The 135418-nt window shown below is 41.5% G+C and overlaps 1 protein-coding gene, 3 non-coding genes and 1 pseudogene across 5 annotated transcripts; 3 read left to right on the top strand and 2 right to left on the bottom strand.

Moving 5' to 3' along the window:
• Positions 1–21348: 21348 nt before the first annotated feature.
• Positions 21349–21421, top strand: TRNAR-UCG (transfer RNA arginine (anticodon UCG)). Its single transcript has one exon. It is a non-coding gene; the product is annotated as a tRNA-Arg (tRNA).
• A 301-nt stretch (positions 21422–21722) lies between these two features.
• TRNAG-UCC (transfer RNA glycine (anticodon UCC)) lies at positions 21723–21794 on the bottom strand. The gene has a single exon. It is a non-coding gene; the product is annotated as a tRNA-Gly (tRNA).
• A 791-nt stretch (positions 21795–22585) lies between these two features.
• On the bottom strand, positions 22586–22657 carry TRNAP-AGG (transfer RNA proline (anticodon AGG)). The gene has a single exon. It is a non-coding gene; the product is annotated as a tRNA-Pro (tRNA).
• Positions 22658–37748: 15091 nt separating this feature from the next.
• On the top strand, positions 37749–37867 carry LOC145391573 (5S ribosomal RNA; annotated as a pseudogene).
• A 1445-nt stretch (positions 37868–39312) lies between these two features.
• Positions 39313–115173, top strand: LOC145391370 (tudor domain-containing protein 7-like). Of its 2 annotated transcripts, XM_080265968.1 has the most exons (22): positions 39313–39688; positions 40950–41038; positions 42554–42673; positions 43914–44666; positions 49267–49395; positions 53905–54072; positions 56088–56276; positions 62179–62297; positions 66470–66677; positions 69191–69338; positions 71349–71452; positions 76596–76856; positions 77615–77729; positions 85947–86071; positions 95437–95547; positions 99893–100006; positions 101490–101608; positions 105031–105119; positions 108431–108588; positions 110006–110154; positions 113048–113196; positions 114865–115173. In XM_080265968.1, the coding sequence occupies exons 1-22, from the start codon at positions 39598–39600 to the stop codon at positions 115089–115091; spliced, it is 3735 nt and encodes a 1244-aa protein (XP_080122094.1). In that variant the 5' UTR covers positions 39313–39597; the 3' UTR covers positions 115092–115173. The 2 variants fall into 2 exon arrangements, with proteins under 2 accessions (XP_080122094.1, XP_080122095.1); XM_080265969.1 differs by lacking the exon at positions 95437–95547.
• The last annotated feature ends 20245 nt before the right edge of the window (positions 115174–135418 follow it).

Genomic DNA, 135418 nt, shown 5'->3' with positions numbered 1-135418 from the left:
TTATCGAGTTTATTGAAAAATGGGCCTCAGACAGGCATATTTATAAACATTCTTATGTTTATTATGGCCATAAAATCGTTGGTTTTTTAGTTTATCCTAACTTTAAACACACTGGGTAACGTATATAAAGTAGTTAATAATGTGCAAAGTACAATACAAAACCTATCATTTTTATTTACTTGTTCTGGAGGCAAAAACTACAAGAGCGAGATAAGATCCTTTATGTATGCTCGATTCGTCTTAAGCATAGTTATAAAGCTCCGTGGGGGGGTACAGGAACAGCATAACATAAGGCCGCTTCCCTGATCGAGCTTGAGTGATCGCTGATTGGTCGACGTGGGACTGACGTCACGTTCCCGCCTGGCTGACGTCACGTTCCCGCCAGAAACTTCCCGTTCTCTTGGTGAAACCTGCAACAGAGCCATCTATTATTGAAATACGAACTAAATTACGCCATACAGGACAGGGGGGTTATGATTTGCTATTGGACACTCGCCGAGACACCACGAAAAATATTGTCGAAGGAATAAATGGGGGAATAAATTGCTGTGAGTGTATGTAAATAGGTAAATGGGGGATGGGTATAGTAGAGCGTAGGATGACGCACCTGTGGATGAGTGTGGGCAGGTGGGGAAAGGCATGGGTAGCTATGGAAAGGTAAGAATAGGTATGGAAGGGTGTGGATAGATTTGGAAGGGTGTGGAAGGGTGTGGATAGGTGTGGGTAAGTGTGGAAGAGGACAGGTAGGTGTGGATGGGTGAGGGTGGGTATGGATGGGTGAGGGTAGGTATAAAAGGGTGTAGGTAGGTGTGGACGGTCTGGGCAGGTGTGGAAGGGTGTGGGTAAGTGTGGAGGGTGTGGGTAGGTCTGGATGGGTGGAGCTAGGTGTGGAACGTTGTGGGTAGGTTTGGATGGATGTGGGTGGGTACAGAAGGGTGTGGGTATGTGTGGAAGCTTGTGGGTAGGTGGGGATGAGTGTGGGTAGGTATGGAAGGGTGTGGATAGTTTGGATGGGTATGGGTGGGTGTGGAAGGGTATGGGCAGGTGTGGATGGGTGTTGGTAGATGTGGATGGGTGTGGTTGGATATGGAAGCGTGTAGGTAGGTTTTAATGGATGTGGGTAGGTATGAGTGAGTATAGGTAGGTATGGATGGGTGTAGGTGGGTATGGAAGGTGTAGGTAGGCGTGGATGGATGTGGGTAGATGTGGATGGGCGTGGGTAAGTATGGAAGAGTTTGGGTAGGTATGTATGGGTGTAAATAGGTGTGGAAGGGTTTGGATAGGTGTGTGTGTGTGTGTGTGTGTGTGTGTGTGTGTGTGTGTGTGTGTGCAAGGGTGTGGGTGGGTGTGCATGGGTGTCGGTGGGTATGGGAGGGTGTGGGTATGTGTGGAAGATGTGGATATGTGTGGAAGGGTGTGCATAGGTGTGCACGGGTGTGGGTAGGTATGGATGGGTGTGGGTAGGTGTGAAAGGTGATGGGTAGATGTGGAAAGGTGTGGGCAGATGTGGATGGGTTTAGGTAGGTGTGGATGGGTGAGAATAGATATGGAAAGCTGTGGGTAGGTGTGGAAGGTTGTGGATAGGTGTAGAAGGGAGTGGGTAAGTATGCATGGTTGTGGGTGGGTATGGAAGGGTGTGGGTAGGTGTGGAAGCCTGTGATGAACTGTGTATGGGTGTGGGTAGATCTGAAGGTGTGTGGGCAGGTATGGATGGGTGTGGGTGGGTATGGAAGGGCGTATGTACTTGTGGAAGATTGTAGGTAGGTGTGGATGGATGTGGGTAGGTGTGGATTGGTGTGTGTAGATGTGGAAGTGTGGGGGTAGGTGTGGGTTAGGTATGGATGGGTGTGGATAGGTGTGAAAGGTTGTGAATAGGTGTGGAAGGATGTGGATGAGTGTGTGTAGATGTGAAAGGGTGTCGGTAGGTGTGGATGGGTGTGGGTAGATGTGGAGGGGTGTAGGTAGGTGTGGAAGGTTGTTGGTAGGTAGGTGTGGAAGGGTGTGGATAGGTGTGGGTGGGTGTGGATAGATGTGGGTGTGTGTTTGCAGGTGCACAAGAGTGTGGGTAGGTGGGCATAGGTGTGGGCAGGTATGGAATAATGTGGGTATGTGTGCAAGATTGTGGATAGGTGTGCAAGGGTGTGGGTAGGTATGGATAGGTGTGGGTAGGTGTGCAAGGGGATGAGTAAGTGTGGATGGGTGTGGGTAGATGTGGAGGGGTGTGAGCAGGTGTGGATGGGTGGAGGTAGGTGTGGAAAGGTGTGGATGGGTCTAGGTGGGCGTAGATAGGTGAGGGTAGGTATGGAAGGGTGTGGGTAGGTGTGGAAGGTTGTATATAGGTAGGGAAGGGTGTGGGTAAGTGTGGATGAGCATGGGTGGGTATGGAAGGGTGTGGGTACGTGGGGAAGACTGTGATTAGCTGTGCATGGGTGTGGGTAGGTCTAGAGGTGTGTGGGCAGGTTTAGATGGGTGTGGGTGAGTATGGAACGGCGTAGGTACTTGTGGAAGATTGTGGTTAGGTGTGGATGGGTGTGGGTAGATGTGGAAGTGTGGGGGTAGGTGTGTATGGGTGTGGGGTAGGTCTGGATGGGTGTGGATAGGTGTGAGAGGTTGTGAATAGGTGTGGAAGGATGTGGATGGGTATGTGTAGGTGTGGAAGGATGTCGGTAGGTGTGGATGGGTGTTAGATGTGGAGGGTTGTAGGCATGTGTGGAAGGTTGTGGAAAGGTAAGTGTGGAAGGGTGTGGGTAGGTGTGGAAGGATGTGGGTACGTGTGCATGGGTGTGGATGGGTACAGATGAGTGTGGGTACGTGTAGAAGATTGTGGTTAGGTGTGGATAGGTGTGGGTAGGTGTGGATGGGTGTGGGTAGGTGTGGATGGGTGTGTGGTGTGGAAGGATGTGGGTACATGTGGAAGGATGTGGGTACGTGTGCATGGGTGTGGGTGGGTATGGAAGAGTGTGGGTACGTGTAGAAGATTGTGGTTAAGTGTGGATAGGTGTGGTTTGGTATGGATGGGTGTGGGTAGGTGTGGATGGGTGTGTGGTGTGGAAAGGTGTGGGTAAGGGTGGATGGGTGTGGGTAGGCATGGATGGGTGTGGATGGGTGTGGAAAGGGATGGGTGGGTATGGATAGGTGTGAGTAGATGTGGAGGGGTGAGGGCAAGTGTGGATGGGTGGGGGTAGATGTGGAAGGTTGTGGGTAGGTGTAGAAAGGTGTGGGTAATTGGGGATGGATGTGGGTAGGTGTGCATGTGTGTGGATGGATATGGAAGGGTGTGGGTAGGTGTGGAAGATGTGGTTATGAATCGATGGGTGTAGGTGGGTATGAAAGAGTGTGGGCAGGTGTGGATGGGTGTGAGTAGGTGTCGACGATTATGGGACGGTGTAGTGTGGCAGGGTGTGGGTAGGTGTGGATGGATGTGGGTAAGTGTGGAAGGGTGTGCGTAGGTGTGGAATGGTGTGGGTAGGTGTAGATGGGTGAGGGCAGGTGTGGAAGGGTGTGGGTAGATGTGGAATGGTTTGGGTAGGTGTGGATCGGTGAGGGTAAGTGTGGAAGGGGATGGGTAGGTTTGGAAGGGGATGGGTAGGTTTGGAAGGGGATGGGTAGGTGTGGATGGGTATTGGTAGATCTGGAGGGATGTGAGGAGTTGTGGATGGGTGGGGGTAGGTGTGGATGGTTATAGTTAGGTGTGGATGGGTGAGGGTAGGTGTGGATTGGTGTGGATAGACGTGGAAGGGCGTGGGTTGGTGTGGATTGGTGTGGATATGTGTGGAAGGGTGTGGGTAGGTGTGGATTGGTGTGGATAGGTGTGGAAGGGTGTGAGTAGGTGTGGATTGGTGTGGGTGGGTGTGGATGTGTGTGGGTAGGTGTGGATGGGTGAGGGTAGGTGTGGAAGGGTGTGGGTAGGTGTGGATGGGTGAGGGTAGGTGTGGAAGGGTGTGAGTAGGTGTGGATGGGTGTGGGTAGGTGTGGATGGGTGAGGGTAGGTGTGGAAGGGTGTGGGTAGGTGTGGATGGGTGTGGATAGGTGTGGATGGGTGAGGGTAGGTGTGGAAGGGTGTGGGTAGGTGTGGATGGGTGAGGGTAGGTGTGGAAGGGTGTGGGTAGGTGTGGAAGGGTGTGGGTAGGTGTGGATGGGTGTGGATAGGTGTGGAAAGGTGTGAGTAGGTCTGAAAGTGTGGATAGGTGTAGAAGGTTGTGGATAGATGGGGATGGGTGTGTGTAGGTGTGGAAGGTTGTGGGCAGGTGTGGATGGATGTGGAAAGGTGTGGGTAGGTGTCGAAGGGTGTAGCTATTTATGGAAGGGTGTGAGTAGGTGTGGATGGGTGTAGAGGGGTGTGGGAAGGTATGGATGGGTGTGAGTAGGTGTGGATGGGTGTGGGTAGGTGTGGATGGGTGTAGAAGGGTGCGGGCAGGTATGGATGGGTGTGGGTAGGTGTGGATGGGTGTGGATGGATGTGGGCAGATGTAGATGGGTAGAAGTGGGTGCTCGTGGGTGTAGATTGGTTTAAACGGGTATGGGTGGATGCAGATAGGTGGAAGTGGGCACTAGTGGGTGTAGGTGGGTTTACACGTGCTTGGGTGGATATAGATGGATGGAAGTGGGTGTGGGTTAGTTTACATGGACATGGACGGATGTAGATGGGTGGAAGTGGGTGTAGGTGGGTTTACATGGGTGTGGGTGCATGTTGATGGGTGGGTGTAGAGGCGTGTAGGTGGTTATGGGTAACTGCAGGTGGGTGTAAGTGGGTATAAGTGGTTGTGGGTAGGTGTAGATGGGTATGACTGTGTGTATGACTGATTTCACTCCTACATGTATACTTAAACACAAGACTGTCTGTCCACACTCACTTACATAGGTGCGACTGTCTATCCACATTCACTTACATAGGTGCGACTGTCTATCCACACCCACTTACATAGGTGCGACTGTCTATCCACACCCACTTACATGGGCACGACTGTCTATCCACACCCATTTACATAGGCAAGACTGTCTATCCACACCCACTTACATACGCACCAACATTAACTCTATTATTCACGTATAATTTAAGTACAGTATATATGTAGCAATAAAAGTCCGAACACTGAAATTTTTTAATAACGTAACTTTCCGCAATCAACTATTTCGGGTCCAACAGCTGACATTTTGAGTTTGGTCTAGATTCCTCTGAGGAGGTTATTTTGGTCGCCCCCTTCAGCGTCAGGTAGTGATATGTGGCGGGTTTTGAGCGTAGAGTTTTACAAGCTCTTGCTCTTGGATGAGCTGCATCCAGTCTCGAAAAATTGACCTTAAGACGTTTATATCCCTACTCAGTAACAACCCCTCTTCTCAGGACACACCCTCAGCCTCCCTTACATATTCCAGCGTCTTAACCCTCCATCTCGTTCTGTCATCATCTCTTTCTCCCTCAGTCACCTCCCTTTCGGACACTCACAGTAAATCTCCCACGTTCCATTTAGTATTTGGTATCTCCTTTTCTTCCCAACCATCCCACCCTCATAAATCCATCTAAACCGATTTAAACACACCCACATTCACCTACACCCATCCAGATCCACATGTAAATGCTCAAACCTACCGACACCCCTCTATAACCACCTACATCGATTCATGCCCACCTACACCCAACCTCGGCCAAATACATCTACCCACACCTGGCAACACCCACCCACATCCACTTACGCCCACCCATACCCACATCTACCCACAAACACCTCCACGTCCCCCAACACCTACCCACACACAATCACATCCACCTACACCCAACCACACCACACTTCATCCACCCATACCCACCTACACCGACTTACATCCAGCCACACTCACTTAAATCAAAACTACGAGTGTTTTTGCGTGTGACTGAGTGTGCGTTGCTATGGAGACCAACAGCAGCGACGTCCATGTCATCCTCTCTCCTCGGTGGCCAACATAAAAATGACGTTATTTCCATTATTTTATCTTTCTGGACTGTGTCTCTGGTACAGGCGGGTGGGCATATGGATATTACAATACTTACACCACTTATATTTTGCCTTTGTAGCCAATAAAGATTATTTAAGCCAAAATAAAGGGGTGCACAGAGATGCCAAGTAAATTAAGACTATCAGCTTCCTGCTTCGATCGTAAATCATAGAATAAAGAATAAAGTTTCTAGTTTATGGCGATCTTAGGGTTCACGGAAATAAAATATTTGCAAGAACGCAAATACTTATGCCACTGCCCTTAATTTTATGATCGCTCATGTTGTAATAATAATATAAATTCGTAAATGACTAGCACACTGAGATCTGGGAACTGTGTAGTGTTGTGAGACCTCGAGGTTTCGGACGAACGCAAAAACGCCTTTGGTTGAGCTGCTTCATTGCTTCAATTGGACTAGGTCAGATAATCTCCGTGTTTCAACTACTCTCTTATATGACTTTATTTTCACTAACACAGCCACAACAGCACATCAGGAGGGTTAAATACCATATATTATCAGCAATAAATACCTCAAGCAGCGCTAAAAAGCAGCCACAGTACTGGATTTTGCTGTTGAAATTATGAAAGTAGAATTGGCAGTCTTTGGCATCCATGTTGGGCCAGGGAGACACACGTACACAGAAATTACCAGAGTGATATCTTTGCGATTATTTTCCTTTAAGAGATAATTTTGTCCTACTCCTTGTATACGCAAAGAGCCTATTCTATACCACCTTCAGGCGGAATACCGGCCTCCAAAATTACCTAATAATGATACCAGAGATAGCCACAAAAGTCCTTCGGCGAATTTTTTATTTGCAAGGGTTTCTCATCTTAGTATCAGAACCTGACACACTTACCAACAACTCCCTGAAAATGACGTCAGAATTAAAATCATTTTACCTTAGCGCCGTTCATCCATTTTGTAATATTATTATCAACTGATGTGACTAAAATAAACAGTAATTTGTGTGTAGTTATGTAGTGCAGTTCAACCAGACATCAGGTGTACATTAGGACCACATTTCCTGACGTGACTGTCTAAGTTCCAGCAAAATATGACGTAATATTCATAGAATTTCTCGACCTTTACCTGTGTACAGAAGCCTTTTCTTTTCACTCGTATATCGTCCAAACACTTCACAACCAAGCCAAGGTGAATATATAGCGGGAAATACGTCCATACGGACCGATTTCTGATACCGATTCACTTCTATAGATGAATATTCATCGTAAGAAATGGTTAACATTATTTAAGAATACGGCCCTACAATCCTCACCCTCTCACATCACCCCACACAATTACCAGATCACAGGGTGTCTCAGGAAATTACATGTCATAAATTCAATCAACCGAGAAACAAGAATATCTCACAGAATGGCTTTAGATTATGACCACTAAGACAGCACGGACGAAATATGTCAGAGAAACTAGCGGTCTTTAATATATCGGTTTAATCTCGAACCGAAATCAGAGATCAAGGGTACTTTTACAGTTGGCAGTATTTGTAAGCACAACGTTTTAGCTTTAAATAACGTTATTCAACTATACGGACAATAAATAAGTATTGTCGGTATTGTAATATCGGTACAGCCACCCGTCTGCACCAAAGAAACAGACCTAAACGATAAATTAGTGGAAATATCGTCATTTTCATGTCGGCCACCGAGACGAGAGGGCGGCTGGGAGGTCGGTCTAGTAAGCGGGTAAACAAATGGTCTCCATGGCAACGCAGACCCTGGACTGTATTATCGTTACACCTTTTCTACAGTGATTTATTCTGCATATAACCCTTCAGTATCTACTTGTATTATACTGATACAAATAATTTCGGTATCAAAACAATATTAATGTCACAGAGGAGAACACTAAGCTGAAATACGAGAAATGTATGGCTAAGGAAGAGGTGCGAGGGAAGAGGGTGGGTGTAAGTGGGTACAAGTGGGAGTAGGTAGGGGTAGGGGTTTTTAAGTGGGTGTTGGGTGGTGTAGGTAAGAGTGGGTGTGTGTAGGTGGATGTAATTTGGCCTGAGTGGTTATGCAGTGAATGGGTGGAGTTAATTGTGAATGAATTCAGGTGGGTGTTGGTATGAGGTCAGTGTAGGTAACTGTGAGTGGGTGTAGGTAGGCATTGTTGAATCCGAGTGGCTATGGTGTTGGATGGATGTATGTGGATGGATGGATGTGGTTGTTGGTGGATGTATGTGGGTATGAATGGATGTACAGTATGTGGGCATGGGTGAATGTAGGTGCGTCTGTATGTGACTAGGGGAATGTAAATGGATGTATGTGGGAGCGGGTAGAAGCATGTGGGTGTGGATGGATGTATGTGGGTGTGGGTGGATCTAGGTGGGTGTGGGTGGATGTGGACGGCAGTGGCGTAGATATGGAGGGTACCCGGCCCCCCAGTCAGACCCTTGCCGCCCCCCATTGGCAAACCACTGAAACCTCACTTCATTTATGATATGCATATTCTATAGCTATTCCCATTCCCCCCCCTCCCCCGAGATGAGGGTCTGGCTACTCCTTCACCCTCTACCCCTCTATTTATCAAGACCTGGCTACGCCGCTGGTGGATGGATGTGACTTGGTGAAGATGAATGTGAATGGCTATGTGTAGATGAAGATGGGTGGGTAGGTGATGGGTGGGTAGGTGATGGTAGGTGATGGGTGGGTAGGTGTTGGGTGGGCAGGTGATGGTAGGTGTTGGGTGGGTAGGTGATGGGTGGGTAGGTGTTGGGTGGGTAGGTGAAGATAGGTGTACTTATACGCATCACTGTCTGTCCAAATCCACCTACATGTTATGCCCATAAGCACAACTTTCACTCCACACTTACTTCCTATGTACCAATGTCCATCCACATCCACCTACATCATCACTCCTGTTAATGCTGAGTTTATACAGTAAGTATCTACAGTACGCTACAGTATGTATGTATGTATGTATGTATTGTATGCATGTATGTATGTACGTATGTTTGTATGTATGTATAAAAAACTGTGCTACCAAACATACCTTATTAACGATGCTGTATACAGCCAAGCCTTCGGATCCAGTGTCGGGTATTTGGGTACAGGTGATGACTGATGTCCTCTGTAGGGGTGCTGTGGCCGCCACCTGAGACGCTGGTAAAAGAACGTAAGCATAAATATTAGCAAGGTCTTCCCCTCGTCTAGTGGCAGAGCCGGGGAGGGGGGCTGGGGACCCCCCAAACCAGACCCTTGGTTCCCTCACTGTTTCAAACTTTTGACATTATAGTTAATGAATAAAGACTGACTGGCAACGGCCCCCTCCCTCTCGAAAATAGCACTTCACCCCATCCTTGCTCCCCCAGAGAAGGACTTGGCCCCACCTTGGCCCACCCAGACAAGGACTTGACCCCACCTTAACCCACCCAGATTAGGACATGGCCACACCTAGGCCCCCTAAAATTAGTACTTAACCCCACTTGACCCCCCGGATTAGGACTTGGCCCCATTTTGCCCCCTCCCCCAGATTGGGACTTGGCTCGACCTTGGCCCCTAAGATTAGGTCTTGGCCCCACCTTGGCCCCCCCAGATTAGGATGTCCCCACCTTGGCCCCCAGATTAGGACATATCCCCACCTTGGTCCCCCAGATTAGGACACGTCCCCACCTTGGTCCCCCAGATCAGGACATGCCCCCACCTTGGTCCCCCAGATTAGGACATGTCCCCACCTTGGTCCCCCAGATTAGGATATGGCCCCACTTTGGCCTCCCAGATTAGGACATGGCCCCACCTTGGTCCTTCAGATTAGGACATGGCCCCACCTTGGTCCCCCAGATCAGGACATGGTCCCACTTTGGCCCCCAAGATTAGGACATGGCCCCACCTTGGTCCCCCACTGGTTCAGACCTGCTACGCCACTGCTCTGACGCTGCATACGATCAGCAGTGGCACCAGCTAAACGACTTCCAAAGTTTTTGTCCCTGCTCATTAACGACCCCTCTTTTCATGGCACACCATCTCCTTCTCGTAAATTCCCCCGCATTTATCTGTCCATCTTTTTCTCGTTCTTCTTTTCACTCTCACCAACCACCTCATATTAAAACACTCCTAGTCAGTCACTCGCTATGCACCTTACCCTTGGATTCCCTCTCCTTCTCCTCACAACCACTCCACACTCATAAACACACCTACACTCACAAACACCCAACTTCACCCTCCTATACTCACCTACACCCAGCCATACACTCATAACTACCGAAGCAAACCTATATACACCTATGTGCCCCACACCCAACCACACCGACCCATACCCACCTACACCTTCCTTCATCCATCTACAACCCCTACACGCACCCACACAAAACTACACTAAACCTCACTCAAGTACACCTACCCACACCCATGCACACCAATCTACATTCATCCACGCCCACCTATAACCCACTCGCCCTCATTCACACCCACCCACACCCACACCCATCAACGCCCATCCCAGCACACTTACACACACTCACACCCATCTACCCCCACCCACACCTACGTACACCCATCAACTCCTATCTACACCTACACATACCCACACACTCCTAACACAGCAAATTTATTTGATGTGCGAGTTGAGTCTGCGTTGCCATGGAGACCACTCGTTTTCCCGCCAACAGGACCCACTTCCTGTCATCCTCTCTCCTCGGTGGCCAACATAAAAATGACGTTATTTCCATTATTTTATCTTTCTGGACTGTTTCTTTGGTACAGGTGGGTGGGCATATGGATATTACAATACTTACATCACTTGTATTTTTCCTTAGTAGCCAATAAAGATTATTTAAGCCAAAATAATCTGCTGCACAGAGTTACCAAGTAAATTAAGACTATTATCTTCCTACTTCGATCGTAAATAGAAAAAACTAAGGTTTCTAGTTTTTAGTGACCCTACGGTTCACGAAGTTTACGGTAAATATTTGTAACAACGGAAGTACTTATGCCACTGCCCTTAATTTTATGATCGCTCTTGTTGTAATAATTATATAAATTCGTAAATGACTAGCACACTGAGATCTGGGAACTGTGTAGTGTTGTGAGACCTCGAGTTTCGGACGAACGCAAAAACGCCTTTGGTCGAGCTGCTTCATTGAGTCAACTCGACGAAGTTAAATAACCTGCGTGTTTCAACTACACTCTTATATGACTTTATTTTTCCTAACACAGCCACAACAGCACATCAGTACAGTTAATTACCATATGTTATCAACGATAAATACCTCAAGCAGCGTTAAAAAACAGCCACAGGTCTGGATTTTGCTGTTCAAATTATGAAAGTAAAATTGGCAGTCTTTGGCATCCATGTTGGGCCAGGGAGACACACGTACACAGAAATTACCAGAGTGATATCTTTGCGATTATTTTCCTTTAAGAGACAATTTTGTCCTATTCCTTGTATACGCAAAGAGCCCATTCTATACCACCTTCAGGCGGAATACCAGCCTCCAAAATTGCCTAACAATGATACCAGAGACAGCCATAAAAGTCCTTCGGCGAATTACTTATTTGCAAGGGTTTCTCTTCTTAGTATCAGAACCTGACACACTTGCCAACAACTCCCTGAAAATGACGTCAGACTTAAAATCATTTTACCTTAGCGCCGTTCATCCACTTTGTAATATTATTATCAACTGATGTGACTAAAAAACATAGTAATTTGTGTGTAGTTATGTAGTGCAATTCAACCAGACATCAGGTGTACATTAGGACCACATTAACTGACGTGACTGATTAAGTTCCAACAAAATATGACGTAATATTCATAAAATTTCTCGACCTTTACCTATGTACAGAAGCCTTTTGTTTTCACTCGTATATCGCCCAAACACTTCACAACCAATCCAGGGTGAATATTTAGCGAGAAATACGCCCATACAGACCGATTTCCGATACCAATTCACTTCTGTTGATGAATATTTATCGTAAGAAATGGTTAAGATCATTTACGTATGCGACCCTACAACCCTCATCCCCTCGCATCACCCCACACAGTTACCAGATCACAGTGTGTCTGAGGAAATTGCATGTCGTAGATTCAATCAACCGAGAAACAAGAATATCTCACAGAATGGTTTCAAATTATGACCTCTAAGACAGCACGGATAAAATATGTAAGAGAAACTAGAGGTATTTAATATATCAGTTTAATCTCGACCCGAAATCAGAGACCGAGGGTATTTTTACGGCTGGTAACATTGGCAAGCACATAATTTTAGCTTTATATAACGTTATTCAACTATACAGAAAATAAATAAGTATAGCTGGTAATGTAATATCGATACAGCCACCCGTCTGCACCTAAGAAACAGTCCTAAACGATATAATAGTGGAAATATCGTCATTTTCATGTCAGCCACCGAGGCCAAAGGGTGGCTGGGACCTCGTTCCTCTGGGCGGGAAAACACATGGTCTCCATGGCAACGCAGACGCTGTACTGTATTATTTTTATCTGCACATAACCCTTCAGTATCTGCTTGTATGATACTGATGCAAATAATTTCGGTATCAAAATACTATTACTGTAATAAAAGAGAACACTAAGCTGAAATACGAGAAATATATCGCTAAGGAAGAGGTGCGAGGGAAGAGAGTGGGTGTAAATGGGTGCAAGTGGGAGTAGGTAGGTGTAGGGGTTCTTAGGTGGGTGTTGGATAGTATATGTAAGAAGGAGTGGGTGTAGATGGGTACAGTTTGATCTGAGCGGTTATGCAGTGAATGGGTGTGGGCAACTGTGGGTGAGATGATTTGGGTGTAGGTGGTTTTGGTTGGGTGTACATAACTATGATTGGTGTAGGTAGAACTGAATACATGTGGATAATTGTGGATGACTGAAGCTGCGCTTATGTGGGTGCGGGTGCATATAAGTGGGTGTGGATGGCTATATGTAGGTGTGGGTGGGTCTAGGTGGGTGTGGGTGGATGTGGATGGCAGTGGGGTAGCTACAAGTGGTCCTGGGCCCCTTTCACTAAGACAAGTAGTCTTCCCCCCGCCACGGATGCATATTTAATATTTTGGTTTATTTATTATATGTTTTATTACATAGCAATGGGCCCCCTCTCATATATTTGGCCACATCTCTCCCCTCATCTCCTTCCACTTGTCTAGACCTGCTAACCCCCACTGGTGAATGGATGTGACTTGATGTAGGTGAATGTGAGTGGTTGTGGGTAAGTGAAGATGGGTGGATAGGTGATGGTAGGTTATGGGTGGGTAGGTCTTGGCTGGGTAGATTGTGGGTACGTGATGTTAGGTGTTGGGTGGGTAGGTGTTGAGTGGGTAGGTGATGGTAGGTGATAGGTGGGTAGGTGATGGGTAGGAGTTGGGTGGGTAGGTGTTGGGTGGGTAGGTGTTGGGTGAGTAGGTGTTGGGTGGGTAGGTAATGGGTGGGTATGTGATGGGTGGGTGGGTGGGTTGGTAGGTGACGGGTGGATGGGTGGGTAGATGAAGATAGGTGTACTTATACGCATCACAGTCTGTCCAAATCCACCTACATGTTATGCCCATAAGCACAACTTTCTATCCACACTTACTTCCTATGTACCAATGTCCATCCACATCCACCTACATCATCACTCCTGTTAATGCTGAGTTTATACAGCATGTATCTACAGTACGCTACAGTATGTATGTATGTATGTATGTATTGTATGCATGTATGTATGTTCGTATGTTTGTATGTATGTATAAAAAACTGTGATACCAAACATACCTTATTAACGATGCTGTATACAGCCAAGCCTTCGGATCCAGTGTCGGGTATTTGGGTACAGGTGATGACTGATGTCCTCTGTAGGGATGCTGTGGCCGCCACCTGAGACGCTGGTAAGAGAACGTGAGCATAATTAGCAAGGTTTTCCCCTCGTCCGACTAAGTGGCAGAGCCGGGGAGGGGGGCTGGGGACCCCTCAAACCAGACCCTTGGCCCCCTCCCTACTCTCCACTTCTGACATTTATGTTAATGTTCAAAAACTGTTTTGCAATCCTTCCTGCCCCCCCCCCCCAGATAAGGACTTCACCCTACCTTGGCCCCTCCGATTAGGACATGATCCCACCTTGACCTCATCAAATTTGTACTTGACCCCACCTTCGCCCCCTACCTGTTAAGACCTGCTACGCCACTGGTCTGACGCTGCAGACTATCAGCAGTGGCCTCGGGTAAACGACTTTCTAAGGTTTTTGTCCTTACTCAGTAACAACTCCTCCCGTCACACCACCTCCCTCTCGTAAATTCTCCCACATCTTATCTGTCCATCTCTTTCTCGCTCTTTGCTTCATTCTCCACAACCACATCATTTTACCACACTCCTGGTTAGTCACTCACTATGCACCTTGTTCTTGGACTCCCTCACCTTCTCCCAAGCACCCAACTCTATAAACACGTCTGCATTCACCCATACCCAACTACACCCAGCCATACTTATTTACATCCAGCCATATCCGCCTATAACTACCCACACAAACACACATACACCCATGCAAACCACACCCAACCACACCAACCCACACCCATTTATCCCCTACCTACATCCACCTGCGACGCCAACACACATCCACATGCAACTACACCCAGCCACAACCATCTACACCTACTTGTACCCGACAACACTGATCGACATCCATCCACGCCCACCTGCAACCACTCACACTCACCCATGCCCACCTGCACCCATCAACGTCCATCCGTCAAAGTTGCAGGTGGGGCCACACTCAGTCGCATTCCAGTCTCTTTTCATGGCAACCATAGCAAAGTACCAATTTAATGGGTAACAAACAAAAATTGATGCTTTGGAAATCATAGTAACTTGTATTTTATTTGACATATACAGTGTAATGACAATAATCATCAACTGAGTTAGTGTATACAATTGTATGATTATAAGTCTTTACATAAGGGTTATACTTATACTATGACAATTTAAACACTTGCATCGTGTTACACACTCTTGATCATATCTCTCACGTGATGTTTCGGATGTTAAAACAATATTTGCTTGTGTGCAAAGAGAGAGTTTATTCCTAACCTTAGTTTTTATACTTTTATTGAGGTTTACCTTGGAGAAGATTATTTCTGCCTCTGTATTACTAGTAAGCAATGACTATTCTGAGGACAAACACAGGAAGTGATTGAAATATCAGAGTCACCTTGTCACTCTTAAGAGTTGAAAGCCACTCGAAAAACACCTCTGGATTGTTCTGTTTTCACATTTTCAGGAACATTCAGCTTTGAAAGATTCCTCCATTCATCATCAAGTTGTTGCAAATCACCCTGATATACTCGAGGAAGCTTCTACGCTAAACGTGAGAGATGGTGTGTCCCTTAAAACATTTTAATCAAAATATTTTGTAACAGTTAACTGTGTGCACATTTCCAACATTTTCGAGTCGAATGAAAATCTTTATTTCCATGCAAGTAGTTACCAGAAACGTCCTACAGTGACCTGGCACATCACAGATCAGTTTCGTGTTCTCTCAGTGTTCAGGTGACTGAAATAGTCTTTGTACCTCAGCACCTAAGTATATGTGGTCTAAGGGCGCAAAGCGTTTCTCCTCACATGGATCTATGCGTGTTATGCCTGGTAGGGAATCTATTACCTCCTGTTTGTAGGTAAATATACATCCCATTTATATGGCATAGTATAGAATAGTATTATTTACATAATTTCTAGTGACTAAAACATTGTATTATGTGGGGATGCGGCAATTTAAGCCGCATCCCCCGGCTGCGGCTACCTCGGCCGCTTTCATTCATGGTGGTTGTGACCGCAGAGTGTTTGGGGCCACACAGCAGACGAAAAAGCTCCTGCGGAGGTCTCTCGCGTTTATGTGCTGTTCTAGTGTAACGTTGTCACTTGTATTTTTTGCAGCTATCCAACTGATCGTGTTATTTGCAGCTTCGGGAATGGAACCCAAGTCCGAACGCAAGTCCGAAGTACACACACAGACACACTGCTACTGCACCAGTTTATTTTGCTACCTTTGGGCAAAAAATTCAACAGAGATCCTATGCCGGGCTCCGGGAGCAGCGTTTTTTGGTCAAAATGTGATCGCTCATTAAATATAGTAAAAGTTTTTCAATCGTGATGGGACCAAGTTTTTTTTACATCAGCGAAATTTTTGCGATTTTTGTGCCAATTTTGGTGCGATTTGAATGTGTAGTTTCGGCTGCCCAAAACTCACACACACACACACACACACACACACACACACACACACACACACACACACACACACGGCTACTGCTATAGTATATTAGATTAATAAAAACTCGTTCTTGACAAAGAACCATAGGGGCACCTTGATGATGTGCAGTGGCCATGTGGAAGGTTGCCTCACAAGGTGCTACCAAAGCATGAAAGGCAATCCAAAGTTTGCCAAGGCAAAACCTGTGAGATACAAAGGGCTGCCTCATAAGATACCAAGGTGCCTTGAGCAAATACCTGACGTGGACAAGGTGAAGTGAAGTAGGTTGAGGAAAGGCCAGAAACATTTAGGACCACCAGGTGGTAGGAACCCAAACAGTGGCTAATGCAAAATACTGAGACTCCAAAGAAGAAAATAATGCCCCACACAAAGACTTAATGTGAATGTGCCGACATGAGTCTAGGCTGACAAAAGTATGTACAGGTAGGCCTGCCAGGGTGATGAAGGACATGCTTCCACTCTCCAGCAACAACTGAAAGTTGTAGGCACCAGACCTGTAACCAGAACCTCAGTCAAGGTGGACGTGTTTGCAGGGGTTTAAGCTTGGTAGCAGAATACCATTATAGTGACCAAACCTATTATGAGGTATAGGTTAAATGTCAGGACCTCCACCACATTGCAGAAAGGATAAATTACAGGCAGAACAGAATGAAACACCTACTCCAGGACCATGATGGTGAGGCCACTTCCTGCTTCATAGCAATTGGCTCAGTAAATTGTAAAGCCCTAGGTGAAGGTGTGGGGAGAGCCAGGTCATAGGCAGATAAACAAACTGGGGATAAGTTGGGGGGAGGCGGTGGCTCAATCGGTAGAAAGGCGGCCTGACCCAGGTTCAAATCCTGGCTGGGGCAGGGAACAGTTTAAGGATTTGAATTTTTTAAAAATCAGACTTTACTGATCTAGCAGAAGATCCGCCATGTCGTAAAAATACCCCCGCTAATACCAGTACACCAGTCCTGTATGAGACAACTCTAGCATGTATTCAATATGGACGGTGGGTGTTAGAGCCGAAGTGGTGACATGTAGAGGTGTATGGTATGTAGGAGGACTACTGAGCCTTGAGAGCAGGCTGTGAAACCTATGCCCAGAGACGGACACATAAAAAACATGAAAATGTTTGCTAGAAATCAGAAGACTTGCGAGAGAGGAACTGGACATTTCAAATGAAAATACTGTGGAGTGGTGTAAAAGTCATTAAGGTACTGAAAGGAAGGAGATATATGCTGACACAAAAGTCCAAGAAAGGGATGTCTACCCTAAAACATGGACAAAGCTACCAGCAGGATATTCACAAAGGACTTTGAAGAATGTGCAATGAAGGGCCAGTAGGCAGAGAGGAAGGGGCCAGAGTCCTCTGCAGTGGTAGGCATATGCAAGAGACATAGAAAGCCAACAAATGCATGCAGCACCAGAGGTTTCAAGCAGGAATACAAAATCAATAATGGAAAGGAATGAGCCACTTCTATCTCAGCAGGGGCATGGGCCATGTCATTAGTATGGAGGTAACATGTATGGCACTTAGTGAAACGTTCAAGGTTGGAGGTGTGTGGTGGCGCCAAGTCTTGAGAGGAGTGGTCAAGTGGAGCAGCACCACAGATTGAGAAGTAAGATCGGAGGACACAGTGTGCCCCATTTCACTGGTCTAGGCTGCATACTCAACACCAGAAGGATCGGTAAGAGCCTCTAAGGCTGAGAAGTAGTTGCAAAACAATAGTTACATAGCTGAAACGTAATCCTCTCTTCTTATGTTCTTATGTGCTCTACAGGTGATGGGAGTGGTGAATAGGCCTATACATGTAGGTACGAGTGTGAAGTGGTAAAGGAGTGTGAGAGTGAATAGTGTGTGGGCGAGGGCAAGGTGCTGTAGGTATGAGGGTGAGGGAAGGCAATACTACAATAGGCGTGGGGGTGAGGATGTATGGATTTTGTTGTGGGGGTGAGGGAGTGGGGGAGGTGTGGGGGAAAGGGAGGGGGAGGAGGCACGAGTGACCAAGGAGGGGTCAGTCCCATGTGAGCAGATAATCTACAAGGTCATGATTCGTGTGTGTGTGTGTGTGTGTGTGTGTGTGTGTGAAACGTATCAGTTCAATACCATGGATCAGCTGTTCTCTAAACAATTTGTAGCAGAGATGACCTGTAAAATAATACACAATATCTTGAATGTTTACTTCTGAATGTCACTATTAATTATCGTTTTTTGCTGGACTACAGTCTAAATGTATTGCTCATGTGATATTTATATATTTATATTATGTACTGCTGTGGTCAATAAATTATCCAACTATCTAGCTATCTGTGTGTGTGTGTGTGTGTGTGTGTGTGTGTGTGTGTGTGGGTGTGTTGCTGTCCAGACAGCGGCGGGCGTGGGAGGCCGGCTACAGGCGAGAGGACCGACTATATACGAGTAGCTGTGCCGTCGAGGTCAGGACTCTCAGGAGTGGACTGAGGAAACAGATGGACGCCTCATGAGTTTTATGTGCCAGCCAAGCCAGGCCTTTGTGCCTTGTGCCTTGCCGGAAACGAAGGTGATTGGCATAGGCACATCTCACACTCGTACCATCGTTTAGTTGTCCTGCGACTGGCTGCGGCATGAGCGACCCTCAGAGCGTCGCCGTGTGGTTTTCAGCAGGGTCCAGCGTCAAGTAGGCCTGCCTGCTGCGGTGCCGTGTGCAAGGTGTAGAGGCAATGTGGTGATCGTGTGTGGAAGTTATGTGGTGCCCAGTAAATATGCGGTACAACCCTCATCCCCTCTCAAGATCTACGACTATCTGCTGGCCTGAACCGAAGGATCTAATGGGCCGGGGGGGGGGGGAGTTAGAGCGTTCTTGCTATATTATCCTCATCTTAAACTCATATATTTAGATATCGCAGTCATCCTCTTCTATGTAAAAAACAGCCCCGAATCTTCTACGTAACAAATAGCCCCGAAATGGCCATTTGGTGTGTTTGCTTGTCTTTGTACTCCTCTGAGCTGGGAAAGAATGTTTCGGTTTCGTCCTATTTCCTTAGTTAAACAGCGATTACTGCAGAACGTGATATAAAAGAAAATAAAAAGTTCAGTGGTAGGTGTCCGTACTTATGGGTTTGCTGCGAATCGAGCGTTGGGATGATGGGTATAGTAGTTTGCGTACCATGACCTGCTCACCCACTCATCAGGACAGCCTTAGTACCATATTTTTTTCCGGCAGATGCCAGACGATTTCCTTCAGCAACGTGTCTTATAGGAGCCTGAGAGAAGATTGTTACTATTAACCTTTATGACTGAGACAACTATGCTGTAGTACACTATTCCGGAATCAGCTTGGCGACTCACAGAAGCCTGACTTAAGAGTTATTAAGAATATGCTTCCATTATGTCCTTATGTGCACTGGGATTCCAGGAATTATGGACAAAGATAAATGCCCCGAATGTTAGCAAAATTACTTTAAAACATGGGATAAAAATGTACAGCCAATGTTGTGCACTAATTAGGTTAACTTTCTCCTGTCCCTTCTGCAACTGGCCAATTCTAAGTCACACAAATTTATGAATGGCAATGAGGATCCGGCTTGGTCGAGTAAGCAGTAACACACCGGTATCGCATAATATTTTAGATCATAAATTTTAAATTTTCATTTATCACCGTGGTATAAAAATAAAAGTTCATTACTTGCACTTGCATCATGCAATTATAAACGAACCTACTCTAGGTGCAAGTTTTACCCAATTAGCTACATCCGGCAATGAAGACTTTTTTTTTACCAGTGCCTACAGTACAGAAGCCACCGAAATCCACTGACCTCTTCCTCTCTGATGACTGGTTGAAAAAGCAGCGATTTACTAATTCATCTTTTTCACTTTTGAATGCAAGAAATGTGAAGAATTACTGAAACCCTCCTTCCCTCCTTTCCTAATAGTCATCTAGTTGGGATATGTAGTATTATCACTGGGTTATATTGATGGAGTGCTCTTGCTAAGCACGGGTCAATGCGAGCGGTGAAGCCACCGCACAGCGATGGAAGCCGCCACTGTACTCCCATGTAATCCATACACGCACTTGAATACACGTGATATGAGCAGTGAAGAACCGGAAAGTCATTTTTCCGTTTTCCCTAAAAATTCGCATATCGACAGCAACCCTCTAGAAGACATGGCACACCAAGTGAAATACCTGCTTTTAAGGGGGGTTATTATAGGGGGGGGGGAAATGTATCAAAGGGTTAATATGATCACTTTAGAAAAGTTGAAAATCGAGTGCAGTTTCTATTCCATTTATCGTAGAACAACCATTGTAACGTCATTCGGTAGCCCTCCATTAAAACCCTAATAATTATCATAACAGAATTCAACCTTAATGCCCTCCCTTAGCAATGTTCACTAAATGAAAGAACAGACTTATTTGTGCCACATTGTTGGGAAGTTTCCAAGTACTGAAATTCTACCAAAGGTCCAACATATTACAACAATGCCTTAGGTACTTCCTTAGATACTGCATACTGCTTTGAGACCAAATGAGAAGTGATTCAGTATGCAAAAACACAAGCTAAATACTCCTTATCATGCCTACTCACAGATGAAAAGTTCTCCCATAGTCCTTGAACTGTTTGTTTGTGCAGTTGATCGCTGCTGAATTATCTGATCCCCCAAACGCGTAAAACTGTGTTCCAAGCACACTGCACCACTGTTCTACTACGAGTACCAAGATGGCGGCCGCTTGCATCAACCGTTGCCACATCTATGTTATATATATATCGATGACTATTATTAGAATAGCAAACATTCACAGATGTCGTAATGTTTATGATAAAGATAAGTTTCATAGGAGAGAGAGAGAGAGAGAGAGAGAGAGAGAGATTCTGAAACTAACAGGGCAGGGGCATATTTTCCCTAGGTTGGAACCAAACAATGCAGCTTTCACGATTAACTTCAGTTAGGCATGGTTTATGTGTAAGAATGACAGGATTCTGTAATCGATAACTTCAGAATTAAATTATATTTCTTTTAAAAATATATGTGAAAGGAAGCTGTCACATTTTCTCCGAAATTAAAATTTTAAGTGACAAATGGGTTTGACTTGTGCAATAAAATGAATTAATGTAATAAAAAAACGAACAAATACCCACAGAACAATACTACTGCAGATAAATTTAAACTATAAATAGGTATGTGGCAACCTCTCAATCGACAGACCGTGTGGCCTAATGGATAAGGCGTCGGACTTCGGATCCGAAGATTGCAGGTTCGAGTCCTGTCACGGTCGAAAATTTTTTCCTTATGCCTTGTTTAGCCCAACATTTATTACATCGCCAAATGCGTAGTACTACTGCAGTTATAGTCTTCGGTGTTATCAGGTAGTCTCATGCGTGAACAATGCACCCCTCACCCCCCTCCAGAAAAAAAAAAAAAAAAAAACAGGCAATAAGCAACACTGTAATGCACAGACCATACAGCATGCAGACAACTATTATAATTATGAGCTTATTCTGAAAGCGGCTAAAGTTTATCACACCGCTTTCGCTTACGACCATGATGCAGGAAACTGTATACTTCAAAACTCCCTCTGCGATGGCCGGGAATCGAACCCGGGTCAACTGCTTGGAAGGCAGCTATGCTCACCACTATACCACCATCGCCAGATATAAAGCCTTTTATAGAGAAGTTAAAAAACTTGGAACTGTAAATTAGACCTACAAGTAACAGGGAAAAGAAGGAAAAAAAAAAAAAGTCTGGTGACCCAAAGATAAGCATAAATACTAATCGTTCCTCAGGTACAAAGGTAACCGTCCCCCAGCTGAAAAAAACGTCCCCGGCTTACAAAAAAAAGAGTATTCTTAGGCCTAAGAAAAATCATCTTTAGTTATAACATATCAAAACTGTTGTAACATCTCCATTTTCTTAAAACTGTTGTAACATCTCCATTTTCTTTCCTGTCTGAAAGTCTTTTTGTTAGGCAAATAGCCTATGTGGTCACGAGACTACGAATGTACTGTACATAACTGCTTGTTTAGCTTGATTAGTTGATTTGCTACTGTAACATTTCCTCGAATCATAATGTTTTGACGTCTATAAACAGTTAAAAAAAAAAGTACCGTAATTTGATGATCGTGAATGCCTGACTGCATACAATAAACCTGTACGGAATAAGCAGAGTCCATGCAGCCTGATCCGTACTGATAGTACATGGCTTTATTTTTTAACGAACTCCAGTGACAGTCAAAATTACTGTATTACAGTACAATTAATTTAACCACACGCACACTGGTTTTGTTGTGACTGACCACAAGAAGGCAAACTGATAAATTATTATATTCGTGCCCAACTGCTGCTTATTAAATCTCTCCCGCCAGCAGTAACAATATATATATGTATATCTACCCGGCTCTCTCCCCATTCACTTTTTAATTACCTTTAAAAACCTACCACTGGGCCTGTCCGGGATTTGAACCCGGGACCTCTCGCACCCTAAGCGAGAATCATACCCCTAGACCAACAGGCCACTCTTTCTGCGTTCGAACCTGAATAAACCTATGAAAAGATTATTATTTTTTCTTCATAACTTTAATGACGGAAGTAGGAGGTCAAAGGATGCGACGGTGTTAAGTACAAAAATATTTGGATGACGTGGCGAGAAAATACAAGGCCTAAAGCCGTCTTGCACCAAAAGCTACGCAAGCCACGTCATGTAGGCTGTGTGCTGGGTCTTTGCAGTGGTGCGGTGAATATTCGATTGAGTAGGTGGGTGTTTTTGACCTCACTCACCGGCCCCCTTCGTTTCCTGAATAGGGCGGTGCGCTGTCATAGTATCGTTGGCTGCGGCCCTGCTATTATTACTCACTCCTGTATGCAATATACCTTATATATCCATCTTTCAACTCATACTATAACTAACAGTTATTATAAAAAGTGTGGTGTGGCACACTTCACCATCCCCTTTTATTATTTTTATAGCCACTGACTTTATATCATTTTGCTTGTTGAAGGACTATATAGGTGTGTGGCAAGATCCACCACCTTTTGTTGCATAAGTACTCTGTAACTTTCTCAACAATAAATGTCATCAAATCAAATCATAGCAGATTTAGTGTAATTATGGTATAAAGAGACGAGAATTATTTCCTAATAAACTAAATAAATGCATGAAACTCAGTGTAAGCCAGCGATTCCTGAACTTTTTAACACTTTTTTCCATGAGAAATATGACACAAAAATTAATAAAACCTGTTTACCGTAAGCAAATGGCCAACCTATTTGAAGGTTTGTGGATTTTCAGTGATGTGTAGCCTATCTACCGTCTTGATATACTTTTTAACTGATTACAAAATCTGTTCAAAATGAATGCGGAGTAATCGCAGAAACAGCTGCTTCTTAAAATTTTTCGTTATCATGGGAAGCTGTTGTATGAGATAATGGGCTCAAAGAATTTGTTGCATTCTGTGTGTGTGTGTGTGTGTGTGTAAATCGTCGTAACCAAGGGGAAAAAAAAAATGGCCATCAAACTATTCACGCCTTTAACTGAGACCAAAGATATTACAAGAAAATTTCTGCATACAGCGAGGACAGCCAGCGTACCACGTGCAGCATGGCCTGAATAGCTTCTGGCCAAGTCCATGGACTTTGGCTTCTTGGGTGGGATGCTAAAAACAACAACTTACGATCACCTCCCTGCCGGAATTTTATTTGTTTTCGCAGCCACGACTAGGAATGAAGTGTGCTGAATGTTTCCAATATCTTTACAGCAATAAATACAGCAATTCAATCACGCAGTCTCGACTAAAAAGAAAAAAAAAAAGTCTTGCGAGGAAAATGCCATAGGTTGTAACTGTTTCTGCACGGACCCGGAAAGGAACAATCAGTCTTGTCATGTCTCGAGCTCTTCCAGGAAAAAAGACATCAGAGGTACGACAGCAAAACTATCGTACAAATATTTGAGTATCTCACCCCTGATCAGGTGTGAGATGGCCTGTAGTCAATATCAGGTGCGGCATATATTAACTAACACCCATAGCCTACGACGTAGATCACCACAGCCATTTAAAAGTCGCCAGACCACAAACAAGAGAAACAAGGCTAGATCCAGCCTTATCTATTTGATCGACGCAAACCATGTCATTATATATATATATATATATATATATATATATATATATATATATATATATATATATATATATATATATATTATCTTGGGAAATGAAAGAGAACATCAGTTTTAGTGACTTGATTAGCTTTGAAATAATTATCGTTGTAAAGTGACAACATTTAAGTCAGAACTGTTTACGTGGTCCAGAGAACAGCGTTAGTACAAGATACTACAAAGTATTGGAAATAATAAACACTATACATTAAAAATAATATACGATTATACGGTGTGAATAATAATAATAATAATAATAATAGTAATAATAATAATAATAATAATAATCTATAGCCAGATTTCTTAATCCCGGTTGGGTTGCCCATAACAACTTGCTTCCATATCAGTCATCTGCCATAAGACAGCCCTCGCTCCAGCTCCCCCCCCCTCCCCTTTCCCTCTTATACCACTCCACCCCATCCTTTCATCTCATCGAGTTGACCTCCGTAGCCTACAGTACAGTACAGTACAGCTCTCCGCAAACAGTGCTCAACCCACCGCGCTCGGATGTGACGGATGAGCTTTGTGCTCTCTGCACCACTCTATCCATCACTACTCTGCAATGGCTAATGCAGTTGCTATGAGGGACATGAGCGAAATGAATGGTGAGAGGTCCTTGGACATCGAGCAAGGAGCAACCATGGAGGCGGAATTTACGGAAGTGATCAACAAAAGGAGGAGGATGAAGAGGAATACTGAGATATGTGCCAGCGATGACGAGGAGGACAGGGAGGAATAAGGTGTTACACTAAGGTATTCCTTGTCTAATTGGGTTCTTCTAAACAGGGAGGAACACCATAGCACGATTCAACACACCTTGAGAGCACAGGGTAGACACAGAAACTCCAAACGGCAAGACAAAAGAATTGCTATTGCACAGGCCTCTATACACCCAACTATACAGCCAATATCGTGAGATTTACATATAAGAAACAGTCAACTGGGGCGAAGCGGAATTGGGAGGGTAGATCTGGAGAAGGATGTCCCGGGAATGCGAGAAAGATCTAGGAGTTATAGTTAGTAAAGACCTCAAACCAAGGGAACAGTGTATTAATGCGGGAAATAAAGCAAATAGGTTTAATAGGGTCCTTGGATTTATTTCGAGATGAGTGAGCAATAGGTCATCAAAAGTAATATTGCAACTTTCTATAGCATTAGTAAGGCCACGTTTCGACTACGCCATGCAAAGTTGGTTGTCCTTACTACGGAATGGATATAAATTCATTAGAAAATGTACAGAGAAGAATGACAAAAATGATACATGATATCCGGAAACTGTCATATGACAGACTGACTAAAAAGACTAAATCTGCACTCACTAGAGAGGCGTAGAGTAAGGGGAGACTTAACTGAGGTGTTTAAGTGGGTGAAGGGAACAAATAAGAGAGATATTAGCAAGGTACTTCAAGTGAGCATACAGGATAGAACTAGAAGTAATGGTTTCAAACTAGAAAAATTCTGTTTTAGTAAGGAAATAGGTAGAAACTGGCTTGGCAATATAGTGGACGAATGGAATAAACCACCCGGTGATGTAGTTGCTGCCCCTGCCATTGAGAGTTTCAAGCATAAGCTAGATAAGCATATGATAAATAAGGGATGGGTTACAAAAAATCTTATAACCAATACTAATTCATTCTTTTTCTTTTTCAGGTTACACTATGACAGTCTCTTTTTCTCCTTTCTTATTATCCTGTAAAATGTCCACGCCAGTTTTTCTATGCGCGCTGTGTTCTTTCAGACTTTTTCCTGCCAGCTTCCGCTGGAGGGATTGGAGGGCGGGGGAGAGCCTTCTTCTTTGCTATCCTCATCTCCTTCTAGCAGTTCAGTTACTCTTCTAGGAGCGGCCTAGCATGGCCCAACCGGCCTACTGCAGTTATCCTCTCTTTTTGTTCTTATGTACCACTGTGTAAAGCTAGATTAAAACCACTTAAAGCTCTCGCATGGAGTGGAAGAGGCGTTGGAGTACCTATCTTAAGAATGTTATACCTACGTACTTTAAGATCAGTAGTGGACCATGCAGGGCCTGTACTCTCTTGCTTTGATGACGGGAGGCTTGGCAAACTAGAGAAACTGCAAAACGAAGAAGTGAGAACTATCCTCAATTGTCCCAGCAATGCCATGATCTGTGCAATGAGGCTAGAACTAAATCTACCTACCTTAAAGGACAGGATTGATGAGATCATTATTGTGTCTGCTGTGAGGTAGCTAAGAACTAAGAGTGGAGAAAACTTACTGCATCGTATCAGTAATGCGAGGTAGGGTACTGTTATGGACTGTCCGCCCTCGTCTCTTCCACTCAAGCAGAGGTGTATAAGGTTCGCCCTCACAATGCTGCAGGGGGTAGATGGGGATGAATTTGTATTTACTGATTGTCGAGGGGCATTAGAGTCACTCACCAATAAACAGAAGGTGCTAGAAAATGTTGTTGGTGAATGTAAACTACTCATTAAAAAAGATAGCCAGACAATTTAACTTTGTATGGATACCGTCCCATTTGGGTATCTCTGGCAATGAGAAAGCCGATCTCCTTGCCTGAAAAGGGAGAGAAAAACACAACATAGATACTCAGTGTTAGAGGAACATTAGGCAGATAACTTAACCTCATCTAACCCAGTCTAATTCTTTTTAACCTTACAATCTCACGTAACCTCCACATACCTAACCTAACCAATTCTGACGCAGCCTAACCGTATCTAACCCTACCTAATCCTACCCAGTCTCACTTAACCATACCATACCCGACCTAACCCAACTCAGTCAAGCCTAAAATGACCTAATCCAACCGAACTTAACCCAGCCTAACCCAACCAAATAAAACCCAACCCAAAACCTATCAAAACCGACGTATTCTAAAGCAATCTAACCTAATCCGTCTATATCTAGTCGAACTGAATCCAACCCAACCAAAAATTACCTAATCAGACCAAACCCTGCCCAAAGTGACCTAACCTAACTTTCGATCGGCCATAAATTCGCCAAGAAATTTTGCTGCCTGAAAGTCTACGGATGTCACATTCCAAGTTTCGCCTGTTCTGTGTACACGTACAGTATAACTTTGTGTGTGTGTGTGTGTGTGTGTGTGTGTGTGTGTGTGTGTGTGTGTGTGTGTGTGTGTGTGTGTGTGTGTGTGTGTGCGCGTGCGTGCATGCGTGCGTGCGTGCGTGCGCGCAAGCGCGCGTTTATTTAGGGGTGTGTGAGATGTGCACTGTAAGGAAATATTTTTACTCACGCGGTGTCCCTAGTGTGATCGCTGCTCGGTTATTCAGGCATGCCTCACCTCTCCCTATTCTTCGACATGAGGAATGCAGACTGCAGGAGAGGAGCAACTTCAGTCTACAGTCCACTGGGTTTATGTTCACATGAGCGTGGAGCCACAGCAACAGCATCAACATTGATGGTTGATATACTGTGCGCTATGGATTTGGAGTTATGCATACTCAGTTTTTCATTTTCTTACCTTGGCTACGCTCACTAATACCTTGACAATATCAGGGTTTGTATAGATTGTAGAAGCTAACCCATTGAGCACGGGGAAATCTTTTTCATTTTACTCTTTCCATCCCTTGACGATTTTTTGTCAACTTTGGATAGTTTTTTCAAACAGGGGGGAATAGAGATAGTCACGTACCCCTTCAGTATGAGAGACCTTTCTTAAGATGAATAAAATCATGCAAAAATATACCAAAAAAAGACATCAACCGGATTCAAAGGAGCATAGATAATCTTTTTGTCTGTTTTGCATTTTCTTATCTTGGCTATACGCTCATTACTGGATTAGCAACGTTAAGGCTAGTTACACTGAAAAGAATTTAAGCGTTGATGATAATTTTGTCATACTGTACTGGCGGGGACAAAAGTTCGCCTGATATTCCGCCTCTTCTGCTTCTCTTCTTCCTTCCCTGGCCAAAATTCATAAGATGGGGGAGACTTGGTGTGTTTCTTTGCTTATGGATGATGCTTTTTGATATTATGCTTTAGTAAGGAAAGTGACAGACTTGCCCTAAATGTGAAACACGCAGTGGAATAAGCGAACTTTTTTTTTTCTCTATTTACTGCACTTACACACTTACACACATGAAGATCCAGCTTAGACACAGCCATGTCTCCATACACACACACACACACACACACACACGAGAGAGAGAGAGAGAGAGAGAGAGAGAGAGCATCACGTAGCATAGGAAAACTGGGGTGGACATTTTACTCGTATAGGAAAGCACGAAAGAAAGAAAGAGACTACTGTAGTGAAATGAAAAAGAATAAATTAATACCGATTATTATTATTTTTTTTAAATCCAAGTCTTACTTATCTAGCCTATGCCTGAAATTACCAATGAAAGGGACAAACCATTAGTAGTAAGTAGGCTACACATTTTACATTCATTGGCAGTTGCAGGGTGATGGAAGAGCACAGCAAGTAATGAGGGGAGGAATAAAGAGGGAGTGAGTAGGGGAAGGGATAGGTAAACCAGGGATGGGGTGGGGGAGGTGAGATGAGGTTAGTGGAATGAGGAGCAGCAGAACTAAACACGGCATGCAGGAATATCTCTAACGAGCTGTCTAGCAGATAATCTACGAGGTCACGTTTCATACCTTAGCGAGATCTGCTCCCACGCTGGCTGTTCGTTATGATTCGTGTGTGTGTGCGTGTGCCCTACGTATGTACTGTATTTGTGTATGTATTGTAGGTATGTTTGTGTGTGTGCCTTGTGTGTACAGTATGTACTATCAAGTGCTTAGTCATCCTAGTGGCTGGGGCCATGTGCCAGGCGTAAATGAAGGTGTTAAGGTGTAAAATTATCCTTTCTAAATTTTGGTCTGCACTTCCTGTGCACTGTTAGTACATCTGATAATACGGTTTTACGTTGATGATTATTTTTATATTATTCAATTTACAGCTCAATAAGCCCAACTAATACTTTTTATCTATCTTACCTGGCCAATTTCCTACAGCGTGAAGAAATGAGATAACCATTTAGGTAACCATCCACTCATGGTTATCAGTTTCACTCTCATTTTCGTAATTTATGGATATGGTGGCATGTAAGTACTTGCAAAAACATCAGTTGGCATACGAGACGAAAAACTTTGGAATCCTCCTTAGCAGGATTATCAATGCTTTCTAGGGACTCCCCGCCCCACCTCCCCTCTCTAAACCTCCTCGTCTCTATAGTCGCTGTGGTCGCAGCGACTCCCAGTCCGGATATTGTTGTCAAACACATGACGCAGGCGACCTGCTCGCTTCCTTCAATACCAAAAAAAAAAAAAAAAATAGGAAGTTTCTATTTCCAATCACTTGCTCCAGTCACAATTCTGCAGTTACCTTTATGTGTTGCATATGCACCAAAATTAGTTACCGCAAGATAATGAGTTTGTTATAGGTGAAATCGGCACGCCCGTTTGGTAAATTACCTATAGTCGTAAATAAGGGTTTCCATTATTGTACATAATACTGCGCATCTCATATTTTACGGAATATTAAATGCTTTAATTTAATCGCCAAGCACTGTTTACTACCCTGTATCAAGTATTAATGTATCCTGTATGAGGTATATAAAGTTTTGCTTTATGACTGCACCGCACCTACCTTTACCATCCCAAGACGATTGCGCCATGATTAACGAACGCTCTTAACGCACGATAATGTTGTGGCGCAAGTTTTACTTGTATATGTTAATTTGCACTAGAATAGGTAGGTTATAATCACTGGGACCCCCAGTTAGGTTTCAGCACTTCCAGTTAGGCTTCCACTGCTATTTATGGTTTTAAATGGTATACATTTGAGTTAGCTTTGGTGTACGTGTGCTGACGTGAAGTCCAGTCGGGGGGAGCGGCAATAAACACGCTATCGGTAGGTATATTTCGTTTGTTCTCCAATATTTTTTTATCTATATCAATCATTTCCTGTGGCACCCCACGGGATGCATAGGGCCTCGATGAACTCTCTCCACCAATATTTGTCTCTTGCCATCTCCTTCAGGTCCCACCAACACTCCTCTCCTGCTTCTCTTTTCATTGTCCTCAACCAGGTTTCCCTCGGCCTACCTCTACCTCTTCTTCCTCTAGCAGTCCACTCTGGCACATCCTGTATTAAACTGCCTTCTTTTCTGTATACTGTATGTGCCCCAGCCACTTCCAGCGAGAGAGTCTCAAATAATTATTAACTGGTTCCACTCTCGTAATATCCCTTACTCTTTCATTTGTAACTCTGTCTTGCCACTTTACCCCAAGAATCCTTCTCAGTACTTTATTCTCAGATCCTAATACTTTCTGATCTGTTACAATTGTACTGTACCATGACTCATGCCCATAAATTAAAACTGGTCTAATCATGGACTTGTAAATTTTCACTTTAGTAGGTACCGAAAGCATATTATTATTCCAAACAGATTTCAGCATTCCAACAGCTCGCCAAGCCTGTCAAATCCTCTCAATTTCATTGTTTATTGATCCATTAGATGATACAATCGTTCCCAGATATTTAAAGTTTTCTACAGTCTTCACCACATTATTCCCAATTACACAATCGATTTGGTTCTCCACGTTCTTATTAATAATTTCAGCCTTTCCACAATTTATTACCAATCCCACTTTTTCTCCTTCCTCCACCAGACAATCAAGCACCCTCCGCATCTCATAAATCCTTCCGCAAATCAGTACCATATCATCAGCATAGTCTAAATCCATCAGCTTCTTATTTTCTTTCCAGTTAATTCCTGCACCTGTTCTCCTTACAACCTTTTTCATAATATAATCCATAACCAAAGCAAACAGCAATGGCGAAAGAACATCTTCTTGAATCACTCCTGACCTAACTTGAAATGGATCACTCAAAGAACCACCCACCATTACCTTACAAAAAGTACCTTCATGCAAGCTTCTAATAATATTTACAAACTTTTCTGGTATACCATAGAATCTCATAATTTTCAAAATAGCTCCACGTGAAACACTATCAAACGCCTTTTCAAAGTCCACAAAACATACTAAGTGGCATTTTCATCTCATTAGCTTGTTGCATTAGATGCCTTACAATAAAAATCTGATCATTACAACCTCGACCTTTCTAAATCCCGCTTGTTCTTCTCTTAAAATTTTATGAATTACTGGCTCTATTCTGTTCAACAAGATTTTGGAAAAGACTTTTGCAACTACAGGTGTCAAAGTTATCCCTCTCCAATTGCCACACACACTTAAGTCTCCCATTTTTGGTATTTTTATAATCACTCCATTTTTCCACTCTTCTGGAATTCCACCATTATCCCAAGCCACATTAAAAAAGTTTCAAAAGCGCACTCATCAACTCGTCATTTCCCACCTTAAGCATTTCGGGAAATATTCCATCCTCTCCTGGGGCCTTAAAATTCTTTTAACTCCTTTATAGATTTTGCTACCTCTTCCAAAGTTATATCCCCTGTTTCTATCTGCAAATCTCTCTCGGCTGGCAAAATGTCCTCTTCAGCTGGGATTGGTCTATTTAGAACAGATTCAAAATGCTCTTTCCACCTTCCTTTTATATCCAAAACTTTAGTCATCAAATTACCATTTCTATCTCGTACAGGAATTTCCTTCCTTCTCTTTTCAGTCCCAGTTAACTCCTATATGGCCTGATACGCAGCTCTTGTGCTCTGACCGTCATTTTTACTTAGTTTAATTTCTGTCTCTGTCGCCTTTTCATCATATGGCCTCCTCTTATCACGCCTAACGAGGAATTTTTACTTCAGAATGTAAACTCCAGTACTTTGCTCTAAGTACTTCAACTACCTGGCCGTCAACATGTTCTTCACTTCTTAACTTCGCCTCTTTCCTTTTCTGAATTGCATTCCATGTTTCATCTGACATCCACTTTTTCCTTCTCGTTTTATCCTTTTTCTTAATAGTGACCTTAGCACTCTCATGCAAAACCTCTTTTACCTCTCTCCACATTTGATTAATATCATTGTCTTCAGATTCCATCAAAGCCTTCAGGACTAGAAACCTGTTCCTACATTCCAACCGAAACTTTTCCCTCGTGCTCTCATCACCTCTCAGCTCATGAAAATCATAATTATTACCTTCTGTACAATTGCCATTAACGTTTCTCTTAAGTTTTATTTTAATCTTTGACACAACAAGTTGATGATCACTACCTATATCTGCCCCCCTCCTTACGCAGACATCTTGCAGATAACTCCTATGCCTTCTGCTAATTGCAATGTGGTCAGTCTGGTTACAATATTTACCACATGATGAAATCCAAGTAGTCTTATGTATTTTTCTATGCTTAAAGATAGTTCCACCAATTATAAGGTCATTTGCCAAACAAAAGCATCCAAACCGCAACCCATTTTCGTTTCTTACACCAACACCCTCCTTACCCATACAGTCCTCAAAGCCCTCACTACTACTGCCAACAATCGCATTAAAATCACCATTGCAAACTAACACATCATGTCTTGCTACTCTATTCACTACATCCTGCAGCTTCTCATAAAAGTCATCCTTCATTTCATCAGCAGCCTCATTTGTCGAAGCGTACCCTACAACCATACTGATATTACCATGGTCAGATTTTAAACGAGCATAGAGCAAGCGCTCATTAACTGGTTCAATCTCATATACTGCTTTACATGCATCTCTACTCAGCAGTAAGCCTACTCCTTGGTAATGATTTCCATCACTCCTACCAGAAACCAACATAGTAATACCATCTTCCAAATTCATTTTATCAACTCCAAGCAACCTCGTTTCTGTAAGAGCACAAAATCCATCTTGTATTCCTTGAACACTGAAATAAGTTCTTCCATTTTACCAGCCTGATTGAGAGTTCGAACATTCCAGTTTCCTATTCTTAAGGTTCTTTTTGGATGTATAAACTTATTTTTACACCGTGGGATTCTTAGCACCCCCTGCCCACTGAAGGGCTGCACGGAACTGAGGGCCATTGCTTCATAACCAGAGTTCATCAAAATTTAGGCAGAAAAATATTTTACCCTGGAGCCAGTGCCAGTGGCTCGCAGGAACCAGACAGTGGAGAGAGGAAACTAACTAAATGAAAGTAAAATGCGGAGGGTTTGGACAGACAAAGTACAAGGGAAAAAAGAGAGCAAAAAGATTGTAGATAAAAGTGTCCCTTTTAGTCGCCTCTTACGACAAGCAGGGAATACTGGGGAAGTATTCTATCCCCCTTTCCCCAGGGGGGATATATATATATATATATATATATATATATATATATATATATATTGAAATAACAACCGTGACAACGACACCCCCAGGAGGCGACAACGGAGGGATGGGTAGGGCGCGCGCGACGTCCGTGCGATATGGGAATGTGCCCGCGCGCTCGTATTCCAAGGAGTGCACCGGCGCAAACACCTCAGTCCGGGTGCATTACCTTCCAGCCACCCCAACCCTTGGGAGGATCGGGGTGGAGTTAATAAACCAGCTTCAGACAGCACCCCAACAACGACCTGTACCCTTGCACAAGCAGCATCCCATAGCTGTGCACAAGCAACGGCCTATAGCCGTGCACAAGGAGCGGCCCATAGCTGTGCAGAAGCACCGGGCTGTAGCCGCTCTCAGTGCTGTCCATCCCCCTGCAGAACCCACGACGGCCGATTGCCGCACGTGTGAGAGAAAGGCACACCCTCTCCCCTTCTGCAGTTGCCTCGAAGGGCACGACACCAGCGATGACCTGTAGCCGTGCCAGTAGACAGGGGACGGCCCATAGCCGCCTCTTGCCTACACGTAACCCCTCATACGGGACATCGGCGATGGCCTGTAGCCACGCCCACAGTCACCCTTCGTCTGCAGTCCCATCAGGGAGTCGGACCCTGGTAACAGCCGTTTGCCGTACCGACGAGAAAGGGACGGTCGGTAGCCGCCCTCCTCCCGTTGCCTAAGGGACCTCGGCGACGGTCGGTAGCCGCCCTCCTCCCGTTGCCTAAGGGACCTCGGCGACGGCAGGTAGCCGTGACAGGGAGGGACGCCATAAAAAATTTCCTTGCCCCCTGTGACTCCACGACCAGAGGGAGAACACTGCTTGAGCCGCCCCATCAGTGGTAAGGCAGGCCCCACTCCTATCTCCCCAGCCCAAGGCAGCCTCCAGGAGGAGAACCATCCATTCACGGACTGCAGGAGAGGACCTGTATTGACCCCCGGGCTGCAGTCCATCCAGCCAGCACCAGTGGGTGACCAGCAACTGTCGGACTTCTTTCGCCAGCAACGCCGCAGCCCTACCCTGACGGCGAAGCAGCGGGAGCGAGACCGCAGCAGACGGGTTCTCCATGCCGCCCCCAGTACCCCAGGGCACGACCTCTCCAGACCTGACAGAGCAACGCCCTATCCACAACGGGTGCCTGCAGGAGTGCCTACAAGAGCTTTTCGGCCTCAGTCCTGAGGGCCGAACCCCTACACATAGCCCCTCTAGTGCAGGGCCCTTCAACACACCCGTTCGAAGCCCACTCCAGAGGGCAACGCCCCTACGAGTAGTTGCGTGACCCCTAGACGATAAGGCATCTGAGGGGACTCAGCCGACGCCGGGCTGACACCTGCGAGCTGCCGAGTGGCCGCTTCCTTGCCCCACACCCCTACCGTGACTGTGACTTCCATGCCCACGAGGTGAAAGTGAAAGTGACAGTTGGAGCATAGTGACAGAGGTTAACTATTCCAACTCCACCAAGTGTAAGCCAAGACAATAATAATACGTTGTTATCCTGCTCCACTCAGTGAACACAGGACGTGTATAATCATTACAAAGTATATGCAGCCCAATAATTAAGAGTACTCCCAACTTCACTTAAATGCAGTGTCTGCTTATTCTCGAGACGGCCGGTATCCTGCATGATACCTACAGTATCACTGCCAGTCTGAGCTTTGCCTGTGTATAGAGTCTTGTGGAACATCTAGCTGCCCGGTAGCGTGTAATAGACCCTATTTCACTGCCTTGCCGTGTTCACTGTTTCACTGTTACCTTGCTCATTCCACCGCTCTGTTATCCTGTTACTGATGCTTTTCTCACTGACTTCCTTTATTCTGTTAACTCACTGTTCTGCCTTTACTTCACTATGTCACGGACACTGCCTTCACTGTCACTCACTTTCGGGCGAGTTCCAGGTCATAGGAGCGCGCTGTCCGGGCGCCGGAGTCAAGTCGCGCTCTATTCACTCCTCCATAGGCTCCTTCTAGGGTTGTTGGGCTGACCTCCGTAAGACTATTCAGCATTTTAATAACAATAATATTTCAGAAACTTCTGCCTATCAGAATTCATTTACTCCAAAAGAAGCTCAGGTTCAACTGTTACAGATTTACGAACGGAGGACACCTGTAGTCTGGTGTATGAAATTTTTGTTTATTTTTTATTTATTTATTTTTTAATGTACAAAAGTCACCAACCACTATCATTGCATCCTGAACTCGTTCTGGCAAGTAGCAACATTCGGATGAGTATCTTGTACCATCTTGCTCATAGTTTTGTTTAGTAGGAAACCTTTGTTTATCACTTTTCTGGCTATATATTCTTGCTATTTTATTAAAAGCCCTGTTCTTAAAGTACATTCAGCCAGCGCGTCTTCAATATAATAAAACTTAAAATATGCTGTAGGAGATGTCAGAAGGGTTACCTAAAAAAGCATATTGTTCATTCACCAGGCGTATGAAGTTCATGGTATATATTTCAGAGTTAGCCCAGTTATTATTTTGGTGGACTAGCAAATATAATTGCAAAAGGATGAAGTACAGTTTAGAAATGTGTTTGTTGTATATATACTTTTATACCGTTTTGTAACTAGCCTTTTTATTTCAGTGGTAGGCTAGATTTGCTGATATTGATGTTCATATACATTTACAACAATAAACGTTTGTCAGTCAATCAATCAGTGATTTTAAATGAAGATCCACCACCTTCTTTTGTTGTATTAGAGTCTGTACTTTTTTCAACAATAAATATTGCATTCAGTTTAATGACCCTACGAAAACCCGGGCGAGAGATGAGCTAAGCAGCACCTGAGCTCGCCAAGTAAGTACAGTGGAACAGACTTTTCACTTGTTTTACGTTGTATGGCACGGTTAGCAGATGTAGACAAGATTCAGGACCCAGCACAAGACTATGAACACAATATATGTCGTTTTCTATAGGACTTGTGCAGATACGAAAGTTCATATAAATTTTTGAGAGAATGATAGGTATGTCGGATCTCCAAGACTGCTGATCTCGACAGTATGATCTGCGATACTTGCATCCTGTCTATCGACATCTCAGGACTTTGGTAATAAACGGTTACTAGTGGGCATATGGGATCCCTGTTATGATCATGAGGGTACGTCATTGTAGATTACAGATGCGAATATGTATAAAAAATGAATGCAAATGATTAGGTTAATGGAGAAAGTTCCATAACCTAGGTAGGGTAGATGTTTGATGTCAAGTCTGTTCAATTTGTTTTGTAGTTATTAGTCGCAGAGTGGGTTAACCCCATGACTGTAAGAGGCCTTACGATGTCAGAATGTAATTATTTGATGGTAGCGAGATACAAAATACAAACAATTTTCTTTGCCACACGGGTGTGGCCTTTCCATATTTGCTACTAAACTTAGCCTTTCACAGGGTGGTTGTTATGCTTTGTAGATTAACATAGAAAAATGGTATTTTTTAATATTCAGCTGTGAAATACATAGACATAAATCACACATACCATCACCCTGATGAATTTACCACCAAGAGCAAAACTTGCTGCCAAACTCCAAATGCGTGTCTTACTTTTGATGTAATTGCAAATTCTCTTGTGATAGGTTTGAATAATTTAATTTGATTAAGTTAGGAGAGGTTACCAATATGTTAGATTAGATTAAGTTAGGTCATGATAGATTAGGTTTAGTAGTTATGACTGACTGGGATTTAGCATGGTAGGTATATGAGGGCTCTCTAAAGTTAGGCTGTGGCAGTCCTAGTTGAATAAGTGAAGTTACAATATGTTAGGTTAGGCTGGATCATTAGTTTTCCTATAGATTTGAATGTTTGATGCACTGATGCGTCCAACGGCAAGATCATCTGTAGTAGTGCATCCAGTGGGTTACAGACTGCTACGGGCAAATTGGTGGCTTCCTTAAATACCTTCAAAGAGGTAAATTTTATTTTTCCTTAACAATTTTTGTAAAAACAACCAGATAACTGTTTGTGGTACACACTGTACTAAAATTACCTGGTATTATTTTAGTTTCAGACATCTGGGGAATTATGATAGTGTATATATGCAGTGTGTGTGTGTGTGTGTGTGTGTATATATATATATATATATATATATATATATATATATATATATATATATATGCTGTATATCAAAAGTTTGCATCTACAGAAGATTGTAATCTTTAAGGAGACAGGACCACCTCTCAAAAAATTTGCAAAATTTTTTACCTACCTTTGAACTGATTCATTGTCTTTGTAAAGGTGTAAAGAAGTGCATTTTCAAGTATGAACGGCCATACCACGTTGAGTACACCGCTTCCCATCCGATCAGCAATGTTAAGCGACTTTGGGTCTGATTAGTACTTGGATGGGTGACCGCCTGGGAACACCAGATGCTGTTGGCATCCCTATGTGTCAAGTGGGGTTGGTGGAGGATTAGTGCCCCTCCCTGTAAAACAATTAACTCTAAGCCATTGGCCACCCCACTTGGGATACATGGCATCTGGCAATGAATGAATGAATGAAGAGGATCCATCAATATACAAGGAAAATGTGATTAGCCTACCTAAGTTACAGGTTAGGGTAGGTTACGATAAGTTTAGTAATGTTAGCATAAAGTTGGCCAAGTTAGGTTAAGATAAATAAGGTTAGGTTGTTATGAAAATTTTGGTCAGGTTTCGATAAAGGGCAATTTCATTCAAAAATGGTGTTCTAACACAGCATCCAACTGTCTTCAGTGCCATTAGGTGTTGTAAACATGCACTGCTTTTTAAACACTTTTCACAACCTTTAAAAAGAAATAAGAAATACTGAACTTTGAAACCACACTCAGAAAATACTCAAACAATCCCATGAAGAGCTAAGGCAAAGATAAAACACATACCGAGAGGCAAATGTGGAGTTAAATGGAGAGACAGATTGAGAAATGAGGAAGTGAAGGAGCATTGTGATGTGGATGTGGATGCGATAGAAAGCGCTAGGAGAAGTACATTGAGGTGGTTTGGCCATGTGGAGAGGATGTAGAGTCTATCTATCTATCTATTGCCAGATGCCATAATCCCGTAAGGGTGCCCATTTGACTTTGAGTTACTTGTTTTACTAGGAGGGGCACTAACCCTCCACCAACCCACTTGCTGACACGTATGGAGCATGTATGATTTGGTTATATGGTTACCACCCAGTGTTGTAAATGGTTTCTTGGCTGACAGGAAACCATTTGGCTTTTCACTCAGTGTACAGCCACTGTAAAAGAAAGAAAAGCAAAGCAATAAGAAGTGACAGGAAAGATGGGAGAAATAGGAAGAGAGGAGGACAGGCACAGAAAAAGAATGATAAAGGCTAAGGAAGAAGTAGGCAGCACTACATCAAGTGAGTGGATGATGGTCGCCACCACCTACCACCAAGGATGGAGAGTGAGAGACTAATTTTTAGAGTGTATGTGAGTGAGGTGGATGGGGGGAGAGGGAGGGATGGAGTGGAGAGGTAAGTGAGAGAGAGGGGATTGAGCTGAGGGAGGGGCAGCAAAATGGCAGGGGACAGGGTGACATGGAGGCAATTTGTTTGTGGCTTCCCATTATGGGATAAAGGCATCTGGCTATAGACAGATTTCATACTGGATTGTATTAATGTTAGTACTACATTATTCTGTTAGCTACTGAACCTGTATACATCATATTCTAAAATCATAGGGTATTGTGTAAGTTATAAAAAAGTTTGAAAAGATGGAATTATAATTGTCATTGTTCATGTTCGTAATTTTCTCAGCCAGGTATGATATTGTAAGTTTTATTCTCATACTTGTAGACTAGTAAAGTTGCTTGGATTTTAATTATATTCTCTCTTTCAGGAACTTGCCCTGGTAATTACAGTCTGGTGATTGTAATTAACTCAGTGCATGTTAGCGAGTCAGATGTGGCAGCTGTAGTGTTAAGTGATGTGACTTCCGACTAGTATTAAGTAAACACTTGACAATAAACCCAAGCACACACCAAAAAGAAGAGAGACTTCTGTGCATACAAGCTGTGCCTTATGTAAAACCAGTCGTAAGATGCTGTAACACTTGGATGAGCATAGGATTAAGTGTGCCAGAGGAGTTACAGGATTCACACAGTCCTGGCCCCCAACTTGTGATTCCATGATGGAGGATCAACTAGAGGAAGTGACAAACTTCATTAAGTCCCTACTTACCAGTCATGGAGGGGAAATGCAGATACGTCAGTTAACAGGTGATTTTTTTTTTTTTCTGTATATTGAAATTCAGTATTGTGTCTTTTATTGATTTGCTAATTCAAGTTTATCAGTTTCTTGATTGGGTTAGCTCGTTATGGTCATCATGGCCATAATGACTGTGTTTAAAGTCAAATATATATATATATATATATATATATATATATATTGGGTATATTTTTGTATCTGATTTTATTTTTGCTCATTTCTGAAATAGGAAATACCATTAATTGAAAAATCTAGGTGTGAGTGGTGATTGGTGGAGTTCAGCTTTAAAAAGGAGAGAGCATCCATTCTCTGCAAAAATTCTGACCCCACAAATGATTGTCGCAAAGTGCCCAGTATTTCTATCCCTGTTTCCTTGAGGATGCACAGTATTGCTTAACATCAGCATTTTGTATCCTGTCCATGGTTGTTATTTTAAGTACACCTAAATAAAGATAGATTACAGTATTTTCCTGTTCTTGTTGATAAACCCCAGTCTTTCTGGCTGAGCAGACCTATCAACTACTGTACAGGCAAGCAACTGCTCCTTGCCACAGCAAGGTGGAGGGAAAGGTTTAGAGGTTTGGTTCCTGGTTGTGTGCCACATTTGCATCTTCACTCAATTAATGGGTACCATAGTAGGATCCACTTTACCCTTGATCTAGCTATATGAATAACACCCAGTATTGTAAATGATTTCGTGGGTTACAGGAAACCCTTAGACTTGTCACTCAGTGTAGAGGTGCCTGAATTGGAAAGAAGAGTAAAAATAAGTGACAGCAAGGAAAGGGAGAAATAGGAAGAGAGGAGGGCAAAGACAAAAATAGAATGATAAAGATGAAGGTAGAAGTAATTGACACTACATCAAGTAAGTGAATGATAAGGGACAGGAAGGAATGGGAGAAGTAGAAAGAGAGGAGGATGGATACAGAAATATAATGGTAAAGGTGAAGGTAGAAGTAGGTGGCACTTCATCAAGTGAGTGGATGATGGTCATCACTGTGTACCTTAATACAGTATTCCTGTGACATCAGGGGCCGCAATGATATGTCACCTCTCTCTCTCTCTCTCTCTCTCTCATGCATGTATGGGTATGCACTCACACATACACATGCACACATATTTGCTTTACTCTTATTGCATCTTCCCCCTAATTAGGTTCACCTGGTATACTGTACATACTATATCTAAAGTTAAGAATTTTCAAAACTTTGAACAGTTTGTGGACTTATGCACTTCAGATTTTGAAGGTTGCACTGTATGTAACTTTTTCAGATGACTACAAGACGTTGATTGGGAAGGATATCCCTTACAAGCAGCTCAATCACCCATCCCTAGTCAGCTTCCTGCGTTCTGTCCCGAACGTGAGTGTTCTTTGTTATCACTAGAGTGGGCAGTTGTTCTAAATTTGTGTGTGTGTATGTATGTGTATATACAGTATATGCCGATATATATATATATATATATATATATATATATATACAGTATATATATATATATATATATATATATATATATATATATATATATATGCACCTCTTAAAGCTCGGTACTGTTTTGGCGCCAGTGTTACATCTTTGTTTGCACTAAGTTAGGTAGGTTATAATCATTGGAGGGGTCTGGGGGCAAAGCCCCCCAGTCAGGTTTCAGCACTTCCATTTAGGCTTCCATTTCTGTTTATGGTTTTAAGTTGAATACATTTGAGTTTGTTTGGTGTGGTGACATTATGTCCAGTTGGCAGGATCATCTATAAACACGCTATCGAAGGCGTTCAGGCGGCTTTCTTTAATATTGCTAAGTATGTATATTTTGGTTGTTCTCCAATAGTTTTTTGATTGAAAATCAAATGTCAGTCATCTGAGATGTATGTACTGTAGTTCTAAAATAATTTTCCATGAGAATGTAGGTCTGTAAGAAAACACCTCAAATCCCTGTCACTTTCCTTCATATATACTGTACCAGTATTTATTCCATCTTTACTGAATATTTTTTGAGTGACGAAGGTGGTCAGGAACCTAACCTCCCTATTTCTTAATAATCTTATGGGACAAATCAGTTCGTTGTTTGACCAATTCATTATTCGACCTCTTTTTATGGAATGCATCCCTGTCGAATAGTAGAGGATAGGTGTACTGAAGTCAGGATGGTATGACATGTTCAGTGGGGATAGGGAAAAGGTCAGGGGTCACATAACCAAAAACCTAAAAATCAACCTAACCCTTTTAGGGCTGCCCTCATTAGCACCATGCATTCCACTAGGGTTAGCATCCTTGCCAGACATGATTTCCGAGTCCCAGAATTCAGTATTTCACACACAAAAAAGTTATCACTCTTGATATTACACACTGCATATTTTGTTGCACACTTACGTTGTTATTTGGCAGTAGCACTGGTGTTTCAGCGGCCTTGCATGCATGAAGCCGAAATAATGGGAGGCAGTCACAATTAATGTAAACAGTGGGTGGTCATCTTAGCTCAAACATCTGTCGGGATTGTCATATATAGCCACCACAATTATTGTTTAAGTGAATTTCCCCATCATTATTGTGAAACTGGGTGTAACCTTTTGTTCATTGTTCTATTGATTTATCACAGGCCAAACTAACGTATACAGAGGCCTGACTGTATAGTTGTCTGTTTCGTTGTTTAATTGCTGGAGGCTTGTGATGTTATGTGTGTGGGAGAGGAGAGTTGTGTTTAAGTGAATTGCATTGTTTTATGAGGCGAGCAATGTCTAGTATAAATTTTGGGTTGTAGTTCTTCTGTTGCCCTGTAGAATATATTGTGTGTCTGTGTTTAGGACAGTGTTAATGTTCATAATGTGCCAGTCATTATTGACACTGTTCTCTTGACACTACTTGATGATGGTATTTTTACAGGTTGTGAAGGTGTATGAGCGGCATGGCGGTACATTCCTTACCCTTGCTGCTGGGAATGATAAGGGTCTTGAAGTTATCAAGCGCATGGTTCAGGAGCAGAATAACAGGAAGCCAAAAAAGGTAATCAACTTCATTTGCATTTTTTGCATTTCTTTCACACAACACATTCTTTGGAAGCACCCACAGCAAAAGGGAAGAGTAAAGTGATGGTCTTTGAGAGAGGTGAAGTCAGTGATGTACAGTGAGGTTGGATGGTGAGGAAATGGAAAATGTGAGTACGTTTAAGTGCTAGGGGAGTGTGATGAGTAAGGATGGAAGTTTGGAGGGTGAAGTGCTTGAAAGGGTACAACAAGGAAGAATGGTTGCCGGTTCCTTGAAAGCAGTGATAAGAAACAGGGAAATGAGCATGGAAGTGAAAAAGCTACTACATGACAGTCTTGTGATACCAACTCTGACTTATGGAAGTGAAGCTTGGACGTTGTTGGAGGGACACAAGACAAGAGTGAGAGCAGTGGAAATGAGTTGTGAGAGAAGCCTGTGGAGTCACATGGAGAGACAGGCTGACAAATGAGGATGTAAAGGAGCGTTGTGGTGTGGATGTGGATGTGATAGGAAGCATTAGGAGGAACACATTGAGGTGGTTTGGCCATGTGGAGAGGATGGAGAGTGAGAGACTGATGAGAGTGTATGTGAGTGAGGTGGAGGGGGGGAGAGGGATGGGGAGGTCAAGGATGAGATGGAGGGATGGAGTGGAGAGGTATATGAGAGAGGGGGTTATGAATTGGGAGCAGGGCAGTGAAATGGCGGGGGACAGGGCGACGTGGAGGCGATTTGTTTGTGGCCACCCCGTACGGGATTAAGGCGTCTTACAATAGATAGATAGATAGACAAAGGTCTCTCCTGCATATTTCAGGGAAAATATTTAATGTTATTCTGCCCAGAAACATAAATACATGGAAAGATTTATTGATCTTTCCAACTGCAGAGCAAACAGAGGGAGAATAGTGAGGTCTTGAATTCTTCAACTAGGGGCAGTAAAACTGATTAGGAAACCCACAAAAAAATTATTTAATGTTCTTGACAGCTCATCTTATCTCCCTACTTTATCTTCACATCTGTTTCACCAATTTGTTACTGGGTAATTACACCCAGTTACACTTGTAAAGTTCAGAAGTTTCAGAAGTTAAGTAGCTCATAGACACGAACTCATCAAAACTTTGTAGGTTGCATTATACCACTCAGCCAATTATAACCAGCCTTCTCTTACCTCAGAAGAATTTTTTGTTCTTGTATTGCTTGTACTGTTATTTTACAGTTGTATTTCCTCTTGTGGTATTATTTAATGTGCTCTCTTGACCAGAGTGTTGCCAGCCGGCGTGCCCGTCCTTTATTAGGGTGGGGAGGATCCTCTAACAGAGGCAGCACCAGAGGCCGCCGCCCAAGGCACCCTGCAAACCGCCCATTCAATCCTCGTCCTCTTGGCACAGCTCTCCGCTCTCCACACAGCTCTGATAAACTAGGCATGCCAGATGTAAGGCAGCAAATCTCTAGCCAAACAGGTAGCTCCACAGTTAAAGCAACTCATAATCAAGCTAATCATTCTGTGGTCAGACCTCACTCAAAACCCTTATTACCAAATCCTCCTGTTAAGCCTCTTGCTAAATTTCCTGCTAAACCTGCCCAGCCAGCTTTTGGGCTTAACAAACCCAGTAATAAAGATGTTCGTGCAGCAGATCAACCAACTTTTGGATTCAAGGCAGCCTCCCAAAATACTGCACCCAACCACCCAGGATCCCAAAATATTTCCTCCAACCACCCAACATTTGGATTCAGCACAGCAGATAACTTGCCAGTTAACCCAGGTGTAGGGTTGACCACACTGAAACCAGTAGCAGCATCTGATCACCCTACATTTGGCTTCAACAAACCAGACACCAAAACCAACCCCAGTTCTGCCAAGCCAGTACCACTCTTCTCCAGTCCACCCCCGCAGCAGCACACTGCCACGCTGCAGCCACTCTTTCCCAGTCAATCTCATCAACATTACCCTGCAAAATCATCAGTTTTCACTTCACAGCCCCAGCCACAGCCGCTCATCCTAGGAGTAGTGCAGGTAAGTACGTAAGTCCTGTTACTTACATTTTGTTACGGCCACCAAATTTAGTTTTTTCTCAGAAGCTGATATATCAGTTCCTTAGTGTTCAGTATTTTTGGTATGGAAAAGGTTTTGATATTTTGGAACAACCTGATGTATGTTGAGAAAGCCTTTATGGCATATGTTGTTGCAGTAGTGGTTACTTTAGGTTGGTTTTATTGATTTCTGATTGTTCAGCAGCTTTACATTGTAATCCTGCAGTAGTGGTTACTTTAGGTTGGTTTTATTGATTTCTGATTGTTCAGCAGCTTTACATTGTAATCCATGATTCTGTCAGTAGAGCCATGGATAAAATTATAATCAGTCTTTGCTTGACATCAGTTTGACCTCATATAGTGATGGTCACAAATCTTAAGTGTGTTTTATGAAACTTTGGCATATATTGAAGAACTGCTTTAAAAGTAGTTTAAGCAATAGTTTAAGCCAATTTCTTCAAATTTCTTGCGTGCATTGGCTTCTGTCACCTAATGGCAGCTCTCCACACTCCTCAATCTCAAGCAGCCACTTTATTTATGGTAGTCCCCGATCCTTGAAGTCATACTCTATGACCTTGTCTCAGATCTTTTTCAGTGTCTTTGGCAACCCTACCTTCAGTGTTGCAAACCTCTTACCCTCCGCACACAGTTGTCATCCTCCAGCCTCTCCACATATCCAAGCCATATCAGGTCTGTCACTTCTCTTCACAACACAAATACAGTAAACCCTCAGTATATTGAACTAATTGCTGGGAAGCCTGGTTCACACTTACATACTGACTGCATTCCTCCCAGAGGAAAGAAACTAGAGACGACATTGTAAAAGCCCTTTGTCGGATGTGTGTGTTGAACCAGCGTGACGATTGTCATGGTAACGTGACATCATCACTTAGGTCTCTCTTCATATCCATCTACGCATCTCACTCTCAGTTTCAATAAGTAACAAAATATTCATAATGTCCATAGCTCTTTCTACAAAAAATAATGTTTACATAAACGTGCATCCAGATATGCATTGCCAGGCTAGTGGTGCCAGGCTGTCTTAGTGTCTTGTTTGTGTTACATAAAGTACGTAGCTAGTTGCCTGCTTTCCGTTCTACCCATTTCTATTAACGCATCTCACTCTCAATTTCAATAAATGACAAAATATTCATAGTACATGTAGCTCCTGTGGAAGTATTAAAATGCTTGTGTAATCATGCACACAGATATGTGGCACCAAGCTGTCTCCCCTGTGCTACATAACTTACATACTGTAGCTAGTCATATGCAGTCGGTTCTACTTGTATCCGTCTACGCATCTTACTCTCAGTTTTATTAAATAACAAAATATTCTTAGTGCCTGTGGCTTTTTTTTGTGGAAATAATAAAATATAAACATGCATGCAGAAGCATGGCACCAGGGCAGGCTGTCTCCTTTGTTTTACATAACTTGTATAGGTAGTTGCCTGTATTCTGTTCTACTCATATCCATTTACACATCTCTCTCTATTTATCTGTCCATAGCCATACACCATAATCCTGTAAGAGGTGGCCATTTGTCTTTGAGTTAGATGTTTTACTAACCCTCCACCGACCCACTTGTTGACACGTAGGAAACATGTGTGGGTTGGTTATATGGTTACCATCCAGTGTTGTAAATGGTTTCCTGGCTTACAGGAAACCATTAGGCTTATCACTTAATGTAAAGCCCACCTGATAAGGAAAGAATCTTAATAAAAAGTGATAGGAAAGATATGTGAAATATGAAGAGAGGCGGGTGGACATGGGAAAAGAATAATAGAGGTGAAGGAACAAGTAGGCAGCACTGCATCAAGTGAGTGGATGATGGTTGCCACCACCTACCACAAATCTCACTCTCACTTTTATTAAGTAACAAAATTTTCAGTGCCTGTTGCTCCTTCTGCGAAAAATACAACAATGTGTACCATAACATGCACACAGATGCCTAGTGACAGGCTAATGGTGCCATGCTGTCTTTGTGTTACATAACTTATGGAGCTAGTCACTAACTTTCAGTTCTACTCATCCAGCTATGCATCTCCCTCTTTTAACAAGTAACTAAATATTCTTAGTACCTGTGGCTCCTTTGGAAAACACTTGAATGCTTACATAAACATGCATGCAGATGGAGCTTGTCTGATGCCACCAGGCTGTCTCCTTTGTGTCATGTAACTCAGGTAGCAAGTCGCCTGCTTTCGGTTCTACTCATATCCATCTACCTAGGTAAATGTATTGAGTAACCCTATGCATCATTAATGGCTTGAAAGGGCCATGTGGTGCACTCCATTTGTCGATCCTAGTTAGGTATTCAAAAAAGTTTGATGGGCTCAGAGGCATTCAGTAAATCTGATATCCGATAGATTAGGGTTGATAAAGTGAGTGTTTACCGAATTCAAGTCCCAGTATTCCTATCAGCTCTGCATTTGTGATCCTAACACCCCCCCCACCCCTCCACTATCCCTGTCATTCAAGGATGCACTGCACATCCATCTGTTTGTGTCTATGAATAACCTCATCCTTTGGTACCCAGTTCTCGCTGCTGTGCAGCATTACACCCTTAACCAATGCTACACATAAGGATCCCTTAGAATTGAGGGAGTACCCTCTCAATGTCAGGAGAGGCAGCAGCTCCCAGAGCTTTTTCCAACCACTCCTTGTCTAACCACAGATCTAACTCAAGCCCCACCTTGAGCACATTTTGTTTCCAAGGGTCTGTACAGCGAGGTTAGTCTTTTCCCATGTGCCTGACTTTGCATGGTCATCCCTGCATACCACATACACAAAATCAGCATCATTTTTCAGCTTACTTCTAATACTACTACAGTCATCCCTTGGTTATCATGCATAATTGGTACTGCACATGGCAGTACCAAAACAAAAAAACTTGCAATGAGGAAGACCCAGAACCTATGATAGTTATAGTATTTAGTCTCAGACACCCTAGATCCTGCCTGGGTTTTCCTTTTGGTGACAGCTTAGATAAATAAATACATAATGTTAGAGCAAATAACAGAAACACAAATAGGCATAACTAAGTGATGAATGGGGCACAATGAGGGAGAACACATAATCTGTTGCTGGGTCTACGTACTTTGACAAACCCTTGATCAGTCACTTGCCTTGCCCATAACTGGAGACTTCAGGTAAATTTACAGTTTAGTTCAAGCAACAGGAAGATCATACCAGTTCACATCTTATTCATACAGCTTGTTTTCCCCATTTTCCTTATTTTTATGATGCTGAGTGATTGATCTTTGGTGTTTTTGTTGCCCCTCCCCTTTTTTTTTTTGTATAATGGCAGAAAATTTTTTGGCCTATTTGATGGAGCCAGGATTCCGTGGGCTTGAATGATGAGTGAATGGAAGCGTGATCCATTGCATTGGGTAAATTTAGGCTGTCTGGACGTTGCTACTCCTCACCCTTCCCTAGGGTCGGAAAGGAGGTCCAGGTGATGACGATGATGATGTAATGGCAGACACTAAATGCTACTCAGCTGTACTGAAATTCATTTGGGTTTCCATTTACAGCTGTTTGGTTAAGTTACTGGTGGTAAGATTAGGTTAGATTGAGTCAGGTTATGGTTAAGTAAGGTTGTTTTAGACTGGATTAGCCATAACAACTGTCCAAGAGGAGCTGTTCGGTATGTGGTTGCCGGGTGGGAACTGGAAACAACCAAGGGGGTCGCTGGCAGACGCTGAGTGAACTACTGAGCCAGACAGCGTGGCACCATAGGGCTATTCCTGCCCGGGTGGGCAAAAATGTTCTTGCAACCATAACTTCCACCCGGATGAAAACATTCTGTCCTGATAAAATGGAAAAATGTACATACTGTATAATGGTATAATACAGCCAGGTCACAGCATCTGGGTAATGGATTATTCTGATAATGGACGTCTGGATAATTGAGGGGTTACTGTATATATAACTTGATAGTCAACAGATTGTCTGGCAGTTGTATGATATCCTGTATATGTGAATAAAGTTACTCTGTAATATATGCCTTTGAAATGGAACAAAGATTCATGGGCATGAATGTGTGAGTGGGTGATTTTTATTTTCTGGCTTCTATCCCACACTGCCTGTAGGTGGGGAAGAAAATGGTCAGGATGATGATGATGATGATGATTATTGTTATGAAGGCTTTGGTGCCATATTAGGGATGGTGTACAGTATTCCCTTGGTTATCACACATAATTGGCACCATGCCTAGTGTGTGGTAATGAAATTGCACGATAATAATAGCACAGACTGGAAATATTTGTGAATAGATGGATTGCATTGTGTTATGTCCAAGCTTACCTATTGGGTCTGGAGAGGTAATGGATTATGCCCACCTTAAAAGGCTGAGAAAAGTTAAAACCTTTGGAATTATATGTTTATGTGTATATATATATATATATATATGTATGTATATTAATTTTGCTCTGGCAGTATTTAGGGGAAGGAAAGTTTGTAATAATTTGTTGCTTCTTAATTTTTTTTATGACACTAATGTTTATGTATCACATCTAATATTTTTCCATTCTTTTTGGTCACAGTCATGTCCCTCTGTAATGGATGCCAACGTTTCTAACAAGAAGACCACAGAGAAGAGAGACTATAAGAAAGAGCTGGAGATTGAGGTACACAAAAAGCTTCCTAATGAGAAGATTGAATTCAAAGTAATGACATGTGGCCAGAAAAACAAGTACTATCTGGCTACTGTTCAGGTAGGTAAAATTTGTTTGTTATGAATAAAGCTAAATATCCATCCATCCATCATCCAATCCTACAGTGCTCCATGAGGAGCATGGGAACCCGGGACTAGGCAAGTTGGTCCTGATATTTAAGATGAGAGTGACCAGCCTCACTCCTTCCTGGGTGACATTACTTGAGCAGTAAACCTCAACCATCCCTTGGATATTAATCTACACAGACTCAGTCATAATTTTATATATTAAAAACCACAGTAAACCTCTCTTGTAATGGAAAATGAAGGGGAAGGGTTGGCATGTAAAACTGAGTGATTGGTAGATCTGATTATTGCCTAAATAGCTTACATGAAAATGAATAAGCAATACCATGCACATCGTGTGTTAGTTTGGTATAGTAATTTTTCAGTTATCTTGCGTAATTCAGCCAACCCCCCTGCCGGATATTGCACAGTGCGGAATGTTGTGTTGGTCCCCCCAGTAATCCCAATTTGTTATCCATTTGATGTTGAGCTGGATATTATGCCACTGCCCTAAGCTGTCTGTCTTGACCCTCTATCCTGAAAACTTCCCAGCAGTATTACCCATGAGTGAAAGATGTGGGCAGCACCAGTAACATCATCTATAATCATCACCATCGCCTCTGCTACACTTACCAGTAATCACCATTATTAATGTTATCATCATTTTAATTTTTAACCCGCCGCATCCTGGCAGATTTTTCACCAATGACCTCACCCCCCAATCCCGGCAGATATTTTATTTATTTATTTATTTTTTTTTTAATAGCTAAAACCTCCACTTTCTGTGAGAAACATTGAAAATTCAGAGAGAAAGTGCTCATCTGAGCTTAAAAGTGCTCTGTACAGGTGACCCTCCCCTCACCTGCAACCATCTGCTCTGGAGCCGTGCTCCGGAGAAGACGTTTTCTTTGGGAGGGGTAACTATTCCAAACCACTCAGGTAGATATTTATTTATTTGGTACAAATTTATATGTAGTACAAGAGTATATTGGTTTTACACAATAATATAGGCGATATAAGCGTTGTTTCACTCACCAAACACATCAACGTACCGCACCTTCCTTGGTGACATTACTTCCTCATCACTTTAGCTCGTTTCTTCCTCTAACATCACGTAATATTTGTCCTCCACGTCAGGAATCACTTTTGCCTTGAATTTCATTGTTGGAGGAGAGACCGTAGTGTGACATGTCTTTACTGGCCAGGTCACTGCTAACAGGTGAGTTGCCGAGAAAAGGCGTGCGGGGGGAGATAGTGCGGGTCCAGGCAGTGTCTCCACCTGGTGGAGGAAGGTCTCCTACATATGTCTACCGAAAGTCACCTGCGAATCTTGAAGAATGTGCAAATGACGGACCTCACAATTGCAAAACATGTAAACATGTTGTCGGGAGTTGCCATGACAAAACTTTGCAACGTGTATGCATGTTGACAGGACACCTCGGGTTAACATTGGTGTCTACTGTACTATAATCGCACAGTCATCATCATTACTAATCACTATAATCATCTCCACAGCAAGTCACCACTAATCACCACTTTAATCACAATCACCATTGCCAGTCACCACAAAGCATCGCCATCATCAGTACAATAATCATCACTCTTAGTCAGTACTATAATCACAACTATATGCAGACAGTCATCATAATCATCACCATTGCTACGACAAACCCCCAATCATCACCATTACAATCATCACTACAGTTGCTAATCACCATCATCATCACCACTACTATTCACCAATATGATATTCCCTCAGAGCTGAAGAAAATGGCCTAATGCAAAAAAATATATATACTGTATATATATATTAACCTCTTGTCCTCCACCATATGCATCATACTTAAATTGCATACAAATGTGCGGGAAATGGCAGGACCTTGCATTCGTTTGCAATGGTGCAGGCAACTCGTGATAATGTTATGAAAAAACAGAGCGATGGCAAATGATGTGGCTGCTGAACCAAAACACATCCTCTGTTGCACTATCAAAGAATCTCATGCCAAAAACGACAGGTAGCGTGTGGCACAGGTGCAAGGCTGACCATGATGCATGAATTGCTGTGGGTGAAGATGTTAGTGGTATGCATGCTAGCCAAGCTGGTGCAGGTGTGAGGCCACGTGGTGAGGGTGCGAGCCCACCATTGGCAGCCCATGTCATCCCAGTCAGTGAGGCTTTGTGGTAACTGATGACTGTCTTGCCTGCTTTAAGAGTTGTGCAAACTTGCGCAACGCTGATATGCTTGGAGAAGCAGTGAGTGCGAACATTGAAGCATCATACCGGTTCCTGGAAGAGTTTGTGAGAATTGCAAGTGAGGACGAATATTCATCTAAACAAGTGTTCAGTATGGATGAGGTTGGCCCCTTTTGAAAGAAACTGTCATCTCAATCATGCATATCCAAGGAAGAAAAGTCTCCCAGGATTTGAGACCAACAAGGATCGCCTTAAACTGCATTTTAGTGGCAAGGCAGAGGGCAAAATTAAGCTGAAACTATTTCTTGTTGACCATTTGGATACACCATGTGTGCTCACTGGAACCATTCAGCAGAGGTTACTGGTCATACGGCATTCAAATGCGGAGGCCTGGATGACACGGTATGTTTTCATGGACTGGATATTGGACTACTTTTCACCCTTCATCAAAAATACAAACGAGTTAAAACCCTCCCAAACAAATGTCTCATAGTTCTCAACAGCATCCCAGGATATCTGATGACAATTGAGGATTTGTGCCCCTTTGTCAAGGTTTTCTTCCTGCCACCGAACACTGCCTCTCTTCTGCAGCCAGTGGGCCAGGGCGTTATTGCAACATTCAAGGCATATTACATGATGAGGTGTATACAGGACTTTGTGGTGGCAACAGAGGACAAGAGTCAGATAGTCAAGGAGTTCTGGCAGAGTACACTATCAAGCATGCTCTTGAAAACATCAGGCTGTCATGGGAGAAAGTGACATCCTCGAATATGAATGGTACGTGGTGAGCCTTGTGGCCAGAGGTGGCATTGGGATCCTGGATTTCCCGAAGAAGGAAGTCCCTGCCATTCACCAGCAGATAGCTACCCTGACCCGAGAGGCTGGCTTTCACAAGGTAGGTGATTCTAACTTGGCGGGCCTCTTTGAATTGCACACCCAGAGCTCTCAGAGGAAGATCTCTTCCTCCTGGACGAGCAGTGGAACCAAGAGGCAAGCGAGGAGCCAGGGGAAGTGGTGCCACCAACCAAGGAGCTTACCACAAAGTGTCCAGCAGACATCGTAGCTGCTCCCAAACACACAACTGATCAGCCAGTGGACCACAACCAGCAGATGGATAGAGCTCTGGAATGCAAAGCCAAGCTGATGGAGGTGGTGAGAGCATACCAGGAGCTTTACCTTCAAAATAGGGCCAAGGCACTACATAATGTAGGGGTGGTGAGTGCCCCACCTACTATTTATAGTAACTTCTAGCTTTCACATTGTCATCATACAATAAACCCTCAGTTATCTGTCATTGCAGTAACTGGCCCAACACAATATCCAGCACTTTTTGCTCAACTTTATTAAAGCAGCACCAGGTGGAATTTTGTAATATCCAATGCCGAAATGGGAAACAACTGGCTGTACTACGCAATATCCAGCAGCAAGGTGTATCATCCGGCTCAGACACAGGACCCAAAAGGCTCCTGGGAAAACCCACAACAACGTGCCAGTCAATCAGAGTGCATTGCGGGAGTGGCCCACCTGGCTACCATCACTCTCAATCTCTCCCATGGATGCCATGCAGCAAAGACGTATATGCATGCTCAGCTCTGGTTACCCTCATGGTGGCTAAACCATAGTGCTGTGACTTAGTCTGTAACCTCCCATGCCTTACTCGTTGCTGTAGTGCTGTGACTAACCTTGTGGTTCCTCAGTGCTCTGTGCCCTAAAGCTCTGAGTATAATGAGGATGAATCTGTGCATATCTACCTTCCATTGATGTCAGTTCTAGGTGAGCATAGTATGGTTATGATTATATTATGTACTGTATTACTGTACTAATCTTTATGTACTGTATCAGTACTGTATTGTATTTTATGCTTAATTTTAATCTTTTACTCAATGATAATATTGTAAGAAAGTTTTTAGGATAGAGGGTCGAGTCGGATAGTAACACATTGTCCAGCTTGACACCGAATGTTGAGCTGACTGGGGGGAGCTATGCAAAATCTGGCGCTCTGCAGTGTACGGCATGGGGGTTGGCTGAATTACACCAGATAATTGAGAGTTTACTGTATCTATTTTTTCAGTTTCTTGCTCTCTTTAGGATTTAAATTAAAAATCTATAGCATGTCTTTATCCTACAGATGATGACAACAAATAAATTGCCTCCATGTCACCATGTGGAATGCCACAGAGACAATTTTTGTTTTTGGTCATTCCCTCAAGGCTGAAGATGTCAAGCTATAGATAGATAGAAAGTCTTAGTGCAGTACTTTCCTTGCCTCCTGCTCTATACGTTCATCTGTTTTATTTGACTTTCTTCACAGGTTGGTACTCTACTTGCTAGTAGCTACCCTCAAGAGCTGGTAACATCTGAAGCAGCAGTGCAGCATGTGGCAATGAATGCTTTGAAAATGCTAAGTCAGTTACCCACAGATCCTCGGTCTTTTCCAGTGACACCCAGCCCAGATGTTTACATACCCAGGGTGAAGCAGGTGGGTGAGAATTAATGGAGTTAGACTTAGTTAGTGATTTTTAGTAGTGGTCCAGAGGAATGGATAACTGACTATTAGGCCATGAAATTGAAACAGGGAACTGTTTACAGATCCAAATAGATTTTAGGGCATTCATATCTGATTTCCCACCTGATGAATTTCTGATATGAAAATACCCCCTTTAATACTGTAACATCAGTCATGAGTAATGTGGTTTTAGCATGTTTCTATTTAGGTGATATTAGTGTCTGCCTGCTGACGTGAGAGTAGTTTGAATTCTGAGACAAGGAAAAATATTTTTAAAAAGTAGAAGAACGACCAACATTGTGCCCAGTGAATGGACATGGAATCATTCATAAGTTATTCAAGATGCCAGAATCCTGATTCCACCTCACAAGCCTACCCATCTGTACATTTAGTCTTCAAACTTAACCCTCCTTTTAGCAGTTCTATTAAAAAATAAAACTTGCCAAGCCTTCTGCTTATTGTGAGAACATGTTATTGGCCGAGGGTTGTCATTCAGTCCCACCTGAAGGCCATTCTAGCAGTTGATAGGTACCACAGAGGGCATCAGGCTGCAAAGTGCTGCATACCCCAGCAAATTCCTGTAAAAAGAGATAATGTAAAAGTGAAGTCCATAGCATAATGCTATATCAGCAAGGTACATAAGTGAATAATGTATTCAAACAGATGGGTGCCATACATTGAATTTTTGGGTGAACACTATGGATATTGTCATCTCAGTATGGTCATCTAGTTGCAAGATGCATCTTAAAGTACTTCTGAGTACTTCTTTAGTAGTATATGGAGTGTATCTGTGTGGTACATAAAATGCAAATCATCATAATTTCTAGTAAATGAAGATTTGAAGGGAAATTTACTAATGTGTCATATTTTAAAACACAAATATTTGAATACATTTTTAATCAAGTAATCGTATAATACAAGAAATACGCTAGCATTTAGTGTAATCTCCATGATTTCTACCGAAGGTCATTAAGGTTACAGACAATCATAGTAAAGTTAATAATTATAATACCCGTAACAGTATATACCTGATAACACTGTTGTTGTTGAACCCTAGCCGGTCTGGCCAAGCAAACCCATCACCTGCAAGTAAGCAACTACCCCTGCCGAATGAAGTTCATGTGTAATTTTTATTTCACTGTTGATTTGCAATACTCATTCATATTCTTACTTATGTACAGCCAGTTATTACAGTAAACCCTTCATAAGTCAAACTGTGTGGGGCTTTAGGGTAGCTCGTCTTACTGAATTTTCTGAGTAACCGGAAATAATTGCAAAAGAACCTACATTACCTCCACAATAGTCATAAATGATATGTGATTACTTGTTTATTAACACTGAACAAAAGAAGCATTTACAAAGCAGTAAAATCAAGCAATAAAAATAATTCTGTGCATGTCATAGGCTAGGCTAGGATTGGAGGTTGCATAGGTGGAGGGGTGCAACAGTCACTTAATTACTTAAAGTTCTGGACTTGTTTACTTTACTTTGCAATCAATTTAACTAAAATGTAACACTTGGAATATAATAAACTATAATGTAACCCCTTGGATAAATACTAAGTCACATCTCTGTCAGAGTTCGACTTACCAAAAATTCCGCCTACTGCTGGGTCGACTTATCAAGGTTTTACTGTATTTAAAATCAAGGTTTTGACACAGACAGAATGCTTCTGTAAGCAAAACATTTTTAAGCAAGACATACTCCTGGTTACAGTCAGTCTTTTTTTAATAATCAAGATTGTATACAGGTAGAATGCTACTGTAAGCAACACAATTTTTAGCAAGACATGCTTCTGTTCAGTGAATGACAATTTAAAAGCTCTAATAAAATTACTCATGTCTAACTTCAGACCAACAGTTTAATGAATCCTGAGCAAGTTTGTCATGAACAGGTATTAATTCTTCACCATGTTATAATGGAACAACTATAATGAAGCAGCACTATACATGAGGGCTATCTGTATGTCCTGCATTTGTTTCTGGCAGTTGGTAACAAACACAGTCGCTGAGAGAGGTCAGGTTTGGCATACACGTGTGGAGGAGCTGTACCAGGAGACTCACAAGGAACGTTTACCGGAGGACTGGGTGAAAGAAACTGAACAGAAGATGGATGAGTTTGAACTGAAGGTGGAGAAGCTGTGTGACAACCGTTATGCCCTCAGCATAGTGTCACGAGTAAGTTGTGTTTGTATGATGAAGGTCAGCACTTGTTGATATTCATCTTCCAATTTTAGTTAGCCATTTTAGCTCAGTAGGTTTCACCTGAGGTAATTAACTAGCTAGGATTAACCAGAAATAAATTTAAAAATATGTTCTTTGCTGAAATGATTAATGGAAATACTTAAAAATATGTTCTTTGCTGAAATGATTAATGGAAAAACTTCTAACCCCATCAGCCATGGAAGTCACTGTTGAACTGAAGCAGAATGTGTGACGTTATTTTTTATTTTATTTTTATTCTTATTTTTTCCATCATCCATTCCTACATTGCCCCATGAGGAGCGTAGGAGCTCGGGGCTAGGCAAGTTGGTCCTGACATTTAAGATGAGAGTGACCAGCCCCACTCATCCCTGAGTGGCATTGCATGAGCAGTAAACCCCAACCATCCCTTGGATATAAACCTTCACTGGCTCAATCTGATTGGAGCGCAATAATTACCCACTAAACCACCAGGCTCCGAAATATGGTTATATGGTTACCACCCAGCGTAGTAAATGGTTTCCTGGTGTACAGGAAACCATTTTTATATACATCTCTCATCTCATCAGCCGTTTGTGTGTCCACTGCAGTACCGGCTTATCCCGACCGAAGTGGATACATATATATGTGTGTGTGTGTGTGTGTGTGTGCGTGTGTAAGTGTGCATGGAAAAGTTTGAAAGCAATGAAAGAGTGTTTTTGATTGGTAATATGAATGGTAAAGTAGAGAATGTGAAGGTGGATGGAGTAGTTGGTGAGTGAGGTGAGCCTGCTGAGGTAGATGAGAATGGCAGTGCTTTAGTGGACATTTGTGCTGGAATGGGGTTGGTGATAGCCAGTACCCTCTTCAGGCACATACTGATCCACAGGTATACATGGCAAATGATGAGAAGGGTGAATGGTAAACTGAATGAAAGGAAGGCAGTGATTGATTAGGTGTGTGTGGATGATAGGATGCGAAGATGTGTAATGGATGCAAGAGCATATAGAGGTTGGGGGAGTGGACTTTCTGACTGCAACTTGGTGGTGGTCAGAATCTTGGTCCAAGTATAATGGAGAGATAGATGAAGGGAAGGACGGAAGGAAGGAGTAGATGCAAGGAGAGTGGAAAGGTTACAAGAGGATGAGAAAAAGGCAGAATATAAGAGAGAAGTGGAGGAACGTTTGGGTAAATATGAATTGGAGCAGATGGGGGACGTGGAAGGTGTGTGCAAGATATTCACAGTAGAAATATGTGCAGCATGAGGTTGTGTGTGGGGTGAAGAGAAGACGAAAGGGAGTGCAAAGAACATTATGGTGGAAAGAAGAGGTGAGACAGGCTGTGGCATAAAAGAAGAAAGCATATAGTGAATGGATGAGAAATAGGGGTGTGGAAGAAGTTGAGAGACGGAAGAGAGAGTTTTATGTAGAAAGGAAGAGAGAGGTGAAAAGATTAGTAAGAGAGAGTAAGAAGAGAGTGGATGAGGAATTTGGAAGGAATTTGAGTGTCAAGTGGAGGGAATGTAAGAAAATGTTCTGGAAAGAGGTAAAGAGAGTCAGACAGGGTGGCAATGAAGTTAGTAGGGAAGTGAAAGATAAAAATGGTAGATTACTAGTGGAGAAGGAAGAAAAAGTGAGCAGATGGAGAGAACACTTTAAGGAATTGTTGAACATAGAGAATGAAAGTAATGCGAGTATAAGTGGCTGGGGAATGGCTGGGGGCAGGAGGGATGTGAGAAGACAAGAAGAAATCAGTAGGATGGAAATTGTGGAAGCAGTGAAGAAAGTCAAAATGGGGAAAGCCCCAGGAATTGATGGAGTGTGTGGTGAATTGCTGAAGCATGGGGAGAGAGATAGTAGTAGAATGGATGTGGAAGATGTGCAGATTGTCCTGGGAAGAAGGTATAGTCCCGGAGGATTGGAAGTCAAGTATAATTATTCCCATGTACAAAAGGAAAGAGGAAAAAGAAGTGTGTGGTAATCATAGGGGCATTTGTCTTCTTAGTGTAATAGGAAGAGTATATGGTAGGATACTTATTGATAGAGTTAGGGAAATAACAGAGGAATTAGTTGGAGAAGAACAGGGAGGTTTTAGGAAGGGAAGAGGTTGTGTAGATCAGATATTCATTTTTAGATCTTTATTGGAAAAGTTTCTAGAGAAGCGAAAGAAGTTGTATGCGGCCTTCATGGATTTGGAGAAGGCATATGACGGTGGATAGACAGGGATTGTGGACAGTATTAAGAATATGTGGAATAGATGGGAAGTTGTTGAATGCTGTGAAGAGTATGTATGTGGGTGCTATTGCTGCAGTGCGTGTGTATAGTGAACTGAGTGAATTTTTCTATTTGAAGGTTGGATTGAAACAGGGATGTGTCATGTCTCAATTGTTGTTTAATCTGTATATGGATGGGGTAATAAAAGAGATACAAAGTAAGGCAGTAGATATTGGATTGGCTCTAATGAGAGAGGGCAGTGTTTGGAAACTCCCTGTACTGTTGTTTGCAGATGATATGTGTTAAGTGAAGATGAAGGGGAGCTGCAAGGCTTGGGGGATGAGTTCTGGAGAGTGTGTAAGAAATGGAATCTAAAGGCGACTGTAGGGAAGAGGAAAGTTATGGTCTTCGAGAGAGGTGAAGTCAGTGAATGTACAGTGAGGTTGGATGAGGAGGAAATGGAAAATGCGAGTATGCTTAAGTACGTGGTTAGTGTGATGAGTAAGCATGGAAGTTTGGAGGGTGAAGTGCTTGAAAGGGTACAACAAGGGAGGAAAGTTGCTGGTTCCTTGAAGGCACTAATAAGAAACAGGGTTGTGAGCATGGAAGTGAAAAAGTTATTACATGACAATATTGTGATACCAACTCTTAACGTATGGAAATGAAGCTTGGACATTGTTGGAGGGACACAAGTCAAGAGTGAGAGCAGTGGAAATGAGTTATGTGAGAGGAGCCTGTGGAGCCACATGGAGAGACAGACTGACAAATGAGGATGTGAAGGAGTTTTGTGGTGTGGATGTGGATGTGATAGGAAGTGTTAGGAGAAACACATTGAGGTGGTTTGGCCATGTGGAGAGGATGGAGAGTGAGAGACTGATGAGGAGAGTGTATGTGAGTGAGGTGGAGGGGGAGAGAGGGAGGGTATTGCCAAGGATGAGATAGAGGGATGAAGTGGAAAGGTATATAAGAGAAGGGTGTGTGAATTGGGAGCAGGACAGTGAAATGGCGGGGGACAGGGCGATGTGGAGGCGATTTGTTTGTGGCCACCCCGTATGGGATTAAGGTGTCTCGCAGTGGATAGATAGATTTATATATACAGTATATGTATATAGATTTGTTCTTGAGTTTATGAAATTGCATTTATGAATTGCCTTGCGGGCCTGATCAAATGGTCTTGTGGGCCTTATACGGCCCAGAGGCCGGACATTCCCCACCCCTTCCCTAAACAGGCACTTTTCTCCTTAACTGTGGCTTCTACGTATTCATCCCTCTACCGCATTTTCATTAATTTTGATGGGTCTTTTGTCCAGCCACGCACCGAAATAGTAACTTTTAAGAGATTGTTTTTGAGAAATTTCTTCTGATCATTTCCATTTCTCTCTGTTTCCCTGTGCTTAATCATCAGTCTACTCATTTTGCAGCTTGGTTTTTCATCTTCCATATTTTCCTCCTGGATACATAGGTCACTCCCCATTTGTTGGGTAGGGAGATACACACAAGTATCATCCCAGAATGTGATGAATACAAAGCAGAAGAACTGAATCCTCTGAAACACACACTAGTAGAGATGGAGTTTTCACTTCATTCACCACTTGTAAATTTTCTTTAAACAGAACAGGGGAGAGAGTTGTTTCTCGTACTGTTTCATGTCACATACCAGTAATTTGTGCTGCTGCCCGCACTCTTTTCCTCCTCTAACCTTCACATCATTGACCAGCCTCCTTTTGGCCCTCTTGACCAGGAAATAATCTGTCTGGTGACTACAGTCTGTCTTCGTCGAATACGGTTAATTGCTTCCGCACCCCTACTGCGTTAGAGAAATTTCGTGTTACAAGGACTCTTGAAATCCCCAATTTCCTTCCACACTCCTGCCCAAAGTCCACTTTTTCCCCCCTTCTGGTGCAAAATTTTTTATGCCCCCCAATTTTAACCTCCTAGAAAGCATTATTATGGTTCAAAAAATTTTAAAAGAATATTATTACGGTTAAAAGCCACATTTTATGTACCTTATGGGAGGATAAGAGGAGACACACTATGCCGGAGAGGAGGTAGAGGGTAGTTCAAAAGCGAGAATGCTGAAGCGTGATTGGCTGGGAGGTAGAAGGTGCGTGTTGGCATGGCAATGTTTCTGTGATTCATCTGATCACCGCCTGCCCAGTTCAAAAAACCGCGTTAGCGTCATCTATGGCTGTGTTAGAAGTGATATTGCCTCCGGAAAATTATACCATGTAAGACCATTTTCGTGTTAGGAAAACCGTGTTAGACGAGGATAGACTGTATTGTCCCTAGAGTCATACGTTGTCAGTCTCCTTTTTTTTTTTTTTTTCCCCATAAAATTTGTGTTGCAGACAACTATATCCATTACTTCAATGAACTCATAGTATCCTCATACCTTGATTTTTCATAACATATGCTCACGTCTATGCACACCTTCGTATCCATGTGCTACTGCTGCCACATGTTCATTGAAATTCTCTCCTAAAACTACAGTCTCTTTGTCCCCAAGCCTCCAACCACACACAGCAAATCATCCCATACTCTGTCTGGTTCTTCATAATCTAAGCTGGCCATTTGAGTATATGCTAACATTATTGTTTCCAGGAATTTTCCAGACTTTAATTTCAACCCTGTTATCCTTTCCTTTACTTTCACTATATCATAATATGTCTCATCCATTTCTCATTAGCAAGCACTCATACCCCCACCATATCCTTCTGTATTTCCTTTCCAGAATAATTTGTAACTTCCTGTAATCCATCCCAACAATCATTCATCCTGATCCTCCTCTCCATCTGACTTCCTGTATGCAACAGACATCCACTCACCTATCCAGGGTCAACCCCTGATACTGCCAGCATTCTAAGGTGCCACTCTGAACCCTTCAGATTTATTTCCTTCAGGCTTGCTTTTTTACATTATGTTTGGTTTTTGTCATAGCTGACATAAATTATTGGTAGAGATGGACCACAGGTCCTGTCCAGACAGGGTGAACAGGGACACCTTAGCCTACCAGCCATGGCTAGTGGCTTTGTCAGTGGCCTTGGGGCATTCTTCCAGGGTAGCCAAAGGGACACCCATTCAAGCATACCATGACATTGTGACCTCCCAGCCATTATGCACCCAGTGATAGGGCAGCCTTCTGGGGTGCCATTCCTAGGTTGGGGTCCCCTCACCATTGGGCAGAAGTGATAGCCTGAGAACTGCATTGTCATGTACCCTTTGGCACAGATCTGAGCCCCATTTCCATTATGGCTCAAAGCAACATTGACGGAGCCCACTCTGTGCCATCCCTCATGTCCGCCACTATGTATTGGGTACATCATCATCATCATCACCCGGACCTCCACTCCCACCCGAGGGCAGGGTGAGGAGTAGCAACGTCCAGACAGCCCAAGTTTGGCCAATTCAAAGAGCCATGCTTCCGTTCACTCATCATTCAAACCCCTGGAATCCTGGCTCTATCTGACATGCCAAAAACATTCACCACGTTTTGTAGCTTCACATGAACGTATCCGATATAGTCAGTGTGGATGCTGTCTCATTATAAGGGATGCCAAATCCCTGATCATGCACTGTATTGGGTACATACAGTAAAATATATGTTTACTGGTATGTTCATACTGAATTAGTGATGTATTTGATTGGTATTGTATGTCATTTTATATTTATTCCCTTTTTTTAAACAGCCATCAACTCCAGTGCATCCATCTGCCCAACCACACCCAGGGGTAGCATCACGCCCTCCATCTGAGTCTGGTTATGCAGCAGAAGATGATGGCTCCAGGGAAGGAAATGGTTATATCTGGTTAGAAAATCATCCTGTTCCAATACGTACACAGTTCTTACTTTATCTAGGTCATTCTCACCTTGATTCATCCACCTTACCAATTGTTCTGTATAATCACGGTTGGCTTTTACCCTTTCATTAATCTATAATGTCCTGGGAATCAAACCCCTTGGTTATCAGATGAGAATTGGGATACTGAATATTCACATTATAGATTTACATTTGACGTTTGATGTCACATTTTCCATTGTATCAGCTTAAGACATTTGTACCATTGGTGTTTTTGCCCACCAGTAAGTTTTTTTTTTTTTTTTTTTTTTCCCCTCATTGTACCTTTTTTTTATTTTTTTTTATTGCCAGACGCCTCAGTCCCGTTTGGGGTGGCCACAAACAAATCGCCTCCAAGTCGCCCTGTCCCCTGCCATTTCACTGCCCTGCTTCCAACTCACACCCCCCTCTCTCATACACCTCTCCAACCCCATCCCTCCATCTCATCCTCGGCCTCCTCCTCCCTCTTCCCCCCTCCACCTCACTCACATACACTCTCTTTGTCAGTCTTTCGCCCTCCATTCTCTCCACATGGCCAAACCACCTCAGTGTTTTCCTCATAACGCTTCCTATCACATCCACATCCACACCCCAACGCTCCTTTATATCCTCATTCGTCAGCCTGTCTCTCCATGTGGCTCCACAGGCTCCTCTTAAATAACTCATTTCCACTGCTCTCACTCGTGACTTGTGTCCTTCCAACAACGTCCAAGCTTCACTTCCATACGTTAGAGTTGGTATCACAATACTGTCATGTAGTAACTTTTTCACTTCCATGCTCACAACCCTGTTTCTTATTAGTGCCTTCAAGGAACCAGCAACTTTCCTCCCTTGTTGTACCCTTTCAAGCACTTCACTCTCCAACTTCCATCCTTACTCATCACACTCCCCTAGCACTTAAACTGGAAAATGTGAGTGCATTTAAGTACTTGGGTAGTGTGATGAGTAAGGATGGAAGTTTAGATGAAGTGCTTGAAAAGGTACAACAGAGAAGAAACGTTGCGAGTTCCGTGGAAACAGTGATAGGAAACAGGGAAATGAGCATGGAAGTGAAAAAGCTACTACATGACAGTATTGTGATGCCAACTCTGATGTATGGAAGTGAAGCTTGGACCTTGCTGGAGGGACACAAGTCAAGTGTGAGAGCAGTAGAAATGAGTTATTTGAGAGGAGCATGTAGAGTCACATGGAGACAGACTGACAAATGAGGAAGTGAAGGAGCATTGTGGTGAGGATATGGTTGTGATTGCTAAGCGTTAGGAGAAACACATTGAGGTGGTTTGGCTATGTGGAGAGGATGGAGAGTGAGGGACTAGCAAGGAAAATGTATGTGAGTGACATGGAGGGGGGGAGAGGGAGTGGACAGTTGAGGATGAGATGGAGGGATGGAGTGGAGAGGTATATGAGAGAGGGGGTTGTGAGCTCAGTGGGAGGGAAGTGGAATGGCAGGGAACAGGTGACTGGAGGCGATTTGTTTGTGGCCACCCCTTATAGGATTGAGGCCTTTGGCAATAGATAGATATATAGATAGATAAAACTTATGTTAACGTTCTGTGTATTTACACATATAAGAAAATCCAACCTCTTTAGCTTGTAGATGAAGCTTTCCATTTTGCCTTTGCTTCTTACAAATAATTTTATCTAGCTCAAGACAGACCTATGGAAGTGAAAGGATTAACAAAAACTACAGCATATTTAAAGTCTGCAGTTTGGAAACTCTCTTAGACTGATTAAAATCATGTTCAGGTAGCAAGAGTAAACTAAATATACATCATCATACTGAAGGGGTTAGTACAAGAGCATCATGAAGTACAGTACAGTTCACATACCACTTACTCTTTATATGTAATCATCATCCCCAGCATCATCATCATTGTCATTGCCATCGTTGTCATCGTCATCGTCATGCATTTACTCTTTGTGTCTAGTCATCATTATTATCATCATCGTCATCGTTGTTGTCAACGTTATCCCTCCTCCTTTTTGCACATGTAATTAAGAATGCTGCTGGGAACAGCTACATGCCATAGCTTTAAAAAAAAAAATAAAAAAAAAAAAAAGTTTTGTCTCAGAAGAGTGTGATGGTAAGTGTGTACAAGGGGAAAGATGATGCCCTGGAAAAAGGAAATTATAGAGGCATAAAGCTTTGTGACCAGATAATGAAGGTAATGGAGAGGGTTCTAGAAGGTATGAATAGAGAAAGAGTGAATACTGTATTGATGAGATGCAGTTTAAGTTTATGTCAGCAAGGGATCACAGATGCCATATTCATTGTTCAACAGCTTCAGAAAAAATAGTTAGGAAAGGAAAGGGATCTGTACATTGTTTTTGTTCATTTGGAGAAGGCCTTTGACAGAGTCAATAGGGAGGTGTTGAAGTGGGCAATAAGAAAGCTTGGGATCGAGGTGTGGCTAGTTACAGCGGTTATGTCTGTGTATGTGGGTGCTTGCACCAGGGTGAGAGTGAATGGAGATTTTAGTGATGAGTTTTCCGTGAATATTGGTGTGCATCAGAGGTCAATCTTGAGCCCCTTGTTGTTTATCATGGTGCTTGAAGTCCTCTCACATGAGTTCAGAAATGGACTCCTGTGGGATATGTTGTATGCTGATGATATGGTGTTGATTGCAGAGAATGAAAGGGAGGTGGAGGAAAGATTTAAGAAGTGGAGAGATGGTGTGGGGCACAATCTGTTTGGAGTAAATGCACTGTGCAGCGGCATAGTGTTCGCAGTCATAAGCATCATGCTAGTGTGTGACTTGCTACAGGTGCTTGCGGGACCTACTTGACTCCTGGCTTGTTAATGGAAGCTGGTGTGACTCCCTCAGATATGCAGCACATTTTATTAACCATTCATTGCTGGAACCATGTGAGATGTATTCCAGATTCTTTTGCAATAGTTTGTATGCCAGTGTTTCAGTATTAAGATTCTCATCTCTGCACTCCACACCTTTTGGGTACAGGGTCAGGCTAATTATGGGGAACTTAGGTCCCTCTACAGTGCCTGTCTGCACTATCAGGCTCCCAAGGACCGTGCTATGGTTCCTTCCAAAGGTGCCAGTCTGCAGAGATTTTGAAAGTACCAAATCATCAGTCTCTTTTTACACTCTTCATAGTTATTTTTGGAACATTCATTCATTCATAGAGGCTCCATTCCTATATATGCAAATGGTTCGAAGTCAGACTTTGGTGTAAGATTTGGGATGGTGTTCAAAAATTTTGTGACGAAAGAAAGTTTTTCTCAAGGTGCCTCAATTTTAACTGCAGAATTGACGTATTGTTTTAACTCTTAGCTGATTTTAGTTAACAAAGAGGCATCTTTTGCAGTTTGTAGTGACTCAGAGTGCCTTGTTGGCCCTAGTGTTTTAATTCAGATCATCCCTTGGTCCATGCCATTCTCTAGTGGCTTTTCCTGATTCAGTGATGAGGTAAACAGGTCCAGTTTTGTTGGGTTCTTCAGTGACCCTCTTCCAACTATTCACATCCTGCAACCAATATGACACCTTCCTCGAAGTCCATGAGTTGTACTTGCTGGCAAAAAACCAGTGGGAAGTTAATAAGTTAAAGGAGATTTCTCAGAGGTTGCTTGGGTCGAGGGTTCTCCATTCAATGCCCTTGCGATTAGAGGTGGCTCTTGCCTAGCTTCGCATTGGGCGCTCATAGCATATTCATGGGTTTCTAATGTGTGGTGGGGCTCAGCCATATTGGATGATTGCCTGGTTCCTCTTATGGTGTGTCACTTCCTGGCTGAGCATTGGAGTCTGGAGAACCTGCATCAGAGGTTTCTTCATAGGCATTGTGGGGCAGATGGTGCATGCTGTCTGTCTTTCATGCTTGGAGGAACCTCTAGCTATCCAGCTGACTTTTTATTTTCTGAGGCGGGCAGGGATCCTTCACTTTTTTTTTTCTCCAGTTCTTTGTGTTTTTTGTTCTTCGAAGCATCTATTGATTTTGTTACAGTATGCAGGTTATGATGTCTTTGCAGTGCCATATGACTAAGTTTTTATGGCACCATGTTATTTTTTGTAATTCATTTCATTCCCTGACATTCCTCCATAATACTCTGCCCTAAAATATACCATCCTGTTGCATCGTATCTTCACACGAGTGTATTGAGTCTCATTTTAGCCTTTTTCCTTTCACAGTGAACATAGCAGCCTTGCCACTAGTGAAGAACCTGAGAGAATGCCTGAAAATGGGTCAGAGGTGGTGGAAGTATGTGAGGGAACATCGGAGGGTGATTCAAAGTTCCCTCCCCTCATTTTGCCCTCTGGCCCCTTCTGGGATGTGTTTGTTATGTATATTGAAGACTTGAATAACATCTGCCTCAGACTTGTCGGAGAGGACTACAGTGTGAGTAGTTTTGATACAGTGTTTACCATTCTGTTTACATATGGAGGGGAAAGTTGGGTATTTTGAATCAGCTAGGTAGATTGTTGAAGCTCTTGCCATGCAGTTGCTTATACTGATGATTGTACAGTGATAGGTGAAGGGAGTTGGTAAAGCTCTTCTGAATAGTGTAGTGGGTCATTGTGATGTTCAAAAGATGTATATGCAGTAGATTCTTAAATTTTGCATGATTAAATTTGGACAGCTCGATTTTTGATGGCACATCAAAGCTAACTAGTCACAGTTTTTTTACTGCAGACTTGTGATTTTTGACAGGTCAAGGCCAGTTTTGGCTTTGAAATGCATCTTGGGCCACCTGGTTTCTTTGTGCAAACACGGTCTGGCTACATAGAACTGAAAAATTGCATCCGCCAATCAAAATGTAAACTTGGGTCGTAGTAAAAGATCTGATGAAAAGATCAAGGCCATTATTTGTGCCAAATTGACTATATACAGTAAACCCTCAAGGTACAATGGCTTTTTTTGTGGCCATTGAGATTTACATTATAAATGCTATTAACTGATTCAGGTTGCACTTACAGTATTCCTATTAACTTCAAAATTTTGCCATCCAGAATTAATTAAATGAAGATAGAAATATTGCATGAACTGTTTCATTAATGGCATGTATTACATCAGCTGTTCACATGGTCAAGGAAGCAGTCTCATGTGATTATGCATGCTAATGGAAGCGGTGACACTCTATGCCAAAATTACATGTGAATAGCAGCATTGTATATCGCACATTATATGCAGTAACATTAAAAATGAGTGAAATAAAGGCATAAGATAGATGATTGTGCAGGACCAACTGTGTGCGTTCTGTGTATCTTTTCAGTTAGAAATTAAGATGGGCAAAATAACAATGAAAATGAGTGTAATAAAGAGGTCGAGTGAACAGTTGTGCAGGTACAAGCTATGTTCATTCTGTACATTCATTCTTTTATGACAGAATGTATTTATGTTTTATGTACCCTTGGACACAAACCAGGACAACTGATCCTAACCCAGTGGATAATGACTGCTTTCAAGAGGGGAGGGTAGAAAAAAAAAAACGCCCATGTTTCACTGAAAATAACTAGTGACAAGCCAAAATAAAAGATCATCATCATCATCATCATCATCCAGACCTCTTTTCCCATCCTAGGGCAGAGTGAGGCGAAGCAACGTCAAGACAGCCTAAGTTTGCCCAGTCCAATGAGCTGCACTTCCATTCATCCATCATTCAAGCCCCCTGAATCCTGGCTCAATCTGATATGCCAAAAAACTTTCACCACATGCTGTAACTCCACATAAACGTATCTGGTAGAGTCAGTCCGAATGCTGTCATTTTAAAAGGGGTGCCAAGTCCCTGATCATGCACTTTTCACAATGTTCATCCAGCCAGCTTGATCTCCTCAGTCCCTTTGCCTCACTGACTTCCATACCTCTCTTCCTCACACACTCATCCACCACATCCCTCCATCTTCTCCTTGGCCTATCTCATCTCCTCCATTCTTCATATTTGCTCAGATATACCTTTTTCACCACTATGTTGGTATCCATTCTCTCCACATGACCATACCATCTCAGTACACTCTTTCTGATTCTGGTGTCCACAGACTTCTTCACCCTTCATCTTTCATAAATCACATTATTTTGTATCCTGTCCACTCTCTGTACTCCATATACATTGTTTAGCAGTCCCATCTCCATTGCTGTCACTCTTGACTTTTCATTTTCATGCCACACCTCAGTCTCACAGATATTTTTAAAGTTGGCACTAACACTTATTCATATAAGTCTTGTGCAGCTGCCACAGTTAAGCCTCAGTTTCTTATCGAAGCCTTCGTAGCACCAGCTACTTTCCATCCTTATGTCACTCTGCTTTTCCCAAATGCTTTCTATCACATTCACATTCACATCCACACCACAACACTCCTTCACTTCCTCATATGTCAGTCTGTCTGTCCATGTAACTCCACATGCTCAAATAACACATTTCCACTGCTGTCACTCTTGACTTTTGTCCTTCCAATAAGGTCTAAGCTTCGCCTGTGCAGCCAGTCGTCAGTTAACTCCTAAAATCCAGTGATGTGTTTTGTTGATGCATTCTTGTTGCCCTTAGGTGATTTAATTAAGCTTTTGAGAAACCTCTTTTAGTGAAGGGGTAAATGAAGGCTATATCAAACCTCTCTAATTTGCAAGTTTCTCCAAAGCTGAACAATACGGACTGAAAGTAGCATGAATAGAATGAAAAATATATTGAGCTGAAGGGGTTAAAGTTTAGAGAGAGTCTAGGCAAAATGCTGCTTATACTGCTTGTGGTGGATAATTTAGGAGTTATAAAAAAAAAAGTGACTTTCGAATAACTAATGAAAATCATGTACATCTTCAGTAAAGGTGAGGTGTTAAATGGTCGGCAGTTTTCCAGTGATAGATCACTAGATGAGGATTAACTTTACTGTTACATACTCTATCATCTTTTCTCTTCACAGACTGCATATGATGATCTTCTGACTGAACTTGAACTTCACTACATGGAGGACAAAAATCTCAGCCCTGTCCAGTCACCTGTGGTTGGTGGGATCTATGCTGCTAGTCATGAAGAATCTTGGTTTAGAGTTAAACTTTTGGAAGTCATTGGTAAGTTAGAGGAGGTGGGAGCCTGATGTTTATGAATGTGATAAGTGAGTAAAGGATGAAGAGATAGAAAGAGGGAGACTGATATTTCTGAGTGGGCAAAGGGGCAGGAGATATGTGAAACTAAAAGTTAGAAAGAAAATAAGTCAGTGAAGGATGAATAGGTACATGAAAGTAAGAGTGATGTATAAAAGTGAGTTAAAGATGAAATGCATGTGGAAGCAAAAGAAAGAGAGAATGGCTTTATGGGTGAATATAGGATGAAAAGTATTTGAAAGTTGAAGGCAGGGGGAAATTAATGGAAGTAGTAATAGAAAAAATATTTTGAAAGCCTGATGACTGGGAATAGAGAGAGCAGAGCCATTGTAAGCATGATTGGTTTTGGGGGTGTGCAAAGAAGGACTGTAGTGCCAGGAAATGTGGCACTCACACAGGTGAAGAGCACTGTGAAGTGGCTGGAAAATGGGAAAGCAGCTGGGGTTGATAGGTGAATACAGAGATGATTAAATGTAGTGGAGAGAGCAGAATGAATTGCTTTTTGAAAATATGTAAGAAGGCATGGACTAGTGCAACTGTGCTGGCAGAGTGGAGAAGACTGCAATTGTACCCATTTACAAAAATAAAGGTGAGCGAAGTAAGTACAAGAATTACTGTGACAAGTTTATTGAGTGTTGTAGGGAAGGTATATGAAAGAATTATTATAGAGAAAGTAAGAGATATCTTTATTTCACCTTAATTGGTGGTATTTGCTAAATACAAACTATCACATATAGAATATTGACATTTTTATTGCTTTATCTTTACATTCAGCCCTTCTGAATAGATACCTATAATCATTTTTCTTAAAAGAAAAAATAATGGCCCATGCCATGGATTAAAAAAAAAAAGTTTCTCACCGCAGAATGACCCCGCCCAACTGGTAAATTTTGCTGTGACCTGTTTGTTGTTACTGTTCTTATAATACAGTATTTATTGTTATTATTGTTATAATACGACAGTACGTATCATACACAGCTGATTATAACAAGACTTAGGTATCCTAGTCTATCATACATAGGGCCTATGCCATGTTTTGGGCGAAATTTATGTTGATGGCATCCATCATTGTTTCATGATTAGTAAGTTGGTCGAGGGGACTCCCATGGCACGAGTGCATAGCAGGGTACTGTTTTGTTCTGAGTGTGTGTGTGTGTGTGTGTGTGTGTGTGTGTGTGTGTGTGTGTGTGTGTGTATGTATGTGTGTGTGTGTGTGTGAAAACAATGCAAACAGTTCTTAACCACTTTTAACTTGAAACACGTAAATAATGGGCAAGTAGAATGCTTGTTTTTCCAGAGTTTTATTGATGCAATAAATGCTGATAATTTTTGATAAACAATCTCTTTTCTCCCAACACCATTTTTTTGCACAATGGGTCAAACATGGCCTTCTTGGATTGGCAGTTCCCTAAAACCTAAGCCCAACTGAAGCTGAATCCATGCAATAGTTTTGGAGTTATGGTCCTTCGAATTGAAATTATTGTCATTGCAGCAAAATGTCCTTGTTTTACCCTATATATATATATATATATATATATATATATATATATATGTACTGTATATATATAGTTTGGCCATGTGGAGAGGATGGAGGGTGAAAGACTGACAAAGAGAGTGTATGTGAGTGAGATGGAGGGGGGAAGAGGGAGGGGGAGGCCGAGGATGAGATGGTGGGATGGGGTGGAGAGGTATATGAGAGAGGGGGGTGTGAGTTGGGAGCAAGGCAGTGAAATGGCGGGGGACAGGGCGACGTGGGGTGATTTGGTTGTGGCCACCCTGAACAGGATTGAGGCGTCTGGCAGTCGATAGATAGATAGATATATAGAGATAGATAGATAGATAGGTATATTGATAGATATAGATAGATATAATATTTATTGATGTTATTTTTTTTTAAATTTAGACATATTTTCTGTGGTCTGAGTGAAATTGTGAAAACAATGTACTTACTGTGAAATATTTTTCTTGGTCCTGTAGGGAAGGAGGCAAATGTATTGTTTGTGGACAATGGTGATACCGAGCTTCTGGAACTTGCCAATCTTCATAACCTACAGGACCGCTTTTATTCTCTTCCAGCTCAGGTATTGACACTTGCTGTTTCTATTTTATGGACCCATTTTAATTTAGCTTTGGCAGCTCACCATCTTAGATGTCTAGTTGTAATTGTGAATTGTGATGAAAGTCACAAAGAAGTGCTATGGAAAAGGTGTAGAGCCTATAGTTCAGTATTATGTTTATATTATGTTATTCTGCACATTCATCTATATTAAATAAGCCACAAAAGGACAAAAGTCTGGACTGACCTTGTTGAAAGAACTACAGCATGTACTTATTGCATTCACTGTAGTATAGTACAGTAAGTCCTCATTTTATGTTGTTTATGTTCCTGTTGTGCCCTATGAGGAGCGTAGGAGCCTGAGGCTAGGCAGGTTGGTCCTGACATTTAAGATGAGAGTGACCAGCCTCACTCATCCCTGAGTGGCAATATGTGAGCAATAAACTCCAACTACCCTTTGGGTATGGAAACCTGCACAGGCTCAGTCCGATTGGAGCACCTTAATTACCCACTAAACTACCAGATGCCTATATATATATATATATATATATATATATATATATATATATATATGTGTGTGTGTGTGTGTGTGTGTATATTGTGGTAGGTGGGGGCACTTACCATCCACTCACTTGATGTAGTGCTGCTCTTGGGTGTCTGCCCTTTCCTCGCCTCCATCCTTCTTTCCTTCCATCTTCTTCTGTCTTTCCTTCATTCATTCCTTGTCCTTCTGCCTATGGGTGACTTTACACTCCCTCTTCAGTCTCTATTTCCTTCATTCTTTCCTCTTCCTTCTGCCTGTGGGTGACTTGACATTGAGTGACAAGCCAAATGGTTTCCTGTACACCAGGAAACCATTTACTACACTGGGTGGTAACCATATAACCAAATTTTGGCAGCAGGTGGTTTAGTGGGTAATTTTTGCTCTCCAGTTGGATTGAGCCAGTGAAGGTTTATATCCAAGGGATGGTTGAGGTTGATTGCTCATGTAATGCCACTCAGATATGAGTGGGGCTTGTCACTCTCATCTTAAATATCAGGACCAACTTGCCTAACCCCAGGCTCCTATGCCCGTCATAGGGCAACACAGGATTAGATGATGAATGAATGGATGTTATTACATATATTATCGTAGATTTTACAATTTCATGCTGTATTGAATAGGGGGTAGGATGTGTGAACCTTTGAACAGAATGCTGGAAGACAGATTGATAATGTTTGAAAGATAGGTAAGTGGTGATGTTGCAAGAGGAAAGTCCCTGAGTACATGGGAGAAAGAGTTTATCAGCTTGTCAGTGAGAGTTTGAAATGAAAGAAGAGTGGTTAAGAGAGCAAACAGGATTTTAAATAACAAAGCAGCTTTGAGACAACCCTGTCATGGATGTCCCTTGTGAGTGTTTCTGAGGTGTAAGGCATCAGAAAGATAGTGTGTGTGCTTCATCTAATGTTGTGTGTTTTACATGTTTTAAAGCATAGGTTAGTACAGTCGCCCCAAGAAGTGGTGGGAGAGTTTCAGATTCCTTCAGACACTCTGCACTGCTATACATTCTGTGAAAACTTATTGAATTCAAGGTAAAAATTCTGTGCTTCATCACATCATATGGAAAAGAAAAGAAGAGAAATACATAGTATATCATGCTAGGAATTATGAGAAATGAATAACATGAGGCAATGATATATTACAAGCTAACCTGTAACATATAATTTCCCCAGTTTCAATGTGTAATGTATTACTCTGCGCTTGGTGCACAGTGTATCCCTGTGCTCATGTTTATGTCCCAGGATTTCACAAACTGATTATCTAGTTTTGAAGGCCAACCTAGGAAAATTCTAGTGAATGCAATACGCTACGTGCTTTTGAAATGCTATGGCGATGATATAGGAACAATAAGGATACCACAAAAATTAAATTATTCCTAGTAAGGATACCTTACCCGAAGCTGCGGCAAGACCTTTTCTACCTCTTATTCCGTTCCTCCGCCCAGCATATTATAAATATAATTACTGTATCTGCTTTTCTCCCTATTGATTCAAAATTACTAGGTATGACAGATTATACCTTTTTCTTTTACACCAGGTAGTAAAGAGGACTAAAACGTGGGCTTACAAACTTGTGCAATGCAAAAGGACATACCTGTTCGCTTTTAAATTTAGAATATCAATAAACTGCAAGTCCTGTCTAGCTGAAAATGCTGATTTGGAAGTTTTCAACTCATTGATATGATTATTGCATTTAATTACTCTCTCCAGTTGTTCACGCACCGAGGATACTATAGACTGTGACACAAGTTTGCATTCTTCATGGAGCTCCGGCTCTCGGCAAATTTGCAAGGTGCTTTTATACTGTATTTCATTCATTGATAGTTCTCAGACTTATACTAAGTCTTCCACAGATTTTTCTGTGTGGAAAAATGGCCAAATGCGGTGTAATAGCTTCATGTCTGTGAGTAAAAGTTGTCTTCATTCGTGCCTGTTGATCGAGCCATTTAACCCACCGAGTGCCAGCAGACTTTGGACCCTCTCGGAGCTGTGATACCAGCCAATTTTCGACTTTTTTTTTTTTTTCTAGATAGGTTTGAAATAATGAGAAAACATGGAGAACAGCCATGAAAGTATTCACAGAAACCATTTAGGTTGATTTTGAGGTCGATTCTCCCTGACCAGGCGGCTGAAAACTTTGGAGTCATGCCCATAGACTTATCGGCTGCCTCTGACGGCCATTGAGTTGAGGTAGGGCTTCATTTTCTTCATCAGTCACTATGCTATTCGAGTCCAAAACACTCTTGTTGAGTATTTGTATGATATAGGAAGGCCTAGAAAGGCGCAGGACTATCCCAGCCGATTTTTTGGCGCCTAATTTGAATTTTTGAATTTTGGCAAATACAATGAGTCCTTGATAAACAAAAACCTGAAATAAGAATTTTCTATGTTATGAAAGCGATGAATATAGGACAGATTCCACAATAAGAAAGTATCGGTCTCAATGATATGAAAAGCCATACAAAAGGAAATAAGAAAAATTCAAAACGAGCGAGGAAACGAACTAACTCCTCTCTGGTAAACAGTTTTTCGCACTCTTCTCAGTTGAGTCCACGGTTTCAGGACAATTCACTGTCAGGTCGATTCCACGTCATTTATTTACATATCAATTTATTAAGCAAGTATATTAGTTTTCGATTTATATGAGTTATAAAGGTGATTGTGGTTTATTCTTTTTATATTAAATGTAAAATATGGCATCAAGTAGTTGGTATTAACAGAAAAATATAAATATATTGAAAGGTGAATCAGGTGACGTACGATGTTTCACTTCATCATTTAACATAAGGCTACAAATGAGACATTGACATTTATATAAATGCCTAAAACCTCAAGTGAACAATCGACATACTCAAAAATTATACAAATAATCTTCATATTACGTCTACATTCTCAGCTAATCAATCAATCTCAACTGACTGCATCCAAAAATTACGGTAAAAATTACTGATGACAGCTATGGGAGATGCCAGATTATAATTCAAAGTCGACTACAACGGGGCAGAAGCAAGTTAATTATTGACTACAAGTGCAAATTATAAATAATATCCAAAGCCTACACTGTTGAATGAACATAGACCTTGATAGTTCACCATGAAATTAGTTATTATAGTATTAATCAGTTAATATTAAGTATATTTATAGAATGACGGGGAATTGTCTTGGGTGCAAATTGTCCTGAAGGGGAATCGTCCATGTTTTGATGGCGAATTGACTTCACAGCGAATCGTCCCGGAACCGAGTCCACGTCCCTCCTCGCAGCTTTGCTGTACGTGAGGGTATTTTCACAGCCCTACACCTTTTCGTACTGTTTAGTCATGCCTCCCCAGTGCTCTGCATCATCTCCAGCATCGGGGGAGCCCGCTGCAAAGAAGAAACAGCACCATACTCTAACTCTGGAGAGGAAATTGGAAATTATAAGACGCCACGAGGAGTGGCAGGGAGTCTCACAGATTGGGCATGCTTTAGGGCTTGCAGCTTCCACCATTGGGACTGTGACCAAGAAAAAAGAGATGTACAAGAAAATGAGCACCTCAGTCTCTGCATCTGCAGGTATTACTTGCTTCAAAATAGGAGGGGTAAAGTTTAGGTGGGGGGTCCGAGGGGGTCCTGGGACGCATCCCCCCATTTCTATGTACAGTATATTTCAATGGGGAGAATTTCCGATATACAAAATTTCAGATTGCGAAAGTTTTTTTTTGGTCCCTATCCATTTCGTATGTTGAAGTCTCACTGTACAGCATATCATATTGCCGACTTACATGTATGTCAGTGGCACTGTTAGCGCATATCGGGGCCAACGTACATGTACATCGTTGGCACGGGGCGGGTTAAAATAGCCTGCCAATTTCCTCTGCATTCCTGCTTTCTGTTATCATCCATGGAGATAGCAAAAACAGAAATAAATGACTTTTTGGTAAATGTAAATAAAAATCACAGATTTTTATTGTTTACTGAAGGCCTTGTCTTCAGTCTTACGTTACCAAAAATAATTGCTTACTATTACACTAGCATTAAATCCTGCAACTTATTCCTGACTGTCCTTGAGCGATAGTTCTGGAATTTCAGTTAGTTCTGTTTAGGATATCAGATTATCATAACTAACAAACTGTTTCCTATAATTTTGAAATGTTTAAGAACTTTGCCATTTACTTATTGTTTTCTATTACAATTTTACATAATAGGTGTCTTCTTGCAAAGATATAAGAGGAGTATTATCCATTGTCACTGACCGAAACCTCCTGGATACTCTGCCGTCACCTCTCAGGCCGACTGTACAATATGACTTAGTTGATGGAACTGTTGCTGTGTTGATCATTGAAATCAGATTCTTTGTTTAAGAACCCATAGGTGATTCTGTAGATCTGTTAAGTTTGTGCTGATGTACAAGATATAGATTTTGTCATGTATCATTGGCAATATTTTTTACTTTCCTTACACTCTTCTACTTTTTTCTTGTACCTCCCTCCCCTTCTATCCTTTTTAATCCCTGTTTTTCCTCTACCAGAGCTATCACATCTTTCCCGTGTTCTTTCTCTCTCTCTGTCCTATTGCCTCCAACTTCCCACACCTCATTCCTTGTCATACTTCAGTCACAGTCTGGCACCTTATTTGCTTCCCTCTTCCAGTGTATACGATGCTGCTTGGCTGGTCTGGAATATGCATGCAGTGACCCCTCGGCCTTGGCCCTTCTTCAAGAGTTAGCAGTTGGACAGACCCTTGTAGGCCAAATCGTCAGGACAGGACCGGGAAGCCGTATTTCAAGGCGTGGATGCAAGGAACCACAACCACTAGTATTGTACAACACTGCTGGGGATGATGACATCAACATCAATGAGAAGATTGCTGATCATCTTGCAAAGAACTTCCCAGAACCTACACTCCCACCAGTCAGTTTTCAAAACATATGTAGTTATCCTTTCAGTTAGTCTTCATTATATTTTTAGGATTTGTTCCAAGATACTGTATTATGTCTTTTTATGTTTAGGATTTGTTCAGAAATATTGTGTCATTTTCAGCATGAGTGATGGTAGGCCTACCCTGTTAATCAATGAATCGAAACTGACAATGTGCTCTTTCAGCGATAGACACTAGGGGACGTACCCCAGAAAACTGTTGTGCCATGGTTTGCTTGCATCCCTCTTCTGACGATCTGACCAGCAATAGTTTGTAGTATGCATGGTTTGGTTTATGTATTTTTCAAGAGTGCAAAAAGAAACATTGTACAGTATTTATATTTATACATAGGATCAGCATGCATCGTCATCATCATCTAATCTGAGTGAATGAATGAATCAGCATGCAAGGATTTCCTTGCTCAAGTACAAATACAAACCTACAAAATACATTAGGTGATTATTGTCTTTGTATTTTTGAAGCAAATATGGCAAATTGTAGGATGGAATACAAATACAAATATGCAGCTTTTTACACTTTCATATACAATTACAAATACAAATACTGATTTTATTGTTTGCAAGTACGAATACAAATACAAAATATGTATTTGTTCCCATCCCTGGTAGTTTCCATACATGCTTTTCCTAGCACAGAGGTGTGTAATTTATATTGATGGAAACACCCCCTCCCCTAATTCCTGACAGTAGTATTCAGTGATCCTAATATGTATTCTCTTATATACCTGTAGGTTGGTGGTGTAGCTGAGGTGTACCTGAAGCATGCCAGCTCCAATGGAGATATCTTCGTGGAGGTTAATTCTAGCACTTTCCACATTCTTGACAACCTGCTCCAGCTTGCTCGCAGTAAGTTTCAGCATTTTTTTTGTATTTCTTATATCATCTCAGTATTTCTTGTAGCAACAGGCTGACCCATGCAAGCATGGAACATTGCCCTGCAGTAGTACGTCAGGCCACCTCCCCATTGTTATACCACAAAGTAAAAATATGTTGTGGGCAATGAAAGAAAACCACCAATTACAAGATGGCAAACTAGGTATGGTTTACTCAAGACATAGAGCGAACGTTAGAAGGGTTTTGCACAGGTTCTTTTCCATGCATAAACAAAACAATTACCACCTCTAACAGAATTATTACAGCATCCAGCAAATCTAGTATCACGGTTGGCAACACCAAAAACTTAACCCTAGCATTTCCCCTCAGATAACACTGGTCATTAAAGGACAGTAACAAATTAAAGAGTATGACTCAACCCACCTCAGCAGAAGTAGAAACCATGGACAACTTAAAGAGTACAGGAATACCCTTATAAATGATAATTCAATAAATGTTGATTCACACTTGTGATCATGAAGAATGAGGGACGTTGCCCAAAATATGACATGTTTACTCTACACTTGTGACCTTCTGGAGTTTGACAGCAACCATAAGAGCAACTTAAATGCATTATCATTTTTGTTTACAGAATAGTTACAACTCATTACATTAAACCCCTCAAAATAGCTGTTTAAGCACCATTCTGACCAGACAGGAGAGTGAAAATACAGGAAACTCGCAATTATCCATTGTCACAATATCTTGCGCTGCTGGCTCAGCTCTATTAATGCAATATCTGGTGAAATTATGCAATATCCAGTACCGAAACGGGACGTAACCAGTGGTTGTATGCAATATCCGGCATTGAGGTGTATCAACTGGCTTGTAAACAGTAGCCAGCTGGTGCTGTATTCTTGTATTACTGTATTTTATCATTACATTATTGTATTTTATACTTAATTTTCATCATTTACTAATGGGAAAGTTTTTAGGTCAGAATGTTGAGACAGATAATAATGCAATATTTGGCTCAATGCTGAATACAGTATTAGGCCATTACGTTGAATAAATGAGAGTTTACAGTACAGTATATTTCGCGGTAGTTACATTCTTGTACCTCTATTCCCATCAAGAGCACTGAAACATGATTTCTTATGCACTCCACACTCATAAGAAGTGTCTTAATAGATATCAGTGATGGAATTGAATTTTTAATTGGACTAGGGTAATAAATCAAGATAAATGTGTATAGGTATTTCTTTGACCAAAATTAGGCATTACCTCTAATGTCACTCCCAAAAGTAAAAATAAATGTTGATATATTAAGTTTCCTTTGCTTGTATGCCTGACATTGGTGTTGGTAAATTTATTGCATGACAGAGATATACCAATGAAATCTGTTGGAAAAATGTTGAAATTCGTTGAATCCGAAGGATGTTAGATTGTTATAAATATTATTCATCCCATAATATCGGAGATTGTAAAGGACTCAGTTTGATAAACTTATTTTGATGTGATTGTAATCTCATCTTCATTATCCCTTGCTACTATCTGCACACACTGGACACAACTGCACTGTGTCTAGTGGTGTGGTGGAGGGTGAATGGGGGGATACAGCATTCTCCCAGGAAATTCATAGGGGGCAGATGGGGGTGCCCATCATTCACTCACTCAGTGTAGGGATGCCTTATGGTCTCTGTACTGAGTGACTAGTTAAATGATTTCCTGTACACAGGAAACCATTTCCTACGCTGGCCGGTAACTTTATAACCGGGGTTTTTGGCCGGGTTAAGTGTCCTCCAGATTCACCTATCTAAAATCAGTTAACCATGGCAGTTGCTTCGGAGAGCCCAATACTTGCCCAGGTCCCCAACCAAATGGGCATATTTGCATGGCCATATGGAATGTGAAAGGTGTGAATGAGGAGAGCAAGAGGGTTGAAGTGGCGAATGTGTTCAAGAGTGCGAGATATGCTGTGATGGCACTGTGTGAAACAGAGATGAAAGTGTGAAGTGGAGGAGTGGGAGGGTGTGAAGTGTGTGAGGTTGGGCATGAATTGGCGAGGAAGATGCAAGGAAGGAGTTGCTTTGTTGATGAATGAGGTGTGGCGAGTGGAATGAGAGATTACAAATGAGTCAGCTTGAGATGTATGTATGTCAAGTTCAAGTTTGAGAAGATGAAAGTGACAGTGATTGTAGCATATGCACTGTGTGATGAAAGAGAGAGAGAAAACAGGTTTTGGGATGAGCTGGATGAAGCAGTGGGAGAAATGCCCATCAGCTATAAAGTGATCGTAATGGGCGATATGGATGGAAGAGTAGGTGCAAGGATGACATAATGGGTTGTAATGGAGTACCCAGAGAATATGATAATGGGAAGCAACTGAAGGATTTGTGTTAGGAAAGGAGGTTGTGCATTTGTAACTTGTATTTCAAGCACAAAAATGCACATAAATGTACACGGTGTAGAGGGAATGGGGATCGTGTTGAAAGGAGCCTAATCGAATAGCCTGTATGCTTGTAGAAAGGTCAGTGCTGGGAATGGTTGCAGATACGAGGGCCATGAGAGGACGATGTGGAGGTCTATCAGATCATGCGATTGTGACATGCAAGATCAGGCTGAGAGGAATGAGGTGGATCTGGAGAGAGAGAGAAGCAGTCTGGGAGAAAGACTGAAAGTTGAGAAGCTGAGGATCAGAGAAATGGGAGATGAACACAGGACCAAAGTAGAGGAGGAGTTACCATCAGGGAATTCGATTGAAATGGATCTGGACAGCCTGTGGAATACATATAGGGATTGCATTGTTAGGAATGCTAAAGCGGTGTATGGTGTGGCAAGAGTAACAACAAAGAAAAAAGGTATGTCATGGTAGGATGAAGAGGTTTAGAGAGCAGTGGAGTAAAAGAGGAAGAAATGGCTAGAGTGGTTACAGGACAGGGGTTCAATTGAAATAAGAACTGAATACAGTAAAAGGCCTTCAATCCGACCACCAATAATCCGAAAATCCCAGTACTCTGAATTTCTGGGCTTTTTTCAAATTTTTTCTGGGCTTTATCTTAGGATGTATCTGGCTTGGACTTGCCCTTGGACTTGAATGTACCTGCCTACAACTATTCATCTAAACTTCTATGCATTTCCGGTGAGTAAAGCAATAACCCATATCATTTTAAGTGTTTATTTAATGATCATGTACATATTTCTAATGTTTTCATAGGGCCCTCCCAGTTGTCCGAAAAAACTAATAGTCCGAAAGACCCTCGATCCCCTGCAGTTCGAATTACAAGACTTTTTCTGTAAATTGAGAGCAAGAAGCACGTAAAGAGACTAGTGAAGAGGAAAAAGGAGGAGGTAAATGATGATCTGGGGAGAAAAATGAATAAAAATTAACCCTCTGGGATGAAGTAAGGACCAGATGGAAAGAATTTTTTGAGATCCTGATGAATGGGAATAGAGAGAGCAGAGCCACTGCAAACATGATTGGTTTGGAGGTATGCAGAGAAGGAATGTAGTTGCAGGAAACGTGACACTCACACAGCTGAAGAAACACCGTGAAACGGTTGAAAAATGGGAAAGCAGCTGGGGTTGATGAGGTGTATGCAGAAATTATTAAGTGTAGTGGAAAGAGCGGAATGACGTGCTTGTTGGAGATATGTAAGAGGGCATGGATGAGTGAAACTGTGCCAGCAGAGTGGAAAAAGGCTGTGATTGTAACCAGGTATAAAAATAAAGATGAGCGAAGTGACTGCAAGAATTATCTTGGCATAACTTTATTGAGTGTGGTTGGGAAGGTATATGGTAGAATTATTATAGAGAAAGTAAGAAAGATATCAGAAGTCCTAGTGTGTGATAAGCAGAGTGGCTTTAGCAGTGGCAGAGGATGTGTGGATCAGATACATGCAGTAAGACAGATAGTGGAGAAGGCTTTTGAGAAGGATCATTAAGGCATTTGTGGATATTGAAAAAGCATACAACAAAGTAGACGGGAAGGTTTTTGGAAGCTTTTGCGCATGTACAATGTAGATGGTAAGTTGCTAGTGCCGTCAGGAGTTTTTATGATGGCAGTGAGACATGTGTAAAGGTAAATGGGCATCAGATACATGCAGTAAGACAGATAGTGGAGAAGGCTTTTGAGAAGGATCATTAAGGCATTTGTGGATATTGAAAAAGCATACAACAAAGTAGACGGGAAGGTTTTTGGAAGCTTTTGCGCATGTACAATGTGGATGGTAAGTTGCTAGTGCCGTCAGGAGTTTTTATGATGGCAGTGAGACATGTGTAAAGGTAAATGGGCATCTAAGAGAGCAGTTCAAGATCAGTGTGGGCATGCGACAAGGTTGTGTAATATCACCACAGTTGTTCAATATATATATATACTGTATAGTAAATGGGCATCTTAGAGAGCAGTTCGTGATCAGTGTGGGCGTGCGACAAGGTTGTGTAATATCACCATGGTTGTTCAGTATATATATATGTTTATATCCAAGGGATGGTTGGGGTTGATTGCTCATTTAATCCCACTCAGGGATGAGTGAGGCTGGTCACTTTCATCTTAAATGTCAGGACGAACTGGCTAGGCCCGGTCTTCTACGCTCCTCATGGGGCAATGTAGGGTTGTATGATGGATGGATGGATATATATATATGGATGGGGTAATGAGAGAAGTCAGAACATGAGTACTGGAGAGAGGGATGGCATTGGTAATGAGTGGTGATGGATGGATTATCTCAAATCTGTTGTATGCTGATGATGCAGTACTACTTTCAAATATTGAACAAAAACTTAGTAGACTAGTGCAGAGTTTTGCTCGTGTCTGTGATCATCGTTCCTTGAGAGTAAATATAGAAAAGAGTAAAGTGATGGTTATTGAGAGAAAAGGTGACTCCCAGTGTGATGTTACAATGAATGGAGAGTGACTGGAATTGGTGAGAGAGTTCAAATAACTGAGTACAGTGGTAGAAAAGAGGAAAGTGTGCAAAAGATGTGGAAAGTAGAGTGACACAAGGAAGGAAGGTAGCTGGTGCCATGAAGGCCTTGATAAGAAACAGAGGCTTGCGTGTTGCAGCTGCATAGGGCTTACATGAAGGAGTGTTAGTGCCAACATTAACATGTGGATGTGAGACTCTGGTGTGGCTTGAAAATGAAAAGTCAAGAGTGAGAGCAGTGGAGATGGGACTGCTGAGGAATTTTTGTGGAGTACAGAGAGTGGATAGGATACAAAATAATGTGGTTCGTAAAAGATGCAAAGCGAGGAAGTCTGTGGACACCAGAATCGAAGAGAGTGTGCTGAGATGGTATGGTCATGTGGAGAGAATGGATAACAATAGAATGGTGAAAAAGGTATATCTGAGCTAATTTGAAGGAGGGAGGAGGCAAGGTAGGCCAAGGAGAAGGTGGAGGGATATGGTGGATGAGTGTGTGAAGAGAGGTATGGAAGTTAGTGAGGTTAGGGGACTGACAAGAGATCGAGGTGGCTTGATGAATGTTGTGAGAAGAAGCGTATGATCGGGGATTTGGCACCCCGTTTTAACGTGAGAGCATCTGGATTGACTCTTTCAGATTCATTGATGTGAAGCTATCGAATGTGATGAATGTTTTTGGCGTATCAGATAGTGCCAGGATTCCGTGGGCTTGAATGTTTAGTGAATGGAAGCGTGACCCATTGGATTGGGCAAACTTGAGCTGTCTGGACATTGCTACTCTTCACCCTGCCCTAGGGTGAGAATGGAGGTCCGGTTGATGAAGATGTTTGATAAGTGTTTGTGTGCAGTCCATCTAATGTTGAATATTGGCCAGCTCCCAGCTGCCTTTATTGTTATTGCATTTTCTCTCTTTCTTGTATTGTTTCTTATTTAATTGTGGCAGGCATTTCTACCCTTCAGAATTAACTGATACAAACCAAAAAAAACTCTTCGCACTTTTCACATTTTGAGCTGTAGAAGCATTACTAATGGGCGTAAAAAACTTTGGGTTCTTTAGATGTATTCTTGAGGTCATTCCCAATCAGAAGTGTGCCATCCATTTTCCTCTCTCTCCTTTAGTTTTTGAGTGTCATCCCTGTGAAGATTGGCCTTAGCATCCCCAGCCACCAGTACCGGTTTTCCAAAGTGCCTCTCTAATTCCCCAGTGGCTCAGTGGAATTGAATGGAAATTTGCATGCTTACAGACATTGACTAGTACTACCACTCTCTATTGTACACCTTTGTGCTACATTGGCCAGGTCAGGGGTCAGAGTTCATCAAATGCGAAAACAGTGAAAATTGCTAAAATTATGACTATGCTCGTGCAAAATGCTAAGGGTTCAAAGATTATTAAGACAGGGTCATGATTCTTGGTTGGAATGTCGCACTGGATTACCTTCATATAAAAATGACAGTGTCAGAACTCACTTCCAGTCACAGGCAGCAACACTTAGAAGTTGTACTTCTGGTGTGCCATTCTGCAAAGTTCAAGTTTCCTAACTCCACAATGGGTGGATGAAATCGAATGAAACTGTGCATGCCTATAGACCTTAATGAATGCTACAAGTGTGCTTCATACATGCATGACCTGTATCTGCAAGGTCAGCGGTCAAAGGTCATCGATTGCAGAAAATACGAAAAGTGCCAAAATTACGACCTTGCTCACGCGAAATGTTAAGGCCTTAAGATTTTTAAGCCAGGGCCATGATTCTTGGGTGGAATGTTTCACTGGGTTATTCACTCTCATCTTAAATGTCAGGACCAAATTGCCTAGTCCTGGGCTTCTACACTCCACATGCGGCAACGTAAGATTGGATGATGGATGGATGAATCTCCATATAGAAATGACTTTTAGTATCGAAACTCACTTCCGGTCACTGACAAAGTTTAGTGTGTTTATAGATAGCCATCGTCGCGTTCCGGCCTGTTATCGGTGTTTGTTTGTCTACAGTCCACGTAAGTCAGCACAAACTGTAGCTTGTTAGTTACAAATGCCACACTGAGCTTTGGACCCTAGTACAGTAATGGATGTACTCTTAACAAACCATACTGTCCCCTTACGTGTTATGTCATTGTGAGCAATGGATACTTCATTATATTCATGTGGATGCAGGAGTGCCCATTAGTTACAGGAGAGAGCACAGTATGGTTTATTGGTAGTAACTAAGTACTGTAATGGATTTTGTTTTATTATACCATATTGTGCCCTGTCTTGTGGCATCGTTGTAACTAATGGACACTCCAGTTGCCATGTGTGTGTGATTGTCATAATAATGATGACAGTTTTCTAATTAAGGATTATCAGGTGGCCTTGCAAAATTTTCATACTTTTTAGTCTAATGTGGACAAACTTGTGATAATGTGTCCCACAGAAGAAAATTATATGATAAATCCATGTATTTTGCAACTTCTACAGTAAACACTCAATTTAGTGGGCAGCGATTCTGTGGATTATGAGTTTAGCAGGCAGGAGCTCATAAATTTTATTTAATTTACTGTAATTTAAATATTCATCGGTGAGGTCAAAGGTTTCGGACAGCAACTGTAGGATTACTGTTTTCACTTCAGAGTGTCTAAATTGAGTCTGTAACTCCTTTTCCATAACACCTCAAGGTTCTCTCTTGTAAAATCACATATGGCAATGTTAGATTCAGTTTTTTATTTCTGTTCGTAATAGAAAAGAAAGAAAAATCTTTTTGAACAGGAAGACACCAGAAAATACCAGACATCACCTTCATGCTTGTGTCCATGGCTAATCAGCAAGATGATTCAGTATATAATTTCATTTTGGGCAGTATTAATAGGAACAATGATTACAATAATCATGATGATGATGGTTGGATGGTGCTTTATTTATTTCATTTCATCATTTTTCTTAATTATTGTTATATATTATAATTGCCTTAATGTTAGTGAGAGGTATTAGGGTGGTGTTTTGGGATTGTTTAGGTACGTAGAGAGGAGTTATTTCACAAACACCCGACAAATGTCACTCAGTTATCACTCAATTATCTGTCATCGCAGTGTCCGGCCCAGCGCAATAACTGGTGCCGAAACGGGACATAACCTGGAGTTCTGTGCAATTTCTGGTGTTGAGGTGTATCAGCCTTTTTTTTTTTTTTTTACTAGAACTTTTTTTTCCTTTTCTTTCTGTATAATTCTCTCTGTCTGTTTGTCTCTCTCTCTCTCTCTCTCTCTCTCATGAAATCCATGTTATGAATAATTTTTAAAGGAATTTTTGTCTTTTTGTTTGGAACGATGCTGCTATAAAATTCCGTTTCCTTGCTAGATCGCACAGAGGAGATGCTGGGTGAGGGTCAGGAGATTGATATAACACGACTCTACTTAGCCCAGTTCTCTCATGATGGTGAATGGTATAGGGCGGCACCTAAAGGAGCTCCAGAAAATGGCAAGGTTAGTATCATGTTAGATAAAATAGAAATACTGTACTGTATAGTGATGATTAAATTACAGTAAAACCTCAATATAATGGACTTCATTAGACTGGAATTCTTTTTTATCGGATGTGAGGAGCTACCAGACTAAATTCCAATATATCGGAAAAAGTCTGATTAAGCCAGAAGCAGTCCGGACTGCCTGACCACTTAAGCTATGTTCATCACAGTAAGGTAAGTAAAAGACATGATTATGAGTGTACAGTGCAGTATTATTATATATATATTATACCATTTCATTAATGTAGTGAAGTTATAACACAGTACAGTACAGCAATGGTAGTCAAAACAGTCTAAAAACCGTTTGTGCGATCCGGACTAATGTCTGATATATCGGAAAAAGTCTGGGTTAGCAGGGAGAAGTCCGGATGTCGCTTTTATTGGAATTTTGGATTTTTCGGAATGGCTTGGGCCCCAATTAGTCCGTTATAGTGAGGTCTTACTGTAATATATTGTATTTAGCGTCGGAGGCATAGTCATGAAATAGGATGAAGTCAATAAGTAATTTTGTGTGTGTGTGTGTGTGTGTGTGTGTGTGTGTAATGCTGACATTGTCAGTTTTACTAGACTGGGACAGATTTTTAGGAGGAGGATCATTTGGAATGTGGAAATGATGATAGATGATGGGCTATTTTGAATAGTTTATCATTGTTAAGTTTGGGTACATAACTTACGTACAGTACTGGTTTATTGTATATTCAGGCATAGCATGTGTATGTACAGTAATGTATAAAATTTGTGTTGGAATGATTTTAACAGAACCCATGACTAGTGATGGTATCAGATTTTCCTCAACTAAAAATATTGGTTTACTAATTGTATTTTGAAGTACTGTATTTAAGAATCAGAAAGAAATTATTTGTTCACCAGAGTAAAGATGTTATGTTAAAAAACCTGTGAGACAATACCATCTTGTCTATCTGGTAGTCATCACTATTCCAAAGGGCATATGGTATAATAAAGTACTGTACTGATACACGCAGTCCTCATTATGAGTCATGGCACTGTAAATTGAAGGAAGCTTGCAAATAAGCTTAATAGGTAGCAGTGGGACTTTAATTGGTTGGTTTCATCTACTGTGAACATCATCATATAAATCCAGTAACATCTTTACCAATCTATTCTCGCCATCTTCGTGGATTTTACTGGTAGTTCAGAATGGGAGAGTCTCTCCAAACTGATGAGGTTGGGTATAACCAACATTAACTTCTATTGTACTCGAAGTCTCCCTTGAGATGAAGAAAAATGCCTAGAAATAGCGAGAAAAAAAATGGAGCTAGATTTTAGGTGGTAATAGAAGGAACAATCATATTGAAAAAAACAGTGTATAGTGAGGACTTGCTGTATTGTGCTTAGGCTCGCATGTCTAGCTTCTTGGCTTCTATACCGGTAAAGTTATTACTGTATTGCAAGTTTTAGTTCTAAAGGTTGGTTAGTTTTGCTGTACCATGATTGTGGATAATATTAAGCTGTTGGGAAAGACTGGTTTTTAATTCTCAACCCCTTCAGTGCCATGTTGTAATGTAATATCTCATATGATGTATTTTCCTTTTGATCGAGCTACTATGGGACAGATTTATTCATTTTTTTGGGAGACTTTTCTTACTTAGGGAGTCAGAGTAGTCTTTTCAGAATTGAATAAATAGATGGAGGTTGCAAACGTAATGCATAAAAGATGTCACCATACCTAAGGGGTTAATGCTTCAGTGCAGTAGTGGTTCAGTGATTATTCCTTTATCTTTCATATTGATCTATAGTGTATATAAGTCATTAGTTATGGTGATATGGGAACTAAATACTTGCTTTACAGGTTATTGCATGCCAATAATCTTGCATGTGGAATGTCCTTGAGTGTTGATTATTTTGTTCACTAACACAATTCAGACATCCATCATACACAGGAGTCTTTCAGGTGAAGTATGCTGCATATACTGATAATAATGCCCCAGTTTCTTGTATTTCAGGCCAAAGACCCTTGAGATACAGAAACACTGGTCAGTGCTTTTTCAGTCATAACCTTTTGATTTTTTTTTTTAAATGTAGAAGAAGAAGAAAAAAAAAGCCAGAGCTAACAAAACTACTCTCGTAAAGTTGGGGGTGAAGTTAAATACATCATCATCATCATCATCATCATCATCATCATCATCCGGAACTCTTTTCCCATCCTAGGGCAGGGTGAGGAATAGCAACATCCAGACAGCCCAAATCTACCCAATTCAATGCTCCACGCCTCCATTCACTCACCATTCAATCCCCTGGAAACTTTGCTTCATCTGACGTGCCAAAAACATTCACCACCTTCAGTAGCTTCATGTAAACGTATTCAGTAGTCAATTTGAATGCTGTCACATTAAAAAGGGGTGCCAAATCCCTGGTCATGCGGTTCTCTTCACAATATTCATCCAGCCAGCTCGATCTGCTGTCAGTTCCCTAACCTCACTGACTTCCAAACCTCTCATCCTCACACACTTATCCTCCATATCCCTCCCACACTCATCCACCATATCCCTCCACTTTCTCTTTGGCCAACCTCGCCTCCTCCCTCCTTCAGATTTGCTCACTTATACCTTTTTAACCACTCTGTTGAAATCCATTCTCTCCACATGACCATACCATCCTTGTACACTCTCTTCAGTTATGGTGTCCACAAACTTCCTCACTCAACATCTTTCACGAATCACATTATTTCATATCCTATCCACTCTTTATACTCCATATTCATTCCTCAGCAGTCCCATTTCCACTGCTTTCACTCATGACTTTTCATTTTCGTGCCACACCATAGTCTCACATCCATATGTTAAAATTGGCACTAACACTCCCTCATGTAAGCATCGCACAGCTGCAACACTCAAGCCTCTGTCTTATCAAGGCCTTCATTGCACCAGCTTCTTTCCTTCCTTGTATCACTCTACTTTCCACTTCTTTTGCACATTTTCTTCTCTCTTCTATCACTGTACCCAGGTATATGAGCTCTCTTACCAGTTACATCCTCTCTTCATTCACTGTGACATTACACTGGGAGTCACCTTTTCTCTCAGTAACCATTACTTTACTCTTTCCTACACATATTCTCAAGGCATGACGCTTACAGACATCAACAAAATTCTGCACTAGTCTTCCAAGTTCTTGTCCGGTATTTGCAAGTAGTATTGCATTATCAACATACAACAAATCTGAGATGTTCCATCCATCACCATTCATTACCAGCGCCATCCCCCTTTCCATTACTTGTATTTTTACTTCTCTCACCACCCCTTCCATATATGTATTGAACAACTGTGGGGACATCACACAACCTTGTTGCACACCCACACCAATTGTGAACCATCCACTTAGATGTCCATTCACTCTTACACATGCTTCACTACCATCATAATAACTCTAGACAGCACCTAGCAGCTTGCCATCAACACCTTACATGTGCAAAACCTTCCACAGTCCTTCTCTTTCTACTTTGTTTTATGCTTTTTCCACATCCATTAGTGCCATAAATACCTTATTGCCCTTCTCACAAGCCATCTCCACTATCTGTCTCTCTGCAGATATTTGATCCACACATCCTCTGCCACTCCTAAAGCCACCCTGTTCATCACTCACTAGGATTTCTGATATCTTTCTTACTTTCTCTGTAATAATTCTTCCATATACCTTCCCAACCACACTCAATGAAGTTATGCCACGGTAATTCTTGCATTCACTTCACTCACCTTTGTTTTTATACTTGGGTACAATCACAGCCTTTTTCCACTCTGCTGGTACAGTTTCACTCATCCATGCCTTCTTACATATCTCCAACGAGCACTTCATTCCACTCTCTCCACCACACTTAATCATCTCTGCATATACCTCATCAACCCCAGCTGCTTTCCCATTTTTCAGCCGTTTCACTGCATTCTTCAGCTGTGTGAGTGTCACCTTTCCTGGCACTGCATTCCATCTCTGCACACCCCCAAAACCAATCATGTTTACAGTTGCTCTGCTCTCTCTATTCCCATTCATCAGGCTTTGAAAGTATCTTTTCATCTGGTCCTTACTTCCCCAAGGGTCAATAATCTACCACCTACATCCTTCACACCTTCACATTTTTTTCAGCTGTCATTTCTACAATTCTGCACCTCTTTCCAGAATAACTTCCTATTTTCTGAGTATTTTGCATTCATTTTCCTTCCTAGATCATCATTTACCTCCTCCTTTTTCCTCTTCACAAGTCTCTTTACCGTCTTCTTGCTGTCAGTATATTTAGTTCTTCTTTCAGTTGAATCTCTGTCCTGTAATGACTCTGGCCACTTCTTCCTCTTTTCTTCCACTGCTCTCTTGCCACATCACACACTGCTTTGGCATTCCTAACTAAGCAGTCCCTTTATGTATTCCACAGGCTATCCAAATCCATTTCATTTCAATTCATTGTTTCTAATTCCTCCCCAACTTTGATCCTGTATTCAATTTCCATTTCTTAGATCCTCAGTTTCTCGACTTTCAGTCTTCCTCCCTGACTGCTGCTTTCTCTCCTGGTCCACCTCACTCCTCGCAGCTTGATTTTGCATACCACAGTCAAGTGACCAGACATCTCCACATCGTCCTCTCATGGCCCTCGTATCAGCAACCATTCTGAGCATCGACCTCTCTATGAGCACCTAATCAATCAGACTCCGTTCAACACAATCCCTGTTCCCTTTATACCATGCTTATTTATGTGCATCTTTGTCTTTGAAATACGAGTTACAAATGCACAGCCTCCTTTCCTGACACATATCCTTCTGTTGCTTCTGGATATTTTCTCCTGGTACTCCATTACGTCCCATTATGTTATGCTGAGGACCAGTGTCTACTCTTCCATTCATCTTGCCCATTGCGATCACTTTTTAGCTGATGGGCATTTCTCCCGCCGCTTCATTCATCTCATCTCAGAACCTGTCTTTCTCTCTCCCATTCCTGTCATCACACGGTGCATATGCTGCGATCACAGCCACTTTCACCTCAGACTTGAACTTGATATACTGTACATTCATCTCGAGCTGACACATTTGTAATCTCTCATTCCACTCTGCCACACCTCATTCATCAAGAAAGTAGCTCTTTCCTTGCATCTTCCTTCCCCCATTCATGCCAGACCTCACACACACTACACCCTCCCACTCCTCCACTTCACACCCTTTCATCTTTGTTTCACACAATGCCATCACAGCATGTTTAGCACTCTTGAACGTATTCACAACTTCGACTTTCTTGCTCTCCTCATTCACACTTCTCACATTCCACATGGCAATGTGAATCTGCCTTTTGGTTGGGGCCCTGGGCAGATACTGGGCTCTCCAATGCATTCTGAAACATTTGTCGTGATTAAGTGATTTTAGATAGGGGAATCTGGGGGACATTTAACCCGGTCAAAAACCTGGTTATATGGTTACCACCCAGAGTAGTAAATAGTGTCCTGGGTACAGGAAACCATTTGGCTTGTCACTCAGTATTAAGACCATAAGGCATCCCTATATTGAGTGAGTGGATGATGGGTGCCCCCATCCACCACTGTATATATATATATATATATATATATATATCTATTGCCAGACGCCATAATCCTGTAAGGGGTGGCCACTGACTTTGAGTTATTCGTTTTACGGGGAGGGGCACTAACCCTCCACCAACCCACTTGCTGACACATAGGATGCACGTATGGTTTGGTTATATGGTTACCACCCAGCATTGTAAATGGTTTCTTGGCTTACAGAAAACCATTTGGCTTGTCACTCAATGTAAAGCCACCTGTAAAGGAAAGAAAAGCAATAAGAAGTGACAGGAAAGATGGGAGAAATAGGAAGAGAGGAGGGCAGAAAAAAAAATAAAAATAAAAAATAAATAAATAAAAAATTAAAAAAAAAAGCCTATGGAGTCACATGGAGAGACAGGCTGACGAATGAGGATATAAAGGAGCGTTGTGGTGTGGATGTGGATGTGATAGGAAGCATTATGAGGAACACACTGAGGTGGTTTGGCCATGTGGAGAGGATGGAGGGTGAAAGACTGACGAAGAGAGTGTATGTGAGTGAGGTGGAGGTGGGAAGAGGGAGGGGGAGGCCGAGGATGAGATGGAGGGATGGGGTGGAGAGGTATATGAGAGAGGGTGGTGTGAGTTGGGAGCAGGGCAGTGAAATGGCGGGGAACAGGGCGACTTGGAGACAATTTGTTTGTGGCCACCCCAAATGGGATTGAGGCGTCTGGCAATATATATATATATATATATATATATATATATATATATATATATATACAGTAAAAGCTTGATTAACCAGAATGCATGGAGATTCTTCCATTCTGGATGTGGAATTTTCCAGACAATCGAATGTTACTCTTAGAAATTTTCTGGGAGGTCAAACATATGAAATAGGACCAAACTTGGGACTTTATTTCTTAAAGGACAGTATATTATTCAGTATTAGATACATTACAGGTAAGATACAGTACATGTACACTACATTACACAAAAAAAGACAGCAAGAGAAATTGTACAGGACTGAACACAAACCAGCAAGCACTACCAAAAATTATTTAAAGAAAAATGTAGCATATGTTTTGTGGTAGGTGGGGACGCTCACCATCCACTCACTTGACGTAGTGCTGCTGTCGGGTGTCTGCCCTTTCCTCTCCTCCATCCTTCTTTCCTTCCATTCTCTTCTGTCTTCCTTTCCTTCTTTCTTTCCTCGTCCTTCTTCCTGCGAGTAACTTTACATTCCCTCTTCTGTCTTTCTTTCCTTCATTCTTTCCTCATCCTTCTGCCTGTGGGTGATTCTACACTGAGTGACAAGCCAAATGGTTTCCTGTACACCAGGAAACCATTTACTACGCTGGGTGGTAACGATATAACCAAATTTTGGTGCCTGGTGGTTTAGTGGGTAATTATTGTGCTCCAATCGGATTGAGCCGGTGAAGGTTCATATCCAAGGGGTGGTTCTGGTTGATAGCTTATGTAATGCCACACAGTGGTGAGTGAGGCTGGTCACTCTCATCTTACGTGTCGGGACCAACTTGCCTAGCCCCAGGCTCCTACGCACCTCATGGGGCGATGTAGGATGGATGGATGGACGAATTTATCATTTGTTACAGGCCAAAATAATTTTGAGAACTTAGCTGCATACACTACTTTATCCTGTACTGCACAGAACTAATCAAGAATTATAGGGGGATCATCAGGATCATGAGATGAGGATTCAGGCATTGGAGAAGTGGAAGGAACAAGGTCAGGAGCTGAAGAAGTGGAAGGAACTGGATCAGAAGCTGAAGAAGTGGAAGGAACTGGGTCAGGAGCTGAAGAAGTGAAAGGAATAGAATCAGGAGATGAAGAAGTAGAAGGAACAGGGCCAGAAGCTGAAGCAGAGGGAATAATTTTGTGTCCTTGCTTTACCATACTTTTTTTTTAACAAATCTTTTTTCGACCCCATGCCAGATGGAATTTGCGTTCTGGATATATGGATGTGCCGATGCATTGGATGCTGGTTAATCGAGCTTTTATGGTATATATATATATATATATATATATATATATATATATATATATATATATGTACAGTAATCCCTTCAAGATCTGATGTAATAGAGCCAAAGGCATGTCTGGGACTTGGTTTTGTCCGGTAGTTGGGAAAAATTCCCCTGGACAAGCACTTATAGACTCCAACCCAACCTAACTTTGAAAACCACCTAAATAACTCCCTACCGACCTGCACAGGACCTGTTTAAGACCCTATTCGAACGAATAAGGGATGGAAACTATAAAATAAATGAAAAGGAAGCAGAGAATGAGAAAACAGAAGTGAGTATGGAAAATAGTTAGCAGTGTCCAGAGTACAAACAAAACGACTGTGACCATCGTGAAGATTAACCTGCCTCGTCTATGGCTCTGACAGTGGTGAAGGTGCACTTGAAGCACATACAGTAATCCATTGTTGCACTGCACTTAATCATTTGCATTGTGAATTATAATTATTTAACACTGCACATTCTATTCTTAATTGTGTCACACCAGTTGCAACACGCCAGTGTTTCACTCTGCACTTAATCCTTTGCACTCTGAATTCATATTTCTTAGCACTGCACAACACTATAAATTCCCATGTGGTCTAGTGGCGAAGTATTGCGGTTTATTCACTGTCCACCATAAAAGCAAGCACGTTGGTAGCTTGGCGATGAGCTTACAGTCACGATGGTAGGTAGGCGGGAAGTGGGGAGGATGCAGGGGCGCTCTAGCGGACGTCGCCATAACTGCACGCCAAAACACAGCTGTTTGTCACCACACAGCAAATTTAGAGTAGGAATGAACACATATCGGCTTTTTTTTTTTTTTTTTGACCCGAGCCCAAAATGTCCGGGACTTGGGTGTCTGGGTCTTAAGGGATTACTATATACTCTGTACTGTGTATATATATATGTGTATATATATATATATATATATATATATATATATATATATATATATAGGTTTATATCCAAGGGGTGGTTGGGGTTACATTCAGGCTGTTTAAGGGAAAACGCTTTGTAAATACAAAGGAGTTTCTAAATAAATATTGGAAAATAAAAGAGAAGAAAATAAAGAAGCTTAGCAACCAGGACAGTAACTAAAATGACATAATGAGGGGCCATTGAAAAGGTCATCCCGATCGCATCATAGATCGCATTCCTCGTCAAGAGAATTCCCTGTCAAAATATTGATGATTCTCAGTGACAACAGTTCTCATCTTAGACGATTCTGTGTCATTCATACATTGTTATTATGCATAACAGATGTTTATTTAGTTGTCCTGGGGCTGATTGATGGTGGGATTGTATACAATGCTGCTGCCTCCCTACTGAGTTTGAATACTAGTCTGAGATCACATTCTCCAGTGACTTTGACTGGGAACTGGGGTTTTCCTGTACCAGTTAGGATAAATCCCATAGGATCTGTGTTTTCATTATTGTGCAGTTCGCCATGACAAACTAGGCGTGGTACGGTACCAGTTATACCCAATATCCAAGGGATCACTGTACAGCATTCTCCGCAACAGGAGGCGTAAGAAAGCTTGAGTATTGTCTATTTTTCTCATATATTATTATAGAAGAGTACTTATTGACCATTAAATTATTTTCCCTCTGTTGTGTATAAGGTATGATGTTTGCAGGACAACATGCATAAATGGGACCTTAGAAGTGAACGAGTTAATATCCTAATATTATCCAGGCATTCATTCTTGGATGCTAATGAAGCCATTACCATTTTTTTCCCTTTGCATTCTTGCATCCCTCCAAATTAACCCTCTCTCTTTACCCCACCATCATTAACCTTACTAACAGGTGTTGATGTACTATGTTGACTTTGGCAACTGCGACTACGTACCCCTGACCAACATACGGCCCCTTGCAACTAGTGGCTATCAGCTGAACCTGAACAAAATCCCACACCAGGTAACAACATGATAAACCTTTGTGATAGGTAGCCTTAAGTATACGGCCATTATTCTTCATGTTGTTACATATTGTGGCCACATCATTTTTAGTTGTGAGTAAAACTTATGATGATGGTGATGATGATGATGACCATATCTGTTCCTGTTCATGTGAACCATTTTGTGTGTGTGTGTGTGTGTGTGTGTGTATAACACAGATGCACCTTGATTGTCTTTGGGTATTTAGGATCTCTTTAATGATACGCACCAACATCAGTAAGTTTTGTACAAATGTAAAATATAATTTGAAAATGTATGCATGGTAGATGGTGCTGAGAACCCTTTGTACAAATATGCTGGCTTAAGTTTGGATGTATAGAAAAACTATGTTTAATATAAACTTAGTTAAGAATTTGCAGAATGCTATGTGCTTTTGTATGTGGATTTTGTGTACAAGCTTCCTTCTCATTTTAGCAGTGATGAGCATGGTGATAACAAGAATCAAAGCAAGCTTTGGTACTTTTGATCAGGTAAACTGTGGTGACTCATATACATTATCTTTTGTGAGGCTTGTGATAACCTGAGTAATTTCAGAAAACCAGGTAATTTTTTTTTTTTTTTTTTTTTTTTTTCATAGGTAAAAAAAGAAAAAGGCAAAATTCTCTTTTGTTATCTGTGGACAGGGGTGTGTGCTTGCTTTCTTTGTGGTGCTGTTGTTCTTTTGAAGGAAACCTTAAATTTTGTCATGTTTACACCACCCTGTGTACAACACATCTTTATGGGTGTCCCATACTCCACATACCGACAACCATCCCAGCTTATATTGCATTCACTGCCTTCAGCTCACTTAAACATATTGTACTGCGGTAAAATGTCAGTGGCATTGTCCAAAACAAAAGAAGAAGAACAATTTCTTCTTGACCCTGACATACGCACAGCACTTCTACAAGAAGCAAAACTCCCACACACACAGTGGACTTAAAAAATCACACATTATTTACACATTCTCACTGACAAAATGGGGCAGTGGAGAAGGCCTCATTGCATACGTTCACCCATCAGTCCTCTACAGAAACACAGCTCAATCCCTTCTCCAGGATGGTATGACGTTAGAAATGTTCACCCAGTGTCAGATATGGTTACAAGTAAGAAATCAACATTTTTATCATTACATTCCCTCGGACAACACCCATGGTGTACCAGCACAGTAGAACTCTCAGCTCCTTCTCGAACACAGACACTTTGCTCTGTTATGGCAGGGGACTTTAACACTGAAAACCCTGCCTGGTATTAACACAGTCAGTACATCCACCAACATTGTGCCATTATGATTTTATCACAACACAGCATTATGTACATTCTCAGTGACACCTCACGATACATCATTCCTCTTCTACACCAGGCAAGATGCACCTCTTCCTCCCAAGACATCACATTCTGTTTACCAACATTTGCACTCACCTCTACCCGGCAGACAACACTCAGATTTGCTTCAGATCTTATCATCATCATCATCATCATCACAATAGGAACACAATTCAAACCAGAGCAGTCATGTCTCATGTACACAGACTACAAGAAGGCAGACTGGATAAAATTTACTGAAGAAACAAAATAAGATTTAGGCACACTAAGCTACACACCCATCATCAACATTAATAGGCACATTACAAAGTTCATCATGAATGTAGATGGTGGCAACCATCAACCACATACGTGATATAGTGCAGCCTAATTCTTCTGTCGCCTTTATCATTCTGTCTCTGTGTCTTCTGTCCTCTCTTCCTACATCTCACTTTCCTTCCTATCACTTTTTGTTACTCTTCTTTCAATGAGGTGACTCTAACTGAGTGACAAGCTTAATGGTTTCTTGTAACCCAGGTGACCATATAACCAAGAAATGGGAGAAAGTGGAGCCTACTATGGTGCCTCAGTTAATTGGTTGGAGAGATGCAAATGCAGCACCTATCCAAGAACCTAATCTCCCCCCCCCCCCTTTTTAAATGCTTCTAGTTGTCATGAGATGCAGTCACCCAGAAGAGACATCTGTTCACTGCGTGGGATAACCCTGCAAAGCTAATTGCTTGCCTACGGTTGATGGGTCTGCTTGGCCAGAAAGTCTGGAGTTTATCAACAACTGCAACAAAGTTTAAAATCATGCTCATTGCAAACACCACATTCCACAAGACAACAGAAAACATTACAACCTAAACATTGCATTGGAGATTGCTTGCCTCATAGGACAACGTGACTCAGTCACAACTCACCTCTCCCAGACGTGACACCAATAACAGGACTCCAAGAATTAAGTATTGAGAACAACAGCAAAATTCTTACAGAGAATTTGAAAAACTGGAAGGCCTTTGTAAACAACACTTACCTGGTAATCTTGTACATTCTCTCCACATGTCAGCCACCTCAGCCTGCCTGCGTCCATCGTTACCGGATGTACTTCTGCCCTGTCCTTCCAGTTCACACCAACTCAGCTCATTTTACGTATCCTTCTCTGTTTATGTAACCTTTCTCCATTGAGTTTCCAAAAGATCCTTTACTTAACAATTGTAACACTGCTTTACCTGCTTATCTGTTAAACTCAGCATTTTTTGCTCCTACATGTTGTGCCACTTTTACGTACTGCCCATGCTGACTTACCTTACCCCACCTTCTTACTCTATGTGACATGTTTTTTCCTTCATTGTGAGAGAGATTTAGATCAGGTTAGGTTGGTTCATATTCAAGAGAAGTCGATGTATTAGTTTAAAGTATCCATCTGTTGTTGAAAAATTGTATTGGTGTTAATCAAACCACAGCTTCCAGTGTGTCAGCTGTAGATATCACAGTTCATCCCTTATGGGATCTGATTTTCTTTTCCAGTATTGTCTGTATAAGGAAGTGCTGGCAGCTAATGTTCCAATGATTTTTAACCCAGATTGACTTGCACTAACAGTGAAATTAATGTTGTTGTGGCAAGTGTTGGTAACAAAACTTTCCTTCTAATTTTATCTTGAAGGTGATGCACAAAAAATTTATGAAGCAAATCTACGTATTTAGTTGATTTATTATCTGCAGAAAGAACAGTGAGTAGTAATTACCTTGTGATTTAAGTTATTAGAGAGAATACAGAAAGAACAATGAGTAGTAATTGCTTTGTGATGTAATTTATAAGAGAAAGAGTTCTGTCAAGTGTTTAAATTCTGTTCACTCTCATTTTAAATGTCAGGACCAACTGCCTAACCCCAGGTTCCTACACTCCTCATGGGGCAATGTAGGATTGGATAATGAATGATTGGATGGATTTAAATTCTGTCCAGTGCACTTATGTAATTTGAAATTGAATGTTTGTTCAGTTGAGAACATAAACAATTGCCATTGCCCACATTTAATAGAATGTCAGGTTATTGTGAATGATGTTTGGGTTCAAGGCCTTTTAATAAAATTATAAGACAACAGACCATGCAGTCTAATACATCTTAATAGGTGTATGTGAATAAATGAATGAATATTCATGTAAATGGAGGCTGAAAATGATCATGGGCGGTGAATGTAAGTCATAAAGAGCATGAACTTAAGATCACTGTAGACCACGTTGTAGGCCATATTGTGAAAAAAGGTGCGTTATATGCCCAGAGGAAAATGCAAGTATATTTTGGGGGAAGAAAATATTAGTTTGTGCTTGCATTGTATCAGTATCTGTATAAAGTTGGAGCACAGTACTGTTGAGGAGAAGCATTTAGAGATATAGTTAAGGACAAGACTTTGCCTACCATTCTACTTTGGCTTCTCAAAGCATGTCTGTTATTTTCATCTCTGATACATCATATCAGAAAGAATCTTCAGTAGGCAGAGAAGCATACCAAACCTCTCTCAGCTGTGGAATGTTATTCAGCAAAAGGTAAGACATAGAAGAGGTGAAATATTAGGTGAACTTTTGTCCTGGGCTGCGCCTTTCTAAAGAAGAATGCTTTGTATGTCTACTTTGAAAAAGGTGCATAAAACCTTAAGAGTTACCTTAATATAAGAGTTTGATGGGGACTTTGGTATAATGGTTTACTGAATTGCTTGAAAACATTGGTATTTAACAAAGCAAAAAAGTAAAAGTCCTGTACAATATAAAAGAATGAAAGTTATAAGGACTGAAGACTGACCAAGAGAAAGGGACACAGTATTCCCACGTATCACCTTCCCTTCTTTACTACTGTATGCAGTGCTTCACTTCCCCCCTCCCCCTTTCTCACTGAAATCCACATTAATATATATTTATATGCTCTTTGCCCTGTGTGTGTGTTTGTGTGTGTGTGTGTGTGTGTGTGTGTGTGTGTGTGTGTGTGTGTGTGTGTGTGTGTGTGTGTGTGTGTGTACACTAGGCTCTTCGATGCCGTCTACACAACGTGCCAGGAACACCAGACCTGAAGTGGACACACCGAGCCAGCCAACGACTTGCAGAACTTGCCCCTGATGAGGCACCCATGTTGCTCAAGGTAACCATGAAGGAGTATTCCCTGCAGCCTTATAACTGTATTATTTGTATCACTTGTTGGAGTGATAGTATTGTCAGTCGTGTTTTCTTTGCATGTGACTTCTCAAGGAAGTACAGTCACAGCTTGATAGACAGTTTGGTATGCAATAAATTGATAGAATGACAGAGTAAAAGCTGTACCTAGTTTTGGGTTAACAATTACAAAATTTGCCTGTATGATAATTATGGTGGCCATTTACAATCCCAAGTGTACATGCTTCCTGCACAAGCCGACAGTCAAATGTTTGAGCTAAGATGTATATTCATTGTGATCATCTCACTTTCTTTCTATTTCATGCTTGCACCGCCACTAAAACACATTGTGCAAGTGTGCAGTGAATAGTGCAGTGTGCAGTATTAAGTGGAGTTGTAACTTTTTGTTTGAAACACTAAAACTTGTGCTTGGAAATCATGTCTGGCAAGGAAGCTACCCCTGCTGGAAAGCATGGTGCTACTGGTTTCACCAAAGACAAGTCCTAAACGGGTAAGGTTTTTCGGGATGTTAGGTTACCTTGCCCTTGACCCCCAGTGTATCCCCATTAAATCCATGTGAAATCGACATCGATGTACAATAAATTGATATGTGACACGTTTGAGCTAAGATATACATTTGCTGTGATCATCTCTCTCACGTTCCATTTCATGCATGCACAGCCACTGAAACATATTGTGCAAGTGCTTAACTGATATTGGTGTATGCAGTATTGAGTGATAACTGTTTGTTTGAAACATTGAAACTTATAACTTGGAAATCATGTCTGTCAAGGCTGCTATCCCTAGTGGAAGGCATGGTGCTACTGATTGCATGGAAGCTTTTTTTTTTTTTTCCCCCTCTAAGATGTGCCCTTTAACTCCCTTTATATCCCCATTGAGCCCATGTTAAAATGACATCGATATTATGATAAAGTGGTATGTTAAAGGTTTACATAACACAGCCCCGTCGCATACCAAGTTATGGCTACAGTAGTTAGGTAGCAGGCATTATTTCATTGAAAGATTCACTTGCTGTTGGTAAGAAATTTTTAATTATTAAAATACATTAACAATCATTTATACTACATAAGGATGCAGAATGTTTCATCATGTGTGACAATGTTTTGTTATACAGAGATCCAAATGGTTTATGTATACAAAGTTGAGCATATTTTTAATTGTAATATATCATTATCTAGGCACATGATGGTCTAGAGCATAGTATGCCTTAATCATTTACAGTCTTTCATATGTTCTGCCATCAAGAAGTGACCAGAAGCTTTTTTGATCATGTAATGCCACCAAAGAAGGTAGGCTGGTCATCTCCCATTATGTGTATTGGACAACAAAATAGAGCCTCAGATCTCAACACCTCAAAGGGATTAAAATGGGAGTGGCAGTTATTTTTACCTGTCATAAATACTATGTAAGATGTGTTCTGTATCTGTTATAATCTTTTTTTCTAACTCTAGGTGCAGAAGACCTGGCAGGATGGGATGCCTCCTGAGGTAGAACTATTCAAGAGAATCCAGCCACAAAATGAGCTGGTATCCATCAATGCTACTCTTAGCCTTGACACAGCTTTATTCAGGTACTAGTTTGTCACCATGTAGCCTCCAGTTGATATTCATGTATAATCTGATCATCTTGCTTATATATAAATATCAGTGTTGAGTTGTGGAATGCTCAGCCAACAGCTAACCATAATTAGCCTTCAGTCAACAGCGTTCTAGAATGTCAGCAGCTCAGGATCAACTGTATATCAAGATGTATGTGGTGCTGGAGAGTGACATGTTCATTTGTTAGTACTAACTGCTGCTGTCATAAAACCATCCCAGAACTCTCTGTATCCTCCAAAAGGAGAAGGGTGTACTACTGGAAATTGGTAACTTCAGCCTGCAGTCCCCTTGGTTTATGTTTCAGATGGACCTGGGACTACAGCTGCTATTCACATGTGAAATGTCTGAAGAAGTGATTGGCTATCATTGTCAACCATTCCCATGCCCCCTTCACCCATTTTTTTTTAATGAGGAAGGGGAATAAAATCCTGAAGAAAGAGCTTTAAAAAAAAAAAAAAAATAGATAAAAAAAAAAATTGTGGTAGCAAGAATATATATTTTTTTATATAATGAAAAACCTGGGTAAAACCAATTTTTTTTTTTTTTTTTAATATACAACCCTTCAAGTTTCTGCAGTACAATGATCCCTTGGTTGTTGGGAACATGGTTATAGCAGTTTTTGTTATCACTGCTTGATGAAAATCTGCACTCCTGCTGTTATCTCACGTTTTTATGCTGAAAAAAAAAAAAATCTTGCACCTGAGCTGATTTTTGCCAACAATGATGGTGCAGGATCTATGGTTTCAGGTGGATTTGAGGGATTCAAAGATGAAGTCCTACTCAAGGAGTCAATCCCAGGTGATGGAGAGCACTAACTCTCCACCCTTAAGTCTCAGAACCCTTTTTTCTCAAGCTTGTCTCAGATTTCAACGTGTTTCTTCCCTATTGTACCCATTTCATTTTCTGTTAACCAGACCATGGCCATGTGTGTTTCTTAGACTTACGATAACAGTTTGTATGTATTTAGTGGGTGTAAATTGTAGAAGGGAAATTTTGGGTGTGCCCAGTACCAGTTAGGATTAGCCCAATAGGTTCTGCTTTTGTTATCGCACCATTTTGTTAGCATGCACTAGGAGCGCACCAATTGCACGGTAACTAAGGGATTGCTGCATATATTTTCTCTTCTTGTTTTATTATTTTCACACATTGTAGAGTTTAGAAAGTATATTTTACAGTACAGTACTGCACTGTTATTTCCTTCAATATTGTATCGCATGTAGAACTTTGCAGTACAAGATGAAATCCAGGATGAAGACATTCATGTTGACACTTGTTAAAAATACTTCTAATAATAATACTGTACATTATTAAAATGAACAGTACCGGTACAATGTAAATGATGGTAGTGAAGTATGTGTAAGGGTAAATGGGCATCAACATGAATGGTTCATGATCATTGTGAGCATGCAACAAGGTTGTGCAATCTCCTCATGGTTGTTGAATAGTATATGGATTGGGTGATGAGAGAAGTAAAAACACGAGTAATGGAGAGGGGGATGGCATTAGTAATGAAAGGTTATGGATGAAATATCTCAATTTTGATGTATGCTGATGATGCAGTGTTACTTGCAAATACCGAACAAGAACTTGGTAGACCAGTGCAGAGTTTTGCTGATGTCTGTGAGTGTCATGCCTTGAGAGAGAAGGTGACTCTCAGTGTGATGTTATAGTGAATGGAGAGAGACTGGAAATGGTGAGAGAGTTCAAATACCTGGGTACAGTGATAGAAAAGAGAGGAAAATGTGCAAAAGAAGTGGAAAGTTGAGTGACACAAGGAAGGAAAGTAACTGGTGCAATGAAGGCCTTGATAAGAAACAAGAGGCTTGAGTGTTGCAGCTGCATGAGGCTTACATGAAAGAGTGTTAGTGCCAGCTTTAACATATGGATGTGAGAGCATGGTGTGGCATGAAAATGAAAAGTCAAGAATGGGACCAGTGGAGATAGACTGCTGAGGAATTTATGTGGAGTACAGAGAGTGGATAGGATATAAAATAATGTGATTTGTCAAAGATGTGGAGTGAGGAGGTCTGTGGACACCAGAATCGAACAGAGTGTCCTGAGATGGTATGGTCTTGTGGAGAGAATGGATAACAATAGAGTGGTGAAAAAGGTATATCTGAGTGAATTTGAAGGAGGGAGGAGGTGAGGTAGGCCAAGGAGGAGGTGGAGGGATATGGTGGATTAGTGTGTGAGGAAGAGAGGTTTGGAAATCGGTGAGGCTAGGGGACTGACAAGAGATCGAGCTGGCTGAATGACTATTGTGAGAAGCGCATGATCAGGGATTTGGCACCTTATTTTAACATGACAGCATCTGGATTGACTTTATTGGATACGTTTATGTGAAGCTACAGAATGTGGTGAATGTTTTTGGCGTATCAGATAGAGCCAGGATTCTGTGGGCTTGAATGATGAGTGAATGGTAGTGTGGCCCATTGTAGTGAGCAAATTTGGGCTGTCTGGACTTTGCTACTCCTCACCCAGCCCTAAGGTGGGAAAGAAGGTCCAGATGATGATGATGATTAAAATATATTTAGTAATAATTACGGTAAGCAGTTGTTTCCTTTTAGGCACAGTATAGTACAGGACATGCAGTACTGCAGTGTAATTTACAGTACAGTATGTAAACTGTTTATTGCACAGTATTATGCATCATTGTTTTATCAAAGCTTTGTCAAACCATTTTGTAAAAATGCGTGTTGAGACGTGTGAATAAATTATGAAATCCCGGCTATTTAGCCTTTATAGACATTCATGTTGTAACAAGTACTGTTTAAACAAACAAACAAACAAGCATAGATTCTCCATTCAGGACAGCGCAATTAGGCAGTCTTTCTTGGACAGTAGTCAGTGAAGAGTCTACAGTACAGTGCATCATGGCAAGTAAAAACAGGTACAGAACTATAGAATGGAGGAAGCTTTTATATTTATTCACAGTATTTATTTATTTTTTAAATATAATAAAAAAAAAAACTCTTAAGCTGGCCCATATCAGAGATCCCCCTCTGCCACGCCCCCCCTTTTTTTTTTAACTAAAAAAAAAAAAAAAAAAAAAGGCCAGGGCAGGTAAGTGGGCAGCCACCCTTGCCAGCCAGGTAAAAAGTAGCCATGTCATTGGACCAAATGGGTTAACTTTCACTCTGTTCTTTTTATCTTTCCCTTAGCTGAGACATTCTGACTGACTGACACTGCTCTTCATATCTATCCCCTAGCTGAAGCATTTTCATTTATTGTCGCAACTAATAACATATCCTGTATTCAAGACTTTAAATGTCACTTTACCTACTTTACCCTTAGTACAGGCATCCTAAAATAGCTCTCAGTTCTCTCTTCCCATCTTTCCCTCCTGAGACATAATTATTTAACTGAAATTAAGCTATGTTTGGTTATGTTGCAGTGATGGGGACAGTAACAACAATGATGTGGAGAAGATCGTTTTTTCACCTACCCGGTCACGATCTCGGCAGTCATCTTCTAACAGCCAGGGTGAGAGTTATCAGAGTTGTCAAAGTTTTTACAGGAAATGTAAAATCCAACGTATTACAGACTCGTTTAATAGATGTAGTCTGGCCACCCATGTGTTTATATTTATAAATAGTCCTTTGAAACCACAAATCTGCAACATAATACTGTATTCTTTATTCAGTACTGGTATTAGTGCACATAATTGATGTTCACATCACAAAATATACTCAGATATAAACAAACAAGCACACATATGTGCTTTAACCACAAACAGAACCTTGTAAACAAATGATTAGGAAGTTAAGATTACAGTATCTGATACTGATAAAGTTTATTGTTGTAAAAGTATACTGAGTACATATTCAACAAAAGGTGGTGGGTCTTATCTTTCAGTATGTCTGTGGTTTTCCAGAAGTGCACAACAAACACCCAAAAAAATATAAATTTACAATACAGACTGGGAAAATGTTATAAAAGCAACAGTTATGTACACACTACAAATCTTGAGATGAAGCATGCCATTAGCTGGCCCTAGTTATATCTTAGCTTTTTTGTGTGTACAAAGTTGATGTTGTAATAATATCTCCAGAGTCAGTATGTTAAGCAGCAGGTATGTACACATCACAAATCGTGAGATGACGTGTGCCTTTGTGTAGCCCTAGTTATGCCTTAGATTTTTCTTGTATACATAACACAGGTCTGCAAATTTAAAGTGATTAAAAATTGTTTTAAGTCTGAGTATTTATTTTTTATTGCACTTATAAACACAATATAAAATACATTTAAACTGTTTTCATCATATCACATTTTAATACAATATTAAAAAGAAATTTGAATAAAATATAGCAAATTATAAATTTCAGTTGATCTGCTGTATACAGTATTGTTCGAAAGTAATTGAAAATGAAAACATTTAGTCATTGTAATTTTTAAAACATATATATGAAAGAATCATTATCATCATCATCATCATCATCATCCAGACCTCCTTTCCTACCCTAAAGCAGAGTGAGGAGTAGCAACGCCCATTCCAATGGGCCACACCTCCATTGACTCATCATTCAAGCCCCCGGAATCCTGGCTATCTGATACGCCAAAGACTTTCACCACATTCTGTAGCTTCACATAAATGGAACCAATAGTCAGTCTAAATGCTGTCATGTTAGAAAGGGTGCCAAATCCCTGATCATGCACTTCTCACAGCATTCATCCAGCCAACCCGATCTCGTCTGTCCCGTAGCCTCACCGACATCCATACCTCTCCTCCTGACACACTCATCCACCATATCACTCCACCTTCTCCTTGGCCTGCCTCGCCTCCTGCCCCCTTCTGATTCGTTCAGATATGCCTCGGTACACTTTCTTCAATTCTGGTGTCCACAGACTTCCTCATTCTGCATCTTTCATCAGTCACATTATTTTGTATCCTATCCACTCTCAGTACTCCACATACATTCCTTAGCAGTTCCATCTCCACTGCTGTCACTCTTGACTTTTAATTTTCATGCCAAACCATCATTTCACATCCATATGTTAAAGTTGGCACTAACACTTCTTCATATAATTCTCGTGCAGCTGCCACAGTTAAGCCTCTGTTTCTTATCAAGGCCTTTGTAACACCAGCTAGTTTCCTTCCAAGTGTCACTCAACCTTCCACGTCATTTGCACATTTTTCTCTCTTTTGTATCACTGTACCCAGGTATTTGAACTCTCTCACCAATTCCAGTCTCTCTCCATTCACTGTAACAACGCACTGGGAGTCACCTTCTCTCTCGATTACCATCACTTTATATATATATATATATATATATATATATATATACACATACGTACAAATGCTTCCTCATCTAATCCTGTGCTGCCCCATGAAGGGCACAGGAGCCCGGGGCAAGGCAATGGTCCTGACATTTAAGATTAGAGTGACCAGCCTCGCTCATCCCTGAGTGGCATTATGTGAGCAAACCCCAACCACCACTTGGATAGGAACCTGCACAGGCTCAGTCCGGTTGGAGTGCCCTAGTGGGCCAGTGCATTGAGTGGTCCTGCCATCTGATGGGAGTCTGTTAACTTCTACCAGATGCGTGCTTTGCGGGTGTGAGGGTTACAGCTGCCAGTATTTGATGTTATTCTGTCCAAAGCCAGCTAAAACTGAGTGTTGTTAGGTTGAACATCAGGTGTGCACCAACAAAACTAAAGGTTCTACAATGGTCATGGCCTTATAAAGAAGGTGGGTTGGGAAAAAAATAGTTTTCAAATGTATGTTCTGCTCTTGTCTGTCAAGTGATTTTTAGGGATGTATTAAAGAGGGTTTATGCGGAAATACTGTATTGCCTTCATGCATGTATAAAGATGGTAAATAATTTGAATAAGGGAAATAGGATTTCCATTTCTTAAAAACAGTGATGAAAGGTATGGATAAATTCGTCATGCGACATTTCCATTTGGTACTCGGCTCTGCCACTCGTGTGATTTTAAACAAACACGAGACCTGCAAGGTGAATCGGTGATAGGGTGACTTGGTTGCGTGACATTGACAATAAGAACAGTTAGCAACATGACGAACTTTGTTTGTGCTGTGGCTTACTGGAAATCAAATTCAACTTCAAGTGCAGACCAGTACCCATGCATGAAACCAGTGAAAGGATGGGCCAGGTTTCCATCAAAGATGGACACCAAACATTGTAGGCTGTGGCAGACATGATGTAGAAGAGTTGTTGAGTGGAGAGCAACCAGGAAGACTTGTCAGACATTGCTCCAGCAGTGAATGTTAAAATATGGCAGAATTTGTGCATGAAAGCATTTCTCCATATACGAGTATTTACCATGTCTTACACCAGTTATATGGGATATTTATTGAATAGTAAATTGTATGTAGAAGTTAATTCCATGGAGATGATGATTCCTGTTTAACATTTTTTTTTTTCTTCTTCTTCTAATGCCACTTACTCACAAAAAGCATGATTGTCAAAGGCATTTGAAAAATTTTTGTGATTTGAGGAAACTACATGAAAGCACATAGAAAATTTTATCTTTGAAACTTGCAAAACATCATTCTGGGAGAAGTTCAAAGACTCCCGCCAGATGGCAGGAGCACTCAGTGCACTGGCCCATCTCCCACTGAACCACCAGGTAACATATATATATATATATAGCAAGAATCATGTGTGAATGGTTTTGTAACCCATATCACTAGATATTTGCTTGGCTTCCTGCTTTTTTTTTTTTTTTTTTTCAGATCATCGTACCTGCCCCATGTTAAATAGGAATTAGGGCCAGGATGATGATCAGAATGTTGATTATGGCTAATCTCTTATTTTGTAATATTCCCTTAGGTCACAGTTCAGGCCCTTCGTCTCTGGGCAGCCTTCCTGCCTCCCCACGTTCAGATGACTCGCAGGTCCTCCCTGTCCTTCCCAGTCCGGTGGTGCCCACTGTTGGTGATTATTATGATGTTGTTGTCACATATGCTGCAAATCCATCAAATTTTGCTGTGAGTTTTTCTAGATTTTCGAGAGTTTCCAGATTTTCCTAAGTTTTGCATGTTGTTGTAGGCTAGTTTTTCACTCTGTGGTGTCACCTTATGGATACAACAGTTCTATTATTTGTGCTCATGTTTTATTCTCTTATTTTTCATTCTTAGAAATTTTTTATGTATCATGCATCACTCTCATTTTAAATGTCAGAACCAATCTGCTTATCCCCGGGCTCCTACACTCCTCGAGGGGCAACGTAGGATTGGATGATGGATGGATGTATTATCTTTTTTTTTTTCTTTTTTTTTTTTCCCTTGATTATTAATCTCTCTGTCTCTGTCTGTCTGTCTGTCTCTCTCTCTCTCTCTCTCTCTCTCTCTCTCTCTCTCTCTCTCTCTCAGGATCATTGGTGTGTAGTGTAAGTTTAAGGTTGTTGGCGTTTTTGTTTCTTTCGATTTTTAAAGTCTTAAGATGAATAACATTTTGAATCATCACATCCCAGTAGTATCATAGATCTTTCATCTTAACTGGATCCAGATTTTTATCCTTTTGCTGTTCATGTAGCTTGATGGTAGAATAAAATAATACAGCACAGCCTCGAAAAGTAAGATGTCTGAAGTCCAGTAACATCAAAAGTTGAATACCCTAAATTATGAAATCTGACATTTTTATTTCTCCAAATTAACTCACAGAGGACTGTAGACTCAATCATCTAAAATTGAGAGCTGCACTTATCTGGTGCTAATGACCCAACCTTAAAGTGTCTGGTCACCCACAATAAAAGTTTCCTTTCCTCCTTGTTGTTAAGACACTTAATTCGTTGATTCAGTTTAAACATATTCAGATTTCACCATAATTATAATCGTATAGAGAGGAATACCTGTATGTTCGTGTAGTTTTGTTGTACATAAATAAATGAATGCAACATTATTTTCACCTACATCTTATTGATTGATGTTATATATGAGTACAGCTGCTGAGTCTTCAAAACAAGTTGGCTTACAGATGAGGAGGAAAGAAATGCACAAGAAAAATACTTCATGGTTAATAATGAGTACTGTACTGAAAATCAGTATTAGGTTGAGTTAACAGAGATACATAAAAGATAAATGGTAGTGTTATAAAAACATTGGAAAATAGGATTACTGAAGCATGCTAGTTAGCTCATACTACAATGCTCATGTCAGAAGCACGTCTAAACTACAAGAACAAGACAAGGATAGTGATAAATGCTTTATTTAAAGTTCAAACAGTTTAGGGACACAAGCACTTCAAATTTTAGTACAGCTTTGCGAAACTTCCATCGCACTTGTTTATGATTAGCAACATAATGTTTTTCTCATGTTAAAATTTATCATTAAAGTAGGATATAACAGTTTTAGGGTAAGTTAAGGTAAAAAAGTATAGTGAATTTTCACTGTGTTGCTGCTTTAGGTTCAGTCATGGAAAATGTCACAGAAGCTCTCCAACCTGTTCTCTGAGATGCAGAAGTATTATGCTACCTCAGGAAATTCCAAAGTCCCCACCAAGGTCATATCCGGGAATTACTTTGCCGTCAGACACAGCGATAACCTGTGGTACAGGTAAGTGAATGGCTGTATTACAGAAGAACCTTCCAACCTTCTCTGATCCTGCCTGGTTCACCGTCATGATTTTCCAGAATCTTTAATGCCATGAACATTGCACAGTTCTTCCCACATGTTTTTCTTCACCATCTGCTTTACCACATTTATGTGATCACATATCCCTCAACTCTCTTAAACCACCCTTTTGCTCCCTTACCAATCAATCTGATATCTTACTAGCCTTCTCTGAATTATTTCTTTTATTTACCCACTGTAGAACACTGAACAGATATATTCCATTATAATTTTGCTTCTTTTTCATCACCTTTACTACAGAAGTGTAGTCATTGTCCATCCACTCACAATTACAATACCACTCCTCCAAAGTTTCTATCATAATTCCATTCTGTCCCGTATTTTTTAGTATTGCATCATATATATTTGGCGCTTGGTGGTTTAGTGAGTAATTAAGGCACTCCAATTGGATTGAGCTGGTGTAGGTTTATATCCAAGGGATGGTTGGGGTTTGTTGCCCACATAATGCCACTCAGGGATGAGTGAGGCTGGTCACTTTCATCTTAAATGTCAGGACTAACTTGCCTAGCCCTAGGCCGCCACGCTTCTCTGGGGCAGCTTAGGATTGACTGATGAATGGATGGATACATTATATCATTAATACCTGCTGCCTTCCCATTTGTCAACCACTTCACTAATCCTTCACCTTTAATGATGTTATTTTGTCAGGTACTATTACCACATTCCTTCCTGTTTTATCATCAAAACCAAGCATGTTTACAACATCTCTGCTCTTACAAGAAACAAAACTACGCAGAGCACAGAAAACACCTGCATTTCATAACTTCACCATCATTCGACAAGACCGGGCCGACAGCGGTGGCGGTGGACTCATCACCCTGGTACACAAATCCATCAACTTTGCAGATACCAGTGCACACACAAAGTCACTTCTCCCCACACATGACACCACAACAGAAATACAGTCAGTTAAAATACGCACTGGTAACAAATCACACTTAACAATCGCTAACGCATACATTCCCCCCCAGTTGTCCCCCACAGTACCACACAGTTACTCTTAACAGATACACCACATCACTAACATACCCAACATCATTCTGGATGGTGATTTCAACGCCAAGTTGTTGGCCTGGCATGTCAGCAACCTGACACCCTGACACAGACAGAGGGCTGGTACTACAGTCCCAGACAGATCATCTTTTCATACTGAACAATCTAGACCAACATACCCATATCCCACACCAAGCCCTCTTCCTCCCATTATCTCCAGACATCACCTTCTGCTCCCCAAACCTCGCCCCCACTCTATCATGGACAGTGGTCAAAACCCTAATCACTATCATTTCTGCACGTTTGAGCCTGCGAATATCCTCTTCCTTTACTGGCCAGGTCTCATTACCATGCAGTATTACACTCCTAACACATACAGCATACATAGATCCCTTGGCATGTAGGGAGAGCCCTTTCAATATCAGGAGAGGCAACAGCCCCCTGAACTTCTTCCAACCACTTCTCACCCTAGCCACAGAGCTAGCTCCAGCCCCACCTCCAGCACACAACATGTCTCCCAAATAACAAAACTCTTCCACACACTCAAGAAATTCACCAGCAAGTTCAATCCTTTCACGCCTGACAATCTACACCTGCTCTTCCCGACATACCGTACACATAAAATCTGCATTATCTCGCAGTCTACCTCTAATACCACTACATCTCTTGTGCACCCACTTATCACAAGCACTGCACAAGTTAGAATTACTTCCCACGCCCTTGTGGCAAACTACACATGGTCACTATCCCTCGTCTTTGACAGTACTGCCACCAACTCTAGATATCATCACGTTTGTTTTATCTGCATTTACCCTTAAGCCCTTGTGCCCCATACCATCTCTCCACTTCCTAAACCTTTCCTCCCCCTCCCTTTCGTTCTCTGCAGTCAACACCAAATCATCAGCATACAACATCTCCCACGGGAGTCCATTTGAGAGGGCTTCAAGTACCATGATAAACAACGTGGAACTCAAAACTGACCCCTGATGCACACCAGCATTCACGGAAAACTCATCACTCAAATCTCCATTCACTCTTACCTGGGTGCGAGCACCCACATACATGCCATAACCACCCTAACCAGCCACTCCTCCAAGCCAAGCTTTCTCATTACCCACTTCACCACCTCTCTAGGGACTCTGTCAAAGGCCTTTTCCAAATCAACAAAAATAAAATACAGATCCCTTCTCCTACCAATATATTTTTCCTGTAGCTGTCGAACAATGAATATGGCATCAGTGGTCCACTTACCTGGCATAAACCCAAACTGCATCTCATCAGTATTCACTCTCTCTAATCATACCCTCTAAAACTCTCTCCATTACCTTCATTATCTGATATAAAAGCTTTATACCTCTATAATTTCCTCTTTCCATGGCATCATCCTTCCCTTTATACACATTTACAATTACACTCTTCAGCCAATCATCTGGGACAACACACTCATAAATATTCATATTTATCAGGTCAGTGACTAACCTCACCTCTATATATCCTGAGACCTTCAACATTTCGGCAGTCAACCCAGACACACCTGCTTATAGGGTTTAATTATTGCCACACTCATATTTTTTTACTGATGAAGTTTGTTTTGTATATGAGAGATGTCAAAATTCTTGTAATTGTAAAAATAATGTACAGTATGTGTGTGTTGAGTGCTGGTGAATTACCTATGGAAGAACTTGTGCTTTTGAGTAACAAAGGACCAGATTATTATTATTATTATTATTATTATTAATTATTATTATTATTATGATTATTATGAACTCCTTCACTGTAATGTTATATTGACTTTAAGTGGTTAATGTTATTATGTGTGCAGGGCTTTGGTCAGCATGGTGGAGCAGGACATGGTGATGGGCCTCTTTGTGGATTATGGTGACTGTTTTTGGACCACTCCTGACAATGTGCGGCTCCTCCACCCTTCTTTCTGCAAGTTGCCATGTCAGGCTATCAAAGCAAAGTTGCATGGTAAGTTTAATCCATTTTACTGTACGTACAATAATCCTCGGAAAGCACATAGCTCACTGCCTATTGCCTATCATTCCAGGCATGGAGCCCATAGGTCCGTATTTTAGGTTCCCATCGTCACTTAATTTTTCAAAATGCTCAGTGCTGTCATATGTGTAGGATTATTGGAACAAAAGCTTAAAAAGATGATATCTAAAAGGGAAAATCTTCATGTAATTCATTATGGTCACGAAAGTAATCCACCATTTAAGTGGAGCTAGCATCATATATGAGTAATCAGATTCTGATACCATATTCAGTATCTCAATTCTCTTCATGCAGTGGTTAGTGAAAATTTGAATGTTTAGTGGGGAAGCATGACATCGGTATGCTGAACCAACAAGAGTGGGCAGGATGAGCTGGGATGATGGTGAGTGACAAAGTAAGGCAGAAAGAATATATGCTGCTAAGATGGACATTATGAGGAGCAGCATTGGTGGTGGCAAGACTTCATTTTGAAATTCATTGTAAACGCATAAAGAGGATGGAGTGGGCAGGCAGAATTGAGAGTGTTGAGAATTGTATCATCAAGCTTATCCTCATCCCAGCCCTTACTTGATAATACGTAAAGGGGGTGTTGGTGTGTACATTTATTTTGAGCAGCCATATTGTCATTACATATCCTTGTCTTACTCCAACATGGATATGTAACAAAACACCCAAATGGCCAGTCCTCCACCCAGTTTTGGGCATCAGTTAGACAGACTGTTCCTTAAAGCCCAATGATCTGTTTACGTGAAAGGTTGCTGAAGAGGATTATGTGGTGGCATTGTAACCCTGGGTGGCGCGTCTGTGGCATCTACTTGGGAGCCGAACCTCTTCATACTTTCCTGCATCTCACCATGTGAAGGACTGGTCTGACATTAGTGAGGCATTGTTTACCACAAGGGGGTACCGGTTCCTTGCACAGTGTACATACTGTACAATACTTTACTTCTAGGAGTGACTCATATAAGTGGTTGCTAACATGTGCACAAAGGGTCTGCCCAGGTAGACAGACAGACGGGTTAATCAGCAACACCAAAAGAATTATTAGCATTACATTTGAGTACAATAAAACCTCACTATATAACAGTATGGAGGAAACACGTACCATAGAGAAAACTGAGATGAGCTTGAGGTAAGGTGTTCTGAGGCTAGAGGGTGGGGAAATACTGTAATGATCTCAGTCACTTTGGATTAACTCTTTGAGTAGGGCCTCATCTTTGAATTCTTGAAAGTCATCAGAAATCACAGACATTGCACCATTGTTGTCGGCAGAAACCAGCTCAGGCGCACGATAACAGTGTTTTTTAGCCTAAAAATGTGTGATAATGGCAGGCGTGCAGATTATCATCTTGCAGTGATAACAGAACCAAAAATAACTAAGTCCATGATATAACAAACTGCGTAACTTTGCAAAATTGAAGAATGCTCGTTGTCGTAAATCAGGAGTGTGTTGTTTAGCTTTTCATTAACCCCATCAGTATGTGAGAGCTTTCTTAAATTTATTAATATTGACAGTACTGTATTAAGAATAACCCACATGTAACCATAGTGAAGGATTTACTGAAGGATACACTTTTATCAGGAGCTCTTACCCTTTTAAGCCAATTCATACATTGCCAACTTTCTTCTCTCCAACATCAGGCATTGAAGCAAAAAATAAGGACTGGACCACGGATGATACGCGTCGATTCCAGGAGTTAGTTGAATATCAGGAGTTTGTATCAGCTGTGATGGGCAAAGTGGAGGGTGATGATGGAACAGTTCACCTTTCCTTGTATTTGGTTGATACAAGTGATCCAAAGGTGGACGTGCACATTCATCAGGTTTTAGTGGAAGAAGGTCATGCATTGTTTTCCTCCTCAGCATAATCCAGTTTCTCTTACTTGCATTGGATAAGGATATCCAGAGTGCTGCTCAAAATAAAGAATATAAGAAATAAATAAGGAATGTAGCAGGGAGTGAATAGAGAATAAGAGTATATGATATTATATTTTGCATAGCTACTGAGAAGGAGATGGGCCGTCAAATTGATTAGGAAAAGTTGTGAGGTATGTAACAGGAAAGGATATTTGTCCTGTAGATTAATTTCAATGTATGCATGTCTTCCTGTTCATTAACTTATTGACTGATGCTGTGGCCAAGAGCTCTGGGAAACTATGTGATCAAAGACAGTTGTAAGAAGCAGTTGCATCCAAGAGCATATTTTTTTATCTTATTAAGTACCCGCATGCTTCCAGAGCTTGCTTTCTACTTAATTTTGATGAATATTTGATTATACTGTTGCCTTGACAGTATGTTGTGATTATTGTGTGCCGAATAGGGTGGATGTTGCATTACATTGTATGGTTGTTGCAGTATGTATACTGTTTCTGAATAATGGGTTTTGGGAATCTCATGTTCATTTCTCTAAGGAGTTTTTTTTTTTTTTTTAACAAAGATGTTTCTTTATATTCTCCCTCCCCCCCTTTTTTTTTTACTGTTATTTAGCCATAATCAGGAAGATGTAAATTTTGGTTCAGTGTCAGATATCCTAGGCACACCAACTCATGTGCATTAGTTGTATCCATGATAGATACAGATATGTTTACACATGACTGTTTGAGCCCAAGCATGTGGCCGAGGTCATGTATTGTATACAGCATACAGTATTTTTTTCATCAACTCTCACGTAAGAGCACCAGCTCTCTTATGCATTGTAGTGTTGAGTTGATTGCTTAAGTTAACCAAAAAAGGAGGCTTTAAAGTTAAATGATTCTGAGGGGATCAGGAGTGATTAGCTTAGGTTTGATTCATGTTTAGGACAAGAAATTAAGCCAAAAATGGTAATGGTTTTTGTGAAGCATGAAAAATTGTATTGTGCATCAATATATTTAAATGTAAAATAATGAAAAAAAAAAGGCAATATATAAAATTAAAATTAATTAATAAAACCCCCAAAAAAAAGAAAAATAAAAAAATGGGAGTAATCCACTAATATGTTGGGCTTTCTTTTAATTTACATGTGAACTACAGCTGATTACTCTTGCCATACTTGAACCATTAGAGAAAAAAACTTTTATTCCCAAAACAGTACTATAGGATTCACTTTCCTTACACAAGCCATTCCTTATACATTAAATTTCCTGTTTTAGTTTCAGCTCTGTTGTGCTCTCTGATAAAATAAGGATCCCATATACAGTATATATTCCATGGGAAGCATGGATGATCATGTAACTTTCTGTTTATACCTGAGCTGTTCAGCAGCATATGTTTTTACTGTCTTTTTCATAATGTTTACAGTTTCTTAAGGAAAAGGGCAGCTCGTTTGGCCTAGTCATAAACCAAAAATAGTGTATATCTCTTCACAAAGGTAAATGGCAAATGATTTAAAAAGCAATAATGAAAATGTCATGCACTGCAAGAAAGGTCAAAAGTACATTACAGTATTAAATTTTACTGTCATTGATAAATTTGTAACAGTAAACTAAGCCTTATAGTACTAATCTCTCATCATATACTTCTCATTAATAATTTATGTTTTCTTTAGGAAACCTAATACATTGTAACCATAAATATGTACAAGTATTATTTTTTTCTTGTTATGTTTACTTCTCAGGAGTTTATTTTCCTTTATAGTTATGCTTTACCAAATATACATCCTAATTTCCATTAATCTTAATTGTAGCCCTATATATGTTGTGAAACCACATCAGCAATATATACCTCAACACTAATTCAATAATCTTATTATAAGTTGAGGTGGCAGGAGAAAATATATCTACCTTATTTTCGTTATACTTCATATGTATGGAGTGGAATACTCTGACCAATAAATCTTTATATATAACATTTATTTTATTCATTACTTAGTGTAATTGTTGATCATTGTTGTGGTTTGAGTCATTCAGGATTAGTTATGAAGAAGGCCAGTTGTACATACTGATTACACTGGTCAACAGCCAAAATGAATCTCGTACGTGAGTATGTGTCCCTGACTAATTTGATAGCACTGATTTCATTTTTCATTTTTTCATTCATTGCCAGACGCCATGTATCCCAAACGGGGTGGCCAAGGGCTTAGAGTTAATTGTTTTACAGGGAGGGGCACTAATCCTCCACCAACCCCACTTGACACGTAGGGAGAACGTTATGCCAACAGCATCTGGTGTTCCCAGGCGGTCACCCATCCAAGTACTAACCAGACCCAACGTTGCTTAACTTCGCTGATTGCTCTATTGGACCAGGTTTCTTGAAGATCAGATTGAAAACATATTTAGTTATCTATGCCGATGGCGCGCTGTAGTGATGTGCAGTCCATCTTCAGCAGGTTATGCTACTTCAGTAGTGATCTCAGGAGCTCTTCCTTTTCTTTAGACCAGTGATTCTCAAACTATGGGTCGCAACCCAGAGGTGGGTCGCAAGAGGAATTTTGCTGGTTCGCAAGGACATAGAATAAGCCAAATGCTCTTCAGTGTATTTTCTTTACTTAATTCTAATTATCCTTATTAAACATAGCATATTCATAATAAGTACTATAGGCTATATACCAGTTACTTTCTCTCTCTCTCTCTTTCTCTGTGATTTTTGTACTCTGTGGTTTGCGAAGTCTTGAAATATTCCAAATAGGGTCACACACTAAAAAGTTTGAGAACTGCTGCTTTAGACAAATCAACTTATCAAGGTCCCTTATGAGATCATGAAGGGCTCCCTGGTTGAATGGTTTGGGCCCACTGTTTCCTGAGTCTTCCTGGAAGCCATTATCCATGGGGCTATGACTGAAGTCAGATTTGCTGCTTAGCTCGTGTTCTGCAGGTGGGTTTGGAACCAGTAGTTCTGCACTGTGTGGCACTGGTCGGATTGCAGAAGCGACATTGGGGTACTGTACTGTGGCTTGTGTCTTGACAGCTGTTATTTTGATATTCGTGAGACAGAAGTAGCAGTCGTTCCTGTGGTCTTTGGGCTCTCGCCACACCCTTGGTACAGCGAATGGCAAACCTGAACTTTGTTTTCCACGCATCCATTCACTCAGGAGATTGATACAGGACCCAAACGCTCTGTGAGGCGCCCATTTCTTGTCTTGGTCGCCCAACAGACGTTTGAAGTAGCTTTTGTTGTTCACTTGAACAGCCTTCGTGATGGGTTTCTTGAAGTTTTCTAGGGTGAACACAAATGTAACAAAAACGGTCAAGATCGTTTACATATTTGCGGCGTTCCATCTTTCACCACCGTCAAAGTCAATGAGAATTTCTGTAAGCATAGAGGTGGAAACAGTATATGTAACCTGCAACAAAAATACAAATTTAAGCAATGGAACTAAACAAACAAATGTATGAGTCACATCCTGTGAGCAAGATACACCGATATACTGGCTATCAAGAACCGGACCTGATACGTCCTTACTGATTCCATATTCGAGTTCAGCACCTTTGATTACCCTAGAATCAGACCATTTCAATTTAGAACCACGAAGTATTTTTATTTATTTTTTTTGTTGATCAGCGTTATTTACGGCATTATGATGATAGAATAACAAGTGTGAATAAAAGTAGAAGGTATTGTATTAAAGGAGTGGAATTTTAGTAGCACTGAGAGAGCAAGAGAAAGAATGCACCGTCACTACATCCACCACTGCCTTCTTCACCACCACCTCCTCCTCTGCCACTTCTACCATCAGCACCACTACCACCACCACTTACTCCTACTTCCTTCACACCTCCACAGCCAAACCCACCGATCCATTCCACACCATCCGACCCCCCAACTCCCCCCACTCCAACCCATCCTAATCCACCTCAACCTTTATCTCCATCACAACCTCCTCCTACCCCTTCCCCTCCACCCTCACCACCTCCCCCCTGTGCTGCAGCAGCCAACACACATCGCACACACATCATAAACATCCTTCAGTTAAACATAGTATGGCATAAACACCAAAAAACAAGAACTCACACAATTCATCAAACAACAGAACATACACATTGCCATCTTACAAGAAACAAAAGTACACAGAGCACAGAAAACACCAACATTTCATAACTTCACCACCATTCGACAAGACCGGGCCGAGGGCGGTGGCGGTGGACTCATCACCCTGGTACACAAATCCATCAACTTTGCAGATACCAGTGCACACACAAAGTCACTTGTCTCCCCACATGACACACCGACAGATATACAATCATTTAAAATACGCACTGGTAACAAATGGATTTACTACATACTGCACAACTGGATCAGAATTATCGCCGCCAATGGACCTTTATTCAACTAAAATTATCCATACAGAATGCGATTATCATAATGATTCTGTGCCTTTCAGCACAGCAGCTGATTTCTTCTACCATTTTTGCAGGTAAACTATTGTGTTGAATTAAAATTCTCAGGATACTTCCAACTACTTTCCAGGAAATCCACAGCAACACCACAGTGCTCCTTTCTCATCAGTCAGTCTACCTCGCCAGGTAACTCCACATATGCTCCTCTCATATGTCGCATTTCCACTCCTTTCACTCGTGACGTATGTCTGTCCAGTAGAGGTCAAGCATCCTCCATACGTTACAGTAAGGTACAATACTACATTTCAACGACTTTTTACTTCTATGTTTACCTTCCTATTTCTGATCACTTCCCTCAGTGCACTTTCAACCTTCCTCTCCTGCTGTACCTTATCTTGCACTCCACCAAGGCCCCCGACAGCCGTCACCAGGCCCAGGGAAAGATAATCGACATCGACCGCTTTCCCATGAAAGTTGTGCTGAATATATTATACTCGTACTCGAAGTCTAGTTCACGGTCTAGACTGCTCCCTAACCAATGTGTCATGGCACAATGATGCACAGCCCAAGGAATCCTGCGGTACCATAGCACCTTCCCGTCCCTCTATAAAACAACGATAATTACTACACAACTCTGTGCTGTAAATGTTATATATGAGGGAGGCGGTGGCTGAATCGGTACATCCTAATGGACCCAGGTTCAAATCCTGGCTGGGGCAGGGAACTGTTTAAGGATCTGAATTCATAAAAGCAGACTTTATTGATCTACTAGAAGTCCTGCCGACATATAAAAATGCCCCTGCGAGTACCAGTACACCAGTCCAGTATGAGATAGCCCTAGCATGTATTCAGTATGGACGGTGGGTGTTAGCATCGAAGTGGTGACATGTGGAGGTTTGTGGTATGTAGGAGGACTATTGGCCTTCTGGATAGGCTCGGAAGCCTTTGTCCTGAGTAGGACAAATAAAAGTTTGTGTTTAGAAATAAGTATTCCTACTTCCAATAATCAATCAATCAATCATTTCCTGTGGCACCCTCGGGGATGCATAGGGCCTCGATGAACTCACACCACCACATCCTATCTTGTGCTGACTCCTCAAGATCTCCCCAACACTCATCTCCAGCTTCCCGTCTCATTGTCCTCACCCACGTCTCTTTTGGCCTTCCTCTACCTCTCCTACCAAGTGCCACCCACCCTGGTGTACCTCGTACTATTCCCTGTCTCCTATACACATGTCCTAGCCACTTCCATCGTGAGAACCTAACATATTCATCGACCGGCTGCACTCCCGTTATTTCTCTAATTCTACTATTTGGTATCCTTTCCCACCACTTAACTCCTAATATTCTTCTAAGTGCTTTGTTTTCAAACACCAAGAATTTATTTTCCATAGTCACTGTGCCGTACCAAGACTCGTGTCCATAAATTAAGATAGCCTACTCCTAACCATTACCTTATAAAGTTTGATTTTTGTATGCACAGAAAAATTGTTATTATTCCAAATATTTTTAAGCATTCCCATTGCCTGATTAGCCTTCTTTAACCTTTCCTCGAATTCAAAGTTCAAAGAACCATCCTTGGCTAAATAAGTACCTAAATATTTAAACCTATCAACTTGCTTTACAACCATACCTCCAATTACACATTCCTGCGCATTTTCCATATTCATATTGATTATTTCAGTTTTTCCACAATTAATAACCAAACCCACCTTGCGACCTTCACTCACCAAACAGTCCAACACTCTCTGCATCTCTTCTGGCCCATCACAAATCAAAACTATATCATCTGCATAATCTAAATCCAAAAGATTCCTGTTCTCTCCCCAAAGTATACCTGCACCGGTTTCTGTTCCAACGCGTTTCATAATGTAATCAATGACCAATATAAATAGTACAGGCGATAGAACACCACCCTGAATTACTCCGGACTTGACTTCAAACGAATCACTCAGACAACCATCAACCATCACTTTACAAAATGTGTCCTCATGCATGTTCATAATGACCCTCACAAACTCCTCTGGTATTCCATAATGTCTCATGATCTTCCCCATAGTCTCTCTCGAAACACTATCAAAAGCCTTTTCAAAATCAACAAAACAAAGACTTAACGGTACTCTCATTTCATTAACTTGCTGCATCAAATGCCTAACTATAAAGATATGATCATTGCAACCACGTCCCTTTCTAAAACCAGCCTGTTCATCCCTCAGAATACCCTCAACCACCGGCTCCAACCTATTTAACAACACTCTACTGAAAACTTTCAAAGCTATCGGTGACAAAGAGATTCCCCTCCAATTACCACATTCACTCAGGTCTCCCTTCTTCGGAACTTTAACAATTACACCATTCTTCCAAACTGATGGTAGTAACCCAGTCACCCATATCTTATTGAATAGCTTGGTCAAGATCATTATTAATCTATCCCCCTCCACTTTAAACATTTCCGGAAATTAACCATCCTCCCCCGGTGCCTTATTATTCTTTAACTGTTTTACTGCTTTCTCCACTTCTGTAAGCCTCAACTCTCCTGTTTCTATATTTAAATCTTCCTGAGCAGACGGTATATCCTCTTCTGGTGGTAGTGGTCTATTAAGAACTGTCTCAAAATGCTCTTTCCATCTATTTTTAATATCTCCATCTTTGGTCAATAAATTTCCTTCCCTGTCTCTAACTGGTATTTCCTTGCGTTTACCTGCATTACCACTCAGTTCTCTAATCGATTCATATGCTATTCTTTGACTCTGTCCATCATTTTTGTTTATTAAGATTTCAGTCTCTGCAACCTTTTCATCCACACATCTTCTTTTATCTCTCCTAGCCAACCTCTTACTTCTGAATTCAAACTCCAGTACGCAGCTCTTGCTAATTCAATCTCTCGTTCATCAACGCATTGCATCTCACTCCTCAATTTAGCCTCACCTCTCTTTTTTATCATATCCCACGTTGGGTCTGGTTAGTACTTGGATGGGTGACCGCCTGGGAACACCAGATGCTGTTGGTATCCCTACGTGTCAAGTGGGGTTGGTGGAGGATGAGTGCCCCTCCCTGTAAAACAATTAACTCTAAGCCGTTGGCCACCCCGTTTGGGATACATGGCGTCTGGCAATGAATGAATGAATGAACGTTTCCTCTGATATCCATTTCTTTCTCCTGAATCTATGTCTCCTTCCAATCGTACATTCAGCAGTCTCATGCAAAACTTTGTTCACATCCTCCCACATCTCATCTACACTTCTCTCCCCCTCTTCCAACGTTTCCAACACCAAAAACCTATTTCTGCATTCTAATCTCAATTCCTCCTTTTCTTCTCCTTCCCTTCTAAGCTTAACAATATCGTATCTACCAACACCAGATTTTTCCTTCTTCTGATTTTAAAGTTTAAACCTTATTTTTGCAATGCTGAGTTGATGGTCACTACCAATATCCGCTCCCCGTTTAACATGAACATCTAGCAGGGAACTTCTATGCCTCCTACTGATAGCGATGTGATCAATCTGATTTTTATATTTTCCACACGGCGACACCCAAGTTGTCTTGTGTATATTGCAATGCTGAAAGAGTGTGCCCCCGATGACTAAGTCATTTGCTAGACAGAAGCTTCAAAACCTCACTCCGTTTTCACTCATCCTACTACCAACTCCCATCTTACCCATACATGCCTCAAATCCCTCATTTGAACAGCCCATTACTGCATTAAAGTCTCCAACGCAGATCAAAACATCATGTATAGGTACCCTTCCTACTCCTTCTTGCAACTTTTCATAAAATGTGTCTTTCCTTTCATCGAGTGCATCATTAGTAGGTGCATAACACACAAACAGACTGATGTTGCCATGATTTGATTTAAACCGTGCGTATAACAATCGCTCATCTATAGGATCCCACTCACATAAAGTCTTATTTGCCTTACAACCCAGCAACAATCCTACTCCCTGATAATGCATTCCGTCCTGTCGGCCAGATATCAATAAACGTATACCATCCTCCAAATCCAACTTATCGACTCCAGTTAATCTAGTTTCTGTCAGAGCACAAATATCAAGTCCGTAATTCTGAAAAACCTTCACTAACTCATCGATTTTACCGTCATGATTTAGCGTTCTAACATTCCAGTTACCAATTTTAATTGTATTTTTTGCATTAACAAAGGAATTAGATTGTAATTGAGGCAACCGTGAGATTCTTAGCACCCCCTGCCCATTTAAGGGCTGCACGGGACTGGGGGCCATTATTGTTCTCTCAGAGTCCATCAAGGTTTCTTTGGCTAACTTCCTGAACACCTAGCCATTGTGTTGCAGTCGCAGTAGGCAGCTAACTTGCCTGATTGCCCACACCCGAAAGACCCAACTATGCTGTAGCCAGTCACGTGCCGGCATGCTTCCCAGCCAGTCACGTGCCGGCATGCTTCCCAGCCATTTCACTCTCAAGGAGTTCCTCTGCCTGAGAAAGCAACCACCCCCCTGCTCCCGAGGGCTTTTGATCTGTGTAGGCAGAGGGCGATCACTCCCTCACTAGCCATATACTGTACAGTGTATATACAGTGTATAGGCTACACTCACCATATATATATATTTTTTATATATATCTATTAACGCTTGCCATAAAAGACTGAACCTGAGTCTGTTATCTCGCAGCCACATACGAAAAGACATAAAACAAGGCATATCCAACGACTTTCAGTACAGCAATGTATCTTCAAGCTTATTCTTACTTCCGACGACTTTATTCAACTTGGGCAAGATATCTGCTAATGAAACTTGGGCAGGATATCTGGTACACAAGGCTGTATCTACTGCCTTCGTTCTAGTTCTAGTATTTTCCACGAAGCTCTTATACAATCGTCCAGAGAGAGCTACATAAACAAAAAACATATGCTATACTGAGGAAGAGGCAATCGTAACTATAAAGGGCGCTATTCTTAAGCAGTCCGCCCTCAGTCACACGAGAAGCCAAACGTAAAAACAAAGTTTTAGTTACACAAGGCATACACAAAATATATAAAATAGACGAAACACGAAGCGAGCACACACACACACACACACACACACACATACACACACACACACACACACACACAGACACACACACACAGACACACAGACACACACACACACACACACACACACACACACACACACACACACACACACACGCACACACACACACACACACACACACACACACATCTCCTGTGATATTTGACTTTGGAAGGACGAACCAACAATAGACCGTAATGCATAAACCAATTTATATAGACCTAGTCTCAACTAACCTATCTATATTTACTCTAACTGAACCCTGCCTAACCTCGTATGACCTAATCCTACCCAAATTAACCCAACCTAATCTAACTTAACCTCATCTAACCCAGTCTAATTGTTTTTAACCTCACAATCTCACGCAACCTCCACATACCTAACCTAACCAATTCTGACGCAGCCTAACCGCATCTAACCCTACCTAATCCTACCCAGTGTCACTTAACCATACCATACCCGACCTAACCCAACCCAGTCAACTCTAAAATGACCTAATCCAACCGAACCTAACCCAGCCTAACCCAACCAAATAAAACCCAACCCAAAACCTATCAAAACCGACGTATTCTAAAGCAATCTAACCTAATCCGTCTATATCTAGTCGAACTGAACCCAACCCAACCAAAAATTACCTAATCAGACCAAACCCTGCCCAAAGTGACCTAACCTAACTTTCGGTCGCCCATGAAATCGCTTTATAAGAAATTATGCTCTCTGAAAGTCTACGGATGTCACATTCCAAGTTTCGCCTGTTCTGTGTACACGTATAACTGTGTGTGTGTGTGTGTGTGTGTGTGTGTGTGTGTGTGTGTGTGCGTGCGTGCTTGCGCGCAAGCGCGCGTTTATTGTGGTGGTGGTGGTGGTAATTGTGGTAGCTGGTGGTGGTGGTATGGTAATTGTGGTAGTTTATTGTGGTGCTGGTATTGGTTAGTGGTAATACTTGCGGTGGTGATAATCATGTTTGCGATCACGCAACCATTAATATTGGTGTAATCATCATCATCTATAATTCCTGTTGTGTGTATGTGTGTGTGTGTGTGTGTGTGTGTAAAAATACATCCAACCATCCATCATCCAATCCTACACTGCCCCACAAGGAACGTAGGTGCTCGGGGCTAGGCAAGTTGGTCCTGACATTTAAGATGAGAGTGACTGTCAATATATAAGTCGTTAAATTATCGAATGCTCTAGAAAGCCAGAGAGAGATTACAAGGGGGGGCGAGGGAGGAGGGGTTGAAAGGGAGGGAGGAGGAGACAAGATGTGGAGGGGAGGGAGGAGGGAGGGGGTTATTGAGGGGAGGGAAGAGGGAGAGGGGTATGAAAGGGAGGGAGGAGATAAAGGGGAAAGGAGGGAGGCGGGATGGAGATGGAGGGAGGAGGTAAGGGGGGGAAAGTGGGAGAGGAGGAGGGGGAGATGGAGAGAAGGATAAAGACGAGAGGTGGAAGGACCAAGAGGTGAAAGAAGGGAAAGGAAATTGAGGAAAAGGAATAAAGGAGAGTGGGAGGGGAGTGGAGGAAAGGAGGAGAGGAGGAAGAAGGGATGTGACGGGAGGGAGATAGTGGAAACAGGCAAGTTAATGGAGTGGGGAGGAGAACTAGTGAGGGGGGGGAGGGAGGGAGGGAGGGAGGGGGAGGGAATAAGAGGATGGAAAGAATTCAGGGGGAGGTGGAATTCGCCGGCTTTTGGTCAGTGTGGCTTGAAGTGTGAATGGTGAAGGTCCTCAGAGAATTTGGTAAGATATTTTTCCCTTTTTCTTCAAAATTGCATTTATGATTGAGATTTTACCTTGTGCCATCTACTGTATAATTGCTTGCTCTAAATGTAAGTAATTTGTACTATAATTTGTGATTATTGCAGTGGTGTTCCTATGGTGTCTCTGGGTTCGTGTCTGTGAAAACGAAGTATCAAGATTTTTTTTTTCTTTATTCATAGATTTTTGTCATTTTGTAGTTTACTACAGCTTAATGTCAGTGTCACTACACCTTTGCCACAACACTTCGAGTAGCGTAATTGTTAATCAGTCATACAGCAGACTCTGCAAGAAGTATTAGAGAAAAGCTGCCTGAAACTGAGACTATTTTTCAACAATGAGGGTGAGTAGAGGTAAAATACAGTATGTAGGTGTAGTAACAGAAATTTAGTGCGATCCGTTTCGCTGGGCCTGTGAAGTGGATGGAGAGGATAAGTGGAGGATGTGAAGTGTGATCGCTGAGGATAGTTGTGAACGTTGAGGACAGAGTCGAGAGGAAGGAGTAGACTGAGATGGTTTGGGAATGTGTTGAGGATGGAGGATGACAACTGGGTGCAGAGTGTGAAAGGACTGAAGTTTGAAGGTAGAGTTAAAGGGAAGGGGTGGAATAAGAGGGGGTAGATTGAGATAGTTTGGGAATGTGGAGAGGATGGAAGATAATAACGGGGTGCAAAGGATGTGTGAAAGTAGAGGGTTGAGTTGTGGGAGGGAGACAGGAAAACCTTGGATGGCCATAGTGTGATCTCAGGGATAAGGGGCTGAATAGAGAAGCTGCTAGAGATAAAGCAGCATGGAAAGCTGCCATTAGGTGACCTAGGTCGATGTTTGCAAGCACCTTGGAGCCTTTATAAATGAACGAATGAAGGAAAAATTGGCTGTCTCCCTATTTTTCTGAACTGTGCTTCCCATCAATAAGTGGGTAAAGAGGCTGATATGATGTAGATATATATGTACTCCCTTTTTCTCTATTCTTGTTTTCTGCACCCTGCCTCACCATCGTTAGGTGGAAAAGATCGGGATGAAGGAAAATTAAGATTGTCACTAGGTAATTTACTTTCAGTGAAGAGGGAGGTAACATAGTTTAACAGATGAACTGGTTACTATGCAAATACTGATGAGAATATTTTTCATTGAGAAAAACTCTACTAGAGCCCTTAACTCAGTTGTGGGTTCATGCTTCTCCGTACGTTAGTCTGGGGGACTTGAGGCTGAAATTTCCCATCTGCAGTCCACCATCCTCCTTTTGAGGGATAGATACATACCTGTATGGCAAGAATATTAACTGATACTCCTTGAGATGGTCGGGTTAGATATAGCCGTCAGTTAAGTCCCGTAGCATAAAATTTAACTGGTGCTGAGGTAGCACTGTCATTGTAGTTAAAGGGTTAATGAGTTCTGTTTGTACTTGGGACAGTTGGAGGGGAAGGGCAGCTTGATAGCAGGAGACCATGCTTGCTGGGATGATGTACGGGTATGGTGGTAGACGTCCACCAGTCCACCGCCATCACCAGCACCTTTGATATGGGGGAGCAACTCAGCTGGAAACTATAATGGTGAGTACTATTAAATGTGAATGTCACTTAATTATATAGAAGACAGTCTTTTTAAATAACCACTGATGGGCCTTGTGGCCCGTACCATACAGCAAACTGCATAGGTTTCGTTAAATCTTACCATGGTACTAGCTTCTGATAATTGCCAATTGGTTGCAAAACTTGCCTTAATAGGTGCTGGAAAGTTCAGGATGCACTAAAACCTATAGTTATATAGCTTGGGAAGCTAAATATGCAAGAGTATTGCCGGAAATTATAAATTCATACATGTTAAATGGAAACGACTGTAGGTGGTGTGTAGCAGATAAATGAGAAAGCTGACAACCGTATATCAGGAAATTATCATTTTCACCCCTTCCACTTTATGTATGTTGCATTCTTAACTTCTCTATACTTTTAATAAACTTTGGAGACTTGGAACAGGAGGTTAGATATAGCCATTATTACCCCTTCAGAAAAGAAAATATCCCCGAAACTGTATAAAGTCGTTGGGTGTTGGCAGGAGTGAATCAGAACAAGTGACAGAGTTCTAGGGGTTGAACCAGTCAGCATCAGACCCTGTATTTGAAAGGGACAGCAGTGTTGATAGTAAAGGCTAGTCTTCCACGTGATTTTGTGATTTTGTAAGTTGCACTGGTACCTTTAACTTCTTGACCCTGATTTAGGTTTCATTAATGCTACTTAGACTATTCTCATTACCACGCACTTTAGATGGAAGACATGGCTTTCGTTAACCATGTTGGCGGAAGCTGAAATAGAACCAAAAATAAATCACTAGGAGGTGCTAGGGGAGTTAAGGAAGTAGAAGTATGTGAATTCATCCCCAGGTCCATCTGAAATTTGAACTACTGTAGGTGGATTGGAGGCTTCAGTTGCCCTTCTCCTGCAGTCTAGTATCCTCCTCTCAGGGGTTAGAGAAGTAGTTAATGGTACTAGAATCAGGCAGTTAATCAGCTTAGTTCTTTTAGGCCCAACACATGGTCTCTTAAGTTCCTCCTTTTTATGAAGGTTCATAGAAAAAGTTCCGTTCTGCCTGTGACTGTTTCCTTCTGCCTGTGACTGTTTCCTTCTGCCTGTGACTGTTTCCTTCTGCCTGTGACTGTTTCCTTCTGCCTGTGACTGTTTCCTTCTGCCTGTGTTTCCTTCTTCCTGTGACAATCTTTTAAATGCAATGTCCAGGCAATTCTCAATGAATGGATCTTGATTTTTTTTGTTTTGTTTTAGCATGGAAAGTTTTTTGCTCTGACTTTATGTAATCCAGTCTTTAAAATATTCTCTAGGATTACTTCAATAGATACAGGTAGACAGACATGGTTTATGCACACAGGGAATTGGTGGATTATTTTTAGGTGTATTAGCAGTGTCTAAAGTTTGTTTTCCTTAACATTTTGGCCATCATCGTCGCCGTCGTCACCTTTGTTTAGTGGGTTAAGGTGTTCCCATTGACTGGTGTTTGCAATTTATGTGGGTGTGTTTGCTACTGCCTATTTTGTTGTTGATGCTTGGTGGACTAGTGGGTCAAGGTGATCCAAATAGATGTTTTGGAATATTAGGTCTTTTTTTAGGTAGGGAATTTAGACTTATGACGTATAGATGATCCAGTTGGCAGGGTGTCAGTGTATTTAGATTAGGTGAGTGGGTTCGGGTGCCAGGTGGGTTTAGTGGGTTGAGGTGCCTGGTGACATAACGTTTGAGTACATTGGGTGCCTGGTGGCTCAGGGGTTTGGGTTCCTGGTGGCTCATTGAATTTAGGTGCCTGATAGTTCAGTGGGTTTAGATGTCTGGTGGCCCAGTGGGTTTGGGTGCCAGGTGGTCTAGTGAGTTTGGGTGCCTTAGGAATCACAGCTTCGTAATTTAGTTTTGGGAGTAGTACAGTTCCGTCGGATGAAATGAAACAGCTAATGTCTTCCTATAGTTGCAGGGGGCAAGTTGACTTCTAACAAGATGAAGATCGTATCAAGATAGCAAGATCAACCCAGCGGCATAAAGGAAAATTCGTATGTTCCAAGAAGATTGGTAATGTGTTCAAACTGCATTTCTCTTTTTACCTTAACTTGGCCAAAAATTACCATGCTAGTCACGAAGAAGAGCTTTGGAAAGGGTTCAGCTCTGGCCTAGAATTACTATTTTTGAATATCGTGTTTATCCATGACATTAAAATTAGTGTTGCTAATCACAAAGAAATGCCGTGGAAAAGATGTAGAGCCACTGCTGTCTTTATTACTGCTGAACTAAGTGAAATAAGCTGTCAAAGGATAAATCTTGGCCAAGTTAAAGTGAAAGAACTATAGTTGTGTATACAGAAAGTCCTCGTTTATGTGCTAGTCACGAAGAAATGCTGTGGAAAGTTAGTGAAAAAACGACAGTTGTATACAAAGTCCTCGTTTATATTTCTTTGTAATAATCCAAGTATTTTGCTAATTTTGTTCCCGGGCTAATATACTAGTCATGAAGTGCTGAATTGTGTTGTCCCTAAGCTTATCTGAGCATGAACCTTGTGGTCTGGAGACTACGGTTGTCCTTTTCCTTCTACCATTATGCTTATGAAGGAGAGGGAAGGAATTGACGGACGCCTTGTTTAATGGGATTATGAACTGAGAGAAAGTTGTTGATCAGCCCCAGTATGTCTGGCCAAGCAGACCCATCAACCACAGGCAAGCAATAGCCTTTTGCAGGGCCACCCTATGCAGTGAACCAATGTTCCCTCGCGATTGACAGCACCCAGCAACAGTGAGGTGAGGGGAAAAGTGTGGAGGTTTGGTTCCTGGAAAGAAACAGCATTTGAACCTCTCCACCCAGTCAACAGGGGCACCATAGTAGGTTCCACTTCACCCCATATCTGGTTATATGGTTACCACCCAATATTACAAATGGTTCCCTGGGTTATAGGGAAACATTAGGTTTGACACTGCGTAGAACTGCCTGAAGTGGAAAGAAGAGAAATAAAAAGTGAAAGGGGGAAGTAGGGAGAGAGGAGAGAAACAGAAGCAGAATGATAGAGGTGAAGGAAGAAGTAGGCAGTACCAAATCAAGTGAGTGGATGACGGTCACCATCGTCTACCACCTGAGGGACTAGCAATCAAGGAGACTCATGAAAGCAAGTCTCCTTTGCCTATATAGTCTTACTGCTATGCCACATTGATATGACTAGTAAGCAAGGAGATTGTGCCACCTCATGAAGGCAACCCTCTAGAGATGTAGTAGTATTAGAGGCAGACGGCGAGATAAAACTGATTTTCTGTGTGAGGTATGTCTGGGAGAGCATGTAGAATTTGTCAGATTTTTGAGTATGTGGAAGAGTTTTATTTTGGAAACATGTTATGTGCTGGAGGTGAGGCTGGGTAATGAGTGATTAGAGGAATTCAGGGAGTGGTTGCCTCTCCTAACATTGAGAGGGCTCTCCCTCCTTGCTACGGCATCTTTATATGTGGCATGCGTTAGGAGTGTAATGCCGTATGGTAGTGAGGCCTGGGCAGTAAAGGAAGAGGATAATCATAGCCCCAGCCGTACAGAAATAATGATTCTATTTGTGTGTAGTACACCCTTGAAATGACAGGCCTAGGAGGGTGTTAGCATTAGCTGAAGAGTTGAAAGGAAGAATGGGAGTTGAATGTATTGGTGTAGTGATGAGGAGGGGCAAATTGAGCTGGTTTGGGCATGTGGAGAGGATGGAGAATGACAGTTGGGTGTAGAGGGTGAGAGGTGCGAATGTTGAGGTTCGAGTAGAGAGGTGCAGGAAAACAAGACCTGGGATTGTCACTGGGACCTCAGGGAGAAGGAACTGAACAGGGAGGCTGCTAGAGATCAAGCAGTATGGAGGGCTACCATTATGTGACCAAGGCTGACAAATGCAAACATAATGGAATCTTTATAAATGAAACAACAAAAAGAAGTAACCAAGGAAATAATTTGTACCTCATAAGCAAGAATCTTCAAACAATGCAACCAATATTTTGTTTCCATTTCTGTCAGATGAAAAGGCTATGCCTATGAAGCTTAAGCCGTGTACAAAATTTTAATTACCAGTTGTATGGATGGACTCTGTCTATAGCCTGACGCCATAATCCCATGAGAGGTGACAGTTTGACGTTGAGTTAGTTTAACAGGGATCTGGCACTGACCTTCCTCCAACCCGTTTGTTGACACTTAGGGAACATGTATGGGTTGGTTATATGGTTACGACCCAGCGTTATAATTGGTTTCCTGGTGTACAGGAAACTACTAAGTTTGTCATTCAGTGTAAAACGACCTAAAAAGGAAGGAAGAGTATTAAAGTGATAGGAAACATGGGAGAAATAGAGGGGGCAGACTCAAAAAATAAAAAGGACAAAGGTGAAGGAAGTAGTAGGCAGCACTTCAAGTGAGAATGAATGTAGCCTTCACGCATCATCTTGGAAGGAATGTTGTATATATTTAGGCCATATCTGTAACTTTAAACGAGGACATCTGTATGTGCATTGTCTGTGTTCGTGGATGTGGGAACTTCCTTTGTAGCCCTCATGATCCCACATCCATTATTATATAATGCCATAAAATATTTTCATTCCAATAAATTATTCCATTTTATTATAAATGTTTTAATACTTTTATCTAGTGCAGTACATTATACCTGTAATCCGCCTTTAAGACTTTTATGTGCAGTAGAGCTTGATCTTGACAAGGCAGTCGTAGAAATTCTTATATTTTGAAAGTAGCAAAATTAATCTTTTCTTCAATCTTAAGTCTGTTGGTTTGTCGATGGGTGAAGTTTTTTGCGAGTCTTAATCAAAACACAAAAGACACAGGCCGAGAACTGCAGATTAAGAAAAATTCATGCTCCCAGTGCACAGATAAAACATTATTTTAAAGTTTTCTTCATCTTGGTCGCAGTGGCAGTGATGCAGCTTGCCAGCTTTTATTCCCTGACTACAACCGTTGCAACTTTAACTCCGATCTATGGCTGTTTCAATGGTCATGCTCCTTTGAACTGTCTGCTTGCATCCCTGCACCACTATGGCAGGCTTATAGCACCCGTTTAGCAGCAAGCTCTTCCCTTTGTCCAACTCTCTAATGCACGAGTTAACCGTTACTCCCAGTCGTTCATGTGTGCAACTGGTCATCTCAAGAACTGTCTTCCTCTGTCTGTATTTCCTACAGTCTATGACCTCCAGTCTTAAATTTTAAATGCAATGTGTCCAGGCATCTTGAAATGAATGGATCGTTAATTTGGCTGTTTTAATTTTTTTCCTGGAGGGAACAATTTTGCAGGCTTTATAACCTTTGGCTCCTCTTTTCTCTCATCATTTTTTTTTTTTTTAATTTTCTGGGAACAACTTTCCCTAAAAATTAGTTGCCATAGTGTTCCTCTTACGTTTAACGTAGAGACCAGTCGTATGGGTATAAAATGGCTGGGTAGGCCGGGAAGAGCTGACTGAAGATCCAGTTTATGTATTTTATATTGGTTGTCTACTTGCATCAGACCATGAGTGATAGATCAAATATCAGCCCGTCTCGGTTAAACTGCGTTTCTCGGTCTATGATGTGAGCAAAAAATTAATAAGGGATGTAAAGTGTAGAGGCTGTTCATAAAACCATCAGCTAACAATGTTTGAGTTATTTTCAAGGTTTTTTAAGGGAAGAAAGTCTTAAAGGCGAGAAATGTTGCTCGTTGCATATAATTTATAACTTGTGGCCATATTATCACTGGAGATTTTTTTTTTAAGAACAGTAATATTAGATATCTTATGAAGGCATTCCACACCTTAATCTAGTCAGAAATGATGGATAGGCCATTGTTGCCTTTTGTCTCAAAAATTAGAGTTGAGATACAGGATGAGATGAAGGGATGGAGTTGAGAGGATAGAGAGTGACAGCTAACTAGGAGAGTGAGTGAGTGAGGGTGGTGTAAATTGGGGGGGGGGGAGAGAGACTAACTAGAAGTGATATAAGTGCGGTGGAGGCAGAGGGATACTGAGGGATGGAGAGTGAGACGAAGTATGAGAGTGGGGGACAAACTAGGAGTGAGTGAGTGAGTGCGTGCGTGTGTGGGTGCGTGTGCGCGCGTGCTTGGATGGAGCGAGAATGGAGATGGGGGTGTAAGTTAGGCGGAGGGCAGCGAAATGGCAGGGTAGAGCGACATCTAGATTTGTTTGTGCGCACCCCTTACAAGATGAAGGCGTCTGGCTATAGGTATATAGATACAGATAGCTTGTCCACACCTTCATATTCTGTTAGTGTAATATGGCCATGAGTATTATATATTTTGGGAGATGTTTTTGACTGCACTGGGATTATACTCTGAACTTTAACTTGGCCTGAAAATTCCAGCTTTAGTAGTTGTAACATGCTGGTGAAAAACATACTGTAAAAAGGCTGAGCCATAGGATTGTCTTTCTATGCCTCGAGTTTTGTAAAGCATCTGGGAAAGGATGAAAACCTGGGCCAGGTTACAGGTGAAGAGTATAAAATTATGCTCAGTGGAATGTGATTTTGTTAATGGATATTTAACACTCATCATGACCGGTGCATGTTAGTTTCTTGTAACTTCAATACCGTGAAGTCTTTGCTCAGTTTATTGTTGCTGTCTTAGATTTTATTTAGGTTTATTCTTGCTGCCACCAGACGATTTTACTCGGCTTACGATGTGTTTTACTGAAGGAAGGCTATAATGTCTAGTATGTGATCCCTTAAGCTGAATAGAATCGTGTGGAGTCAGCAGGAATAAAACGTCCTCATACAGAAGGGGTTAAATGTCCCTACTCATATCCTTTGATGTATGGCATGTTGACAAATATTCTTGTATTGCTCTTTAACATGTATTAATTGAAACACAGGCTGCTTGGTTGCACAGTGTGTTTAGCAATGCATGTTAATCAGCCCTTCTCATCCTTTGTTGATTGACATGTGTATTTGTATAGCTCTGCTCGGCAGAGCAATACAAGACATGGCATATACAAAGTGATGAGCAGGGCAGGCTCTTGGAAGCATTTTGGGGAAGGGCACCGAACCTATCTCGATAAATCGGCCACGAAAATACGGACTGGCAACCCTCACCCCTTGGGTTACCAGTCCGTATTTCTTTGGCCGATTTATCGAGATAGTTTTTTTTTTTACATCCACCACTCTTGTGTATATCTTGTGGAAATAAAACCAATGCATTATTACAATGTCTTTACTATATACCTTTTCTTTACATATATTTTTTGTACATATATATTAAAATGTGGACTTTGAAAAAATATCAGAGAATAATACCAAGACATATATGAATACTACGAAGGAGACATCACTTCGTACTATTCATATATGTCTTGGTACTATTCACTTTGATATTTTTTCAAAGTACACATTTTGTACACATATTATGAAAGATAGAGCACTTTGTACTATATATACAGAGAAGCCGATTGATGAAAAAAAAATATGCATTGAATATTACTTAGAAAAATTTTGGACTTGATACCTCAGAACATAGAAAATATGAAACAGGACTTATGAACAGGCAAGACCTGAGTATAAACATATATTCACAACAGCTACAGATGCAAAGAAATACAATAAATAAAATATATACAGCAATACAAATTACATAAGAAGCAAGGCAAGGGAGG

This window comes from Coenobita brevimanus, chromosome 18 (assembly GCF_032717465.1).
Source record: "Coenobita brevimanus isolate Jiangsu-jjx chromosome 18, ASM3271746v2, whole genome shotgun sequence".
NCBI lineage: Eukaryota > Metazoa > Arthropoda > Malacostraca > Decapoda > Coenobitidae > Coenobita > Coenobita brevimanus.
Note: the sequence above shows the minus strand (reverse complement) of the source record. Positions and strands in the feature narration are given on the sequence as shown.

Bases quoted from the DNA above. Each gene is read 5' to 3' on its own strand.
- LOC145391370 (XM_080265968.1), top strand. From the start codon at position 39,598: ATGATGGAGGATCAACTAGAGGAAGTGACAAACTTCATTAAGTCCCTA. The intron at 71,453-76,595 runs GTATTGACACTT...TCCCTCTTCCAG, and splicing joins TTTATTCTCTTCCAGCTCAG to TGTATACGATGCTGCTTGGC. The intron at 110,155-113,047 runs GTAAGTGAATGG...TTATGTGTGCAG, and splicing joins AGCGATAACCTGTGGTACAG to GGCTTTGGTCAGCATGGTGG.